Genomic DNA, 142,665 nt, shown 5'->3' with positions numbered 1-142,665 from the left:
TAGATTCATTTTTTTTGTATTTTTGTATTTTTTGAATATCCAGTGTTTCCAGCACCATTTGTTGAAAAGACTCTTTTTTCTATGTCTTTGCTCCTTTGTTTTACTCCAATTGACCATATTTGTGTGGATCTATTTCTGTTGCATTGGTCTATTTTTCTACTCTTTTGTCAATACTACACTGTCCTGATTACTGTAACCTTGTAGTAAGTCTTGAAATCTAAAACTCTCCATCTTTCAACTTCAATTTTGCCTTTCCATATAAATTTTAAAAAGAGATTGTCAATATTTACAAAGTAACTTGCTTGGATTTTGATTTGAATTGTGTTTAATCTATTAGATTAAGTTAGGAAGAACTGAAATTTTGACTTGAGTCGTCCTATGTATTTACATGGGATCTCTCTCCACTTTATATATTTTATATGTTTCTTGGATTTATTGCTTTGATTAGAGTTGTGTGGTTTCAGTGATTGAATATTTAACTTTGCATTCCTATGCTAAACTCTAATTGGTTTTTTCCTTTTTACATATTGTTGGATTCAATTTCCTAAAATTTTACTTAAAATCTTTTTATCTCTGTTTGTGAAGGATATTTTCCTGAAGTTTCCTTGTAATGTCTTTGTCTAATTTTGATACCAGGATAGTGCTAAACCTCATATAGAATGAGTTGGGAAATAATACCTCCTTTTCAATTTTCTAGTAGAGTTTGTATAGAATTTGTATTATCTTTCCTTAAATATTTGGTAGAATTCACCAATGGGTTCATCTGGACTTGGAATTTTCTCTGTTGTAAGATTTTTAAGCATAAATTCAATTTCTTTAATAGGTATAGAGCTATTCAGATTATCTATTCTTGAGTGAGTTTTGGGAGTTTGGTAATTTGTGTCTTTCAAAGAATTTGTCTATTTCCATCCAAGTTGTCAATTTTTTTGGCATGAAGTGTTTTCATCATGTTATCCTTTAAATATGTGTATAACCTCTAATTGTCCTTTTAACATATGTCTTTTTAATGTAAGATATTGGTAATTTGTACCAATCCCTTTCTCTTTTTTTTTAATCAGTATGCCTACAGGTATATCAATTTTTTGATTTCAGAGAATCAGCTTTTGGCTTACTGACTTTCTCTATTATTTTTCTATTTCATTAATTTTTGATCTTATATTTATTATTTCCTATTTTTTACTTATTTGGATTTTCACTAGCTCTTTTCTAATTTCATAAGTTGGAAGCAGAGTTCACAGGTTTGTGAAAGGTTTGAGGCTCTTTTTTTCTCTGACCCATGAGTTATGTAGAAGTGTGTTATATGTTTTCTAAGTTCTGAGGTATTTTCCATTATGATTGTGTTATTGATTTTAATTTAATTCCACTGTGGTCCTAGCACATGCATTGTATAACTTGAATCATTTAAAAATGATTGAGACTATTTTTATGACCCAGAATATAGTCTATCTTGATAAATGCTATGGGGTACTTGGGAGGGAAATATATATTATCTTGTCATTTGATGGAGTATTAGATCAAGTTGGTTAATCATATTGTTGGTGCCTTCTATATATGAGTTCGTCTGTCTGTCTACTTATTTTTACCAATTATTGAAAGAAGTGCAATTAAACTACTTAATCTATTATTTCTTGAAATCCTGTAAGTTTTTGTCTTAGGTCTCTAGGTACACAAGTTTTAGGATTGTCATTTCCTCTTGATTAATTGGCCACTTTGTAATTATGAAATATCTTCTATTCTTGCTATATTCTTTGCTCCTCTAAAATTTACTTTCTCTAACACTAATATAGGCACTCTACCTTTGTTTTGACTAGTCTTAGCATGATATAACTCTTCCTATTCTTTTACTTTTAATTAATTTGTGTCTTTATATTTGAAGTGACTTAATTATAAGCAGTATATAATTGGATATTGCTGCTTTGCACAATTTGGCAACTTCTGGATTTTAATCGGTATATTTAAACCATGTATATTTAATGTAACAAATGATATGATTGGATTTAAGACTAGCATCTTGCTATTTCTTTTATATTTGTTTTTCCTTTCTTTGTTCTTTTTAAAATGCATTCTTTTGAGTTAATTGAGTACTTTTTACGATCCCATTGTATCATCTTTCTTGGCTTACTAGTTAGAGCTCTTAAAAATTTTTTTTATTTTAGTGACTGATTTAAGGTTTATAGTAGGAGTTGGCAAACTATGGCCTGTGTGTGGGTCTGTTTCTGTAAATCAGATATTGGAAGACAGCCACATCCATTCATTTATATTGTCTATGGCTGCTTTCAAGCTATAGGAGGAAGTTGTAACAAATACTCTATTGCCCACAAATCTAAAATATTTACTATCTGTTCCTTTAAGAAAAAGTTTGCTACCTCAGCTTACTGTATATATCTTTAACTTATGGCAGATTACCATCATGTGATATACAAATAATGTTTAGTATAAAAGCCTTATAATAGTATTCTCCCCTCACCTTTAACCTTTATTCTATCATTGTCATATAATTTACTTATTTACATTATAAGCCAAAAAGAGAGAGAATGGTTTCTAATTTTCTTTAAACAGTTATCTTTAAAGAGACAAATAAAAAAACATGAGCTATCATTCAGCAATACTTACAGTAGCTGATATTTGAGAACTACTAGGTATTGCTTTAATGGAGGCAAAATATAGGGAGGAACATACAGTCTTCTTAGTTTCTTCTATACTTCCGTCTTCCTTTGTCTATGGCACTTGATGGGATGGGGTGGAGGTACTTTCTGGACAAGCTTTAGACTGTCCTCAGGAATTATCATGGGTAATTTTAAATCCTCTTTTGTAGCAATATGTAAGTAAACAGTTTTAATTCTTATGTAAGAATGGTTGTGTTATATGTATATTAATAACTCATTTCACAATGTGAAGTATCTGTGCAATAAGAAGGGCACAGACAGACCTTTCAGGATAAGAGGTATGTGAAAATGGGCATTATTCAGAGGATGACATTATAGAGGATATCCCAAAGGGAAACATTAGTGTTTCATAGAAACTGAAGCCAAGGAAAGGCTTGTTTTTACTTTATCATGTCATTAAATAGGGAGGCCCTTAAATTAAAGTAATGGAATTTTACTTAAACTGGATAACAAACATTTGTCCAAACATTTAAAATCCTGAAACTTTTCTTAAGGCAAACCTCTTTGACAGTAACTCTGTATATTCTTGATGTAGTTCACAAATCCCATTTTTCCCACTGCTGTCTCCACCTCACTTACCAGGCTTCACCACATTGAGCTTTCCATTCTTTAAATGGACCAAGTTCTTTTCTACTCCAGGGTTCCCACTTGCTGTCCTTTGCCTAGAACATTCTTTTTCACCAATCTTCCTTATGCTAACTTCCACTTATTAGCCATGTGTCATTTCAAACATCACTTCTTCAGAGGGGCTCTCCCTGACCATTCAGTTTCCCCCCTACTTTCAGTTCTTTTTATATATTCTCATGATTGCTGTGACAGACTAAATTATTGGCCCCATCCTTCATCCCTTTTTGTGTCAACACCCTTTTCACTTACCAGGGTAGCTGTACTCTGGGGGAAATGAAAATACCCAGATATTTTGAGAATAATTGGATAAGGAATCTGAGATAATACTGTTACCAGGGACCCAAAATATCATTAAAGCCCCCCTGTTATAGTCCTGGCTCAAATCTGAGTCAAAGTGGGTACAACAGATTTACGGACCCCATCCAATAGATTCATTGTCCTGGTTCCTGGGTGCACACAGGATGGTTATACTTAGTAGCCAGCAGAACCTTTCTATTCATTCTCTGACCTAAGAACCTTTATAGTAGAAAAATCCTGATAATGCCCCTATTGATCAAGATAGTTGCCATAGTTTGGGTTCCCTAGGAAGCAGACTCTGAAATTATGCAAGTTGTTTATTAGGGCATGCCTTCAGGATAAACACTGTAAAGGGAAGGAAGCAGGATCAGCTAAAGGAAAACTTGGGCTGTAATACAATTTCAGTGAAAGCCTCAGCAATCCTGTGAGGTCTTCTGAAGCTGGGATGGTCCTCGGTCCTCTACAATTGTCTTTCATTGAGATGAGGAAACTAGAATTTTATATTCCCTGCATTGGTCATTCAATATGGGGTTTCTCTAGAAAAGTTTAGTCATGACCTTAGATGAAGAGGCTTTCTTCAGTCAAGTCAAAAGAGAGTTGACTGTTGGGGAAATGAGAAATTCCTGAAGGGGGAATTTGATCACCACATCACAATTTCCATTATGGTAGTTAACCAGAAACAGTACTGCATCTTAGGTGGAATTACCAGTATTAGTACCACTCTTTAGACTTAAAGGAAGTTAGGTTGGTGATCCCCATCATATCCCCATTCAATTCACTGGTATGCACTAGTATGGTCCTTGCAGAAATCCAGATGAATTATGGCAGAGAAGGATCTACTTGCCATACATTTTATCAATTGGCAACCTCAATTGAGCTGTTATGCCTTCTGTGGCATCATTATTACAACCTATACTCTGGCACATAGTATGCAATTACTGATCTGGAAAATTTATTCTTTTCCTTTTTCTCTAAGAAAGGCAATTAAAATTGGTTTGCATTGACCTGGAAAGTATAGTAGCTCTCATCCACTGTCTTGCCCCAGGACCATGTTAACTGTCTTGCTCTCTGTCACAATATAAAGTATCACATTAGTCCACTATATTAATGCCATCTTGCCTATCAGTCTCAGGGAATGGGAAGTGGAAAGTACTTTGAGTGCCTTGATATATCACTCCAGAGGAGATATGAAAGATAAAGATTTAAAGGCCTAATACATTAGTAAGGTTTTTAGGGGTCCAATGATCTGGACATCCTTAGGGCAACCACTCTAAGAGGAAGGACAACTTATTGCATTGTATGCCTCCTAAGAAAGAGGCACAGCAGTTGGCGGGTCTTCCTTGAATCTTGTAGATAGCATATACTATCATTGAAAATGACACTCCAACCCATTTATCAGTGCCTCAGAAGGTTTCCAGTTGATTGTGGGGCTCAAAGCAAGAGAATATTTTATATTGAGTTCAAGATGCAGTACAAACTGACCTGCCACTTTGATCATATGACCAATAAACCCAATGACACTAAAGTAATCTGTGTGAGAACAAAAACTTTGAATGGCCCTGAGGGCTCATTTTATTCCTATTTTTGGTAGCTCCAGAGAGACCTGATTCAGTAGGTCTGAGTTAGCTCAATGAAGAAGAGGTTAGCACTCTTTATTGGGCTGATGAACTCCTAAAAATCTCCTCTTTTCAAACAAGATATCTTTATCAACCCATAAAGCTTCCAATGTTACATAGTCCCAGAAATGTTCCCTATGTTCCCCCATCCAATAAAAATGTAGAGCATTATGGCCATGGAGCTCCTCTCTCCTGGAACACTATGATATTTACAAACCATCTGTGTTCAGCCTAAAGTAATGAGGGTTCAGGGGACTGTGTGTATTCTAATATTTCTCCACCATAACTCCCCCACCCCAATTAATTCTAGTACCTGTGCATGCCCATGTTATATGGTATATATAGACATTGTATGGAGTCTCTGGAAATCCAGAATAAGAAAATTATAGACTCTTATGGATCTGAAGCAATCTGCCTTCTGCAGCAGAGAATTTGTAAAGCAATTTCTGATGTACTAGAGTCCTAGTAGAGTGAGCACCTAGCCAAGAGACACAAAGTAACTATGGAACAAGAACTACCTATCATAACCCACAAGTTCATGTGGTTTGTCAGGCCAGAAATGTTCTATCTTCTAATGAAAATTTAGGGTTGACTTACACAAGCAAGTGTAAGTCATTAACATGAACAGGTTGCTTAGGCCTTCTTGTCCCCTACCTCTGTTGCAACAAAGCTTCTCTCTCAGCTTATATATTCACTTAAAAAGAGTCCCTATGCCAGCTAATGATGGGGGATACCTCTCAGTCCTGGTTCCACAGAGGGCCATGAAGATGGACTACTGCTGAGATATAGACCTGCTCAGGCAATGTAGACCTGTTTTTTGTTGTTTTTTTTAATTTTTTTAAATTTTTTATTGGAGTTCAATTTGCCAACATATAGCATAACACCCAGTGCTCATCCCACCAAGTGCCCCCCTCAGTGCCCATCACCCAGTCACCCCAACCCCCCACCCACTTCCCCTTCCACTACCCCTTGTTCATTTCCCACAGTTAGGTTAGACCCAGCTTTGAATGATGTGACAAGATGGAGCAATACCCCTGTGAGCAGAGTTCTGAACAGTGCATTTGGTCATCTCCTTTGTTTGGAGAAATAGATAGCGTGATAGGTAAGGTAAATAGATAGGTAAGGCCTCATAGGCAGTGGTAAATAGCTTGGCTGGCTGGTCAAGGGCTTGGAAAAGGAGGATTGAAATATCCAAAGTAAAAAGGTCTAAGAAAGAGGCATGTGAATGGACCTGAAGAGAAACCTCTTTTTCACATTAATGTCCACTAGAGAGTATTTACTACAGAGAAGATTTTGATCAATGATGGGGATCAATGCTGATAATGGCAGCCTGTGTAACCCACAGTAAGGAGTAGATCCTACATCATGGCCTAGAACACACACACACCCTTGAAGTTAAATTTTCAGGAAAAAAATATCCTTCCTGTATTCTAGTTACCACCTACTAAATTGATATCATGACTCAATAATAGGATATGAAATATGAATCCCATTTGAAAAACACTGGTGGAAATCAATCCTAACTTTCATTTACATTTAAAGAAACTGAGCTCTAATGAAGGCAAGGTTTTGAACTAATATGAACTAAACTAAATATGAACTAATATTCATATTTCCTGACTCTCAGGTCAATTTATTTTTTGGCATCTTTCTCACATTTTTTTTTGAAGGAAATAAAAGAGAGTATTTCTGAGGTAACACGGGTTACAAGATTATTTGAAAAACCTTCTATTTAGTAAACATTTACAAATGAAGGCTAAAATTCAACAAACATCCTTCAAAATGCACAGCTGGTCCCATAAGAAGGGGATGTTTAGGGAGTCAAACATAAAATAGAAGTAGGAGTCTAGAGTTGTTATCCAGAATAAAAAGCTAACAAGAGGTCTAAGGCATTAAGTTAATGAACAGGTTGCATAAATCTAGACTCTTAGATATTAATGGTCATTTAGGGGACAAGGGCTTGAGCTTTTGGAAGGTAGGTTGTATGAACTGAGAACTATTCAGAAAATGGACACTTAAAGGATTATGAGCTCAGGGAAAGTGTAGCTAGGGGAGAAAGTAAACATCCTCTGGAAAAGGAGATTATTCCTTATTTTAGCTTCAGCAACAGATAGGGGAAGAATTCTCAGAGACATGGTAAACATGACCCTATCCTCATAAGTGAGTATAGCTCAAAGTAAACCTCATATATAACCCAGAAAACAGCAAGGTGAAAAAGTGGTCCCAGGTGGGTATATCCAAGGAAATCTCTCAAAAACAAGAACAAATCTTTTCTAAAGACATGTATCTTTGGCATAGGTAGAGCTGCCAGATAAAATACATGTCACAAAGCTAAATTTGAATTTCAGATAAACAATGGAAAGGAGTTTTGGTATAAATATGCAGCATATCTGAGAAATACACAAAAAAGTTTTGGTATAAATATGCAGCATATCTGAGAAATACAAAAAAGTATTAGCTGTTTATCTGAAATTCAAATTTAACTAGGTGTCTTGTTTTTTCCCCCTAAACTGGCAACTCTAATCATAGTTCCCTACAGATGCCCACAGATTAAATTCAGTGAATCATGATTCGAAATATAAAATTGCTAAACTTGTATAGGAAATAAGCCAACATGAGCGAGAACAGGAAGAAAAGAAGATTATGCACCCAAAGACTTCAGCTATTTAAGGTATTAGATAATGAACATAAACAATTACAAAAAGGAAGGAACTGAAAACTTGAGACTACAAACAAAATATTATTTAAAAATGGCCAGGCATTGACTCCTTAAATTGAGGAAGACACAAAGAGATGGAAAAATATTCCATGCTCATGGATTGGCAGAATTAATATTGTAAAAATGTCAATGTTACCCAGGGCAATTTACACATTTAATGCAATCCCTATCAAAATACCATGGACTTTCTTCAGAGAGTTAGAACAAATTATTTTAAGATTTGTGTGGAATCAGAAAAGACCCCAAATAGCCAGGGGAATTTTAAAAAAGAAAACCATATCTGGGGGCATCACAATGCCAGATTTCAGTTTGTACTACAAAGCTGTGGTCATCAAGACAGTGTGGTACTGGCAGAAAAACAGACACATAGATCAATGGAACAGAATAGAGAACCCAGAAGTGGACCCTGAACTTTATGGTCAACTAATATTCGATAAAGGAGGAAAGACTATCCATTGGAAGAAAGACAGTCTCTTCAATAAATGGTGCTGGGAAAATTGGACATCCACATGCAGAAGAATGAAACTGGACCACTCTCTTTCACCATACACAAAGATAAACTCAAAATGGATGAAAGATCTAAATGTGAGACAAGAGTCCATCAAAATCCTAGAGGAGAACACAGGCAACACCCTTTTTGAACTTGGCCACAGTAACTTCTTGCAGGATACATCCACGAAGGCAAAAGAAACCAAAGCAAAAATGAACTATTGGGACTTCATCAAGATAAGAAGCTTTTGCACAGCAAAGGATACAGTCAACAAAACTAAAAGACAACCTACAGAATGGGAGAAGATATTTGCAAATGACGTATCAGATAAAGGGCTAGTTTCCAAGATCTATAAAGAACTTCTTAAACTCAACACCAAAGAAACAAACAATCCAATCATGAAATGGGCAAAAGACATGAAGAGAAATCTCACAGAGGAAGACATGGACATGGCCAACATGCACATGAGAAAATGCTCTGCATCACTTGCCATCAGGGAAATACAAATCAAAACCACAATGAGATACCACCTCACACCAGTGAGAATGGGGAAAATTAACAAGGCAGGAAACAACAAATGTTGGAGAGGATGCGGAGAAAAGGGAACCCTCTTACACTGTTGGTGGGAATGTGAACTGGTGCAGCCACTCTGGAAAACTGTGTGGAGGTTCCTCAAAGAGTTAAAAATAGACCTGCCCTACGACCCAGCAATTGCACTGTTGGGGATTTACCCCAAAGATTCAGATGCAATGAAACGTCGGGACACCTGCACCCCGATGTTTCTAGCAGCAATGACCACAATAGCCAAACTGTGGAAGGAGCCTCGGTGTCCATTGAAAGATGAATGGATAAAGAAGATGTGGCCTATGTATACAATGGAATATTACTCAGCCATTAGAAACGACAAATACCCACCATTCGCTTCAACGTGGATGGAACTGGAGGGTATTATGCTGAGTGCAGTAAGTCAATCGGAGAAGGACAAACAGTGTATGTTCTCATTCATTTGGGGAATATAAATAATAGTGAAAGGGAATATAAGGGAAGGGAGAAGAAATGTGTGGGAAATATCAGGAAGGGAGACAGAACATAAAGACTCCTAACTCCGGGAAACGAACTAGGGGTGGTGGAAGGGGAGGAGGGAGGGAGGTGGGAGGGAATGGGTGACGGCACTGAGGGGGACACTTGACGGGATGAGCACTGGGTGTTATTCTGTATGTTGGTAAATTGAACACCAATAAAAATTAATTTATTAAAAAATAAATAAATAAAAAAATAAAAATGGCCAGGCAAAAATCAAAAAAGAATCAAATGGAATATGGCAATAAGAAACATAATCAGTAAACTGGAAGATAGATTTGAACAAATTATGCAGAAAACTAAAAAAAAAAAAAAAAGACAACATGAGAAATAGGGGAAATAAGTTACAAAATAAAGAGGATACAGTGAAAGGCTCTAATGTATAGCTACCAGAATTTCAGAAGAGACTAGAAATGATGGAAGAAAGGAAATGTTCAGTGAATCAATGATCAAGAATTTTCCATAATTGGTGAAAGAAATGAATATTGCAATTCAAGAAAGTACAAATCTGCAGTTTAGTTGAAAGACAAGCACAGTTTAGTGAAATGGCAAAACAACAGCGACTGAGAAACTGTCAAAATCAGCACAGGAAAGAGAAAATGTAGTTATAAAAGTACATTGAATTGATAGGCTTCTCAGCAGAAACAGTGAATGAAAGTCAAAGGGTATTGGAATTACCAGTGCTGAGAGAAAATAACCACCATATTTTTAAATTATTGACACAGAAACTATTGTTAATGTAAAATGGATTTTTAAATGATTTATCATTAATAGGTCTACACTGATATTTTTTAATATTTAAAAATATTTAAAACTTAGAAGGCGAAGTACATGGGAATATCTATAGTATCACAGTATATAATGAAAAATTAGAAAAAAACATTAATGCTCATCATCAGAGACATGAATAACTAAGTTTTAGGATAGCCATATATCAGAGTACCATTTAGAGTTGAATACATAAAGAAACCAGAGTTAAACTGATCAACATAGGTCACAATCACAGACAAGAGCAAGTTACAGAAAAATGTGCTATGATAACCCTTTCTAGCATTTTTAAAATATGCAAGGCATTACAATTGCTTAGTATATATTCAGATAAAGAAAAATTATAAATTCAAGTGAAAGATAAACACAAAGTTCTGGCTATTAGGACATGAGGAGGTGGAGAGATCCACATAGACCTTCAAGTGAGTTCATAGTATTTTATTTCTTGAGGTGTGGCATATAATGGTGTTTATTATATTATTATTTGTAGCATTTTTATCTTAAGTATCTTACCATAATTTATAAAAAGAAATGGAAAGGAGAAAAGAAGAACACTTGAAGTGTTTATAATTTCTTCTCATTTTGCAAAGCAAAATGCATAAAGAATGGTAAACCTAGAACTTACAAGCGATAAAGGGAAAACAAGGATAAGGGTAAAGCAGATCTGGGTAAAATTAGATAGAAACTCACTACAAGAGCAGGTTTGGTTACAGGGTTGTTTCTCCAGTTTGTCCACGATTTTATAAGCAGAAGTCATGGGTTTTTGCTAATTTTCAGGTGACATCTTTGTGGCCAGGAGGCTGGTGCTGTAGCCAGTAACTGGGAAGAAGCAGAAAATGTAGCTTCCTCTCTCCCCTGCCCAGCTGTCTCATGGCCCTGAGGCTGATGACAAGGAAGGAATGAAGAGTTAGGTCACAATAAAAACTCAACTCTACTGGAACCCAGTTTCAGCTGCCACTGCTTCTGCCTCCCCTCTGCATCTCAAATATTAGCAAATGCATCTCATTGGACCCTGATCAGTGCAAGGGAGCTGGGAACTATAATGCATAGGCTTTCAGATCTCATGACACAGAAAAATGAGGATTTAGGTTTTAGGGGACTGGATTTTGAGTGCTACTAGACTCTATCTAGCAAACCCATACCACTTTGGCTTCTCAGCATACATATACAAGCTTCTACTATGTTAAAAATTCTAAGAAACAGGAATGGCAGTAATAGCATGCTTCTGCCCAACCCAATAAAAATACTCTTTGTACAAACATAAGCGCTCTGATCTTATTCCCTAAGGTGGGAACCAAAAGTCTCATAAATCATAATATCCATCTCTGGGTGATAATCGTTCCTCTTTTAGGAATTCCCAGTTGTGCCTTTGTGTCACTTTGGGCCCGTCAAGAAGTAGATGCTAAGAATTATATGTGAAAGGGATTTATTGGGGGAAGCGCCTAGGAAGAATAAAATACAGGGAAGTGGCAGTAATCAGGGCTTCTTCAAACCACACAACAGGTCTGAGAAAGTCTTGATCAAATTAATGGGAGCTCCTGAGAAAAGACGGCCATGTTGGGTAGTAATGGACCTGCTCGAGTACCCCTGCCTACTACTGTCAATCATTGCTGGGGTGCAGCCCAAGAAAAGGCTGTTCTTGGCCTGATTGCCAACTGAAAGGTGTTATCAGCTATACTCCCGGCAGCAGTTTCCCTCAAAGCAGATCTGAATGGTGCACCTACTTGGCCATCCCAATCTTGTATTTAAAAACTAAATAATAAGTTTAATGACCACCAACACCTAAGAAAGGAAAGAAAAGGGGGAAATTGGCCCACACAAACATTAAAATCCAGGCAACTATTATAGTTCCTGAGTATACAACTGGAGCCATGGCTGGTATGTGTGACTTCCTTCACCAAGTTAAACAAACCTCAGCTGATCATGGTTTTTCACTTTGCAGTGTGACCCAAACTTTCATTTCTGAGCTCTTGAAGATTTTGCCTATATTGAGTTGTTATAGTTTTCTATTTCTTATTTTGGATAATGAAATACTGAGAGCATCTCTGGAGGATTTCATGGATTCCTCCTTGTCTAAACTCTACTTGCAGTAAAACTCTTCTCTTGATAAGCAGAGTCCATCATTTTGGTCAGCACATTAACTCCTTCTTTGTTTCTTGGTTCAATGGCATGGGAAGCCATGCCAGGGGACAGTCTGAGCTCACAGGTTAACAGATCCATTGTGTTTCCTGGAAGAAGCACTCCTCCTTTGGGAGCTAAGACTTCTAAACCTTCAAAGCTCAAAGTTGTGGTGAAACGAAGTAAAACATTTTTGGAAAGGATCATTAGGTGAATAGTAATTGGAACCAGTTCCATTTCTATCCTTTGATTTTTCTAGCCATAGGAGAATTGGCACCATCTACTGAATACTGGTTCTTAATATGCCTGTAAAAGAGCAGTCCAACCTCATATATTGTTAGATCTCAACAGGCTCAGTTACAGAACCTTCAGTAGGCCATTCGACTCTTCTGGCAGGAATGTGGTGGGATGCATGGTAAGATCAGTGAAGCCCAGGGGCATCAGCTTATTGCCTCACTTCTGTTGCATTATCACCAGTTGGTCAGAAGTTATGCCAAATGGAAAACCAAATGATGAATAACAGCATTTAGTAAGTTCTATGTGATGGGGTGGCATAAACATGTAGGCAAGGCAGGCACATCCGTTTACAAAATAAATGTCTATTACTATGATAAAAATTGCTGCCTATACTACAAAAGAAGGGGCCTAATGTGGTCAGTCTTCCACCAGATGGTTTGTGGGTCACATCACCCTCAGCCTGCAGATGCTGGTCATGACGGGGTATTACAAGGATGCTGATGCTCCTCTTGGAAATTATTTTTTAACATCTAATTTAATACAGCGTCCTTGGGATTCATATGAGGGATAGAGTTAGAGGATGGGTGAGCAGGTCACACTTAATAAATCCATTCTGATATTCCTATCCAAAGCTTTGGATTCCTTCTTTTATATTCTACAAAGGAATTCCACTTCATGTAGGCCATTATTTGTCAGAGCCATTTCTCACTGCTGCAGCTAATTCATTTGAATACAGAACTTCTCTTAAGTGTATCTGGATTGATAAATTTGGTCCAATCACATTTTACTTTATCCCTCACCTAACTCCTTTAGAATTCATTCTTACACATAATTCTTGGGTTTCTGCAAATACATATAAGTAGAATGTTGCAGTTGTTTCAATGCATATAATCTTCTAGGTCAGATTTGAACTGATCCCTGTGAAGTCTATTGGAATGACTCTACTTTTGGTTTTGACTCCTATGAGAGGTGGCAGGAGTTTGTTTTGTAGAGAATCAGCATTACCCGGAAAAGTAATTATTTCGGCTAAGTCATCCCAGTCTTCAAGCAAGGAAGATGGGCCTTCCCGGGAAGAGGTAGAGGCAGGGTTAGGAAGGCAAGCTCAGTGGCATTTGGGGTCTTAAAGCACACTAATTTATCTTAATCCATCCAAATATACCATTGCAAATTTCTTGGTGACTTTCTTTCCCAATTAATCTTTCTGTGAGCATCTGAAGTTGTGAATTCAAGTTACGTTGTAATTCTGCCGCCTACAGGAACTTACTCTGGTTTGAATTTTTGATACCACAGATAAGAGATTCTTTTAGCACAACTGTAGAAGCTTCTCTGTCCCTCGGATAATACCTTCAAGTTGAAAAGTCACAAAGATGGCTGAATGTGTTTTCTGTAAGCTGTCCATTGCAGTAGCCCTAGTACTTTTCTCTTCCACCAGAGTATTCTATTGCAAAAGCCACCTGGTCTCTCTTAATAGGTAACTCATCCCAGGAATGACAAGTAATAACTTGAGAAACTGTTTCCACATTGCATAACCATAGACTCCCAGAATCCCATTTTCTGCTAGTGACAAGGTCATTATTGCCTTCAAATCAAACTGGGCTTGACAACAAACAGATGCCCATCTTTGTGGTTGAACTTCCTGGAACCACTTTAAGTACCAAATACTGAATCCGTCAATATTCCATCAGGAAAACAGTAAAAACACTATGTATCTCAAACATAAAGGGGTTTAGGACATAGAAATAGATGCTTAGGGCAGCCCGAGTGGCTCAGTGGTTTAGCATTGCCTTCAGCCCAGGGCCTGATCCTGGGGACTCGGGATCAAGTCCCATGTCAGGCTCCCTACATGGAGCATGCTTCTCCCTCTGCCTGTGTCTCTGTCTCTTTCTCTCTGTGTGTCTCTCATGAATAAATATATAAAATCTTAAAAAAAAAGAGAGAGATGCTTACAGAACTATTAAAAGGGCTTGAGTGCGAAAGTCAGGAAAAACAGTTGCTTTCTGTTCAGAGCTTAGATAACTTTAAAAATAATGAGAACCCACTGCTAATGATCTTACTCTTCTCTTCAGCATTAGAAAGGCCATTTGCAGGAGGATATTCAAAAGTAATGGCAAGAAACTTACAACAATGGCTAAGAAACTTTAGCAGTCCTCTGCTAAAATGTGTGTGCCTGCACATAGCTACTATGGGAAAATAATAGTTTCTCCCTGTTCTCTGCCTTCTAGAACTTGGCTAAGGACACAAATTTGAAGGCTGCTAGGATTCTCAGAAATGTAGCCCCAAGCTTTCAGCCTCTATAATTTTTAGGAGAGTTTAGAAAGGCTGAGATGGTGCCAAATACCAACACACAATATCTGGCTTATTGGTCTACTGAATGTGGAAAACAAGAAGAGTCATTCTCTCAGACAATTGCTATGAGGGTTACATCAGATAACACTGGCAAGCCCTGAGCCCCGTATATTGTATCTGAGAAAGCTTAATGAGTAACTTGCTATCTTTATCAGCCCTAAAATAAGAATGTCTTGTAGATTTTAATTCTGTTTTGTGGGATAAAGAACTAGATGATTCTGTAGAGCTATTTTCCATTTGTTCCCCATTTCCCCACTGCAGATCTACTTAGGCTATCCTTCCCTGGGTTCTGGTAGGCTGGCTCCTAAGGGGCCAAGTCACCTGGGATACTAAATGTCACTTGGTTTGCCCTCAGCAATGCAGCAATACTTCTGACACTGACAGGAGGTATAGGCAGGAAGCCAGGGGCTTGGGGTATTTCCTCCCTGTTCCTTCCCATTGAGACATTGTGCTGCCAATGTCAGAGACCCTCCTTGATGCAGTGCCTGCTCGGTGCCCCTCCTCCACACCCACTATTCTCACTGGATTCCCGTAAGTGTACTTTCTCTTGTCCCTGTGACTCCCTGCCCTTACCTGTCTCTCGAATGCCTTCTACATGTGGGTCCTTTTATGATGTCCAGAACCCTTTCTTCATCCCTTCACTAAAGTACCTTCATTTGAACTTTCTGAGTGGAATTCTGTTTCCTTCTTGGATTCTCCCTAATTGATACACTCAAGGTTATCTCCCTTCACAGCTTGGCCAGTGGTTATAGAGCCATGAGAGGCTGGATGGAAATTCAGAGTTAGGACAGTGCTCAGCAGAATGCCCAGCAGTGGAATGATGGGGAACTCAAAGACTTCACCCCGCTTCTCGACAGAGGTGAAGAATTCATCTCCAGGAGACCAGTGAGCTACTGACAAACAGGCAGCTCCCTCATTGCAAAACAAGTCTGAGGACCTACCTTGCATCCTTGTTCCAAATGGAATTCACAAACCCAGGGTCGAGTCTCTGTAGCCTTGTGCCCAAATGCTCCGGGCAGCCTGGAAGGAGAAAGAATTAGGGCACAGCTGAAATCCAAAAGGGAAAGGAAACGGGCTAAGATCCATGGGGAACAATGTCTATTTCTTAATCTGTCTCCTGCCCCAAATAGCTCTGCTTCCTCCCCCACTTGTGTTTATGTGTCTGTTTCTTTCCCTGGCAGCAGATGCCACCAGGCCTTAAAGTAGGTCACAGAGGGCACTGAGGAGCCTGAGCAGGCCCTCAGGCCATGTCCTCCCCTGACCTCCCTCCCCGGGCTCCGGGGCTCCCGGGCGGCCCCGTGCTCGCCAAGGCACCCCTGCAGGGCCCGTGCTCCCTAGAACCATAACAAGTGGAGGTTCCTCCATCCAGCTTGTGAGCGGGCCGGGGGTTCTGTTCTGAGCTGGCCACTGAGGAGACAGCACTGGGCTGGGCCGCAGCCCTCCCTGTCAATCTGCCCCTGCCCCTCCATCCTCTCCTACCACAGCCCTGCCTGAGTGCCCTCAGGGAGGCCCGTTCTGCCCAGGGCAGCCAGGGAGCCACCATGGCCCTGCTGTTTTCTCCTGGGAAGCACTGGGGTCTTTTCACACAGACCCACAGCACCCAAACTAGGGCTCCCAGACCACACTGGGCTGGGGTGCACCAGTGGTGGTGCACATTACAGAGGCAGAAAACAGGATTTCTGACCCCAGTCACCTGAGGCCCAGGGAGGTAGGAGCATGCCCAGAATAACCCAGCTGGTTAGCGGTAGAGCGTAGGCCCATAAGGACCCACTGGGCACCTAAGCCACCGGTGTCTGCCTCCCTCACAGCCTGACCCCCATCTGTCCTTCAGGTCCTCTCTGCCCAGCATCCAATCCTCATGGTGCCTTTCTCTCCACAGGTTCTTTCAGAGCATGGCTATGGCCTGATCACGACCGAAATCCGGGAGGGACAAGTTTTCTACTATTAGAAGTACCTGGATACTCAGCAGTACCTGAGCAAGAACCCAGATAGTTTCTCAGGGGCATGGAAGTGTCTTGTCTGTTGTGTGTTACAGACCCAAAGTTTATATGTGGGAGTCCTGGTCTCCATTGTGGCTGTATTTGGCAATGAGGGCCAATAAGTAAGTTAGTAATTACAATAATAAAGAAGTAATTAAGTTTAAATGAGGTCATAAGGGTGTGGCTTTGATGCTGTAGGATTAGTGTTTTTCTAAGAAGAGAGGCCAGAGTGTGTGCTCCTTTGTGCACTCTCTCTCTCTTTCTCTGAATCTCTCCCTCCCTCCATGAACATTCACTGTGGAAGGCCATGTGAGGACACAGTGAGAAGTTGGCCATGTGCAAGCCAGGAAGAGGACCCTCACCAGGAACGGAATAATTTGGCACCTTGATCTCAGACTTTTAGCCTCGGAACTGTGAGAAATTAAGTTTCTGTTGTGTAAGCCACCCAGCCTGTGGCATGTTAAGGCAGTCTGAGCAGACTAAGACAGTATTAAAAATCATTTCCCCCCATATAGTTGGCCCTTGAAGTCACAACAAAAAGGCTGTCAACAAACTGGGCAATTCTTCTGTGGTTGACATCAGTGGCTCTTTGAAGAGCACAATGTGTTAAGGCATCTTTTAAACGTCTGATTTATAAGGTATAATTTATATTTATTTAGTAAATTCACCTTTTTAAGGTGTATGGTATTATGAATCCTAACAAATACAAATGGCTGTGTAACCATCACCACGATCCAAACATAGAAACTTACCACCCTTTCAAAAAAGCTCCCCTTGGCCCTGATAACCCAACCCTTCTCCAAACCCCAGTCCCCGGCAATAACTGATGTGTTCTCTGTGCCTGGTGTTTGTCTTTCCAGAATGCCAGCTAAATAGCATCATACAGAATGCAGTTGCTTGTGTCTGACTTCTTCAACTTAGCACAATGCATCTGAGATTCATGTTGCTGCATGTGTCTGTATTTTGTTCTTTTTTATTATTAAATAGTAGCACTGTTTTCTAGACCACAGTTTGTTTATCCATTTACCTGATAATGGACATGTAGGGTATAACCAGTTTTTAGCAATGATGAATAAAGCCACTATAAACATTGTGAGATTTCAGTGTGGATACATGTCTTCATACATGTTTTGATAAAAGTGCGAATTCATCTACTGATGTGCTGGGAGATTTGGGGGATTCTTTGGTGTCTGAGTGAAGATAATGCATATGCTGTGTTTTCTTTTCTGGACTCTGGCGCCAGCCATAGAAGTGATGTGGTTAAGCTAGGCAGGATTGTGGGTGACCACTGGGAATTCTTTATCTATGCTTTGTTGTACCTCATATGCACATGCTCTCCGGTGCCCTAAAGCATGTAAGCATTTATAGCCTCAATGAAACTCAACTTCATGCTGTTTCCCAAAGAACAGTGGTGAGGAAACTTTCTCTCCCATTTCAGGCCCTCTCCTGGCATAGAAAAATATGAGCTAAGTGTATGAATTCTGATACTTTGCTTATAGCTATGAGAAGTATGGTAAATGTTTGTTATGTGAAAACTCTATACCCAATAAAATGAACTCACTTCCTAATATTTCGTCTGTCTTTTGCTTATTCTGATGGGATATTTCCAAGAGTTTTAAAGATAAATTTTAAAGCCTCAAAACAGCTAGGGAAAGAAAGATACCCAGAGTCATTTCCCCTAAAATGGAAATCCATTGAATATAGAATTTTGGAAAATGTTTACTTCTATAGCTTTTGCAGATCTTTAGTAATAGTACTTGCTCCTCACAAGCTCTGTCACATCCATGGTGATTTCTCATGAGAATTATTCAGTGGCTGCATAGTAGGGAAGACTGTTTATTCAGATTTGAGCTTTATTCATTAAATTGACCTCAATCTCCTGATCAAGCTCATACATTATTCCAACTCATATTTTAGTTTGCACCATTTGAAGTTGCCAATATTAGACTGTTTTAGAGTTACTAAACCAGAAGTTATATATGATTTAACTTAAAAAGTTCCCGTAGGGAGGTGCCGAGGCAGTGCAATCTAGGCAGTGCAATCTGTTAAGCTTCTGACTCTTGTCTGGCTCAGGCCCTGATCTCACAGTGGTGTTCTCAGGGTCCTGAGATCAAGCCCTGAATTGAGTTCTGCACTCAGTGCAGTCTGCTTGGGATTCTTTCTCCCTCTTCTTCAGCCTCTCCTACTTCTGCCTTCTCTCTCTCTAAAGTAAATAGATAAATTTTGGGGGACCTGGATGGCTCAGCTGGTTAAGCATCTGCCTTTGGCTCAGGTCATGATCCCGGGGTACTGGGATTGAGCCCCACGTTGGGCTCCCTGCTCGGTGAGGAGCCCTTCTTCTTCTCCCTTTGCTCCCCTCCAACTCTCTCTCTTAAATAAATAAATAAAATGTTTTAAAAAAATAAATAGATATATCTTAAAAAAATAAAGCTCCTGTAGTTCCCATATACCTCGGTATTTTTGCACATTTTTCCTGCCCATATAGAATGCCATTATTAGTTTCCTAGTACTGCCCATAACAAAGTACCACAAATTGGGTGGTTTAGAATAACAGAAATTTATTGTTTGGAGTTCTGGAGACCAGAAGTCCAAAATCAAGGTGTCAGGAAGTCATGCTCCCTTGAAAGCACTAGGGTGGCATCTGTTCCAGGCTTCTCTCCTGGCTTTGGATAGTTCTTTGGCTTGTCACAGTCTAACTCTAGTCTTCACATGGCATTTTTCCTGTGTGTGTGTGTGTGTGTGTGTGTGTGTGTGTATCTAAATTTTCCTTTTATAAGGACACCAGTCATATTGAATTAGGGGCCAACCCTGCTCCAGGAAGACTTCATCTTAATTGTATCTGAAACAACCTTATTTCCAGATCAGGTCGCAGTCTGAGGTGCTAGGGTTTTGTACTTTAAAAGGTAAATTTTGGAAAGACATCATCAATCTATAACAAATGCCTGTCTGTCCTTCCCTAATACCATTTCTCTTTGTAGATTGACTCAGCTCAGACAGAGCTTATTTTCTTTAAAGAATCTTCCCTAATAGCCTCTTTCTGCCACCCACTGCATATACGTGCTCCTCCCAGACTGGGTTGAGTGCCTCTCTACAGTTCACAGCAATGTCCTTACTCCACTGTATTGTTGATGTCTTTGGTCATGTGTCTCTTTCAGATGGGCATGAGCATCTAGGAGACAGAGAACAAATATTGTTCATCTTTGCATTATCTTCCAAGCCTGCCACGTAGAGAGTGCTACATAAAGAGCTGTCTAACCTACTGAACAAATGAATGACCTGCATCAATGAAAGCCACCCTGCATGGATCTGCACTTTATGCATGTCTTGTTTATAGGCAGTATGGACAATGTACCTTTCTTTGCTGGAGCCCATAGAGATGCAATTAGCAGAGAGAAACATTAATACAGATATTAGTAGAGAATTAAAATCATGGGCTTGGTATTTGCCAGGTCCTGTGCTAGGATATACACATTATCTCATTAATCCTCCTAATGATATAATGATGTATTATTGTTATCTCCATTTTGCAGATGAGTAATCTGAGGATCAAAGTTCAGTAGCTCCCCTAAGGTTCCTCTGGTGATGTGAGTTCTCTTTTTTAGGAGTCTGAGGCTATCCTCACTCTGCTGTATCACCTGAGCTATTTGGACTAGAAGCCTCAGATCCTTTCTTCTGGGGAGTGGTTTCAGCTCTTTTGTCCTGATGCATTAGTGAATCTGAGATGCTTCGACTTACAGGATCCCAACTGGTTTGGAGGCCTCCTACCCTCCTGGCTCTGGCTCCCAGTTCCACACTGACCTCCACATCCCAGAGGATTGTCTCATGGAAATAATCAGGTCCTGAGTGCAGGATGCCACTTGGTTGCCTTGCCTGGATCATGATTACTCCACCCAGTGCCCTATTGTGACCTTGATGGTCAGGCTGGGATGTGAGATAGCAGACAGAGAGAGCAAAACCCAGACTTAGCCCCTCTGAATTGAATCTGCACAGTTTCCTCTGAAGGCTGTCCATTGGCTTGAGTAAAGACCAAAGCCAATGAAAGGATGGAGGGATGGAAGAGCGTTACTTCTGCTGCCAGTCACCCTGCTGCTGTTCTGGGCACACAGATCCCCAGCAAGTAGGTCTCTCATGGTATTCTTGTGTTTGTGCTTCACCAGAGCCCTTGCTCTTTGGGGTACAGGAGAATCACCTGGGGATCTTGTTCAAAATGTCAAGTTCTAGGATGTTGATTGTGCAGTTCTTGGTAGGATCCAGGAAACTGCACTTTTAAGAAGCCCCTTAGGTGAATCTAATGCGGAGGCCACCTGGACCAGATTATTGCTCCCACAACACCTTCAACTTTAAAGTTACGTGTGGAGAATCCTGGTGTCTGTGTGTGTATTTTATGTCTATGTTAGGTCCCAGAGTTTTTCATAGTGAATGACTGATGTAAGAAAACCGTTTGAAAAAGATAACCAGCCATCAAGCTGGAGATGCAACTAGCCATATCCTGTAGCTTCAAGGCCATGAGTAAGGCTGCTTTTTCTTTAAAAACATTCTGAAGGATCATGTGGAACCTAACTGGCCTAATATAAAACAGTAACATGATATAACTATAATAAAAGCAGTGTATTAATTGCTACTGTGGATTCTCCCTGGGAATAATTCTCCCCGAGAATTTCTGGAGACTTGTGTTATATTTAGTCAATTGTTGGTTGACAAATATTAAACCTCTACCATGTGCCGGGAATTGTTTTAGGAGTCGATTTGTAATAGAGAATGACATATTCATTTCCTACACTCATGTAGTTTTACTATCTAACCAGAGGAAGGATGTATTAAACATATAAAATGAGTAAATAAGTAAGTCAATTTCAGTTCCTATTAAATGGTATGAAGCACGAAAATAGGCTTTTATAATGGAAAGTCTGTAGGTGGTTGTTGAGACTATTCTACTAGGTGGTCTCGTGAAGGCTTTCAGGAAGCCTCAGAAAGGCTTTGAGATTAATCTGGTAAGAAGGAGACATATATCCAAGCAGATGCGACAGCAAGTGCAAAGGCCCTCAGCATAAATGAGCTCAGTATGTTTTGGAGGCACACAGACCAGTGTTGCTGGGGCAGAGTGAATGGGAAGGGGGAATTCAAGAGAGATGCAATTGGAGTGTCAGTGGGGCCCAGATCATGCTGAGCCTCATAAAGGCAAGGTAAGACTTTGGATTTTATTCTGGTCACAATAAGGAAGCCATCAGAGAGTCTAATCAGAAGAGTAGAAATGGGAGGTACTTGAGGAAAAGACATTGGCTGCTGCAGAGGATAGAGTGTGCAGGGGAAAGATTGAGTGAGCATGGCCTGGATGGGTTTATAGCAGCAGGCATGGAGGCAAGTGATTGGTTTCTGGATATCTCTTGGTAATATTGACTGGACTGGCTGCTGCATTGGATGCCATGAAACAGAAAAGAGGAGGAGTCAAGGATAACTCACAGATGATATTCTCACCTAAGCAAACAGATGCATATAGATACCATTTACTGAACTGTAGATGGTTAATAGGAAAGCAGATTTGGACTGGGGTCAGGTAAGTTGATAGTTCAGTTTGGGCCACATTAAGTTTGAGGTGCCTTTTAGACATTCTTATAAGATATTGAGCACTGGGTGTTATTCTGTATGTTGGTAAATTGAACACCAATAAAAATTAATTTATTAAAAAAAAGATATTGAGTAGAGCAGTTGGTTGAAAGAGTTAAGGGCTCAGAGGAGAGGTCTGACAGGTCAAATGTGAGATCTTCTGTATAAAGATGATATTTGAAGTTATGATTGGGAGGAGATACTGCAGCTGAAGTGCAAAGAGAGAAGCAGAAAAGTCTAAGTATGGCCATTGATATAGAAAGACAATCGGGCAGCCTAGGTGGCTCAGCAGTTTAGCGCCGCCTTCAGCCCCGGGTGTGATCCTGGGGACCCAGGATCCAGTTCCACATCGGGCTCTCTGCATGGAGCCTGCTTCTCCCTCTGCCTATGTCTCTGCCTCTCTCTCTCTGTGTCTCTCATGAATAAATAAATAATATATATAAAAAAAAGAAAGACAACCAACAAGTGCATTCTCCCATTAAAATTTTGCCCAGAGATGACCCCAGATTTCACCAAGGGTCTTGGGCAAAACTCAGACCTCTTTCCCTTGATCCAGACTAGAGTGAAGCCAAATACCATCACTCTAAATCAATGTTACATGAAATGTTACACTAACACAGCAACAGTCTGTGTTAACACTTATATTTGTATTAAAGATGAGGACATTGAGGCTTAGAGATGCTAAGTCTCTGGCTCCAAGACACACAGCCAGCAAACAATGCAGCCAACTCAGAACTCCTAAACTCCAAACTCCACCTCCTTCCCTCTTCACCAGATGTCCTGCCAGCTAGGACAGAGCCAGGAACTTTTCATGCTAAGACCACAGTGCCTTCTGCAGATTTGATTCTGTCTCTCCAGTCATGCTACTCTTTCTCTCATAGTCACCAATATACCAACAGAATCTTTAGGGAGAAAGACTATTTCTGAGACACCCTGATAGTACAGACCAAGAGAAACCACTGGACTAAAAAGCTGAAATGAAACCTTCCTAAATTAAACTGCCTGGTCACATTTCTGGGTCTGAATCAGTCACTTGAAAAAAATCTCGAGTCTGAAGTGATTTCATTCAGGTGGGACTTACAAGGGGACATCTCTGAACACTCCCACCAGGAATTTTGCTTTGTGGTACTGACAGACTCCAAAATTCATTTGGTTCTCTATCTACAGAAAATAGAAATCCCTTGAGCACCCAGGGACACAAGTCTCAGAGACTCTCCTAAAATTTACAACCTCAGGTCTCCTATTTTCTAAGTCAGTACCAATTCTATATAATTTTCAACAAAGTTGAGCCATTAGCATATGATAATATGGAAAAATTATTGTACATGCATGAGATTTTTCATGCAAGTACATTGACATTTCAGTACGCATGACCATTGGCAACCTGACATCAATATCAATAAAACATTTAAAATTTTATAATTGAAATCACCTACCTATTAAGGAAAAGTTAAGAATCAGGAAGCTAAAGTATATATTTTATATATAAGAACTTAAATAAAGATGACATTTTATATTAATATAATACAAGTAAAAATATTTCCCTCTTACATTTTGAACTATAAAAGCACAGTGTTTTAGGATAGGAAAGAACCTTATAGATAATTTTATTGAATCCCCTCATTTTTTAAAGTTTTAATTTAAATTCCAGTTAGTTAACATACAGTGTAATATTAGCTTCAAGTGTATGATATAGTGATCCAGTGTTTCCAATACAACACCAGGGCTCGTCACAAGTATATTCCTTGAGCAAACTAAAGACTCTATAGGTAGCCTGTTCCACTATAGAGAAATTCCATAAAGAATATACAAATATTTAATACAAAGAATATACAACTGGGCTCCCAGGGACTCTTTTGAATTTCATATCTGTAGGTGTTAGGTTGTCCAGGTCAGCCTCAATTCTGTGCAAAGGCCAATGAAGTAGAATATAACAATATGGCAGAATTTTTATACTTCTTTAAGATTTTTCATACTACTTTGTAGTTTTCACCCACTGATGGTGGATCTAAACAAGCCTGATGCCTCACCTTTAAGAAAGTCCTGCCAGAGTCTGAAAGCCTATCTGAGTCTTCTTTTCTTTCATGTTTCTTATAAGACCTTTTATGCTGGCCACTTACCTCTGAACACATTCCATTTGTTAATATCATTCTTACCTGTGTGGCCTCAGACTGACAACCATTCAAATGTTGCCATCTATGAGGTAGAGAGCTTAGCAGTGACATCATGTTGTCAGCATCTTATGGTTGATATTTTCACATGAAAACTTCCAAGCTCCCTTCACCATCTAGAGCTTTGGATCTATTATTTTTCTATCTGAAGTTGAAGACTTTGTGTCTATTCTTCATTGAGTTTCATATTAGTGGTTTATGCCCGGATTCAGATCTGGCCAGATAATTTTCCGTCTCAATTCTGTGATCTGTAATTTAGTTCTCGCTCAGTTTCCCTTCATGCATTATTGTGTACCCCTTTTTTTCAAGTTTAAGATGATTTTTTACCCCTTTAAATTTTAAAGTTATCTATTATCACTTGCCCGGTTTGGTATCCTACTGCCGATCCAACATCCCCAGATCTTCTGCAAAAACTACTGATAGATCATAGTACTTTTTCCTGTTGAGCTTAAATGCACCTTTGGATTTGTTTACATATAGAACTGCAGATAGCCACTGCCCCCCAATCAGATTTAGTTCACCAAGTGAAATCTTTTCTCCACCTCAATTCAGAGTTGCAGGTACACAGAGAGTTGAATATCAGTGCTTTGGATATAATATCTCAACCTGTTTGATGTTCACTTTAGAGACCAATCATCAGACCACATACCATCATTTTAGCCAAATGAGATTCTCAAAGAACTGAGCAGGGGTTTTGTTGAAATATAGACATACTATGAAATCTATAAGGAAGAAGAATAGATAATTAGGCTTCAGAACCAGATGTACCTGACTGAAAAATCCCTATCTGCCTCTTATAAGCTAAATGATCTTGGACAATCACATATTTCTTATTTTTTCATCTATAAAGTGGGATTAATGAAACATATCTTAGAGGTTTGCTGGGATTATTAAATGACATACACAATAGAGAAGCTGACTCATAGTAGGTGCTTAATAGGTAATAGTTATTATGTCACAAAAATATTCCTATATTGGGGATTTTTAATCATGAATCCAATCTGACTCCTAATCATCAATAGTTTCGTATAAATTTTCACAAATTATTATTTTATTTAAGTATTTAGAAAATTTCCCAGAGATCCAACTTTGCTTTATTATATATTAATTCCAAGATGTCCTTGTCTGGCCCTTGTTTTCCTTTGAAGGCAGTTTGCCTCATGGTAATAAAAACAGACTCTGGAACCACACTGCCTAAGTTCAAATCTTAGTTCAGTTATATATTAGCTGTTGGGTCTTGGTCAGATATCCCAACCCTTAAACTTGCCTTTATTGGTTCACCTTTAAAATGGGGGCAATAATAATTTCAGTTATCTCATGGAGTTTACATGAGAATCAAATTGTTTTATGCAAAACAGAATGGTGCCTGGCAAATGGTAAGCACTCAACATTTTAGGTTTTATGATATTATGACATTTGAAAGACACCAACAGATGTCAAAACAATCCTATCACATAGGAAATGCCAAAATTTGTATTCCTTTTAAGGTACAACTGGAATCCCTAGAATTAAAGTTAAGCAAAAAACGGTGCCACTAATCAGAATAAGAAATACAGGAGAGCAATCATTTAGGAAGGGAGGGGCTGATCAGTTTCCCTTTACCTGTAGAATTTCTGATGTCTGTGCCATCCAGGCATAGAAGCTGTGAAAATATAAGCCCAGAGCTAAGGAGAAGGATTTTATGATCTATGCCAAAACATCATACCAAGGCCCTATTTCAGGGGATACTGAGGCCTAATTTAAAATAAAAGAATATTTCTATTTGGGCTTTCTTACTGAGAGGCAATAGCAAGATCCAGCTCCAGGATTTGTGTTGTGTCTCCCTCCCCACAAGCTCTCAGAGGGAGACCCTTCCAAAAAGCAAAGCTATGTGAAGGAGGTGGCCATTGCTCCCCGTAAGCACATTATTACAATTGTGATGCCTTTCATAGGCAATAGGAAGCATCATTTTTGCTTGATGGATCTCTGACCCCGTGTTATCCTGACTGAGCTATTGATACCTGTGTGCTGGGGAGGCAAGAAGAAAGGGACATTGTACTTAAGTTTCTTCTAAGCCAACCAACCTTGACTGTTGGGTCCTGGTTCTCTTGTCTCTCGTCCTTCTTTTTACTTTTAGCGACATGCGGCCAAATAAAAAGTAGCAAGCCTGAGAAGTCAGAAACTTTGGAAATCACAGGTGGGGAACCTGCAGACTTGAATGATTTTCCATGGCAGGTGAGTATTCTTTACAACAGGAGACATCTCTGTGGAGGATCGATCCTCAGCCAGTGGTGGATTTTAACCGCAGCCCATTGCTTCATAAACAAAAGTGAGTAAGTATTGCAAACAGATTTGTTTTAACCTTTGTGGTAGAATATTTGTTTCTACATGCTTATTATTTTCCTGGAAGCTCCACCCAGGTTTGTCAGTCACAAAACAAAATACCAAGAGGCTAAATATATGCCTGAGTGGTTGAATATCACACTCTACAGGAGGCATAGACGTGGTTCTCCTCCTAGGATGTTTTATATCTTATTGTGTGGGACCCAAATGGCCGAACAAGTGTTCCTTGGACTTCTCAGTATCTTTCCAAGTGCATGTGGTCCTGGTCCAAACTTTTGGAAAGTACTTTCCTAAGCATTTCCTATTACTTGGGGGAGAAAGTAAGCCGACAGTGACTACAGAGTCAGAGAATCCTAGAAAGTATTGGAACCCAAGGGCAGGGTACCAGGCCTGGCTGCATGAGAGAAGCTCCTGACGTGGCTGTCTTTGCTCAAGTCCATACACCAGTATTTTTTAGAAACTTCCCAGATGTTTGTTAATAGCTACTCCACCTTTTTTTTGCAAATTGAGATTATGTCCCTAAATTACTTGTGTAGAGCATAACTTACAAACATTTGGTAACAAAATTTACAAGTGAGACCATAAGACAAGAAGACCAAGAGACCATAAGACAAAAGCTGGTTGGCAACAGGGTAAGACTAGAACTCAGATCTGTCTCCTTCTGCCCAGTCAGGGACCAAGTGCTTGGCCCCAGGTGCCTCCATCCCTCCAGCTCTCAGCATCACAGCCTCACACTGGTGGGATTATTGACTCTTAAGGCCCACTTTTTTTGCCCTTCCACTACTTACCTTTTTATCTCCTTCTTTTGTTTTTAAATAAGATCTGCCTTGGAGATTATGCATGGTGAAAGAATCATTGGCATCAAGAACTTGAAGAGGATGAAAGTGGACAAGCTAATTATTCACCCTTATTTTGACAGCTGGTTCTTGAATCATGACATTGCTTTGCTTTTGCTCAAATCTCCATTTAAGTTGGGTGCCAACAAAATACCTATCTGCCTTTCAGAGGTCACTGACATACAGAGATGGAGAAACTGCTGGGTGACTGGATGGGGCATTAATGGTGAGTAATATAGTCCAACCTGGTAGAGGGTGGCACCCTGTTTGATGTTTTCAATGAGAAAGCAAACTCTAGAGGCTCTGCTAGCTCTGGGAAGTCTACCTGGTGGATTTGGAAACTTCAGGTTATCATTTAAGGAGCCATGATGAACCTTAGCCTTAATCCACATGCAAATCATCCTTCCTTGGCCTTCCTGGGCTCTTGTGGCAAGTTTTATGTCATATTATAAAACAAAAACCCTAAACAGGGCCTCAGTGATAACCCAGAAAGAAGTGCTCAGAGTCCAAGAGTAACTTGGAGGAATTTTGAGGGACACATTGATGGGCATAAGGGTGGCAAAATGGACTGGGCTCTAAGAAACGCACACTAATGTCACCAGAGCATCTCTGTTTCAAATGATGGTGTCAGTTCTGCTTCCCTGTAGCAAAGGGCTTGGTTTCCCAAATATTTGAAAACCACAGAACCAGACCAAGAAGAAGGGGATAAACTGAATATAAATTTGTCGTTACAGAGTCAACCTGTAATGCACTCCCATCACTTTGCCTAATCAATTCATAAAATGTTGCCCTTTTTCCATTATTCTTAGTAAATGGGTGTTACTTCAATATCAAAAGAACAGAAAAAAAATTCCAGTCAGTGCCATTCTTCTAAGCAGGCATACAATTGACAGTACATTGATTCTCACATAATCACAAAGCTCAGAGCTATTTTAGAATTCCTCATTGGAAATTACCCTTGGAAGCTTTTCATGAACTTCAAAAAAGGTCACCTTCTTAATTTAGAGTTCCTGTTGCTTCATTCAGCATGTATTCTTTGAACCTCTTCCAGGGAGTGCTCTAGGCTCTGGGAATTCAGCACTATGCAAAAAGGAAAATATCCTCATCTTTGGGGAATAAACATTCTAGGTGTTACATTCACCTCTTACATAGACAATGAACTACTCAAAGGCCCTGACATGATTTAAATTAATCTTTGTAGGCCATAGGCCCCAAGACAGAACTTGTTATCATGGGTTTTCTTTACTTTCTTATGGATTTAAATGAAATACCTTTTTAGGACCATACCTGGAGTTGGCACCTTCTGAAGAGTGAGAAGAGTATACTCAGGCTGAGATCCAATAGAGACCCAGTTGTGGGGAGCTCTGGAATCAAAGAGGATGGTCTTGAGAGTCTCCTCATCATTCCACTAAGTCCAAATTTGAGTAGTTGCCTGGGCCATGCAGTGGTTCTTCTGTTATTGAGGTGGAAAGACCTGATACTGGGTGGGGGTTTAGCCTCAACCCAAAGGGACCACGTTGAGCTCAGGGCCTCTCCCTATCTGCTTCTTTTTTGGGTCAGTTCCTACGCAAAGTATGACTGAAGAGCTGCACAAAGTCAACATCGACCTGGTCAAGTGGGAAATATGTTCCCAACTTATGCCTATGCTCACCAGGAACATGATGTGTGCTGGGAGCATTCAAGAAGGGAAAGATGCCTGCCAGGTAACAGAACTTGTCCCTTGCTTGGAAAGGGGCTGCCAAGAGGGTTGATCAATATTTCCCAAATAATTGGCTCCCTCTTCCCCTTCTAGATAAGTTTCCTAAAGGTATTGTAACAAATTACCACAAACAGGGTGGAGTCCAACAATAGAAGTGTATTCTCTCATAGTTCTGGAGGCCAGAAGTCCAAAACCAAGGTATTGACAGAGCTGTGCTCTCTTTGGAGGCTCTAGGGAGGATAATTCCTTACATTTTCCTGCTTCTAGTAATTTCCAGCAATCAATGGCATTCCTTAGCTTGTAGGTGCGTCACTTCACTTTCTGCCTTTAACTTTGCATGGACTTCTCCCCTGTATGGATGTCTCCTATTTTCTCTTCTTATAAGGATTTCAGTTGTTGGATTAGGACCCACCCTAATCCTGTAGGACTTTATCTTAATTTAACTAATTATATTTGCAAAGGCCCTATTTCCAAATAAGCTCACATTCTGAGGTCCCAGGTAGATGTGAATTTGAGAGGGATGCTATTCAGCCACTACAGATGCTCTGTAACCAAAAGGAGACTGTGTGGGATAGTGGTTAGGGATGAAGTTTCCCCTAGCTTCCCTCTCAGCTCTTCTACCTCCTGCCTGTGACTTCCTTCTGTGCCCGTGCCTTTTCAGATTTCCTCATCTGTAAAATGGGAATATTAAGAGTTCCTACCTTCTAGGACTATTGTGAAAGTAAGTGAGTCAAGGCACAAAAGCACTTAAAACAGGGCAGAGCAGAAGATAGTCATAGTAAATGTTAGAAATATAATTTTCTCCATCACCATCTCTTATACCTGTTCAGTGCTTAATACTCTACAAACCATGTCCATAAGTACGTGAAAGGTTTGTAAACTAGGACTATTCCAGATGGGAAAAATGAGGATCAGGGAAGCTGACAGCCTGCAGAGGACACAAGTTAAATCACAGACCCAGAATTCTAATGAAGGCACTCTGTCTTCTGAGATTGGAGCCATCTTTTGGGATCCAGTAGAAACGGGGCTCCAAATCCAGTAGCTCAGCCTGGTCATGCCCAGACTTGACTAGTTCAATAGCCACAGAAATGCTGGGAGCTACTATTGAGTACAGATGTGCCAGATAGCAGGGCAGTACAGGGCTTCACAGCTCTTGTTTCCTCCATTCACACAGCCATATTGCAGGAGAGGTAGTTATTATCACCAGCATCAAAGCCAAGCCTTAAAATGCTGAAGAAAATTTTCACATTGTCTCAGCTAAATCTTTCCCCCTGGAGTGTGAATGAACCAAGATCTGTTCAGCTTCAGAAATTTAAGACCTTAACTGTACTGCTTTTTTTGCCTGACATCCTTCACGTAGATCCCCTCATTGCCACAGAAGAGCTTATAATTCTTCATTTTAAAGAAAGGTCATGGGACTTTCCAATGACCTCAAGGAATTAGGTGAAGAACAGTTTGGTTCGAAGTAAGTTGATGGGCACAGAAATTTGTTCGTGATAACAATCTGATTTAAAAAATCAAATAAACCCATATCCTGTTTGTTTTGTTTTAGATTTGGATTTTTGGATTTGGATTTAGATTTTTGGCATATTATTGAATGGTGCTTCTTTTCAACTTTTTTGTGCGTTACTTAATATTTTCAAGAATAAATCTTTGTAAACTGTGAAACATTATGTACCACCTGATCATACTTCTGTAAAATAGCAATGATGTATTGTTATTTGCATACTTAAGAATGTGGAAAATTATTGACTAAGGGGTTGCCTCTGAATGGCTAGAATTAGAAATGTTTATTTCATTTATTTTTTTTGACTACATGGTAGAGAAAATTCAAATGTTATAGATGGATGTACAGTGAATAAGTTTACCTCTTAGACTTGTTCTCCTGTTTATTCCCCAGAGAAACCACTTTTATAGTGTTACCTTATCTTTCCTGAAATATTCTTTTCATATACAATCATATATGTTTATAAATTTACATATATATAATTATAGGTATTCTTCATGTTCTTTTTCCATATCTGAGATTTCTAATTTCTGTATGAAGATACATAATTTTAATAGAATTTAATAAATCACAGAGATGAAAAGTACAGCATAGGGAATACAGCAAAAAGTGTTATACTAGTATTGTATGGTGACAGAGGGAAACTATGCTTATGGCATTGAATAATACATAGAATCATCAAATAATTATGTTGTGTACCTGAAACTGATATGACATTGTATGTCAACTATATTTAAATGATGAAAGTTTAAAATTAAAAAAATGGCCCCAAAGATTTGGGGCATTGAAAGGCTGTGTATTCCTCAATTTTCATGCCAATGATGTCCATTCCCTTTACTTATACTTATTTGGCAATCTTTTTCATGATGTTTTAAAATTTGTAAATTGTTTCAAATTTAATGTTTCAAGTGCAATGTTTTCAAATTTAATATAATATTTTGACTCACTTTTTGTATCTTTTGTGTTTTGTATATATCAGTTTGTGTGCTTGGTGTATTCAACCAATGACCTATTATGAGATATAATGGATTTTTGTTTCTGTTTTTTACTTTTTGCTATTATGAACAATATAGAAAGACCAAAATGGGTTGGCTGAAAATAGACTTAAAATAAAAAGGTGATGAGAAAATTGTAAGAATTCTCAAAAACAACAACAGTGCTTAGAAGCAAAGTGGATTAAAAAACCACTCCTTGGTACATCAAAATGAACACATGTGACTAGATGATAATGATGATGATGCATATTCACTTTTTTTTTTATCAAGCTGTCATTCATTACCATTGCTTTTGACCAAATTGTTTACCATTTTGTCTGACAGTCATGGGGCTGAGAGCATAATCATATAGTTGGAGAGCCTAATCAGACTGTCCTCTCATCAAAAGACACTATAAGTACTTTTGCCTTGTGCCAATTGCCCACACCTCAGTAGGTTATAACACTAATTTTCTACATCCCTTCCACTCCCAAAGAACTTTTTTTTCCTAGGGTGACAGTGGAGGGCCTCTGGTTTGCCAGAAAAAAGACAACCAAAGCATATGGTACCAGCTGGGCATTGTCAGCTGGGGAGTGGGCTGTGGCCAAAAGAGACTGCCTGGAGTGTATACGAAGGTGTCTAATTATCTGCTATGGATTAACGTAGAGACCACGCTGTCAGGAAAGCCTTATATGCATGATCCAGACTGTGGGTACAGTTTTCTTCTATCACCCTGGACCATCTTATTACTGCATTTTGTGATACTTCTATTACCCCTATGATTAAACACTGTAGTGCCTCAAAGCCAAGTGTCCTCAGTTTTTGGAGTAAGGGCAAGGGTGGGGTGCAAGGGATTCTCATAGTATTAGTTGTGCCTGAAATAGTCATATACCTTTGGGGGTGCTTACTATATACCTGGTAACTATTGCACAGGTTATTGTTGCCTTGGAACTTGGAGACATATTGCCAATTTCAGCTTGAATCCTCTCCAGAGGTTTGGATGGAGCAGCTTTGCATGTAGAGGGGCATGCCAGGAATCTCTGAAACAGAAATCTTGTTCTTTTCTCTCCTGTAAACAGATATCCTTCCACAGATTCTGTCCTTTTCCAAGACTAGACAGTTCCCTCTTTCCCCCCCCTCCTTGTTTTTGGTTTTGAAATAAGGAACATTCCAATTCTTCTCTCTCCCTTCATTTGTAGCTGATCTTTGAGATCTATACAGATTTGGTCTTCGGAAAGATCCTGTTCTTTACCTTTCTTCACTTCCATAGCTATCACCTGGTCCAGAGCCCTATTAAATACTTTGGGATCTCAGAGATCATGTGCAACAATCCTTTAATTCAAGATCAGGAAATCATTGAAGTAGAAATGTCCTAGAGATAATGTGGGAAAAAACCACATTGTTAAATGGGCTATAGTAGTAAAGGCACCTTTGCATGCAAACATCACAAACTCAACTTGAAGCCAAAAAAAGGAAATGGTAAATATATTAGGGTAGCGCAGAATCAAAGGAATTACTGTTTAGTAAACAGCCACCTAAAAGTTTGACTTATTCCAATTATATTTTGGACCATCTGAAAGAGTGTATAGACCTTCCATCCTTCATGCAATCATCCAAGAGTGTAATTTTTGCAACCAGACAAGAGGTAATAAATGACATTTTTTTTCAGAGGCAACTCAGCACATTTTTGAAGAGAGAGGGAAAAGCTGTATTCAAAAAGATCGGTGTTTTTATACAAGTTTGCCTAAAGCAGAATTCCTTGAGCTGTGAAAAACAACAAAATAAAACAGAAAGGAGAAATCTTTTCTGCATACATAGTGAAAGGGAAGAACAGAGAATGAAAAGAGGTTCTCTGCGCTGGCTTTCATTGGCTGCATCAGAACAGGACAGGTTGGCCACCATCTGAATCTAGAGAGTGAGTGAAGAAGCATTTCAATGCATGAGAGTAGGGAAAATCAGTATATAGCTGTTTTGCCAAAACTGCGGAGCTACCCCAGACTTTTGGCTGTTGGTATGCAGGGAAATACAGCTACAAGCAGACGGGTAACTATTCCTGAGAAAGGTAGGCTTAAAGAATTTCATCTTTTTCATGAAAGAAGCAGCATTGACAGCAACTTGATCTTCAAGTTCAGAGGTCAGAGGCTGAGAGAGACTGAGAGGCCACAATCCTGTGCCCTCAGTTCAGGGCAGAGGTTGACAGAGAAGGTGAAACAGTTGGCCACTCAGCCAGCATGCTATGAAAGGAAGTACGTGCAGGAAGGGGCCTGCTCTGACTCCATTACAAAGCATGTTGTCAGACTTTCCGATGTTTGCCAATCCTGCAAGGAAGAAATAAGAGTTCTAACTAGAAATTCTTTTCTTCAAACAGGTATAATTTATATAGAGTCCTGCTCTTAACTATATAATTTGATGAGTTTTTAACAATGCTTACTGCCATGTAATCCATATTCCTATCAAAATATAGAGTATTTCCACCACCATAGAAAGATCCCTTCAAGCCCTTATCCTACCAATCCCAACTTGCTCCCACCCCCTTCCCTTCCACCAGGATCAAACACCATTCTGGGTTTTGTGTGTGTGTGTGTGTGTGTGTGTGTGTGTGTGTGTATTAGTTTTACCTGTTATAGAACTTTCTATTAACAGAAAAACATATCCTTTTTTTGTGCCTGTTTTCCTTACTTTAACATATTAGTTTTGATGTTCATCTAAGTATTTGTGTGTATCTATAGCTCTTCCCTTATTACTGCAGAGTAATATTCTATACTACAGTTAATTTATCCATTGCCATTTTGATGGACATTTGAATTACTTCCAGTTTGGGGCTACTATTAAAAAAATAAAACCGGGCAGCCCGAGTAGCTCAGTGGTTTAGCACCTGCCTTCGGCCCAGGGCATGATCCTGTAGACCCAGGATCGAGTCCCACGTCAGGCTCCCTGCATGGAGCCTGCTTCTCCCTCTGCCTGTGTCTCTGCCTCTCTCTGTGTGTCTCTCATGAATAAATAAATAAAAATCTTTTAAAAAATAATAAAAAATAAAACTATAAAGGGTCTTGTAACAAATCTTCTTGTGTTATGTTTTCATTTCTGTTGGGTAAATAGATGTAAAATTTCTGGGTCATAGAATAGATATATGGTTAACTTTACAAGAAATTGCCAGGTAAATCTCATAGTTATTTTATACCATCTACCCTGCAACGCCAGTAATAGATGAAAATTCTAATTGTTCCATACCTTTGCCAACATTTAGCATTATCAGTCTTTCTGATTTCTCCATTCTGTGGGTGTGAAATGGTATCTCATGGTTTTAATTTGCACTTCCCTCCTAACAAGGTTGAACATGTTTTATTTTTTTAATAATAAATTTATTTTTTATTGGTGTTCAATTTGCCAACATACAGAATAACACCCAGGGCTCATCCCATCAAGTGCCCCCCTCAGTGCCCGTCACCCATTCACCCCCACCCCCTGCCCTCCTCCCCTTCCACCATCCCTAGTTCGTTTCCCAGAGTTAGGAGTCTTTATGTTCTGTCTCCCTTTCTGAACATGTTTTCATATGCTTACTGACCATTTATATAACTGTCTTTGTGAGGTACTTGTTAAAGTCTTTTGCCTATTTTTAATTTGGATTGTTTGTCTTTTTATTTTTGAGTTTTGGAGTTGCTTATATATATTGAGTGTGTGTCATTTATCAGATATATGTAATTTTATTTATTATTTATTTGGCTTATGTTTATTTATTTAGCTTTAATATTATCTTGAAATAATTTCCATGTATGATGTGATATGGATCAAGATTCATTTCTTCTATAAATACATATATGCCAATTATGTTGAAAAGACCTTCCTTTCACCCATTGAAGAGCTGACCATAAAATGTAAGGGTGGGTCCATTTATGGGGTTGTTTTATTTTGTGCTGTCCTGGATGGTCTAGAATTAGATGTCTGATTCTGTTTTTATTGATATCTGATCTTGATGGCTTTGTTACCACTTGAAAATGGAATACAGGTAGTCTGTGGCATGTACTAATTTAGCTATCACCTATAGTACCTTAGAACAAAGTAGCTATTGAAAACGAACTTTTGGCAGACCAAGTCATTGTTGCACTCCACCATTACAATTGAATGAGAAATACAAGGGCTATAAGGGTAGGCTAACTGCTGAGAATAAAGCTTAAAAAAACTGGTAATGAACCAGAGTCTGGCATAGTCAAAGAACCAGAGAGTGTCTATATCTGCTATACAAAAAGTATCTTCTCTCTTTGGCTGCTGAGCCAATGTAGCCAAAATTTAAGCCCCCAATCTAACTATTGGGGTACTAGTTGCATAAATACAGTATAAATTGGGACACCTGGATGGCTCAGCAGTTGAGCATCTGCCTTGGCCCAGGGCATGATCCTGGGATCTGGGATTGAGGCTCTTTGTGGGGCAGGGAGCCTTCTTCTCCCTCAGCCTGTGTTTCTGCCAAACTCTCTCTCTCTCTCTCTCTCTCTCTCTGTGTGTGTGTGTTTCATGAATAAATTTTTAAAATCTTTAAAAAATACAGTATAAATTGAATTCACAGCTTCTATAGGTCTCTCATATAAAAGATAGGATGGGGGAAGAGTGGACACCTGAAAATTGAAATGGGGATATTAGGGTGGCTTTATATGCATCTGTTTCTAAATGGAGGTTCTATCATCATTATTCACATATGGTGAAGTCAATAGGAGACAAATGTATTGAAAGGATAATTTGTTACAGTTTGGAAGAAGAGGAGGCACAACGTGCTATGTAAGCCCACATGGGGAAGCAACAAGACTGGTGAAGATGCAGAGGAGCAAAGGGAGAAGGTGGGTGAGAGCCGTTTTTTGTGTTTTTCGTAGGAAGGCATGAGAGAAATAGGCTAAGCAAGCTAAGCAGGTTTGGGATTGGCTAATTTAAACAATTTCAACAAGCTCTGTCATGTAGGGACTGCTTTTAATTAACTGATGTTTGGCTCTGAGGTGATTAGGACAGAAAGATTGTCATTTAGTGTGTAAGGATTCAACAAAGAGGCAAGATTAATACAGTATCTGAGTACTTTGACCTCACATATCCCACTGAGTCTCACTTACCAGAAGAAAAATCTTTCTGATAACTTCAGCCATCCCCTGATTGAAACTACTCTAAGGATCTCACAGGAGGCAGTTACCTTATAAGGAATGCTATTTCTCCTCAAGACTCTACCCACCAACTCTTACAACCTCCAGGTTTCTAAATACAGCTTATTTTCATGGTATCCCACAGGAAAAAGTAAAAAATTGGGTCTAGGGGGTCATTAAACAACATAGACCAGGTAAGGAAGGAATGTAGCACCAGATTGGGCCAAATTTTTCAATATTGTTAATTCATCACAAATTTTGGATTCAGTGAACTGGTTTTAACATTTGGGAGTGGCTCTAAATAGTCTGCTTAGTTGGTTAATTAAAACCTGCATTTAAAAGGGGCCCACATTTGGGATCCCTGGGTGGCGCAGCGGTTTGGCGCCTGCCTTTGGCCCAGGGCGCGATCCTGGAGACCCGGGATCGAATCCCACGTTGGGCTCCCGGTGAATGGAGCCTGCTTCTCTCTCTGCCTCTCTCTCTCTCTCTCTCTCTCTCTCTCTCTCTCTGTGACTATCATAAATAATAAATTAAAAAAAAAATAAAAGGGGCCCACATTAGATGTCCATGGACATATGAATGGATAAAGAAAATGTGGTATATGTATATATACAATGGAATACTACTCAGCCATCAGAAAAAAGGAAATCTTGCCATTTGCAGCAATGTGGATATAACTAGGTATTATGCTAAGCAAAATAAGCCAATCAGAGAAAGACAATTATCATATGACTTCACTCATATGTGGAATTTAAGAAACAAAACAGAGGAACATAGGGGAAGGGAGGGAAAAATAAAATAAGACAAAATCAGAGAGGGAGACAAACCTTAATCTTAGGAAACAAACTGAGGGTTGCTGGAGGAGAGGTGGGTAATGGGATGGGGTAACTGGGTGATGGGCATTAAGGAGGGCATGTGATGTAATGAGCACTGGGTGTTATATACAACTGATGAATCACTGAACTTTACCTCCGAAACTAATAATACATTATATGTTAATTATTTCAATTTTAATTAAAAATTAAAAAATAAAGGGGTCACGTCAGAAATTCTTTATTATATTGAAGAGAAAGTGATATGAATCCTTAGGGAGATAGGAAATTAGAATAGATTTATCATCAATCTCTTCACTCACTCTCCCTATTTCCCAAAAGAAGGCTCAAAAATAATTCTTTCACCAAAGCATTAGAAATGCATCAATGAAGGGGAAGGATTAACATTGCAGAAGTCGTTCTCTGCCTCCAAAATTATGTTTTCCCTTCCATATTGAGGAGTGACAGAAAGTGGCTCTTCCCATCTAGACCTTGCATTTCATATCCCCATTTTCATGTAGGCAAAACCATATGACTAATTTTCAACACTGGAATTTGAGCAGAACTGATCTGTGTCTCTTTCAGGGCCAAGGCACACCAAAGCTGGATATTCCTTATCCATTCTATTTTTCTCCATGTACTAGTTTAATAGAGGACTCTGGGACCCTGGGGACAAGAGAACCACAAGACAAATGCAGGCTGGGTCCCTGGATCAGCATATAGAAGAAAGCAACCATTAAATAAGGATGTCCACATCAGAATGTAAAATTGAACAAAAAGTAAAATGAATCCTATTAGGTCACTGAAATGTTGGATTTGTATTATAGCAGCTAGTATTATCCTATTTATCAAATCCAGCATATCTGATACACTGTCAAGTAGCTGTCTTCTGAAAACTGGGGATGCTGAGGTTAATTACAGAATGGGCTTCTCTAATAAATACAGGAATTAAATCATCTTGGAAAGTAGACCACCATATAGTCAGAAGTATGATGGACATGGCAACTATAGTAAGCAAAAGGACTGGTGAAATCATTGCAGTTATTTGAAAAGTAGGGATCTTTGGCACTGATCACTAATGATGAAATCTCTAGGACTGAAATAAAGTCTACTAAGGTCTTAATTGATCTGTGTAAGCAAAAAACGTGCTACATGTGATGAATAGAAACCACCTTGAATCACTATAGCAAACAGTTACCTCCCTCCCTCACTTCTCTGGGCTGAGCCAGTTCAGAGATGTACAGCCCTTTGAGGGAGCCAAAGGCTAGGGCCCTTTGAGGAAGGACTTTATACCTCTGCCATAATATGTAATCTTCTAGTCATTTCCAAAGCACCTTCAGCTATTTACCAAGATTATTGTGCAACAGCGGAGGAAACGACTCAGACTTTAGAGGAAATATTGAACAAATGACTCTGAGATGATTAATTTGAAATCTTGGTGCTCAACATGCCACTGTGGTCCACTAGAAAATGTGGGGCTCATGGGAGTCAGGTGATAAAAAAAAATGATGGCCTAAGTCCATCTGACAGTGATCCTCATGGCTCTACAAACTATTTCTTTAGTTCAGTATATTGAACAGTGGAAAACTAAAAAGAGTATAAATGGGGAGTAAGAATATCAAACATTGTGGTTATAGTTATGGTAACCTGGGCTCAATCCCCCGGAGACCCTTTGAAGAACTATTTAGAATATTTCTTAGAACTCTCCCTTTAATTACTAGAAGTTAGAGGTAGCTCTCACCCTTATTGGTCAAAAATTGCTCCAGGGAGTAAATTCTTCTGTAGTTCCAAACTCTGTATATCAGTGAGCTCAGTGCACACTGCCAACATGGCATTAGAGGAGCCTGTGCAGAAGATAAAGATGCAAGACACATGCTTGAGGTAAGACATTGTCAGCAGAAAGTGAGTAGAAGCCTGAATGGAAATGTGAACTCCAGATGTCACTAAAATAAATGGCAAAGCTGAGAGGATGTGACTCAGGGCATCTTGTATGTTTGCTGAAACATACCGATATGGTACCTACCAAAATCCTCACACTGACTTCTTGACCCACGGATTTGGAGCTACTAAAGGGAGGAAAGGCCAAAGTGGGGATTCCTGAAAAATCTCCTTACCAAAGTAATACACTCAAAGAAATAGAATATTTATAAAACAATTGCAGAAATCAGTGAAACAAAATGAAAAGTGTAGAAATGGTGATTCCTTTCATTTCTCCATTTAATTCATTTCAGATGGATATAGACTTTAGGTAAAGGAAATTGGTTATCATGAATTTAGTAAAGTGCTCACTTGACTGTCAGTTGCAGCTGATATTCCACAGAAGACATTTCTATTGGAGAAAACATAAATTTTTAAAATTTATAAATTTGGGAAATTATGTTCTCTGTATTGAATACAAAAGACAACTAGATGCAAGGGTTTTTTTCCCCACTTAATAGAAACATGACACCTTCCCCATCTTGTCTCTTAATCCTTCAGCTATATGTCATTAGTTTAGTCACCAGGGATATCCACCATTCACCAACCCACAAAATATCACTCTGCTTCACTACATTGGTGACATCATGCTGATTAGACCTGGTGGATATGAAGTTGCAAATATCCTGGATGTCTTGGTAAGACACATCTGTACTAATCATAGGAATGTTTCAATTGTAAGGATCATAGAGATCACTTTTCTGACTTGATCCTCTCATATTTCAAATAAGGCAAAAAGGAATTGAAAATAGCCTGATGCTGATATGTTTGCTTTATGCTAGGTTTGGTTTTTTTTTTTTTTTGCATAAACCATTAATCCTTACTTTAAACATATGATCTAGGGCAACTTAGCCCATTTCCTATTTTATAGAAAATAAACAGATTTATATAAGTTAAATGGCTCAGCCAAATTTGAAACCACTGGCAAAATTCAAATCCAGATTCATTTAGCTCCTAAGGCTGTGGTTCTTTAACAATGTGCTTTCATTCAGAATTTTTAATTCCTCAAACATTATTTTATTTGTCATAAAAATTTAGAACAGAGGCAAAACTATCAGATTTAAGTGATATTTTTCCAATATAGAATTTCAAGATGGCAATTATGCTTTCAGTATCTTTATGATGTTGTTCCACTTTCTTTTATCTTATACTGTTTCCAATGAGAAATCTGCTGTCATCCTTATCTTCCTTTATACATGATGTGCCTTATCCTTTAGCTACTGTTAAGATTTTCTGTTTATTATTAGTTTTAAGTAATTAGATAATGATGTGCTTTGATTTAGTTTTCTTTATATTTCTTGTTCTTTGTTTCTTGGATGTAGAGTAAGTAGTTTTCTTCAAACTTGGAAGGTTTTCTATCATTATTTCTTCAAATGTTATTTCTGCCTTCCCCCTCTTCCTCCTTCTGGTTATTCTAATTAATAATTTATTAGGGCACTTGCAGTTGTTACATATCTTAATAATGATCTGCTCATTTGATTCTCAATTTGACTTTTATTTTTGCTTCTATTGCTATGTCTTTGAGTTCACAAAGTTTTTTCTTCTACAATGCCTCATCTGCCATTATTCATACCAAGAGCATTTTTCTTCTCAAATTCTGTCGTTTTCATCTCCTAAAGTTTAATTTGGAAATTATATTTGGAAATTATATATATATATATATATATATATATATATATATATATATACACACATATATATATATACACACACACACACTTTGGAATTATATATACATAATGTTTAATCTTTCCTTTAGCTTTTTGAATTTATTGAGTAGAGTTAAAATGAGCTATTCCTATTTAAGTCTCTTTCTGTTAATCCTAACTATCAGTTCTCAATAATTTCTGTTTGATAATCATCTCTCCATTATGGGTCATGTTTTTCTATCTCTGCACACTTAGTAATCTTTAATTGGATGCCAAACAGTTAATTTCACTAGTCTGGTCTTGTGTTGAATATTTTTGTATTTCTATAAATTATCTAGAGCTTTGTTCTGGAATATAGTTATATTACTTGGGGAAACTTGGTCTTTTTATGTCTTGCTTTTAAATTTGTTAGGTAGGTCCAGAATAGTGCTAAGTCTACAGCTTATCATTTCTTCCTACTGAAGAAAGACCTCCTTGGGTACTCTATTCAGTACTCTTCAAATTATGAACTTTTCCTGTGAGGCTTGTAGAAACAGTTACTGTTGTTAGCTGTGTGTGAGCACAGGATAATGCTCTCTTTAATTATTTTAGATGGTTCTTCTAAAGTCTCAGGTAGTTTCTTCATGCACAGGTACTAAGAAGGACCCTCTGCAGATTTCCTCTGTACCCATGTCTCTCAGGTACATTATCTTATGAACTATGGCTTCCTTGGTCTCTCCAGACTCTCAGATCTATCTCCTCAACTATAGAGTCTGCCAACCCCCACCTCAGTTACTTCTCCCTCTGGCCTGAAAATCTCTCAAGGCAATGCAGCCTTGGAAATCAGACAATTCATCTCATTTGTTTCCCATCGCTAAATGATCATTGGTGCTCTTTATCACCTAAAGTCCAGATTCTGGAATATTACTTTTTCATGTATTTTGTTTGCTTTCTTTTTTTGTTTCAGGAAGGCAAATAATGTCCCTGTTAATTCATCTTGGCCACAGAAAAACTCCTTTGCCTTTGTTTTTGAAGAATATTTTTAATGCAATTCTGAGTTAACAATTATTTTCTTTCAAAAATTTAAAGTCACTCTTTCTGACTTTCATGATTTCTGTTGAGAAGTCAACTATCAGTATCATTGTTATTTCTCTTAAGGGTAATATGCATTGTTTCTCTGTTTTTGAGATTTCTTTCCCTCTTTAGGTAGTTTTCAGAAGTTTGACCATGAAATTCCTTGGTGTGGTTCTTTTGTATTCACCTTTCTTGTGGTACACAGAATTTCTTCAGTTGGTAAGTTGTTATCTCATCAATTCTTGAAAATTCATGTTTCTCCAAATATTGCTTCTGCCTCAATTTCTTCTTTCTTCTGCTTATGAAACTATAAGTCTATGTTAGATCTCCTCACTATATATTTTTCACAATTTTATTTTCAATTCTATTTACTCCTTCATAAGTTTATTCTTATCACTCTGCTCATCCACTGATCCTGTTCTCTGCTATGTCTATTCTGCTGTTAAACAGTTGTTAAATTATTAGTTTCAAATTTGTTGAGTTTTGTTCTAGAATTTCCATCTGTTTCTTTTAATATGTTCCATATCTTTGGTGATACTCTCTGTCTTTTCATCTATTTTCTCCACTTTTCCACCATACTCTTGAACATGTTAATAAGCTATTTTAGTTATTATATGCTAACTCCAACACTTATTTCACCTCAACATTTATTTCTGTATTCTATTTTGTCTCTTGGATTATGGACAGAGTCCCAATTCTTGGCATGCCCAGTAAACTTGGACTAATCTAATCTAATCTAATCCCACTTTAGTTTACCCTCTTCATATGGTGTAGCCCTACAATATTTACAACTGAGAAACTTCAGTGGTCATCAGGTCTCTTCTTGCTGAAGATTCTGAACTCTCATATATCAGTTTCTTCAGCATCACAAAACTATGAAAAACACCTTGCTCTTGACTTCACTTTTTTATTCTGATTCCATACAACTTTAGAATTCAGCATACATCTAGAGTAGGTAAATGTGTTTGAAGCTTCTCAAAAATATAATTTTGTCACTCCAGAATCATGAGATCACTGAAAATTCACTAGTTTCTTTTCTTACCAACAGCATCACTTCAGACCTAAGCAACCCACAGATTCTTAACCCATAGCTTGCATGCATAATTGTCAAATGCCTTCAGGAAAAGGTGGCTGCAGATCCTTCACTCACTTCTGCATGTTTCTCCCCTCTCCAGAATCTTAGTCTTGTTAGTCTTCATTGCTTTAGTTCTTTCTGCCTGAAAACATATGGACTGTTGCATTCTATCTAATTTTTCTAGCTGTTTGGTTTTTTTCCAAGTATTTTGGCTTCCTGCAAAATTTCCATTCCACCTAGAAGAGGAAATTCTTACATTAAGCATTTTTCATTTTGTAATTTATGTTTTAATTTCAAGGACATTGTTTTTATTTCTTCATAGATTTGAAAATTTTTTCAGTTCCATTTTTTCTTTTGCATAATTTCAGGTATGGCAATTATTTATATGCAGGATCTAAATTCTCCATTCCCCACATCTTTCTTCTTTCTCAATGCTTTCATCTGCATCTACATGCTTACCTTATATTGCCTCACTTTTATTTATAAGATCTTAGTTTTTTTGTTTTGCTGATTTTGTTGGATTTTAATTTCATTAATTCTATCCTATTATCTTATTTTGTGTATCTGTAATGGTTTCTTTTTCTCATGTATTATAGAGTCAGCTTTAATTTCCTTGAGGAAAGATGATAAAATAAAGCTAAAATTTCTATTTCCTAGTAAATGTCTATTTCCTTGTTTTATTGTTTTATGTTTTACATATATTTATATCTATACTCATCAATCAATCAATCAATCAATCTTTTACTATTTATAATGCTATATTTAACTCATGCTGTTTTGTTGTTGTTTATTTTTGCTTTAGTTGCCTATCTTTGAACTCAGATTAGTTCTAGCCAGGTCAGCCTTTTAGTCTTAAAATTAAAAAAAAGATGAGATACCTTTTTCTAATTATTTTCTTGATCTTTCCTTTTGACCTACAGGGGTGGGTATTAATAATTTATATTCTCTATTTAGTCATTCCTCTGTTTATGAAAGGTGGAGAAAAAGAGCTGCAATCTTGAACAGAATTTTGTTGCTTTGTTTTTTTTTATAGATTTTTAAAATTTTGTATTTATTCATTCATGAAAGACACACACACACACACAGAGAGGCAGAGACACAGGCAGAGGGAGAAACCAGCTCCATGCCGGGATCCTGATGTGGGACTCGATCTCGGGTCTCTAGGATCATGCCCTGGGCCCACGGCAGGTGCTAAACTGCTGAGCCACCCCGAGATCCCCATCGTTTCCTTTCTGAAAAGAGCCTGACTCTGGGATTGAACTCCATCAGGTTGGAATAGGTATCCATGGTGGCTCCCCCTTTTTGTGACAGTATCTCCAGAGCTCAAAAATCCTCTTTTCATTTCTGAGACACAACATATTTTTCTACATATATAGTTCTCATATCATCCACAAAATATATGTGTTCCCACATGTGTTCCTACCAATTAAATAGCTCTGTCAGAAGTGAACGAAAGGCACCATTCACGATACTCTTCCCCTCCAGTCTGCTTCCTGGGGGTAAAGAGGCTGCAAATAGGGTTCTCTGTCCTTCCAAGTTTCCCTGGCCACCAGCCCCTAACTTCCTGAGCTGTGAATACTGGTGGAGTGCTATAGGATTTCCTCACTTTGTTCTACCACACCACACTGTGAACATTCCAGAACTGGGGAGCTGTGTATGGATTTATAATACTAACTATAACATTAAAAATAACATCTATTAATCTGAAGGCACAGTTCCAATAGGGGAAGAAATGTTTGCAACACCTATAATTAAAAGTGAATCTGAGAATTGATTTAAAATTTCTGCAAACGATTAAGAAAAAAGGTAAGCAACAAATAAAGGAACACAATTCTTGAACACTTTGAAAAAATAATCTTGAAATAGTCAATAAAAGGTAATATAAATCATAATATTCATAATATTATAAACATAATATGTTTAACCCTCATTATTTATCAAGGAAATGCAAATTAAAATCACAATGTGTTAACTTTATAACTTCCCAGAAGGGAAATTAAAAATTTTGAAAACACTAAGTGTCAGCAGAATGTGAAGAAACAAGAATTCTCATACTCTGCAACTGAGAGGACAAACTGATACATACTCTTTGGAAATCACTTTGGCTATATCTACTCAAAATACATTACCCTATGACAGGCACTCCACTTGTAAGTATATACCTATATCAGTTTCTTATGATTACCATAACAAATTGTCACAAACTAGTGACATAAAACAAGAAAAATTTATTGTCCTACAGTTCTAGAGGTCAAAGCCCTAAATAGGTCTCACTCAGCTAAAATCAAGGTGTTGGAAGAGCTACATTCTTTCTGGAGGCTGTGGGGGGACTTCATTTGTTTTCCTTTTCAGCATCTAGAAGACTTCTGCACCCTTGGCTTATGGTCCCCCTTTCTCCATTTTCAAAGCCAGAAACATTGGACTGAGTTCTCAAGGTGTCATCTCTCTGGTTCTGTCTTCTGCATCCAACTTCTACTTATAAAGACTGTTGGAATGACATTGGTCCTACTTGGATAATCCAGATAATCTCATCTCAAGATCAGCTGAGTAGCAACCTTAATTCCATCCATAAATTTAATTCCCCTTTGCTATGTAACCTAACATATATACAGGTTCTGGGAATTAGAATGTAGCCATCTTGGGGGTGAGAATCATTACAGAAACTTATGCACATGTAAACATTTACATATTCACAACATATATAGAAAACTTTATAGCAGGACAAATCAGAATAGTACAGATTTTAACAAAAACAAAAGCTTAATAATTTAATACTAGTGAATAAATTAAGTATTAGTACTAGTACTGGCCCAATAATTGAGTTCTAGCAAATAAATTAACGTATATTCACACAATTATATGATAATAAACTATATGCAATAATATGGATGAATTTTAGTGATGTAAAAAGTTGATTGTAATAAATATATAACAAAAGAATATATAGAGCATAATACTCATTTTATAATAAACACATCTAAAAATAGGCATATATCCCTTTTCTCTCTCTTTCTCTCTTTCCACATATATATATATATATATATATATATATAGTATATTTATTGTAGTTATATCTATATCTGCAGGTATATAGGTATATAAACAGATATAATTACTACACACACACACAATACACACATTAAATACATCTTTTTTCCACCAGCATATAGATAGATGGATATATATATAGATATATATAGATAATTGCTGTAATTGTATGTATCTACATATAAATAAAATTACATACAAACATTGTATGTGTATAGTAACCAAATCATATAAAAAGGATACCAAGGATAAAGGAATCATGAATATAAGAACCAGGATGATGTTTATTGTGTGATGGGGGTTGAAGATGGTGATAGTAGTGATGATACAGTTAGATATTACATTCTAGTTTTTGTTTAGATAATAGATTTGTCATAATCAGTTCAGGCTGCTATAATAGAAATATCATGGACTGAGTGGCTTTAAAAACAAACATTTGTTGTTCACACTTCTGGAGATTGGGAATTCCAAGATAAAGGGACAGTCAGATTTGGTGTCTAATGAGACTCTGCTTCCTGTTTCATAGATAGTCATCTTCTTGCTGTGCCATCCCAAGGCGGAATGGGTGGAAAAGTTCTCTGTAGTCTCTTATGAAGGCACTGATCCCATTCATGAGGGCTCCGTCTTCATGACCTAGTCACTTCCCAAAGACCTCCCTTCCAAAACTATCATATTGGGGATTAGGATTCAACATATGAATTTTTGAAGGATGTAAACATTACAGTATATAGCAAGGTTCATGATTGCTTATTGAATTATTTAGAATAAAGAAGCACTTTAAAATTTTTTCCTTCATATTTATTTTTTGAGTGTGCTTTATTATTTTTTAATTATTTTTTTAGAACAAATTTAGGTTCACAGCATAATGGAATGGAAGGTACAGATATTTCTCATATAATTTCTGCCCCTACTCATGTATAGCCTCTCCCATTATCAACATCCCCCCATAGAGTGGTACCCTTGTTACAACTGATGAATCTACATTGACACCCAAAGTCCATAGGAAATGTTAACTTTTGTACCTAGTTTATTATAATTATAATTTTATATCCTTTTTCCTAATTAGGGTCCCCCAATCTAATATGCCTTAGGACCCGCAAATATTTGCTTCAAAATGCCTATTTTTTAAAAAGCCATATGTGAACCAGCAAAATGTGTTTATGAACAAAGGATTATGTTTATTAAAATTCTGTGGATTTGAATTTCAATTAAAGACAGTCTTTTCAAGAAGTGTATAGTTTAATCAGGGAAATACTCATGTAAATAAATATTTTCTACTCACTTCAATGAGTGTTCTAAAAGTATATTGTTTAAGTGCTTTGAGAGCACAGAGGACATACTAATTTTCTAGTATGGTCCAGGAGAGATTCACAGTTGCAAAAGCTATATGGTTTCCCAGATGGATATGGGATGTAGCTAAGGCAGAGAGAACAGGAATGAAAAGGCATGAATACAAAGGAGAAGGGTTATATCTTCCTAGATCTGAAAATTATTATGGATTATACTAGTTATCTAGGGCTGCCATAACAAAACACTGGGTGGCTTAAACAACAGAAATGTATTTTCTCACAGTTCTGGAGGCTGGAAGCCCATGACCAAGGTGTCAGCAGGTTTAGTTTCTCTTAAGTCCTCCCTCCTTGGCTTGTATATGACCATATTCTAGCTGTGTCCTTCCTTGCCTTTCCTCTGTTCACAAGCACCTCTGGTGTCCCTCTTTGTGTCCAACACATACTTGTTTTACATGAGTTTTGTGATAACCTTGGGGCAAGCTTGCATGCCTAAAGGGAGAAACCTCATGTGTGACTTGATGAGGACAGAGTCTGGGCCCTCACTTCTACATGAAACTCTTTCAACTTTCATTCCTAAGAAAATTAGTTTCTCCTCTAGTTTGCATCAATCTCTTTGTCTTGAGCTCCATGGAGTACTCACCTATGCTGCTTCTTATCCTTGCTTTTTTTTTTTTAACCTCAAGCATGAAGCTGCCTTGCCTGCCACAGAAAAGGACTCTTCTATCTCTGCCTTTCTTTAGGATGCTTATACATCTGCCTCCAGTGAAGTTAAAAACATCAGAATATTCTTATGAGGGGTCCTCTGAACCACGTCAAAGCTAACTTAGAAAGCATGACATATTTCAACTGGTATACCATTTCCACCTGAATGCTGGTCTTGACTTCTGCCTTTTCCATTGGGAGCAAAACCATCTGCTAAGGGAAATTCCAGTATGCAGGCTAAGATTCCTTTGGGCTATATTTTTTAAATGTCAATTGCTATTGTTGCCTGACTGGATGATCACCAAGAGAACTTAAAACTAGAACCTCCTGTACAATCTAAGGTCATGAGCCTGGTTAATGACAGAGATGAAGAAAGTAGAACCCTGGCCTCTGTACTTGCTGTCCAGTCTGTGTGTTTAACCAGGCTGTGGGCATAGCTAAAACCAAGTTGGTGCCAGTTCAGGGACTGCTAACCCTGTGTGAATCATAACCCTTGTTCAATTCTGACACAGAAATGGAGAAGGATGATTGGTCTTGAGACTAGAGACAATGCAGTCATTGGTGTAATAGAAGCAACACAATATGATGATGATGAACAGAACAGTGCTGGTGTATAATTGCAATTTAGATAGCAGGGATTACTGCTTCAGTGTAATCCCTATCCAAATCCCAATAGGTCCTTTTGGTCTACCAAAATTTCGATAAGCTGATCCTAAAACGTATATGGAAATGCAAAGGACCTAGAATAGCCAAAACAATTTTGAAATAGAAAAATAAGGTTGGAGGATTTATAGTACCCAATTTCAAAACTTATTATAAGTCTACAGTAACCAATATAGTATAATATTGGTACAAGGAGAGAAATATGGATGAATGGAACAGAATTAAGAATTCTGAAATCTATGGTCAATTGATTTTGGGCAAAGATGCTTAAGATAATTCAATAAAACAAAAGACAGTTTTTTCAGTAAATGGCTCTGAGACAATAGAATAGCCATATGGAAAAAATAAAAATAAAAACAAAAAAAAATTTAACTTAGACCCTCAACACAAACCATACATAAAAATTAACTTAAAATGACTCATAGGCCTAAATGTGAAAACTAAACCTACATATAACTTCTCGAAGGAACAGGAAAAAAGTCTTCATAACCTTGGGTTAAGCAAAAAGTTAGTAGATACACTGCCAAAAGTATAATCCATTAAAAAATTGATAAATTGAATTTCATCAAAATCAAAAACACTTTAGTGTTTCAAACTCACCACTAAGAAAATAAAAATTTAAGCCACAGACTGAGATAAAATTTTGTGAATTATATATCTGATAAAAAGAAACTTGTATCCAGAACATATAACAACTCAATAAAAAAGTAAACAATAATTTGAGAGAAAAAACTGACAAACTATTATTTTTAATTATTTTACTTATTTATTCATGAGAGACAGAGAGAGTGAGGCAGAGGGAGAAGCAGGCTCACTGTGGGAAGCTTGATGGGGGACTCAATCCTGGGACTCCAGGATCACTACTTATATTAGAGGCTAGTTGATAGCAGCATTCAAATAACTCTTGTTTCTCAGAGTTAAGTTTATGGCACTTGCCTTAAGCTTTCACACATACTTTTGAGATACCTTCTCACTTCGCCAAATAAGATCCTCACTGAAAGCAGTATTCTAGTAACACTTGTTTCTAAGTGTTAAGTATAGGACACTTGCCTTATGCTTTCACACATACTTTTGAGATAGCTACTAATTTCACCAAACAATATGCTAGTTGAATGCTGCATTCAAGTAATGCTTGTTTCTCTGAGTTAAGTATATGCCACTTGCCTTATGCTTCCACACTTACTTTTGAGATAGCTTCTCAAGCAGTATCACCAGTGTGGTGCTTACTCTGTGCCAGTACTAAGTGCTTCATGCATGTTACCTAGGTGTTCCTCCTGACAGCACTGTGAGCTGCCTGTGAGTATTACTTCCCCTTTTGCAAATATAAAAAGGTGGAGTGTTTTCCCAATGGGTGCACGGAGGAGCTGGGATTTGAACTTCGGCCTTCTGGTTCTGCCTTGTTCTGTGGCGTATGTTCTCAGGACGGCCCCCACACAGTAACTGGAGAGAGGGGCCTTGCTGGAGCTGGGGTCCCCATGTGGCCAGTGAGACTCCTGAGCCAGGGGCTCAATGGGCCACACACATGTGTGAGCCTACAGATGCCCGCCACATTGTCACCTGTGTCCCTGTGTCCGTGATGGCAATGCTCTCCTGTTGCCCTTCCTCTGGATGGTGTTTCCAACACCTCCATTCTCACTGAGGACCTGATGCCTCATTCATTTAACATATGGTCTCTAATATCCCTGGATGAGAGAAGCTGCCTGTCCATTTGCTCCTCAGGATGGGCTCACAAGCTGCCATTCATCCTTCTCGGTCTTTGTTTCTATTTCTGAGAAGGAAATTTGCCTCTTTGTCAACTGTCCTTCTTCTTGTTTGATAATTCCACAATCTCCTACCCTTCCAAGCCTTCCTCCAGGGGCTTTCCTTTCTTCTCTCATATCTTTGATCTTCTGTATCAGTTATGAGCTATGTCCATCTCTGTTACAGAACATGAAACACACAGATGTAAGCATGTTCGTTGACTGAAGTGTATTCACTTTTTACATGTAATAAACGTCCAGAAGTATCTGATTGTTGACCCTGGTCCGGTGGCTAAGTCTTTATAATCTTCTTGGTCCCAGAATGGCTGCTGTTCTAGGCAGCCAACATCCTTGTTCTAGGCAACAAACAAGAGTGAGCAGGGAAAGGCAAGGGGAACACCAGCCACTATCCCTTCACACAGTACCTGTCTATAAGTCCCACCCAGCCACTTACATTTATGTTGGTTTTTTTTTTACATTTATGTTTTGTTAGACACCCTGGCTGCTAGGAAGCCCGAGAAGTGTAGAATTTAGCTGGGCATTTTGCCACTGAAGTTAAGTTAGGTTTCTGTTTAGGACCAAGACAAGGAAGTAGATGGTGGGTGGCTGTCTACAGTTTCTTGTTCTCCTGATTGAATTCTTTGCTCAGTTGAGGGTAAGTTATTAGGCTTACCAGTGGATGCTCTTGGGCCCCCATTTCCTGACTGTCATAGAATATGGGGTATCTACCCCATATCACAAGTTTAGTATGAGCCATCCATCATGCATGGATGGATATTTGTGTGTGCATGGACAAGGGAGAACTGGAGCAAAGGGGAGGCCACCTGATGGCCAGGACTGGCTAGTACCACTCTCCGTGGGCACTGACACTCCATCCCAGGGAATTGGGAGGCATTCCCAGATTCTCTCCATGGTGTAACTGTAGCACATCCTGAGAGCCAGCAGGCTATGGCACATTCACAACCCACCTGGAGGGAAGCGGCCACATCTGCGTGTTGCACCTGTTTTCTTTCCTGTACCCTGGACCCACTGAAACAGAAAACCTAAGTCTGAGTGTAAAAGTAGTCCTCCCAAGGGGGGGGGTGATAAATCATACTTGCGCAGCCTACAAGTTTGAAGTACACCTAGTCAATTTCTTGGCGGGGAGGGTGGATAGGGCTATTGATGTATTCAAAACAAAACAAAACAAAAAGAAGCTTTAAAAATAAAGAAAATCCATAAGATTATGAGAACTTTTCCTTTTTTAAAAAAGATTTTATTTGAGAGAGTGACTGAATGAGAGAGAGCATGAGCAGGGCAGAAGGCAGAGGGAGAGGGAGAAGCAGGCTCCCCACTGAGTAGGGAGCCTGAGGCAGGGCTCAACCCGAGACTCTGGAATCATGACCAGAGCCCAAGGCAGATGCTTCAACCCGAGACTCTGGAATCATGACCAGAGCCCAAGGCAGATGCTTCACCACTGATCCACCCAGAAGCAAATTGTCATGAGATTGTGCTAGTCACTCCATTCTCAACATTATCCCACTCTCCTCCTCCTCCTCCTCCTCCTCCTCCTCCTCCTCTTCTTCTTCTTCTTCTTCTTCTTCTTCTTCTTCTTCTTCTTCTTCTTCTTCTTCTTTCTCCTTCTCCTCCTCCTCCTTCTTCTTCTTCTATATTTTTTTTATTGTAGTTCACCTTTCCTGAAGATCTTTGGCATTTTGTATATCAATTTCTATCATTTGACTCTCTTTTTTTTTTTAAAAAAAAAGATTTATTTATTTATGAGAGACACACAGGGAGAGGCAGAGACACAGGCAGAGGGAGAAGCAGGTTCCTCAAAGGGAGCCTGATATGGGACCCAATCCCAGGACCCCAGAATCATGTCCTGAGCCAAAGGCAGATGCTCAACTGCTGAGCCACCCAGGCTGTTGTGTTTTAACTCACACAGCACCCAGGGTCTGGTGGTAAGTTCCCATTCTGGACCTGTGTTAAGAGAGAAAAATCTATCTTTAATATTTGAAGGAAAAGTTTGCCCTTCTGGCACTGAGCACTTGATTCTTGGCCAGCTGAGGAAGCACACAGATGAGTATCTAGCTTGTCTCACTCCCCTTTTTGATTTGGATGCCTTCATTCTGAAGAACAGATGTACTGTGCATGCCTACCTATGCTCTAGGACCTGTTCAGTGCAGAAATAGAATGCTCCAAGTACCAGTTCCAAATATTTGATCATCACTGGGGGTCCAGCCTCATACCTCAGAATCATTGCTGTCTCTATCCACTAATGGAAGTGCAGGAAAAACTCCGATGTAAGAATATTCCTTCTCTTTGTGAAGAAGGAATGAAGGTACCTTGGGGCACCTGTGTCGCTCAGTTGATGAAGCATCTGACTCTTGATTTTGGCTCAGGTCATGTTCTCAGTGTTCTGAGATCTGGCCACATATAGGACTCTGTGCTGGGCCTGGAGCCTGCTTAGGAGTCTATCCCTCTGCCCCTCCCTCATCGTGTGTATGCTTGCTCTAGTGCTGTCTCCAAAGATTAAAAAAAAAAAAAAAAGGAATGCAGGCCTCTTGTTTGCTCATTTTCCAGGTGTAGCCAATGGAAGTTTCCCTTTGCCCAAAGCCACTGGAATTTCTTATTCCTTAAACAGCCAGATTTTTAGGACATTGTCCAAGTCATTTCATTCTCAGTATTATTCCATTCTCATCTCCACAAAGCCCTTTGGCTCTCCATGTGTCCATTTCCTTTTTACTTATTGTTTTTTCAAACAAAATTCAAACTAGGGGTCATTCGGAAGAAGTGTCTCAGAACCATATTTTCTGCTTTACTCTGGGGAGTTTTGCAGACTCCTTGGGACTGTGGGATACCTTAGACCACAGGGCCGCTTCACTTTGAGTTTCAGAACTCTGTGGACATCATGGAAGCCAGGGCATTTAAGGGTGCCCATCAGAGAATGTGTCTAGGCTGGGCCAGAGGATGTGGAAGGCAGGTGGTGTCATTTCTGGGGCAAAGAGAAAGTACGTTAGACATATCCATCCCATATTTATTCCATTCCATTTGAAAGGTAGAACTTTTTCCTCCTTGTAGCCAATAAAGAACCTTGCCTCCATGCATACATATTCATCCCTGTTCTCCTTTTTCCAATGAGGTTCTTCCTGGAGGCCATTGAGTGTCAGTGTTCTGAGCACAATATTTTCTGATTTAAACCAGGGAAACTGACAGAGCCCCTGTGACTGTGGATAGGTTGTGCCACAGGGCCCTTTGTAATTTGGCTTCAGAACAATGTTGACATCAGGAGGGCTAGGTCATTTGAAGGAGCTCGAAGGTGGTTTGTGTGTAGGCTTGGCTAGAGGTTTTCTGAGGGAGCTTTCCTCATTTCTGGGGCAAGGGGAGATGAAGTTAGATATCTTACTCCCAGATAACTTTCATCTCCATTTGAAATGGAGAATTTTGGTTTCCCTTAAAGCCATTCCTATCATCTTGCTGTTTTTCTAGCTAGATTTATTCCCATTCAGGGATAATACAGTTGTCATCACACAACCAGCACCCAGTGTTGGTAGCAAGTTCCCACTCTGGTCCTGTGCTATGTGAGAGCAAAAAGAGTCTGATAGCCAAAAGGAAAGCTCCCTCCCCCTTCTGCCTGTGAGTATTTGGTTCTTGTCCTGCTGTTTTGCATGCTGGGGTTAGTAGCCAGGTTGTCTCTCTCCCCTGCCTGACAGAGATGCCTTCATTCTGAAGAGCAGACAGTTCACACATGTGCCATATGTTCCAGGACCTATTCAGTGTAAAAAAAAAAAAGCTTTTTCAAGGAATACTGATCCAAGGACCATTGCCAAACACATCATCAGCTGGGAAAACCAATCTGTTAACCTTAAATCACTTCTGGTTTTTTTTTCCACTGGGGAAAGGCAGGAGATACATCCAAAACCAGAAGTTTGCCCTCACTTTGTGAAGGAGGAATGAAGGCCTGTGGGCTTCCTTTGCCCCAGGTGTAGCCAATAGAGGTTTCCAATTGCCCAAGCCAACAGATGTTTCCTATTCCTGAGACTGCCAGCTTGCTAAGAGATTTTGCTAGATACTTTAATTCTCAATATTATTTCATTCTCATCTCTAAGAAAGTCCTTCATCACCTCTCTGTCCACTTCCATTCCTTTGCTCTTTTTTCAAACTAGGTTCTCCAGAAGAAAGACATCTCAATCACTCAGGGGGAGGGAGGTACCCCAACTACCCATCAATGCATTGACCCAAGGCAACCATGCAACAAGCTCAGAGACAAGAGGGCCAGCTGGCTTTTGGGAGAACAGACTCTAATTCTCTCACTTCCCACATGACAAGAGGGGAACTCACCACTAATCTCTAAGTGCTGGCCCTGAGTAAAAGTACCTTCAAGCCTCATTGTGAACCAAGACCTAGATAGGAGATCAGCAACAGTATAGAAATGTTTACAAGCAGGGCCAATACTCTACATTTAAAATAAGAATGGGATAACTCTGTAAAGAGATGTCTAACTTTTTTCCCTTACACAGGAAATGAGGCCAGCACTTTCTAAAGTTCTCTGGCCAAGCCTACACACAAACATTCACTGCTTAGAAACTTCAAATGCATTTGGTTTCCTAATTTCAACTTAGTTCTGAAACTAAATTTTTTAAAAAATTTAAATTCAATTAGCCAACATATAATGCATCATTAGTTTCAGATAGAGTGTTCAATAATTTATCAGTTGTGTATAACACCCAATGCTCATCATGTCATGTGCCCTCATTAATGCCCATCACCCATTACTACATACCTTCCCCCCACTTTCCTCCCCCTGTCATGGTTTGTCTCCCTCTCTGATGACTTCCCATTCAGTTTTCCCTCCCTTCCCCTATGATCCTCTGCACTGTTTCCTATATTCCACCTATGAGTGAAGCCATATGATAATTGTCTTCCTCTGATTGACTTATTTCAGTCTGCAAAACACAGTCCAGTTCTATCCGCATAGATGTAAATGTTAAGTATTCATTGTTTCTGATGGCTGAGTAATACACACACACACACACACACACACACACATATATGCACGCCCCACATCTTCTTTATCCATTCATCTCTCGATGGACATCTCAGTTCTTTCCAGTTTGGCTATTGTGGACATTGCTGCTATGAACACTGAGGTAGAAGTGCCCCTTCCAGATCACAACATTTGTATCTTTGGGGTAAATACCTAGTAGTGCGATTGCTGGCTCACAGGATAGCTCTACTTTTAACTTCTTAAGGAAACTCCATATCATTTTCCAGAGTGGCTAGACCAGCATGCATTCCCACCAACAGTGTTAGAGGGTTCCCCTTTCTCTACATCCTCACCAACATTGATTGTTTCCTGTCTTGTTCATTTTACCCTTCTGACTGCTGTGAGGTGGTATCTCATTGTAGTTTTGATCTGTATTTCCCTGATGGCAAGTGATGTGTAGCATTTTTTTCATGTGTCTGTTAACTATTTGTATGTCTTCTTTGGAGAATTGTCTGTTCATGTCTTCTGCCCATTTCTTGACTGGATTCTTTGTTTTTGGGTGGTAAGTTTGGTAAGTTCTTTATATCCCAGATACTAGCCCTTTGTTTGATATGTCATGTGCAAATATCTTCTCCCATCCCATAGGTTGCCCATTCATTGTTGACTGTTCCCTTTGCTGTGCAGAAGCTTTTGGTCTTGGTGAAGTCCCAAGTTCATTTTTACTTTTGTTTCCCTTGCCTCTGGAGACGTGTTTAGCTAGAAGCTGCTGTGGCTGAGGTCAAGGAGGTTGCTGCCTATGTTCTCTAGGATTTGGATGGATTCCTGTCTTACATTTAGGCCTTTCACTTATTTTGAGTTTATTGGTACAAACTTGTATGGTACAAGAAAATAGACCAGTGAAACTAAATTTCAAGGAGGCCTTGTTGTCTCCACTTCCCAGAGACACAAGGAATCTTCCAGACTTCCCAGGTTGAAGCAGAGGATATTGCTCTGTGACATTGGATCTGAATGGCTCACAGGGTGAACCCAGATAGAATAAAGAGGAAGAAGATGGAAACGGATAAATTATGGACCAAATCTATTTATTAAAACGAGAATAACTTGAAAGGGCACTTCCTGAGCTCATCAGGTCTATCGGCATGGAGTATATTGGTGATATTTCTGTTCCTCAGAAGGACGGTTTTGCAAGCTCAAAGAGAGGACTGCCATTTGTCCTTTGGGATATCAGACATGGGTGCTCTCACTTAGCACAAGACTGCTACAGGAAGTTGCAATCAATCCTCATGTGCTGGCTATGTGGATAAAATCCCCTGCCCCCCATACATAACCAACACTAAATAAGAAATCAGCAAAGGGATGGAAATGGCTACAAGGAAGGCCAAGATCTACAATTAAATCGGGTTGGAATAGGGATACATCTGTGAAAGAAATGTATGACTTCATTTTGTTTTACCCAAGAAATGAGGCCAGCTCCTTCTAAAAACCTCTGGCCAAGCCTATACACAAACATGATCTTCTGGGCTCCTTCAAATGCCTTAGGCCTCCTAAAGTTGACAGACTTTTGAAAGCATCTTCCAAGGGGCACTGTGCCCCAATCTGTCCCACAGACATAAGGACTCAGCTGGAATTACTTAGTATAAAGTAGAGGATATTACTCTGAGACACTGGATCTGAATGGCTCCCAGGGAGAGTCTAGTTTGAAAAAAGAGCAGAAGGCTGGAAATGGATACATGGAGGGGGGGCAAAGTTCTTCATTAGAGATGACTAGACATTCTAATGTCAAGAAAGAAGTAACTAGCACAAACTCCTAGCAAGCAGCCTCTCTCAGGAAAAATAAACCTGTGGGCTAGGGCAAAGGTAAACCTTGTTTCCTATACTTGGGAGCCCTGTCAACAAGCGGCCTGCATTCTTCCTAATGAAAGAGAAGGAAATCTCCTGGTGTTGGCTTGTTTGTTGCCCTTCCCATGAGTGGAGATACATAGAAGGGATTGAGGGTAACAGTTTGGTTCTTCTGGCTGATATTCAAGTGTTTGAAGTTTGGCATTTGGAGTAAGATTCCTTGAAAGGTCTCTCTGTGTGCTGAATTATCTGGTCTTCAGAACAGAGGCATCTAAATCAGCTAAGGGAGCAGCTAAGGGAAATATAGCTTTGCTACCTATCACCATGCTTATGCTACCTGACCTCACAACAAGCTCATTGCTAGCTACTAACTTCCTTTTATTAGATGCTAGTAGCAAGCTACATTCTAGTGACACTTATATCTTAGAGTTAAATATATGGCACATCCCTTATGCTTTCACATACTTTTGAAATCCCTTCTAACATCCTTATATTAGATGCTAGTTGAAAGCTGTATTCTAGTAACACTGGTTTCTCAGAGTTAAGAATGTGGCACTTCCCTTGTATGTTCACACATAATTTGGAGATAGCTTCTAACTTCGCCAAAGAAGATGCTAGTTGAAAGCCCCATTCTAGAAATGCTTGTTTCCTAGGTTAAGTACATGGTGCTTCCAGAACGCTTTCACACATACTTTGAGATAGCTTCTAACTTCCTTATTATTAGATACTTTATACTTAACTCTGAGAAACTAGCGTTACTTGCAGGGCCGGAGGGCCTGCGGGGGCAGGGGCTGGGACGGGCGAGGGCCTGGGTGAAGTGTGCTCCAGGACTCAGGGCAGGCGTGCTGTGGGGACGACACATGAGGGTGCAAGGGGCAGGCTCTTCCCGGCTCTGGGTGTCGCTCCCAGGCCCTGGACAAGCCTCACTGCCAGCTTGTCCTCCCCAGTATTTTACTGCTCCTCTGTACTCTCCGGGTCCCTCCTCCCCAATCGTCCCTTCTCCACCTTTCATGAGGAGAGCCCGGGCACAGGGGCCCGCAGCCGGTGCTCCAAAAAGGGGAGGACCGGGTGTTCCAGGAATTGTGTTCTGAGGACCCAGTGCTCCAGAAACAGAGATTTCTGACACAGATGGACTCTTCGCTCTCAGCTCAGAGTCACATAACTGGAAGGCGCTCAGTGGTTCCCCAGCCGGGGCTGCCACAGAAACGATGTGAGTCCACTGAGAATGCCTCTGGGGACAGGAGCGACGGTGACCCTCCGGGAGGACCAGGGCTCAGCCGAGGGACCCTCCCATAGCACCCGCACACACACTCCCATGCCCACACCCCCCCGCTGTACGCAAAGGGAAAGGCCTGGAGGAGCCAACCACGCGTGACGGGCAATTACTTCTTGGTAGAAGGTAAATGTCCTCTTTTCTTCCTGTTGGAATCCTTATTTTAGGAAGTAAATATAATGTCTCAAACCTTAAGGAACCATTTATTTTATTACCTGACACATTACACCGAGGGAACCTATCCTGGATAATGAAAATATTTGGGGGCTTCACATGATCTTTGTTCACTCAGCAATATGGCTTTGAAATAAAAATATGTTTAACTACTGGGAAAATGATGAGTCACTCTCGTGTCTGCGGCAGAGACAGGAGGCCACAGCAAGGATGCCAGGCACACACACGTCCCAGAGGAGGAAAGGCTGCAGAGACAGAGAGAAAGGCAGTGGCTGCAGGGACAGCAGAGAGGGCATGGGCACGATGGTCAGTAGTCAGCTGTCTCTGTGGTGGAAATGTGGCCCAGGTACCATCTGGTCTCGCCTGTGTGACACTGTGAATGGACCTAAAGTACCATGATGTATAATTTAAAAGCATCAGAGTAAATTTTATATGAAATTAACTTATCCTTTATTACAAATAAAATTCATGAAGCCATTATAGAGGTTTATGAAAAACACAAAATATAGAAACAGTGGAATGACAGGGGAGAGGGAGCCTTCTGTTGCGCTGCAGCCACTATGAGATGCTGCACGGGGAACAAGGCTGGTGGCTCCATTGAGGCAGGTGGCTGCTCCAGGCCTTCGATGCACTCAAGAGCGGGCGCTGAGGCCTGATCCTCCTTCTGGGGTGGCCAAGGTTGCAGGTGGCTCCTCCAGATCGGGAGAGTGAATCAGAGGTGTGACTACCACGTGGATTGGCTTTGACTCAGCAGCAGGCATCTCGAAACCGGCCAAGCCTAAGCACCAACACCCGTGCCTGGAATGAACAGAACAGGGCAAGGAGCTTGAGCAAGCCCCACGCGAGTAGCTAGGGAGGAGTCTTGAGGTGGTCCAGGGTGTTGATCAGGGACAAAAGCTAGGTGCTCCACTGACAGGTGGCTGTTCTGGCACTTCAGGGACCTTGATAGCAGACTACTGGGTGTGTTCTTACTGCCCGGGGGCCAAGGGTGCAGGTGGGGCCTCATGGTTGGGATAGTGAATCAGACATGTGACCACAATCTGCAGTGACTTTGACTCAGCAGTTAGCATCTAGACTCAGGCCAAAACCTCATCTCCAGAAACAGGGACTCCCTCGATCACCTCATGCCCTGAAGATGCAGCAGGCCCCTCAGTCGGGGCAGACAGGATCTTGAGGTGGTTCAGGGTGTAGAGAAGGGTATGAAGCCGCATGCTCCACTGATATAGGGAGCTGCTCAAGCACATCGAAGATCTCCATAGCCAGTGGAGGGGCTGGTTAGGCCTCCAGAACTCCCAACTGCTCAGGTGATCCTCCACGTCGGAACACTGAATAAGAGCCGTGACTTTCATCTGCAGTGGCTTCGACTCAGCAGTTGGCATCTCGGCTCAGGCCAAGCCCTCAGTTCCAGAAACTGGGACCGCCTAGATCATCTTAGGCCCTGAAGACGCAGCAGGCCCTATGGTCGGGGCTGGGGCAGGGTATTGAGTTGTTTCAGGGTGTTGCTTGGTGTCGAAAACGTTTGGTCTAAGTTAGATAGTGACTCTGGCACAGCCATCACCTCGAGAGCCGGGGGTGGAGCCTGATCAGACACCAGGGCTAAAAAGGCGCAGGTGTCCCTGCAGGTCAGAAATCTGAATCAGACCTGTGACTGCCATCGGCAGTGGCTTCGACTCAGCAGCTGGCATCTCGGCTCGGGCCAAGACCTCAGCTCCAATAGCTGGGACCACCTCGATCACATCAGGCCGTGAAGGTGCTGCGGGCCCCCAGTCAGGCCTGGGGCAAGTCCTGAGCTGGTTTAGGGCATTGATCAGGGTCCGCAGCCGGCTGCTCCACTGAGTGAGGTAGGAATCCTGGCACATCGTTGATTTCGATAGCAGGTGGTGGGCTCTCTTCGGCCTCCAGGGCTCCCGACGGCTCAGGTGTCCCTCCAGGACCGAACAGGGTATCAGAGCCGGGACTACCATCTGCAGTGGCTTCGACTCAGCAGTTGGCATCTCGGCTCGGGCCAAGCCCTCAGCTCAGGTAGCTGCGACCGCCTGGATCATCTCAGGCCCTGAAGATGCAGCAGGCCCCACAGTTGCGGCTGGGATGGGCTCTTGAGGTGCTTCAGAGTGTGCTCGGGGTCCACACCTGGTTGCTCCACTGAGTGAGGTAGCTACTCTGACAAACCGATGACCTCGATAGCCGGTGGTGGGGTCTGTTCGGCCTCCAGGACTCCCAAGGGCGCAGGTGACCCTCCAGGTCGGAACAGGGAATCAGAGCTGCGACCACCATGTGCAGTGGCTTCGTCTCAGCAGCTGGCATCTCGGCTCGGGCCAAGCCCTCAGCTCCCATAGATGGGACCGCCCCGATCACCTCAGGCTCTTAAGGTGCAGCAGGCCCCACATTCGGGCCTGGGGCGGGGTCTTGAGATGGTTCAGGGTGTTGCTCGGGGTCGAAGCCGGTTGCTCCACTGAGTTAGGTAGCTGCTCCCGCACTTCCACCACCTCTATACTGGGTGGTCGAGCCTGGTCGGCCACCAGGGCTCCAAGGGCGCTAGTGTCCTCCAGACTGGGAAAGTGAATCAGGTGTGTGACCACCATCTGCAGTGGCTTCGCCTCGGCAGCTGGCATCTCGGCTCGGGCCAAGCCCTCTACTCCAATTGCGGGGAGCGCCTCAATCACCTCAGGCCCTTAAGGTGCAGCAGGCCCCACAGTCGGGCCTGGGGCAGGTCTTGAGGTGGCTCAGGGTGTTGCTTGGGGGCGAAGCCGGTTGCTCCACCGAGTTAGGTTGCTGCTCCCGCACATCCATGACCTCGACAGCTGGTGCTTGGGCCTGCTCGGCCTCCAAGGCTACCAAATCGAAGCGTCGTCCCTCCAGTTCGGAATATTGAGTCAGAGCTCTGACCGCCATCTGCAGTGGCTTCGACTCAGCAGCTGGCATCTCGGCTCGGGCCAAGCCCTCAGCTCCAATAGCTGGGACCGCCTTGATCACATCAGGCCGTGAAGGTGCTGCGGGCCCCCAGTCAGGCCTGGGGCAGGTCCTGAGCTGGTTTAGGGCGTTGCTCGGGGTCCGCAGCCGGCTGCTCCACTGAGTGAGGTAGGAATCCTGGCACATCGTTGATTTCGATAGCAGGTGGTGGGCTCTCTTCGGCCTCCAGGGCTCCCGACGGCTCAGGTGTCCCTCCAGGACCGAACAGGGTATCAGAGCCGGGACTACCATCTGCAGTGGCTTCGACTCAGCAGTTGGCCTCTCGGCTCGGGCCAAGCCCTCAGCTCCAGAGGCTGGGACCGCCTAGATCATCTCCGGCCCTGAAGACGCAGCAGGCCCTATGGTCGGGGCTGGGGCAGCGTATTGAGTTGGTTCAGGGTGTTGCTCGGGGTCGGAGCCGGTTGGTCTACAGAGTTAGATAGCGGCTCTGGCACAGCCATGACCTAGATAGCCGGTGGTGGAGCCTGTTCGGCCTCCAGGGCTCCAAGGGCGCAGCTGTCCCTGCAGGTCGGCACATTCAATCAGAGCTGTGACCACCAAATGCAGTGGCTTCCACTCAGCCCAGCTGGCATCTCGGCTGGGGCCAAGCCCTCTGCTCCAGAGGCTGGCACCGCTTCAATCACATCAGGCCCTTAAGGTGCAGCAGGCCCCACGGTCAGAGCTGGGGCGAGCCTTTGAGGTGCTTCAGGGTGTTGCTCGGGGTCGAAGGCAGTTGGTCCACTGAGTTAGGTAGCTGGCCCGGCACACCGTCGACCTCGATAGCCGGTGGTGGGGCATGTTCGGCCTACAAGGCTCCCAAGGGCGCAGTTGTCCCTCCAGATGGGAAATCTGAATCAGACCTGTGACTGCCATCAGCAGTGGCTTTGACTCAGCAGCTGGCATCTCGGCGCGGGCCAATCCGTCAGCTCCAATAGCTGGCACGTCTCTATCACCTCAGGCCTTGAAGGTGCAGCGGGCCCCCAGTCGGGCCTGGGGGCAGGACTTGAGGTGGTTCAGGTTGTTGCTCGGGTCCAAAGCAGGTGGCCCCGCTGAGTCAGGTAGCTAGCTACTCAAGCAAATCGATGACCTCGATAGCCGATGGTGGGGCCTGTACGGCCTTGAGGGCTCCCAAGGGTGTAGGTGTCCCTCCAGGTCAGAATATGGAATCAGACCTGTGACCACCCTCTGCACTGGCTTCGACTCAGCAGCTGGCATCTCGGCTCGGGCCACGCCCTCAGCTCCAGAAGCGGGGACCGCCGAGATCTATTCAGGCCCTTAAGGTGCAGCAGGCCCCACAGTCGGTGCCTGGGCGGGCTCTTGAAGTGCTTCAGGATGCTGCTCGGGGTAGGAGGCCGGTTGCTCCACTGACAGGTAGTTGCTCTGGCACGTGGATGACTGGCACATAGCCAGCGGTGGGGCCCTTTTGGCCTCCAGGGGTCCTAAGGGCGCAGGTGTCCCCAGGTCGGAACAGTGAATCAGAGCTGTCACCGCCACCTGCAGTGGCATCGACTCAGCAGCTGGCATCTCAACTTGGGCCAAGCCCTCAGCTACGCTACCTGGGACCGCCTCAATCCCCTCCGGCCCTGAAGGTGTAGCAGGCCTCACAGTTGGTCCCGGGCTTGGCTCTTTGGTGGTTCAGGCTGTTGCTCAGCTTAGGACGCTGGTTGCTCCCCTGAGTTAGGTAGCTGCTCCGGCACTTAGAAGACCTGTGTAGAGGATGGTGAGGCCTGATCGGCCTCCAGGGCTCCCAGGGTGCAGGTGTCTCTCCAGGTCAGCACATGGAATCAGAGCCGTGACCATCGTCTGCAGTGGTTTCGACTCAGCAGCTGGCATCTCGGCTCGGGCCAAGAACTCAGCTCAGGTAGCTGCGACCGCCTGGATCATCTCAGGCCCTGAAGATGCAGCAGGCCCCACAGTTGCGGCTGGGATGGGCTCTTGAGGTGCTTCAGAGTGTGCTCGGGGTCCACACCTGGTTGCTCCACTGAGTGAGGTAGCTACTCTGACAAACCGATGACCTCGATGGCCGGTGGTGGGGTCTGTTCGGCCTCCAGGACTCCCAAGGGCGCAGGTGACCCTCCAGGTCGGAACAGGGAATCAGAGCTGCGACCACCATGTGCAGTGGCTTCGTCTCAGCAGCTGGCATCTCGGCTCGGGCCAAGCCCTCAGCTCCCATAGATGGGACCGCCCCGATCACCTCAGGCTCTTAAGGTGCAGCAGGCCCCACATTCGGGCCTGGGGCCGGGTCTTGAGATGGTTCAGGGTGTTGCTCGGGGTCGAAGCCGGTTGCTCCACTGAGTTAGGTAGCTGCTCCCGCACTTCCACCACCTCTATACTGGGTGGTCGAGCCTGTTCGGCCACCAGGGCTCCAAGGGCGCTAGTGTCCTCCAGACTGGGAAAGTGAATCAGGTGTGTGACCACCATCTGCAGTGGCTTCGCCTCGGCAGCTGGCATCTCGGCTCGGGCCAAGCCCTCTACTCCAATTGCTGGGAGCGCCTCGATCACCTCAGGCCCTTAAGGTGCAGCAGGCCCCACAGTCGGGCCTGGGGCAGGTCTTGAGGTGGTTCAGGGTGTTGCGCGGGGTCGAAGCCGGTTGCTCCACCGAGTTAGGTTGCTGCTCCCGCACATCCATGACCTCGACAGCTGGTGCTTGGGCCTGTTCGGCCTCCAAGGCTACCAAATCGAAGCGTCGTCCCTCCAGTTCGGAATATTGAGTCAGAGCTCTGACCGCCATCTGCAGTGGCTTCGACTCAGCAGCTGGCATCTCGGCTCGGGCCAAGCCCTCAACTCCAGTAGCTGGGACCGCCTCGATCACGTCAGGCCGTGAAGGTGCTGCGGGCCCCCAGTCAGGCCTGGGGCAGGTCCTGAGCTGGTTTAGGGCGTTGCTCGGGGTCCGCAGCCGGCTGCTCCACTGAGTGAGGTAGGAATCCTGGCACATCGTTGATTTCGATAGCAGGTGGTGGGCTCTCTTCGGCCTCCAGGGCTCCCGACGGCTCAGGCGTCCCTCCAGGACCGAACAGGGTATCAGAGCCGGGACTACCATCTGCAGTGGCTTCGACTCAGCAGTTGGCATCTCGGCTCGGGCCAAGCCCTCAGCTCCAGAGGCTGGGACCGCCTACATCATCTCCGGCCCTGAAGACGCAGCAGGCCCTATGGTCGGGGCTGGGGCAGCGTATTGAGTTGGTTCAGGGTGTTGCTCGGGGTCGGAGCCGGTTGGTCTACAGAGTTAGATAGCGGCTCTGGCACAGCCATGACCTAGATAGCCGGTGGTGGAGCCTGTTCGGCCTCCAGGGCTCCAAGGGCGCAGCTGTCCCTGCAGGTCGGCACATTCAATCAGAGCTGTGACCACCAAATGCAGTGGCTTCCACTCAGCCCAGCTGGCATCTCGGCTGGGGCCAAGCCCTCTGCTCCAGAGGCTGGCACCGCTTCAATCACATCAGGCCCTTAAGGTGCAGCAGGCCCCACGGTCAGAGCTGGGGCGAGCCTTTGAGGTGCTTCAGGGTGTTGCTCGGGGTCGAAGGCAGTTGGTCCACTGAGTTAGGTAGCTGGCCCGGCACACCGTCGACCTCGATAGCCGGTGGTGGGGCATGTTCGGCCTACAAGGCTCCCAAGGGCGCAGTTGTCCCTCCAGATGGGAAATCTGAATCAGACCTGTGACTGCCATCAGCAGTGGCTTTGACTCAGCAGCTGGCATCTCGGCGCGGGCCAATCCGTCAGCTCCAATAGCTGGCACGTCTCTATCACCTCAGGCCTTGAAGGTGCAGCGGGCCCCCAGTCGGGCCTGGGGGCAGGACTTGAGGTGGTTCAGGTTGTTGCTCGGGTCCAAAGCAGGTGGCCCCGCTGAGTCAGGTAGCTAGCTACTCAAGCAAATCGATGACCTCGATAGCCGATGGTGGGGCCTGTACGGCCTTGAGGGCTCCCAAGGGTGTAGGTGTCCCTCCAGGTCAGAATATGGAATCAGACCTGTGACCACCCTCTGCACTGGCTTCGACTCAGCAGCTGGCATCTCGGCTCGGGCCACGCCCTCAGCTCCAGAAGCGGGGACCGCCGAGATCTATTCAGGCCCTTAAGGTGCAGCAGGCCCCACAGTCGGTGCCTGGGCGGGCTCTTGAAGTGCTTCAGGATGCTGCTCGGGGTAGGAGGCCGGTTGCTCCACTGACAGGTAGTTGCTCTGGCACGTGGATGACTGGCACATAGCCAGCGGTGGGGCCCTTTTGGCCTCCAGGGGTCCTAAGGGCGCAGGTGTCCCCAGGTCGGAACAGTGAATCAGAGCTGTCACCGCCACCTGCAGTGGCATCGACTCAGCAGCTGGCATCTCAACTTGGGCCAAGCCCTCAGCTACGCTACGTGGGACCGCCTCAATGCCCTCCGGCCCTGAAGGTGTAGCAGGCCTCACAGTTGGTCCCGGGCTTGGCTCTTTGGTGGTTCAGGCTGTTGCTCAGCTTAGGACGCTGGTTGCTCCCCTGAGTTAGGTAGCTGCTCCGGCACTTAGAAGACCTGTGTAGAGGATGGTGAGGCCTGATCGGCCTCCAGGGCTCCCAGGGTGCAGGTGTCTCTCCAGGTCAGCACATGGAATCAGAGCCGTGACCATCGTCTGCAGTGGTTTCGACTCAGCAGCTGGCATCTCGGCTCGGGCCAAGAACTCAGCTCAGGTAGCTGCGACCGCCTGGATCATCTCAGGCCCTGAAGATGCAGCAGGCCCCACAGTTGCGGCTGGGATGGGCTCTTGAGGTGCTTCAGAGTGTGCTCGGGGTCCACACCTGGTTGCTCCACTGAGTGAGGTAGCTACTCTGACAAACCGATGACCTCGATGGCCGGTGGTGGGGTCTGTTCGGCCTCCAGGACTCCCAAGGGCGCAGGTGACCCTCCAGGTCGGAACAGGGAATCAGAGCTGCGACCACCATGTGCAGTGGCTTCGTCTCAGCAGCTGGCATCTCGGCTCGGGCCAAGCCCTCAGCTCCCATAGATGGGACCGCCCCGATCACCTCAGGCTCTTAAGGTGCAGCAGGCCCCACATTCGGGCCTGGGGCGGGGTCTTGAGATGGTTCAGGGTGTTGCTCGGGGTCGAAGCCGGTTGCTCCACTGAGTTAGGTAGCTGCTCCCGCACTTCCACCACCTCTATACTGGGTGGTCGAGCCTGGTCGGCCACCAGGGCTCCAAGGGCGCTAGTGTCCTCCAGACTGGGAAAGTGAATCAGGTGTGTGACCACCATCTGCAGTGGCTTCGCCTCGGCAGCTGGCATCTCGGCTCGGGCCAAGCCCTCTACTCCAATTGCTGGGAGCGCCTCGATCACCTCAGGCCCTTAAGGTGCAGCAGGCCCCACAGTCGGGCCTGGGGCAGGTCTTGAGGTGGTTCAGGGTGTTGCGCGGGGTCGAAGCCGGTTGCTCCACCGAGTTAGGTTGCTGCTCCCGCACATCCATGACCTCGACAGCTGGTGCTTGGGCCTGTTCGGCCTCCAAGGCTACCAAATCGAAGCGTCGTCCCTCCAGTTCGGAATATTGAGTCAGAGCTCTGACCGCCATCTGCAGTGGCTTCGACTCAGCAGCTGGCATCTCGGCTCGGGCCAAGCCCTCAGCTCCAATAGCTGGGACCGCCTCGATCACGTCAGGCCGTGAAGGTGCTGCGGGCCCCCAGTCAGGCCTGGGGCAGGTCCTGAGCTGGTTTAGGGCGTTGCTCGGGGTCCGCAGCCGGCTGCTCCACTGAGTGAGGTAGGAATCCCGGCACATCGTTGATTTCGATAGCAGGTGGTGGGCTCTCTTCGGCCTCCAGGGCTCCCGACGGCTCAGGCGTCCCTCCAGGACCGAACAGGGTATCAGAGCCGGGACTACCATCTGCAGTGGCTTCGACTCAGCAGTTGGCATCTCGGCTCGGGCCAAGCCCTCAGCTCCAGAGGCTGGGACCGCCTACATCATCTCCGGCCCTGAGGACGCAGCAGGCCCTATGGTCGGGGCTGGGGCAGCGTATTGAGTTGGTTCAGGGTGTTGCTCGGGGTCGGAGCCGGTTGGTCTACAGAGTTAGATAGCGGCTCTGGCACAGCCATGACCTAGATAGCCGGTGGTGGAGCCTGTTCGGCCTCCAGGGCTCCAAGGGCGCAGCTGTCCCTGCAGGTCGGCACATCCAATCAGAGCTGTGACCACCAAATGCAGTGGCTTCCACTCAGCCCAGCTGGCATCTCGGCTGGGGCCAAGCCCTCTGCTCCAGAGGCTGGCACCGCTTCAATCACATCAGGCCCTTTAGGTGCAGCAGGCCCCACGGTCAGAGCTGGCTCAAGCCTTTGAGGTGCTTCAGGGTGTTGCTCGGGGTCGAAGTCAGTTGGTCCACTGAGTTAGGTAGCTGGCCCGGCACACCGTCGACCTCGATAGCCGGTGGTGGGGCATGTTCGGCCTACAAGGCTCCCAAGGGCGCAGTTGTCCCTCCAGATGGGAAATCTGAATCAGACCTGTGACTGCCATCAGCAGTGGCTTTGACTCAGCAGCTGGCATCTCGGCGCGGGCCAATCCGTCAGCTCCAATAGCTGGCACGTCTCTATCACCTCAGGCCTTGAAGGTGCAGCGGGCCCCCAGTCGGGCCTGGGGGCAGGACTTGAGGTGGTTCAGGTTGTTGCTCGGGTCCAAAGCAGGTGGCCCCGCTGAGTCAGGTAGCTAGCTACTCAAGCAAATCGATGACCTCGATAGCCGATGGTGGGGCCTGTACGGCCTTGAGGGCTCCCAAGGGTGTAGGTGTCCCTCCAGGTCAGAATATGGAATCAGACCTGTGACCACCCTCTGCACTGGCTTCGACTCAGCAGCTGGCATCTCGGCTCGGGCCACGCCCTCAGCTCCAGAAGCGGGGACCGCCGAGATCTATTCAGGCCCTTAAGGTGCAGCAGGCCCCACAGTCGGTGCCTGGGCGGGCTCTTGAAGTGCTTCAGGATGCTGCTCGGGGTAGGAGGCCGGTTGCTCCACTGACAGGTAGTTGCTCTGGCACGTGGATGACTGGCACATAGCCAGCGGTGGGGCCCTTTTGGCCTCCAGGGGTCCTAAGGGCGCAGGTGTCCCCAGGTCGGAACAGTGAATCAGAGCTGTCACCGCCACCTGCAGTGGCATCGACTCAGCAGCTGGCATCTCAACTTGGGCCAAGCCCTCAGCTACGCTACCTGGGACCGCCTCAATCCCCTCCGGCCCTGAAGGTGTAGCAGGCCTCACAGTTGGTCCCGGGCTTGGCTCTTTGGTGGTTCAGGCTGTTGCTCAGCTTAGGACGCTGGTTGCTCCCCTGAGTTAGGTAGCTGCTCCGGCACTTAGAAGACCTGTGTAGAGGATGGTGAGGCCTGATCGGCCTCCAGGGCTCCCAGGGTGCAGGTGTCTCTCCAGGTCAGCACATGGAATCAGAGCCGTGACCATCGTCTGCAGTGGTTTCGACTCAGCAGCTGGCATCTCGGCTCGGGCCAAGAACTCAGCTCAGGTAGCTGCGACCGCCTGGATCATCTCAGGCCCTGAAGATGCAGCAGGCCCCACAGTTGCGGCTGGGATGGGCTCTTGAGGTGCTTCAGAGTGTGCTCGGGGTCCACACCTGGTTGCTCCACTGAGTGAGGTAGCTACTCTGACAAACCGATGACCTCGATGGCCGGTGGTGGGGTCTGTTCGGCCTCCAGGACTCCCAAGGGCGCAGGTGACCCTCCAGGTCGGAACAGGGAATCAGAGCTGCGACCACCATGTGCAGTGGCTTCGTCTCAGCAGCTGGCATCTCGGCTCGGGCCAAGCCCTCAGCTCCCATAGATGGGACCGCCCCGATCACCTCAGGCTCTTAAGGTGCAGCAGGCCCCACATTCGGGCCTGGGGCGGGGTCTTGAGATGGTTCAGGGTGTTGCTCGGGGTCGAAGCCGGTTGCTCCACTGAGTTAGGTAGCTGCTCCCGCACTTCCACCACCTCTATACTGGGTGGTCGAGCCTGGTCGGCCACCAGGGCTCCAAGGGCGCTAGTGTCCTCCAGACTGGGAAAGTGAATCAGGTGTGTGACCACCATCTGCAGTGGCTTCGCCTCGGCAGCTGGCATCTCGGCTCGGGCCAAGCCCTCTACTCCAATTGCTGGGAGCGCCTCGATCACCTCAGGCCCTTAAGGTGCAGCAGGCCCCACAGTCGGGCCTGGGGCAGGTCTTGAGGTGGTTCAGGGTGTTGCGCGGGGTCGAAGCCGGTTGCTCCACCGAGTTAGGTTGCTGCTCCCGCACATCCATGACCTCGACAGCTGGTGCTTGGGCCTGTTCGGCCTCCAAGGCTACCAAATCGAAGCGTCGTCCCTCCAGTTCGGAATATTGAGTCAGAGCTCTGACCGCCATCTGCAGTGGCTTCGACTCAGCAGCTGGCATCTCGGCTCGGGCCAAGCCCTCAGCTCCAATAGCTGGGACCGCCTCGATCACGTCAGGCCGTGAAGGTGCTGCGGGCCCCCAGTCAGGCCTGGGGCAGGTCCTGAGCTGGTTTAGGGCGTTGCTCGGGGTCCGCAGCCGGCTGCTCCACTGAGTGAGGTAGGAATCCCGGCACATCGTTGATTTCGATAGCAGGTGGTGGGCTCTCTTCGGCCTCCAGGGCTCCCGACGGCTCAGGCGTCCCTCCAGGACCGAACAGGGTATCAGAGCCGGGACTACCATCTGCAGTGGCTTCGACTCAGCAGTTGGCATCTCGGCTCGGGCCAAGCCCTCAGCTCCAGAGGCTGGGACCGCCTACATCATCTCCGGCCCTGAGGACGCAGCAGGCCCTATGGTCGGGGCTGGGGCAGCGTATTGAGTTGGTTCAGGGTGTTGCTCGGGGTCGGAGCCGGTTGGTCTACAGAGTTAGATAGCGGCTCTGGCACAGCCATGACCTAGATAGCCGGTGGTGGAGCCTGTTCGGCCTCCAGGGCTCCAAGGGCGCAGCTGTCCCTGCAGGTCGGCACATCCAATCAGAGCTGTGACCACCAAATGCAGTGGCTTCCACTCAGCCCAGCTGGCATCTCGGCTGGGGCCAAGCCCTCTGCTCCAGAGGCTGGCACCGCTTCAATCACATCAGGCCCTTTAGGTGCAGCAGGCCCCACGGTCAGAGCTGGCTCAAGCCTTTGAGGTGCTTCAGGGTGTTGCTCGGGGTCGAAGTCAGTTGGTCCACTGAGTTAGGTAGCTGGCCCGGCACACCGTCGACCTCGATAGCCGGTGGTGGGGCATGTTCGGCCTACAAGGCTCCCAAGGGCGCAGTTGTCCCTCCAGATGGGAAATCTGAATCAGACCTGTGACTGCCATCAGCAGTGGCTTTGACTCAGCAGCTGGCATCTCGGCGCGGGCCAATCCGTCAGCTCCAATAGCTGGCACGTCTCTATCACCTCAGGCCTTGAAGGTGCAGCGGGCCCCCAGTCGGGCCTGGGGGCAGGACTTGAGGTGGTTCAGGTTGTTGCTCGGGTCCAAAGCAGGTGGCCCCGCTGAGTCAGGTAGCTAGCTACTCAAGCAAATCGATGACCTCGATAGCCGATGGTGGGGCCTGTACGGCCTTGAGGGCTCCCAAGGGTGTAGGTGTCCCTCCAGGTCAGAATATGGAATCAGACCTGTGACCACCCTCTGCACTGGCTTCGACTCAGCAGCTGGCATCTCGGCTCGGGCCACGCCCTCAGCTCCAGAAGCGGGGACCGCCGAGATCTATTCAGGCCCTTAAGGTGCAGCAGGCCCCACAGTCGGTGCCTGGGCGGGCTCTTGAAGTGCTTCAGGATGCTGCTCGGGGTAGGAGGCCGGTTGCTCCACTGACAGGTAGTTGCTCTGGCACGTGGATGACTGGCACATAGCCAGCGGTGGGGCCCTTTTGGCCTCCAGGGGTCCTAAGGGCGCAGGTGTCCCCAGGTCGGAACAGTGAATCAGAGCTGTCACCGCCACCTGCAGTGGCATCGACTCAGCAGCTGGCATCTCAACTTGGGCCAAGCCCTCAGCTACGCTACGTGGGACCGCCTCAATCCCCTCCGGCCCTGAAGGTGTAGCAGGCCTCACAGTTGGTCCCGGGCTTGGCTCTTTGGTGGTTCAGGCTGTTGCTCAGCTTAGGACGCTGGTTGCTCCCCTGAGTTAGGTAGCTGCTCCGGCACTTAGAAGACCTGTGTAGAGGATGGTGAGGCCTGATCGGCCTCCAGGGCTCCCAGGGTGCAGGTGTCTCTCCAGGTCAGCACATGGAATCAGAGCCGTGACCATCGTCTGCAGTGGTTTCGACTCAGCAGCTGGCATCTCGGCTCGGGCCAAGAACTCAGCTCAGGTAGCTGCGACCGCCTGGATCATCTCAGGCCCTGAAGATGCAGCAGGCCCCACAGTTGCGGCTGGGATGGGCTCTTGAGGTGCTTCAGAGTGTGCTCGGGGTCCACACCTGGTTGCTCCACTGAGTGAGGTAGCTACTCTGACAAACCGATGACCTCGATGGCCGGTGGTGGGGTCTGTTCGGCCTCCAGGACTCCCAAGGGCGCAGGTGACCCTCCAGGTCGGAACAGGGAATCAGAGCTGCGACCACCATGTGCAGTGGCTTCGTCTCAGCAGCTGGCATCTCGGCTCGGGCCAAGCCCTCAGCTCCCATAGATGGGACCGCCCCGATCACCTCAGGCTCTTAAGGTGCAGCAGGCCCCACATTCGGGCCTGGGGCGGGGTCTTGAGATGGTTCAGGGTGTTGCTCGGGGTCGAAGCCGGTTGCTCCACTGAGTTAGGTAGGTGCTCCCGCACTTCCACCACCTCTATACTGGGTGGTCGAGCCTGGTCGGCCACCAGGGCTCCAAGGACGCTAGTGTCCTCCAGACTGGGAAAGTGAATCAGGTGTGTGACCACCATCTGCAGTGGCTTCGCCTCGGCAGCTGGCATCTCGGCTCGGGCCAAGCCCTCTACTCCAATTGCTGGGAGCGCCTCGATCACCTCAGGCCCTTAAGGTGCAGCAGGCCCCACAGTCGGGCCTGGGGCAGGTCTTGAGGTGGTTCAGGGTGTTGCGCGGGGTCGAAGCCGGTTGCTCCACCGAGTTAGGTTGCTACTCCCGCACATCCATGACCTCGACAGCTGGTGCTTGGGCCTGTTCGGCCTCCAAGGCTACCAAATCGAAGCGTCGTCCCTCCAGTTCGGAATATTGAGTCAGAGCTCTGACCGCCATCTGCAGTGGCTTCGACTCAGCAGCTGGCATCTCGGCTCGGGCCAAGCCCTCAGCTCCAGTAGCTGGGACCGCCTCGATCACGTCAGGCCGTGAAGGTGCTGCGGGCCCCCAGTCAGGCCTGGGGCAGGTCCTGAGCTGGTTTAGGGCGTTGCTCGGGGTCCGCAGCCGGCTGCTCCACTGAGTGAGGTAGGAATCCTGGCACATCGTTGATTTCGATAGCAGGTGGTGGGCTCTCTTCGGCCTCCAGGGCTCCCGACGGCTCAGGCGTCCCTCCAGGACCGAACAGGGTATCAGAGCCGGGACTACCATCTGCAGTGGCTTCGACTCAGCAGTTGGCATCTCGGCTCGGGCCAAGCCCTCAGCTCCAGAGGCTGGGACCGCCTACATCATCTCCGGCCCTGAGGACGCAGCAGGCCCTATGGTCGGGGCTGGGGCAGCGTATTGAGTTGGTTCAGGGTGTTGCTCGGGGTCGGAGCCGGTTGGTCTACAGAGTTAGATAGCGGCTCTGGCACAGCCATGACCTAGATAGCCGGTGGTGGAGCCTGTTCGGCCTCCAGGGCTCCAAGGGCGCAGCTGTCCCTGCAGGTCGGCACATTCAATCAGAGCTGTGACCACCAAATGCAGTGGCTTCCACTCAGCCCAGCTGGCATCTCGGCTGGGGCCAAGCCCTCTGCTCCAGAGGCTGGCACCGCTTCAATCACATCAGGCCCTTAAGGTGCAGCAGGCCCCACGGTCAGAGCTGGGGCGAGCCTTTGAGGTGCTTCAGGGTGTTGCTCGGGGTCGAAGGCAGTTGGTCCACTGAGTTAGGTAGCTGGCCCGGCACACCGTCGACCTCGATAGCCGGTGGTGGGGCATGTTCGGCCTACAAGGCTCCCAAGGGCGCAGTTGTCCCTCCAGATGGGAAATCTGAATCAGACCTGTGACTGCCATCAGCAGTGGCTTTGACTCAGCAGCTGGCATCTCGGCGCGGGCCAATCCGTCAGCTCCAATAGCTGGCACGTCTCTATCACCTCAGGCCTTGAAGGTGCAGCGGGCCCCCAGTCGGGCCTGGGGGCAGGACTTGAGGTGGTTCAGGTTGTTGCTCGGGTCCAAAGCAGGTGGCCCCGCTGAGTCAGGTAGCTAGCTACTCAAGCAAATCGATGACCTCGATAGCCAATGGTGGGGCCTGTACGGCCTTGAGGGCTCCCAAGGGTGTAGGTGTCCCTCCAGGTCAGAATATGGAATCAGACCTGTGACCACCCTCTGCACTGGCTTCGACTCAGCAGCTGGCATCTCGGCTCGGGGCACGCCCTCAGCTCCAGAAGCGGGGACCGCCGAGATCTATTCAGGCCCTTAAGGTGCAGCAGGCCCCACAGTCGGTGCCTGGGCGGGCTCTTGAAGTGCTTCAGGATGCTGCTCGGGGTAGGAGGCCGGTTGCTCCACTGACAGGTAGTTGCTCTGGCACGTGGATGACTGGCACATAGCCAGCGGTGGGGCCCTTTTGGCCTCCAGGGGTCCTAAGGGCGCAGGTGTCCCCAGGTCGGAACAGTGAATCAGAGCTGTCACCGCCACCTGCAGTGGCATCGACTCAGCAGCTGGCATCTCAACTTGGGCCAAGCCCTCAGCTACGCTACGTGGGACCGCCTCAATGCCCTCCGGCCCTGAAGGTGTAGCAGGCCTCACAGTTGGTCCCGGGCTTGGCTCTTTGGTGGTTCAGGCTGTTGCTCAGCTTAGGACGCTGGTTGCTCCCCTGAGTTAGGTAGCTGCTCCGGCACTTAGAAGACCTGTGTAGAGGATGGTGAGGCCTGATCGGCCTCCAGGGCTCCCAGGGTGCCGGTGTCTCTCCAGGTCAGCACATGGAATCAGAGCCGTGACCATCGTCTGCAGTGGTTTCGACTCAGCAGCTGGCATCTCGGCTCGGGCCAAGAACTCAGCTCAGGTAGCTGCGACCGCCTGGATCATCTCAGGCCCTGAAGATGCAGCAGGCCCCACAGTTGCGGCTGGGATGGGCTCTTGAGGTGCTTCAGAGTGTGCTCGGGGTCCACACCTGGTTGCTCCACTGAGTGAGGTAGCTACTCTGACAAACCGATGACCTCGATGGCCGGTGGTGGGGTCTGTTCGGCCTCCAGGACTCCCAAGGGCGCAGGTGACCCTCCAGGTCGGAACAGGGAATCAGAGCTGCGACCACCATGTGCAGTGGCTTCGTCTCAGCAGCTGGCATCTCGGCTCGGGCCAAGCCCTCAGCTCCCATAGATGGGACCGCCCCGATCACCTCAGGCTCTTAAGGTGCAGCAGGCCCCACATTCGGGCCTGGGGCGGGGTCTTGAGATGGTTCAGGGTGTTGCTCGGGGTCGAAGCCGGTTGCTCCACTGAGTTAGGTAGCTGCTCCCGCACTTCCACCACCTCTATACTGGGTGGTCGAGCCTGGTCGGCCACCAGGGCTCCAAGGGCGCTAGTGTCCTCCAGACTGGGAAAGTGAATCAGGTGTGTGACCACCATCTGCAGTGGCTTCGCCTCGGCAGCTGGCATCTCGGCTCGGGCCAAGCCCTCTACTCCAATTGCTGGGAGCGCCTCGATCACCTCAGGCCCTTAAGGTGCAGCAGGCCCCACAGTCGGGCCTGGGGCAGGTCTTGAGGTGGTTCAGGGTGTTGCGCGGGGTCGAAGCCGGTTGCTCCACCGAGTTAGGTTGCTGCTCCCGCACATCCATGACCTCGACAGCTGGTGCTTGGGCCTGTTCGGCCTCCAAGGCTACCAAATCGAAGCGTCGTCCCTCCAGTTCGGAATATTGAGTCAGAGCTCTGACCGCCATCTGCAGTGGCTTCGACTCAGCAGCTGGCATCTCGGCTCGGGCCAAGCCCTCAGCTCCAGTAGCTGGGACCGCCTCGATCACGTCAGGCCGTGAAGGTGCTGCGGGCCCCCAGTCAGGCCTGGGGCAGGTCCTGAGCTGGTTTAGGGCGTTGCTCGGGGTCCGCAGCCGGCTGCTCCACTGAGTGAGGTAGGAATCCTGGCACATCGTTGGTTTCGATAGCAGGTGGTGGGCTCTCTTCGGCCTCCAGGGCTCCCGACGGCTCAGGCGTCCCTCCAGGACCGAACAGGGTATCAGAGCCGGGACTACCATCTGCAGTGGCTTCGACTCAGCAGTTGGCATCTCGGCTCGGGCCAAGCCCTCAGCTCCAGAGGCTGGGACCGCCTAGATCATCTCCGGCCCTGAAGACGCAGCAGGCCCTATGGTCGGGGCTGGGGCAGCGTATTGAGTTGGTTCAGGGTGTTGCTCGGCGTCGGAGCCGGTTGGTCTACAGAGTTAGATAGCGGCTCTGGCACAGCCATGACCTAGATAGCCGGTGGTGGAGCCTGTTCGGCCTCCAGGGCTCCAAGGGCGCAGGTGTCCCTGCAGGTCGGCACATTCAATCAGAGCTGTGACCACCAAATGCAGTGGCTTCCACTCAGCCCAGCTGGCATCTCGGCTGGGGCCAAGCCCTCTGCTCCAGAGGCTGGCACCGCTTCAATCACATCAGGCCCTTAAGGTGCAGCAGGCCCCACGGTCAGAGCTGGGGCGCGCCTTTGAGGTGCTTCAGGGTGTTGCTCGGGGTCGAAGGCAGTTGGTCCACTGAGTTAGGTAGCTGGCCCGGCACACCGTCGACCTCGATAGCCGGTGGTGGGGCATGTTCGGCCTACAAGGCTCCCAAGGGCGCAGTTGTCCCTCCAGATGGGAAATCTGAATCAGACCTGTGACTGCCATCAGCAGTGGCTTTGACTCAGCAGCTGGCATCTCGGCGCGGGCCAATCCGTCAGCTCCAATAGCTGGCACGTCTCTATCACCTCAGGCCTTGAAGGTGCAGCGGGCCCCCAGTCGGGCCTGGGGGCAGGACTTGAGGTGGTTCAGGTTGTTGCTCGGGTCCAAAGCAGGTGGCCCCGCTGAGTCAGGTAGCTAGCTACTCAAGCAAATCGATGACCTCGATAGCCGATGGTGGGGCCTGTACGGCCTTGAGGGCTCCCAAGGGTGTAGGTGTCCCTCCAGGTCAGAATATGGAATCAGACCTGTGACCACCCTCTGCACTGGCTTCGACTCAGCAGCTGGCATCTCGGCTCGGGCCACGCCCTCAGCTCCAGAAGCGGGGACCGCCGAGATCTATTCAGGCCCTTAAGGTGCAGCAGGCCCCACAGTCGGTGCCTGGGCGGGCTCTTGAAGTGCTTCAGGATGCTGCTCGGGGTAGGAGGCCGGTTGCTCCACTGACAGGTAGTTGCTCTGGCACGTGGATGACTGGCACATAGCCAGCGGTGGGGCCCTTTTGGCCTCCAGGGGTCCTAAGGGCGCAGGTGTCCCCAGGTCGGAACAGTGAATCAGAGCTGTCACCGCCACCTGCAGTGGCATCGACTCAGCAGCTGGCATCTCAACTTGGGCCAAGCCCTCAGCTACGCTACGTGGGACCGCCTCAATGCCCTCCGGCCCTGAAGGTGTAGCAGGCCTCACAGTTGGTCCCGGGCTTGGCTCTTTGGTGGTTCAGGCTGTTGCTCAGCTTAGGACGCTGGTTGCTCCCCTGAGTTAGGTAGCTGCTCCGGCACTTAGAAGACCTGTGTAGAGGATGGTGAGGCCTGATCGGCCTCCAGGGCTCCCAGGGTGCAGGTGTCTCTCCAGGTCAGCACATGGAATCAGAGCCGTGACCATCGTCTGCAGTGGTTTCGACTCAGCAGCTGGCATCTCGGCTCGGGCCAAGAACTCAGCTCAGGTAGCTGCGACCGCCTGGATCATCTCAGGCCCTGAAGATGCAGCAGGCCCCACAGTTGCGGCTGGGATGGGCTCTTGAGGTGCTTCAGAGTGTGCTCGGGGTCCACACCTGGTTGCTCCACTGAGTGAGGTAGCTACTCTGACAAACCGATGACCTCGATGGCCGGTGGTGGGGTCTGTTCGGCCTCCAGGACTCCCAAGGGCGCAGGTGACCCTCCAGGTCGGAACAGGGAATCAGAGCTGCGACCACCATGTGCAGTGGCTTCGTCTCAGCAGCTGGCATCTCGGCTCGGGCCAAGCCCTCAGCTCCCATAGATGGGACCGCCCCGATCACCTCAGGCTCTTAAGGTGCAGCAGGCCCCACATTCGGGCCTGGGGCGGGGTCTTGAGATGGTTCAGGGTGTTGCTCGGGGTCGAAGCCGGTTGCTCCACTGAGTTAGGTAGCTGCTCCCGCACTTCCACCACCTCTATACTGGGTGGTCGAGCCTGGTCGGCCACCAGGGCTCCAAGGGCGCTAGTGTCCTCCAGACTGGGAAAGTGAATCAGGTGTGTGACCACCATCTGCAGTGGCTTCGCCTCGGCAGCTGGCATCTCGGCTCGGGCCAAGCCCTCTACTCCAATTGCTGGGAGCGCCTCGATCACCTCAGGCCCTTAAGGTGCAGCAGGCCCCACAGTCGGGCCTGGGGCAGGTCTTGAGGTGGTTCAGGGTGTTGCGCGGGGTCGAAGCCGGTTGCTCCACCGAGTTAGGTTGCTGCTCCCGCACATCCATGACCTCGACAGCTGGTGCTTGGGCCTGTTCGGCCTCCAAGGCTACCAAATCGAAGCGTCGTCCCTCCAGTTCGGAATATTGAGTCAGAGCTCTGACCGCCATCTGCAGTGGCTTCGACTCAGCAGCTGGCATCTCGGCTCGGGCCAAGCCCTCAGCTCCAATAGCTGGGACCGCCTCGATCACGTCAGGCCGTGAAGGTGCTGCGGGCCCCCAGTCAGGCCTGGGGCAGGTCCTGAGCTGGTTTAGGGCGTTGCTCGGGGTCCGCAGCCGGCTGCTCCACTGAGTGAGGTAGGAATCCCGGCACATCGTTGATTTCGATAGCAGGTGGTGGGCTCTCTTCGGCCTCCAGGGCTCCCGACGGCTCAGGCGTCCCTCCAGGACCGAACAGGGTATCAGAGCCGGGACTACCATCTGCAGTGGCTTCGACTCAGCAGTTGGCATCTCGGCTCGGGCCAAGCCCTCAGCTCCAGAGGCTGGGACCGCCTAGATCATCTCCGGCCCTGAAGACGCAGCAGGCCCTATGGTCGGGGCTGGGGCAGCGTATTGAGTTGGTTCAGGGTGTTGCTCGGGGTCGGAGCCGGTTGGTCTACAGAGTTAGATAGCGGCTCTGGCACAGCCATGACCTAGATAGCCGGTGGTGGAGCCTGTTCGGCCTCCAGGGCTCCAAGGGCGCAGCTGTCCCTGCAGGTCGGCACATTCAATCAGAGCTGTGACCACCAAATGCAGTGGCTTCCACTCAGCCCAGCTGGCATCTCGGCTGGGGCCAAGCCCTCTGCTCCAGAGGCTGGCACCGCTTCAATCACATCAGGCCCTTTAGGTGCAGCAGGCCCCACGGTCAGAGCTGGCTCAAGCCTTTGAGGTGCTTCAGGGTGTTGCTCGGGGTCGAAGGCAGTTGGTCCACTGAGTTAGGTAGCTGGCCCGGCACACCGTCGACCTCGATAGCCGGTGGTGGGGCATGTTCGGCCTACAAGGCTCCCAAGGGCGCAGTTGTCCCTCCAGATGGGAAATCTGAATCAGACCTGTGACTGCCATCAGCAGTGGCTTTGACTCAGCAGCTGGCATCTCGGCGCGGGCCAATCCGTCAGCTCCAATAGCTGGCACGTCTCTATCACCTCAGGCCTTGAAGGTGCAGCGGGCCCCCAGTCGGGCCTGGGGGCAGGACTTGAGGTGGTTCAGGTTGTTGCTCGGGTCCAAAGCAGGTGGCCCCGCTGAGTCAGGTAGCTAGCTACTCAAGCAAATCGATGACCTCGATAGCCGATGGTGGGGCCTGTACGGCCTTGAGGGCTCCCAAGGGTGTAGGTGTCCCTCCAGGTCAGAATATGGAATCAGACCTGTGACCACCCTCTGCACTGGCTTCGACTCAGCAGCTGGCATCTCGGCTCGGGCCACGCCCTCAGCTCCAGAAGCGGGGACCGCCGAGATCTATTCAGGCCCTTAAGGTGCAGCAGGCCCCACAGTCGGTGCCTGGGCGGGCTCTTGAAGTGCTTCAGGATGCTGCTCGGGGTAGGAGGCCGGTTGCTCCACTGACAGGTAGTTGCTCTGGCACGTGGATGACTGGCACATAGCCAGCGGTGGGGCCCTTTTGGCCTCCAGGGGTCCTAAGGGCGCAGGTGTCCCCAGGTCGGAACAGTGAATCAGAGCTGTCACCGCCACCTGCAGTGGCATCGACTCAGCAGCTGGCATCTCAACTTGGGCCAAGCCCTCAGCTACGCTACGTGGGACCGCCTCAATCCCCTCCGGCCCTGAAGGTGTAGCAGGCCTCACAGTTGGTCCCGGGCTTGGCTCTTTGGTGGTTCAGGCTGTTGCTCAGCTTAGGACGCTGGTTGCTCCCCTGAGTTAGGTAGCTGCTCCGGCACTTAGAAGACCTGTGTAGAGGATGGTGAGGCCTGATCGGCCTCCAGGGCTCCCAGGGTGCAGGTGTCTCTCCAGGTCAGCACATGGAATCAGAGCCGTGACCATCGTCTGCAGTGGTTTCGACTCAGCAGCTGGCATCTCGGCTCGGGCCAAGAACTCAGCTCAGGTAGCTGCGACCGCCTGGATCATCTCAGGCCCTGAAGATGCAGCAGGCCCCACAGTTGCGGCTGGGATGGGCTCTTGAGGTGCTTCAGAGTGTGCTCGGGGTCCACACCTGGTTGCTCCACTGAGTGAGGTAGCTACTCTGACAAACCGATGACCTCGATGGCCGGTGGTGGGGTCTGTTCGGCCTCCAGGACTCCCAAGGGCGCAGGTGACCCTCCAGGTCGGAACAGGGAATCAGAGCTGCGACCACCATGTGCAGTGGCTTCGTCTCAGCAGCTGGCATCTCGGCTCGGGCCAAGCCCTCAGCTCCCATAGATGGGACCGCCCCGATCACCTCAGGCTCTTAAGGTGCAGCAGGCCCCACATTCGGGCCTGGGGCGGGGTCTTGAGATGGTTCAGGGTGTTGCTCGGGGTCGAAGCCGGTTGCTCCACTGAGTTAGGTAGCTGCTCCCGCACTTCCACCACCTCTATACTGGGTGGTCGAGCCTGGTCGGCCACCAGGGCTCCAAGGGCGCTAGTGTCCTCCAGACTGGGAAAGTGAATCAGGTGTGTGACCACCATCTGCAGTGGCTTCGCCTCGGCAGCTGGCATCTCGGCTCGGGCCAAGCCCTCTACTCCAATTGCTGGGAGCGCCTCGATCACCTCAGGCCCTTAAGGTGCAGCAGGCCCCACAGTCGGGCCTGGGGCAGGTCTTGAGGTGGTTCAGGGTGTTGCGCGGGGTCGAAGCCGGTTGCTCCACCGAGTTAGGTTGCTGCTCCCGCACATCCATGACCTCGACAGCTGGTGCTTGGGCCTGTTCGGCCTCCAAGGCTACCAAATCGAAGCGTCGTCCCTCCAGTTCGGAATATTGAGTCAGAGCTCTGACCGCCATCTGCAGTGGCTTCGACTCAGCAGCTGGCATCTCGGCTCGGGCCAAGCCCTCAGCTCCAATAGCTGGGACCGCCTCGATCACGTCAGGCCGTGAAGGTGCTGCGGGCCCCCAGTCAGGCCTGGGGCAGGTCCTGAGCTGGTTTAGGGCGTTGCTCGGGGTCCGCAGCCGGCTGCTCCACTGAGTGAGGTAGGAATCCCGGCACATCGTTGATTTCGATAGCAGGTGGTGGGCTCTCTTCGGCCTCCAGGGCTCCCGACGGCTCAGGCGTCCCTCCAGGACCGAACAGGGTATCAGAGCCGGGACTACCATCTGCAGTGGCTTCGACTCAGCAGTTGGCATCTCGGCTCGGGCCAAGCCCTCAGCTCCAGAGGCTGGGACCGCCTACATCATCTCCGGCCCTGAAGACGCAGCAGGCCCTATGGTCGGGGCTGGGGCAGCGTATTGAGTTGGTTCAGGGTGTTGCTCGGGGTCGGAGCCGGTTGGTCTACAGAGTTAGATAGCGGCTCTGGCACAGCCATGACCTAGATAGCCGGTGGTGGAGCCTGTTCGGCCTCCAGGGCTCCAAGGGCGCAGCTGTCCCTGCAGGTCGGCACATTCAATCAGAGCTGTGACCACCAAATGCAGTGGCTTCCACTCAGCCCAGCTGGCATCTCGGCTGGGGCCAAGCCCTCTGCTCCAGAGGCTGGCACCGCTTCAATCACATCAGGCCCTTTAGGTGCAGCAGGCCCCACGGTCAGAGCTGGCTCAAGCCTTTGAGGTGCTTCAGGGTGTTGCTCGGGGTCGAAGGCAGTTGGTCCACTGAGTTAGGTAGCTGGCCCGGCACACCGTCGACCTCGATAGCCGGTGGTGGGGCATGTTCGGCCTACAAGGCTCCCAAGGGCGCAGTTGTCCCTCCAGATGGGAAATCTGAATCAGACCTGTGACTGCCATCAGCAGTGGCTTTGACTCAGCAGCTGGCATCTCGGCGCGGGCCAATCCGTCAGCTCCAATAGCTGGCACGTCTCTATCACCTCAGGCCTTGAAGGTGCAGCGGGCCCCCAGTCGGGCCTGGGGGCAGGACTTGAGGTGGTTCAGGTTGTTGCTCGGGTCCAAAGCAGGTGGCCCCGCTGAGTCAGGTAGCTAGCTACTCAAGCAAATCGATGACCTCGATAGCCGATGGTGGGGCCTGTACGGCCTTGAGGGCTCCCAAGGGTGTAGGTGTCCCTCCAGGTCAGAATATGGAATCAGACCTGTGACCACCCTCTGCACTGGCTTCGACTCAGCAGCTGGCATCTCGGCTCGGGCCACGCCCTCAGCTCCAGAAGCGGGGACCGCCGAGATCTATTCAGGCCCTTAAGGTGCAGCAGGCCCCACAGTCGGTGCCTGGGCGGGCTCTTGAAGTGCTTCAGGATGCTGCTCGGGGTAGGAGGCCGGTTGCTCCACTGACAGGTAGTTGCTCTGGCACGTGGATGACTGGCACATAGCCAGCGGTGGGGCCCTTTTGGCCTCCAGGGGTCCTAAGGGCGCAGGTGTCCCCAGGTCGGAACAGTGAATCAGAGCTGTCACCGCCACCTGCAGTGGCATCGACTCAGCAGCTGGCATCTCAACTTGGGCCAAGCCCTCAGCTACGCTACGTGGGACCGCCTCAATCCCCTCCGGCCCTGAAGGTGTAGCAGGCCTCACAGTTGGTCCCGGGCTTGGCTCTTTGGTGGTTCAGGCTGTTGCTCAGCTTAGGACGCTGGTTGCTCCCCTGAGTTAGGTAGCTGCTCCGGCACTTAGAAGACCTGTGTAGAGGATGGTGAGGCCTGATCGGCCTCCAGGGCTCCCAGGGTGCAGGTGTCTCTCCAGGTCAGCACATGGAATCAGAGCCGTGACCATCGTCTGCAGTGGTTTCGACTCAGCAGCTGGCATCTCGGCTCGGGCCAAGAACTCAGCTCAGGTAGCTGCGACCGCCTGGATCATCTCAGGCCCTGAAGATGCAGCAGGCCCCACAGTTGCGGCTGGGATGGGCTCTTGAGGTGCTTCAGAGTGTGCTCGGGGTCCACACCTGGTTGCTCCACTGAGTGAGGTAGCTACTCTGACAAACCGATGACCTCGATGGCCGGTGGTGGGGTCTGTTCGGCCTCCAGGACTCCCAAGGGCGCAGGTGACCCTCCGGGTCGGAACAGGGAATCAGAGCTGCGACCACCATGTGCAGTGGCTTCGTCTCAGCAGCTGGCATCTCGGCTCGGGCCAAGCCCTCAGCTCCCATAGATGGGACCGCCCCGATCACCTCAGGCTCTTAAGGTGCAGCAGGCCCCACATTCGGGCCTGGGGCCGGGTCTTGAGATGGTTCAGGGTGTTGCTCGGGGTCGAAGCCGGTTGCTCCACTGAGTTAGGTAGCTGCTCCCGCACTTCCACCACCTCTATACTGGGTGGTCGAGCCTGTTCGGCCACCAGGGCTCCAAGGGCGCTAGTGTCCTCCAGACTGGGAAAGTGAATCAGGTGTGTGACCACCATCTGCAGTGGCTTCGCCTCGGCAGCTGGCATCTCGGCTCGGGCCAAGCCCTCTACTCCAATTGCTGGGAGCGCCTCGATCACCTCAGGCCCTTAAGGTGCAGCAGGCCCCACAGTCGGGCCTGGGGCAGGTCTTGAGGTGGTTCAGGGTGTTGCGCGGGGTCGAAGCCGGTTGCTCCACCGAGTTAGGTTGCTGCTCCCGCACATCCATGACCTCGACAGCTGGTGCTTGGGCCTGTTCGGCCTCCAAGGCTACCAAATCGAAGCGTCGTCCCTCCAGTTCGGAATATTGAGTCAGAGCTCTGACCGCCATCTGCAGTGGCTTCGACTCAGCAGCTGGCATCTCGGCTCGGGCCAAGCCCTCAGCTCCAGTAGCTGGGACCGCCTCGATCACGTCAGGCCGTGAAGGTGCTGCGGGCCCCCAGTCAGGCCTGGGGCAGGTCCTGAGCTGGTTTAGGGCGTTGCTCGGGGTCCGCAGCCGGCTGCTCCACTGAGTGAGGTAGGAATCCTGGCACATCGTTGATTTCGATAGCAGGTGGTGGGCTCTCTTCGGCCTCCAGGGCTCCCGACGGCTCAGGCGTCCCTCCAGGACCGAACAGGGTATCAGAGCCGGGACTACCATCTGCAGTGGCTTCGACTCAGCAGTTGGCATCTCGGCTCGGGCCAAGCCCTCAGCTCCAGAGGCTGGGACCGCCTAGATCATCTCCGGCCCTGAAGACGCAGCAGGCCCTATGGTCGGGGCTGGGGCAGCGTATTGAGTTGGTTCAGGGTGTTGCTCGGGGTCGGAGCCGGTTGGTCTACAGAGTTAGATAGCGGCTCTGGCACAGCCATGACCTAGATAGCCGGTGGTGGAGCCTGTTCGGCCTCCAGGGCTCCAAGGGCGCAGCTGTCCCTGCAGGTCGGCACATTCAATCAGAGCTGTGACCACCAAATGCAGTGGCTTCCACTCAGCCCAGCTGGCATCTCGGCTGGGGCCAAGCCCTCTGCTCCAGAGGCTGGCACCGCTTCAATCACATCAGGCCCTTAAGGTGCAGCAGGCCCCACGGTCAGAGCTGGGGCGAGCCTTTGAGGTGCTTCAGGGTGTTGCTCGGGGTCGAAGGCAGTTGGTCCACTGAGTTAGGTAGCTGGCCCGGCACACCGTCGACCTCGATAGCCGGTGGTGGGGCATGTTCGGCCTACAAGGCTCCCAAGGGCGCAGTTGTCCCTCCAGATGGGAAATCTGAATCAGACCTGTGACTGCCATCAGCAGTGGCTTTGACTCAGCAGCTGGCATCTCGGCGCGGGCCAATCCGTCAGCTCCAATAGCTGGCACGTCTCTATCACCTCAGGCCTTGAAGGTGCAGCGGGCCCCCAGTCGGGCCTGGGGGCAGGACTTGAGGTGGTTCAGGTTGTTGCTCGGGTCCAAAGCAGGTGGCCCCGCTGAGTCAGGTAGCTAGCTACTCAAGCAAATCGATGACCTCGATAGCCGATGGTGGGGCCTGTACGGCCTTGAGGGCTCCCAAGGGTGTAGGTGTCCCTCCAGGTCAGAATATGGAATCAGACCTGTGACCACCCTCTGCACTGGCTTCGACTCAGCAGCTGGCATCTCGGCTCAGGCCACGCCCTCAGCTCCAGAAGCGGGGACCGCCGAGATCTATTCAGGCCCTTAAGGTGCAGCAGGCCCCACAGTCGGTGCCTGGGCGGGCTCTTGAAGTGCTTCAGGATGCTGCTCGGGGTAGGAGGCCGGTTGCTCCACTGACAGGTAGTTGCTCTGGCACGTGGATGACTGGCACATAGCCAGCGGTGGGGCCCTTTTGGCCTCCAGGGGTCCTAAGGGCGCAGGTGTCCCCAGGTCGGAACAGTGAATCAGAGCTGTCACCGCCACCTGCAGTGGCATCGACTCAGCAGCTGGCATCTCAACTTGGGCCAAGCCCTCAGCTACGCTACGTGGGACCGCCTCAATCCCCTCCGGCCCTGAAGGTGTAGCAGGCCTCACAGTTGGTCCCGGGCTTGGCTCTTTGGTGGTTCAGGCTGTTGCTCAGCTTAGGACGCTGGTTGCTCCCCTGAGTTAGGTAGCTGCTCCGGCACTTAGAAGACCTGTGTAGAGGATGGTGAGGCCTGATCGGCCTCCAGGGCTCCCAGGGTGCAGGTGTCTCTCCAGGTCAGCACATGGAATCAGAGCCGTGACCATCGTCTGCAGTGGTTTCGACTCAGCAGCTGGCATCTCGGCTCGGGCCAAGAACTCAGCTCAGGTAGCTGCGACCGCCTGGATCATCTCAGGCCCTGAAGATGCAGCAGGCCCCACAGTTGCGGCTGGGATGGGCTCTTGAGGTGCTTCAGAGTGTGCTCGGGGTCCACACCTGGTTGCTCCACTGAGTGAGGTAGCTACTCTGACAAACCGATGACCTCGATGGCCGGTGGTGGGGTCTGTTCGGCCTCCAGGACTCCCAAGGGCGCAGGTGACCCTCCAGGTCGGAACAGGGAATCAGAGCTGCGACCACCATGTGCAGTGGCTTCGTCTCAGCAGCTGGCATCTCGGCTCGGGCCAAGCCCTCAGCTCCCATAGATGGGACCGCCCCGATCACCTCAGGCTCTTAAGGTGCAGCAGGCCCCACATTCGGGCCTGGGGCCGGGTCTTGAGATGGTTCAGGGTGTTGCTCGGGGTCGAAGCCGGTTGCTCCACTGAGTTAGGTAGCTGCTCCCGCACTTCCACCACCTCTATACTGGGTGGTCGAGCCTGTTCGGCCACCAGGGCTCCAAGGGCGCTAGTGTCCTCCAGACTGGGAAAGTGAATCAGGTGTGTGACCACCATCTGCAGTGGCTTCGCCTCGGCAGCTGGCATCTCGGCTCGGGCCAAGCCCTCTACTCCAATTGCTGGGAGCGCCTCGATCACCTCAGGCCCTTAAGGTGCAGCAGGCCCCACAGTCGGGCCTGGGGCAGGTCTTGAGGTGGTTCAGGGTGTTGCGCGGGGTCGAAGCCGGTTGCTCCACCGAGTTAGGTTGCTGCTCCCGCACATCCATGACCTCGACAGCTGGTGCTTGGGCCTGTTCGGCCTCCAAGGCTACCAAATCGAAGCGTCGTCCCTCCAGTTCGGAATATTGAGTCAGAGCTCTGACCGCCATCTGCAGTGGCTTCGACTCAGCAGCTGGCATCTCGGCTCGGGCCAAGCCCTCAGCTCCAGTAGCTGGGACCGCCTCGATCACGTCAGGCCGTGAAGGTGCTGCGGGCCCCCAGTCAGGCCTGGGGCAGGTCCTGAGCTGGTTTAGGGCGTTGCTCGGGGTCCGCAGCCGGCTGCTCCACTGAGTGAGGTAGGAATCCTGGCACATCGTTGATTTCGATAGCAGGTGGTGGGCTCTCTTCGGCCTCCAGGGCTCCCGACGGCTCAGGCGTCCCTCCAGGACCGAACAGGGTATCAGAGCCGGGACTACCATCTGCAGTGGCTTCGACTCAGCAGTTGGCATCTCGGCTCGGGCCAAGCCCTCAGCTCCAGAGGCTGGGACCGCCTAGATCATCTCCGGCCCTGAAGACGCAGCAGGCCCTATGGTCGGGGCTGGGGCAGCGTATTGAGTTGGTTCAGGGTGTTGCTCGGGGTCGGAGCCGGTTGGTCTACAGAGTTAGATAGCGGCTCTGGCACAGCCATGACCTAGATAGCCGGTGGTGGAGCCTGTTCGGCCTCCAGGGCTCCAAGGGCGCAGCTGTCCCTGCAGGTCGGCACATTCAATCAGAGCTGTGACCACCAAATGCAGTGGCTTCCACTCAGCCCAGCTGGCATCTCGGCTGGGGCCAAGCCCTCTGCTCCAGAGGCTGGCACCGCTTCAATCACATCAGGCCCTTAAGGTGCAGCAGGCCCCACGGTCAGAGCTGGGGCGAGCCTTTGAGGTGCTTCAGGGTGTTGCTCGGGGTCGAAGGCAGTTGGTCCACTGAGTTAGGTAGCTGGCCCGGCACACCGTCGACCTCGATAGCCGGTGGTGGGGCATGTTCGGCCTACAAGGCTCCCAAGGGCGCAGTTGTCCCTCCAGATGGGAAATCTGAATCAGACCTGTGACTGCCATCAGCAGTGGCTTTGACTCAGCAGCTGGCATCTCGGCGCGGGCCAATCCGTCAGCTCCAATAGCTGGCACGTCTCTATCACCTCAGGCCTTGAAGGTGCAGCGGGCCCCCAGTCGGGCCTGGGGGCAGGACTTGAGGTGGTTCAGGTTGTTGCTCGGGTCCAAAGCAGGTGGCCCCGCTGAGTCAGGTAGCTAGCTACTCAAGCAAATCGATGACCTCGATAGCCGATGGTGGGGCCTGTACGGCCTTGAGGGCTCCCAAGGGTGTAGGTGTCCCTCCAGGTCAGAATATGGAATCAGACCTGTGACCACCCTCTGCACTGGCTTCGACTCAGCAGCTGGCATCTCGGCTCGGGCCACGCCCTCAGCTCCAGAAGCGGGGACCGCCGAGATCTATTCAGGCCCTTAAGGTGCAGCAGGCCCCACAGTCGGTGCCTGGGCGGGCTCTTGAAGTGCTTCAGGATGCTGCTCGGGGTAGGAGGCCGGTTGCTCCACTGACAGGTAGTTGCTCTGGCACGTGGATGACTGGCACATAGCCAGCGGTGGGGCCCTTTTGACCTCCAGGGGTCCTAAGGGCGCAGGTGTCCCCAGGTCGGAACAGTGAATCAGAGCTGTCACCGCCACCTGCAGTGGCATCGACTCAGCAGCTGGCATCTCGGCTCCGGCCAAGAACTCAGCTCAGGTAGCTGCGACCGCCTGGATCATCTCAGGCCCTGAAGATGCAGCAGGCCCCACAGTTGCGGCTGGGATGGGCTCTTGAGGTGCTTCAGAGTGTGCTCGGGGTCCACACCTGGTTGCTCCACTGAGTGAGGTAGCTACTCTGACAAACCGATGACCTCGATGGCCGGTGGTGGGGTCTGTTCGGCCTCCAGGACTCCCAAGGGCGCAGGTGACCCTCCAGGTCGGAACAGGGAATCAGAGCTGCGACCACCATGTGCAGTGGCTTCGTCTCAGCAGCTGGCATCTCGGCTCGGGCCAAGCCCTCAGCTCCCATAGATGGGACCGCCCCGATCACCTCAGGCTCTTAAGGTGCAGCAGGCCCCACATTCGGGCCTGGGGCCGGGTCTTGAGATGGTTCAGGGTGTTGCTCGGGGTCGAAGCCGGTTGCTCCACTGAGTTAGGTAGCTGCTCCCGCACTTCCACCACCTCTATACTGGGTGGTCGAGCCTGGTCGGCCACCAGGGCTCCAAGGGCGCTAGTGTCCTCCAGACTGGGAAAGTGAATCAGGTGTGTGACCACCATCTGCAGTGGCTTCGCCTCGGCAGCTGGCATCTCGGCTCGGGCCAAGCCCTCTACTCCAATTGCTGGGAGCGCCTCGATCACCTCAGGCCCTTAAGGTGCAGCAGGCCCCACAGTCGGGCCTGGGGCAGGTCTTGAGGTGGTTCAGGGTGTTGCGCGGGGTCGAAGCCGGTTGCTCCACCGAGTTAGGTTGCTGCTCCCGCACATCCATGACCTCGACAGCTGGTGCTTGGGCCTGTTCGGCCTCCAAGGCTACCAAATCGAAGCGTCGTCCCTCCAGTTCGGAATATTGAGTCAGAGCTCTGACCGCCATCTGCAGTGGCTTCGACTCAGCAGCTGGCATCTCGGCTCGGGCCAAGCCCTCAGCTCCAATAGCTGGGACCGCCTCGATCACGTCAGGCCGTGAAGGTGCTGCGGGCCCCCAGTCAGGCCTGGGGCAGGTCCTGAGCTGGTTTAGGGCGTTGCTCGGGGTCCGCAGCCGGCTGCTCCACTGAGTGAGGTAGGAATCCCGGCACATCGTTGATTTCGATAGCAGGTGGTGGGCTCTCTTCGGCCTCCAGGGCTCCCGACGGCTCAGGCGTCCCTCCAGGACCGAACAGGGTATCAGAGCCGGGACTACCATCTGCAGTGGCTTCGACTCAGCAGTTGGCATCTCGGCTCGGGCCAAGCCCTCAGCTCCAGAGGCTGGGACCGCCTACATCATCTCCGGCCCTGAAGACGCAGCAGGCCCTATGGTCGGGGCTGGGGCAGCGTATTGAGTTGGTTCAGGGTGTTGCTCGGGGTCGGAGCCGGTTGGTCTACAGAGTTAGATAGCGGCTCTGGCACAGCCATGACCTAGATAGCCGGTGGTGGAGCCTGTTCGGCCTCCAGGGCTCCAAGGGCGCAGCTGTCCCTGCAGGTCGGCACATTCAATCAGAGCTGTGACCACCAAATGCAGTGGCTTCCACTCAGCCCAGCTGGCATCTCGGCTGGGGCCAAGCCCTCTGCTCCAGAGGCTGGCACCGCTTCAATCACATCAGGCCCTTTAGGTGCAGCAGGCCCCACGGTCAGAGCTGGCTCAAGCCTTTGAGGTGCTTCAGGGTGTTGCTCGGGGTCGAAGTCAGTTGGTCCACTGAGTTAGGTAGCTGGCCCGGCACACCGTCGACCTCGATAGCCGGTGGTGGGGCATGTTCGGCCTACAAGGCTCCCAAGGGCGCAGTTGTCCCTCCAGATGGGAAATCTGAATCAGACCTGTGACTGCCATCAGCAGTGGCTTTGACTCAGCAGCTGGCATCTCGGCGCGGGCCAATCCGTCAGCTCCAATAGCTGGCACGTCTCTATCACCTCAGGCCTTGAAGGTGCAGCGGGCCCCCAGTCGGGCCTGGGGGCAGGACTTGAGGTGGTTCAGGTTGTTGCTCGGGTCCAAAGCAGGTGGCCCCGCTGAGTCAGGTAGCTAGCTACTCAAGCAAATCGATGACCTCGATAGCCGATGGTGGGGCCTGTACGGCCTTGAGGGCTCCCAAGGGTGTAGGTGTCCCTCCAGGTCAGAATATGGAATCAGACCTGTGACCACCCTCTGCACTGGCTTCGACTCAGCAGCTGGCATCTCGGCTCGGGCCACGCCCTCAGCTCCAGAAGCGGGGACCGCCGAGATCTATTCAGGCCCTTAAGGTGCAGCAGGCCCCACAGTCGGTGCCTGGGCGGGCTCTTGAAGTGCTTCAGGATGCTGCTCGGGGTAGGAGGCCGGTTGCTCCACTGACAGGTAGTTGCTCTGGCACGTGGATGACTGGCACATAGCCAGCGGTGGGGCCCTTTTGGCCTCCAGGGGTCCTAAGGGCGCAGGTGTCCCCAGGTCGGAACAGTGAATCAGAGCTGTCACCGCCACCTGCAGTGGCATCGACTCAGCAGCTGGCATCTCAACTTGGGCCAAGCCCTCAGCTACGCTACGTGGGACCGCCTCAATCCCCTCCGGCCCTGAAGGTGTAGCAGGCCTCACAGTTGGTCCCGGGCTTGGCTCTTTGGTGGTTCAGGCTGTTGCTCAGCTTAGGACGCTGGTTGCTCCCCTGAGTTAGGTAGCTGCTCCGGCACTTAGAAGACCTGTGTAGAGGATGGTGAGGCCTGATCGGCCTCCAGGGCTCCCAGGGTGCAGGTGTCTCTCCAGGTCAGCACATGGAATCAGAGCCGTGACCATCGTCTGCAGTGGTTTCGACTCAGCAGCTGGCATCTCGGCTCGGGCCAAGAACTCAGCTCAGGTAGCTGCGACCGCCTGGATCATCTCAGGCCCTGAAGATGCAGCAGGCCCCACAGTTGCGGCTGGGATGGGCTCTTGAGGTGCTTCAGAGTGTGCTCGGGGTCCACACCTGGTTGCTCCACTGAGTGAGGTAGCTACTCTGACAAACCGATGACCTCGATGGCCGGTGGTGGGGTCTGTTCGGCCTCCAGGACTCCCAAGGGCGCAGGTGACCCTCCAGGTCGGAACAGGGAATCAGAGCTGCGACCACCATGTGCAGTGGCTTCGTCTCAGCAGCTGGCATCTCGGCTCGGGCCAAGCCCTCAGCTCCCATAGATGGGACCGCCCCGATCACCTCAGGCTCTTAAGGTGCAGCAGGCCCCACATTCGGGCCTGGGGCGGGGTCTTGAGATGGTTCAGGGTGTTGCTCGGGGTCGAAGCCGGTTGCTCCACTGAGTTAGGTAGGTGCTCCCGCACTTCCACCACCTCTATACTGGGTGGTCGAGCCTGGTCGGCCACCAGGGCTCCAAGGACGCTAGTGTCCTCCAGACTGGGAAAGTGAATCAGGTGTGTGACCACCATCTGCAGTGGCTTCGCCTCGGCAGCTGGCATCTCGGCTCGGGCCAAGCCCTCTACTCCAATTGCTGGGAGCGCCTCGATCACCTCAGGCCCTTAAGGTGCAGCAGGCCCCACAGTCGGGCCTGGGGCAGGTCTTGAGGTGGTTCAGGGTGTTGCGCGGGGTCGAAGCCGGTTGCTCCACCGAGTTAGGTTGCTACTCCCGCACATCCATGACCTCGACAGCTGGTGCTTGGGCCTGTTCGGCCTCCAAGGCTACCAAATCGAAGCGTCGTCCCTCCAGTTCGGAATATTGAGTCAGAGCTCTGACCGCCATCTGCAGTGGCTTCGACTCAGCAGCTGGCATCTCGGCTCGGGCCAAGCCCTCAGCTCCAGTAGCTGGGACCGCCTCGATCACGTCAGGCCGTGAAGGTGCTGCGGGCCCCCAGTCAGGCCTGGGGCAGGTCCTGAGCTGGTTTAGGGCGTTGCTCGGGGTCCGCAGCCGGCTGCTCCACTGAGTGAGGTAGGAATCCCGGCACATCGTTGATTTCGATAGCAGGTGGTGGGCTCTCTTCGGCCTCCAGGGCTCCCGACGGCTCAGGCGTCCCTCCAGGACCGAACAGGGTATCAGAGCCGGGACTACCATCTGCAGTGGCTTCGACTCAGCAGTTGGCATCTCGGCTCGGGCCAAGCCCTCAGCTCCAGAGGCTGGGACCGCCTAGATCATCTCCGGCCCTGAGGACGCAGCAGGCCCTATGGTCGGGGCTGGGGCAGCGTATTGAGTTGGTTCAGGGTGTTGCTCGGGGTCGGAGCCGGTTGGTCTACAGAGTTAGATAGCGGCTCTGGCACAGCCATGACCTAGATAGCCGGTGGTGGAGCCTGTTCGGCCTCCAGGGCTCCAAGGGCGCAGCTGTCCCTGCAGGTCGGCACATTCAATCAGAGCTGTGACCACCAAATGCAGTGGCTTCCACTCAGCCCAGCTGGCATCTCGGCTGGGGCCAAGCCCTCTGCTCCAGAGGCTGGCACCGCTTCAATCACATCAGGCCCTTAAGGTGCAGCAGGCCCCACGGTCAGAGCTGGGGCGAGCCTTTGAGGTGCTTCAGGGTGTTGCTCGGGGTCGAAGGCAGTTGGTCCACTGAGTTAGGTAGCTGGCCCGGCACACCGTCGACCTCGATAGCCGGTGGTGGGGCATGTTCGGCCTACAAGGCTCCCAAGGGCGCAGTTGTCCCTCCAGATGGGAAATCTGAATCAGACCTGTGACTGCCATCAGCAGTGGCTTTGACTCAGCAGCTGGCATCTCGGCGCGGGCCAATCCGTCAGCTCCAATAGCTGGCACGTCTCTATCACCTCAGGCCTTGAAGGTGCAGCGGGCCCCCAGTCGGGCCTGGGGGCAGGACTTGAGGTGGTTCAGGTTGTTGCTCGGGTCCAAAGCAGGTGGCCCCGCTGAGTCAGGTAGCTAGCTACTCAAGCAAATCGATGACCTCGATAGCCGATGGTGGGGCCTGTACGGCCTTGAGGGCTCCCAAGGGTGTAGGTGTCCCTCCAGGTCAGAATATGGAATCAGACCTGTGACCACCCTCTGCACTGGCTTCGACTCAGCAGCTGGCATCTCGGCTCGGGCCACGCCCTCAGCTCCAGAAGCGGGGACCGCCGAGATCTATTCAGGCCCTTAAGGTGCAGCAGGCCCCACAGTCGGTGCCTGGGCGGGCTCTTGAAGTGCTTCAGGATGCTGCTCGGGGTAGGAGGCCGGTTGCTCCACTGACAGGTAGTTGCTCTGGCACGTGGATGACTGGCACATAGCCAGCGGTGGGGCCCTTTTGGCCTCCAGGGGTCCTAAGGGCGCAGGTGTCCCCAGGTCGGAACAGTGAATCAGAGCTGTCACCGCCACCTGCAGTGGCATCGACTCAGCAGCTGGCATCTCAACTTGGGCCAAGCCCTCAGCTACGCTACGTGGGACCGCCTCAATCCCCTCCGGCCCTGAAGGTGTAGCAGGCCTCACAGTTGGTCCCGGGCTTGGCTCTTTGGTGGTTCAGGCTGTTGCTCAGCTTAGGACGCTGGTTGCTCCCCTGAGTTAGGTAGCTGCTCCGGCACTTAGAAGACCTGTGTAGAGGATGGTGAGGCCTGATCGGCCTCCAGGGCTCCCAGGGTGCAGGTGTCTCTCCAGGTCAGCACATGGAATCAGAGCCGTGACCATCGTCTGCAGTGGTTTCGACTCAGCAGCTGGCATCTCGGCTCGGGCCAAGAACTCAGCTCAGGTAGCTGCGACCGCCTGGATCATCTCAGGCCCTGAAGATGCAGCAGGCCCCACAGTTGCGGCTGGGATGGGCTCTTGAGGTGCTTCAGAGTGTGCTCGGGGTCCACACCTGGTTGCTCCACTGAGTGAGGTAGCTACTCTGACAAACCGATGACCTCGATGGCCGGTGGTGGGGTCTGTTCGGCCTCCAGGACTCCCAAGGGCGCAGGTGACCCTCCAGGTCGGAACAGGGAATCAGAGCTGCGACCACCATGTGCAGTGGCTTCGTCTCAGCAGCTGGCATCTCGGCTCGGGCCAAGCCCTCAGCTCCCATAGATGGGACCGCCCCGATCACCTCAGGCTCTTAAGGTGCAGCAGGCCCCACATTCGGGCCTGGGGCGGGGTCTTGAGATGGTTCAGGGTGTTGCTCGGGGTCGAAGCCGGTTGCTCCACTGAGTTAGGTAGGTGCTCCCGCACTTCCACCACCTCTATACTGGGTGGTCGAGCCTGGTCGGCCACCAGGGCTCCAAGGACGCTAGTGTCCTCCAGACTGGGAAAGTGAATCAGGTGTGTGACCACCATCTGCAGTGGCTTCGCCTCGGCAGCTGGCATCTCGGCTCGGGCCAAGCCCTCTACTCCAATTGCTGGGAGCGCCTCGATCACCTCAGGCCCTTAAGGTGCAGCAGGCCCCACAGTCGGGCCTGGGGCAGGTCTTGAGGTGGTTCAGGGTGTTGCGCGGGGTCGAAGCCGGTTGCTCCACCGAGTTAGGTTGCTGCTCCCGCACATCCATGACCTCGACAGCTGGTGCTTGGGCCTGTTCGGCCTCCAAGGCTACCAAATCGAAGCGTCGTCCCTCCAGTTCGGAATATTGAGTCAGAGCTCTGACCGCCATCTGCAGTGGCTTCGACTCAGCAGCTGGCATCTCGGCTCGGGCCAAGCCCTCAGCTCCAGTAGCTGGGACCGCCTCGATCACGTCAGGCCGTGAAGGTGCTGCGGGCCCCCAGTCAGGCCTGGGGCAGGTCCTGAGCTGGTTTAGGGCGTTGCTCGGGGTCCGCAGCCGGCTGCTCCACTGAGTGAGGTAGGAATCCCGGCACATCGTTGATTTCGATAGCAGGTGGTGGGCTCTCTTCGGCCTCCAGGGCTCCCGACGGCTCAGGCGTCCCTCCAGGACCGAACAGGGTATCAGAGCCGGGACTACCATCTGCAGTGGCTTCGACTCAGCAGTTGGCATCTCGGCTCGGGCCAAGCCCTCAGCTCCAGAGGCTGGGACCGCCTAGATCATCTCCGGCCCTGAGGACGCAGCAGGCCCTATGGTCGGGGCTGGGGCAGCGTATTGAGTTGGTTCAGGGTGTTGCTCGGGGTCGGAGCCGGTTGGTCTACAGAGTTAGATAGCGGCTCTGGCACAGCCATGACCTAGATAGCCGGTGGTGGAGCCTGTTCGGCCTCCAGGGCTCCAAGGGCGCAGCTGTCCCTGCAGGTCGGCACATTCAATCAGAGCTGTGACCACCAAATGCAGTGGCTTCCACTCAGCCCAGCTGGCATCTCGGCTGGGGCCAAGCCCTCTGCTCCAGAGGCTGGCACCGCTTCAATCACATCAGGCCCTTAAGGTGCAGCAGGCCCCACGGTCAGAGCTGGGGCGAGCCTTTGAGGTGCTTCAGGGTGTTGCTCGGGGTCGAAGGCAGTTGGTCCACTGAGTTAGGTAGCTGGCCCGGCACACCGTCGACCTCGATAGCCGGTGGTGGGGCATGTTCGGCCTACAAGGCTCCCAAGGGCGCAGTTGTCCCTCCAGATGGGAAATCTGAATCAGACCTGTGACTGCCATCAGCAGTGGCTTTGACTCAGCAGCTGGCATCTCGGCGCGGGCCAATCCGTCAGCTCCAATAGCTGGCACGTCTCTATCACCTCAGGCCTTGAAGGTGCAGCGGGCCCCCAGTCGGGCCTGGGGGCAGGACTTGAGGTGGTTCAGGTTGTTGCTCGGGTCCAAAGCAGGTGGCCCCGCTGAGTCAGGTAGCTAGCTACTCAAGCAAATCGATGACCTCGATAGCCGATGGTGGGGCCTGTACGGCCTTGAGGGCTCCCAAGGGTGTAGGTGTCCCTCCAGGTCAGAATATGGAATCAGACCTGTGACCACCCTCTGCACTGGCTTCGACTCAGCAGCTGGCATCTCGGCTCGGGCCACGCCCTCAGCTCCAGAAGCGGGGACCGCCGAGATCTATTCAGGCCCTTAAGGTGCAGCAGGCCCCACAGTCGGTGCCTGGGCGGGCTCTTGAAGTGCTTCAGGATGCTGCTCGGGGTAGGAGGCCGGTTGCTCCACTGACAGGTAGTTGCTCTGGCACGTGGATGACTGGCACATAGCCAGCGGTGGGGCCCTTTTGGCCTCCAGGGGTCCTAAGGGCGCAGGTGTCCCCAGGTCGGAACAGTGAATCAGAGCTGTCACCGCCACCTGCAGTGGCATCGACTCAGCAGCTGGCATCTCAACTTGGGCCAAGCCCTCAGCTACGCTACGTGGGACCGCCTCAATCCCCTCCGGCCCTGAAGGTGTAGCAGGCCTCACAGTTGGTCCCGGGCTTGGCTCTTTGGTGGTTCAGGCTGTTGCTCAGCTTAGGACGCTGGTTGCTCCCCTGAGTTAGGTAGCTGCTCCGGCACTTAGAAGACCTGTGTAGAGGATGGTGAGGCCTGATCGGCCTCCAGGGCTCCCAGGGTGCAGGTGTCTCTCCAGGTCAGCACATGGAATCAGAGCCGTGACCATCGTCTGCAGTGGTTTCGACTCAGCAGCTGGCATCTCGGCTCGGGCCAAGAACTCAGCTCAGGTAGCTGCGACCGCCTGGATCATCTCAGGCCCTGAAGATGCAGCAGGCCCCACAGTTGCGGCTGGGATGGGCTCTTGAGGTGCTTCAGAGTGTGCTCGGGGTCCACACCTGGTTGCTCCACTGAGTGAGGTAGCTACTCTGACAAACCGATGACCTCGATGGCCGGTGGTGGGGTCTGTTCGGCCTCCAGGACTCCCAAGGGCGCAGGTGACCCTCCAGGTCGGAACAGGGAATCAGAGCTGCGACCACCATGTGCAGTGGCTTCGTCTCAGCAGCTGGCATCTCGGCTCGGGCCAAGCCCTCAGCTCCCATAGATGGGACCGCCCCGATCACCTCAGGCTCTTAAGGTGCAGCAGGCCCCACATTCGGGCCTGGGGCGGGGTCTTGAGATGGTTCAGGGTGTTGCTCGGGGTCGAAGCCGGTTGCTCCACTGAGTTAGGTAGCTGCTCCCGCACTTCCACCACCTCTATACTGGGTGGTCGAGCCTGGTCGGCCACCAGGGCTCCAAGGGCGCTAGTGTCCTCCAGACTGGGAAAGTGAATCAGGTGTGTGACCACCATCTGCAGTGGCTTCGCCTCGGCAGCTGGCATCTCGGCTCGGGCCAAGCCCTCTACTCCAATTGCTGGGAGCGCCTCGATCACCTCAGGCCCTTAAGGTGCAGCAGGCCCCACAGTCCGCCCTGGGGCAGGTCTTGAGGTGGTTCAGGGTGTTGCGCGGGGTCGAAGCCGGTTGCTCCACCGAGTTAGGTTGCTGCTCCCGCACATCCATGACCTCGACAGCTGGTGCTTGGGCCTGTTCGGCCTCCAAGGCTACCAAATCGAAGCGTCGTCCCTCCAGTTCGGAATATTGAGTCAGAGCTCTGACCGCCATCTGCAGTGGCTTCGACTCAGCAGCTGGCATCTCGGCTCGGGCCAAGCCCTCAGCTCCAGTAGCTGGGACCGCCTCGATCACGTCAGGCCGTGAAGGTGCTGCGGGCCCCCAGTCAGGCCTGGGGCAGGTCCTGAGCTGGTTTAGGGCGTTGCTCGGGGTCCGCAGCCGGCTGCTCCACTGAGTGAGGTAGGAATCCCGGCACATCGTTGATTTCGATAGCAGGTGGTGGGCTCTCTTCGGCCTCCAGGGCTCCCGACGGCTCAGGCGTCCCTCCAGGACCGAACAGGGTATCAGAGCCGGGACTACCATCTGCAGTGGCTTCGACTCAGCAGTTGGCATCTCGGCTCGGGCCAAGCCCTCAGCTCCAGAGGCTGGGACCGCCTACATCATCTCCGGCCCTGAAGACGCAGCAGGCCCTATGGTCGGGGCTGGGGCAGCGTATTGAGTTGGTTCAGGGTGTTGCTCGGCGTCGGAGCCGGTTGGTCTACAGAGTTAGATAGCGGCTCTGGCACAGCCATGACCTAGATAGCCGGTGGTGGAGCCTGTTCGGCCTCCAGGGCTCCAAGGGCGCAGCTGTCCCTGCAGGTCGGCACATTCAATCAGAGCTGTGACCACCAAATGCAGTGGCTTCCACTCAGCCCAGCTGGCATCTCGGCTGGGGCCAAGCCCTCTGCTCCAGAGGCTGGCACCGCTTCAATCACATCAGGCCCTTAAGGTGCAGCAGGCCCCACGGTCAGAGCTGGGGCGAGCCTTTGAGGTGCTTCAGGGTGTTCCTCGGGGTCGAAGTCAGTTGGCCCACTGAGTTAGGTAGCTGGCCCGGCACACCGTCGACCTCGATAGCCGGTGGTGGGGCATGTTCGGCCTACAAGGCTCCCAAGGGCGCAGTTGTCCCTCCAGATGGGAAATCTGAATCAGACCTGTGACTGCCATCAGCAGTGGCTTTGACTCAGCAGCTGGCATCTCGGCGCGGGCCAATCCGTCAGCTCCAATAGCTGGCACGTCTCTATCACCTCAGGCCTTGAAGGTGCAGCGGGCCCCCAGTCGGGCCTGGGGGCAGGACTTGAGGTGGTTCAGGTTGTTGCTCGGGTCCAAAGCAGGTGGCCCCGCTGAGTCAGGTAGCTAGCTACTCAAGCAAATCGATGACCTCGATAGCCGATGGTGGGGCCTGTACGGCCTTGAGGGCTCCCAAGGGTGTAGGTGTCCCTCCAGGTCAGAATATGGAATCAGACCTGTGACCACCCTCTGCACTGGCTTCGACTCAGCAGCTGGCATCTCGGCTCGGGCCACGCCCTCAGCTCCAGAAGCGGGGACCGCCGAGATCTATTCAGGCCCTTAAGGTGCAGCAGGCCCCACAGTCGGTGCCTGGGCGGGCTCTTGAAGTGCTTCAGGATGCTGCTCGGGGTAGGAGGCCGGTTGCTCCACTGACAGGTAGTTGCTCTGGCACGTGGATGACTGGCACATAGCCAGCGGTGGGGCCCTTTTGGCCTCCAGGGGTCCTAAGGGCGCAGGTGTCCCCAGGTCGGAACAGTGAATCAGAGCTGTCACCGCCACCTGCAGTGGCATCGACTCAGCAGCTGGCATCTCAACTTGGGCCAAGCCCTCAGCTACGCTACGTGGGACCGCCTCAATCCCCTCCGGCCCTGAAGGTGTAGCAGGCCTCACAGTTGGTCCCGGGCTTGGCTCTTTGGTGGTTCAGGCTGTTGCTCAGCTTAGGACGCTGGTTGCTCCCCTGAGTTAGGTAGCTGCTCCGGCACTTAGAAGACCTGTGTAGAGGATGGTGAGGCCTGATCGGCCTCCAGGGCTCCCAGGGTGCAGGTGTCTCTCCAGGTCAGCACATGGAATCAGAGCCGTGACCATCGTCTGCAGTGGTTTCGACTCAGCAGCTGGCATCTCGGCTCGGGCCAAGAACTCAGCTCAGGTAGCTGCGACCGCCTGGATCATCTCAGGCCCTGAAGATGCAGCAGGCCCCACAGTTGCGGCTGGGATGGGCTCTTGAGGTGCTTCAGAGTGTGCTCGGGGTCCACACCTGGTTGCTCCACTGAGTGAGGTAGCTACTCTGACAAACCGATGACCTCGATGGCCGGTGGTGGGGTCTGTTCGGCCTCCAGGACTCCCAAGGGCGCAGGTGACCCTCCAGGTCGGAACAGGGAATCAGAGCTGCGACCACCATGTGCAGTGGCTTCGTCTCAGCAGCTGGCATCTCGGCTCGGGCCAAGCCCTCAGCTCCCATAGATGGGACCGCCCCGATCACCTCAGGCTCTTAAGGTGCAGCAGGCCCCACATTCGGGCCTGGGGCCGGGTCTTGAGATGGTTCAGGGTGTTGCTCGGGGTCGAAGCCGGTTGCTCCACTGAGTTAGGTAGCTGCTCCCGCACTTCCACCACCTCTATACTGGGTGGTCGAGCCTGTTCGGCCACCAGGGCTCCAAGGGCGCTAGTGTCCTCCAGACTGGGAAAGTGAATCAGGTGTGTGACCACCATCTGCAGTGGCTTCGCCTCGGCAGCTGGCATCTCGGCTCGGGCCAAGCCCTCTACTCCAATTGCTGGGAGCGCCTCGATCACCTCAGGCCCTTAAGGTGCAGCAGGCCCCACAGTCGGGCCTGGGGCAGGTCTTGAGGTGGTTCAGGGTGTTGCGCGGGGTCGAAGCCGGTTGCTCCACCGAGTTAGGTTGCTGCTCCCGCACATCCATGACCTCGACAGCTGGTGCTTGGGCCTGTTCGGCCTCCAAGGCTACCAAATCGAAGCGTCGTCCCTCCAGTTCGGAATATTGAGTCAGAGCTCTGACCGCCATCTGCAGTGGCTTCGACTCAGCAGCTGGCATCTCGGCTCGGGCCAAGCCCTCAGCTCCAGTAGCTGGGACCGCCTCGATCACGTCAGGCCGTGAAGGTGCTGCGGGCCCCCAGTCAGGCCTGGGGCAGGTCCTGAGCTGGTTTAGGGCGTTGCTCGGGGTCCGCAGCCGGCTGCTCCACTGAGTGAGGTAGGAATCCCGGCACATCGTTGATTTCGATAGCAGGTGGTGGGCTCTCTTCGGCCTCCAGGGCTCCCGACGGCTCAGGCGTCCCTCCAGGACCGAACAGGGTATCAGAGCCGGGACTACCATCTGCAGTGGCTTCGACTCAGCAGTTGGCATCTCGGCTCGGGCCAAGCCCTCAGCTCCAGAGGCTGGGACCGCCTAGATCATCTCCGGCCCTGAAGACGCAGCAGGCCCTATGGTCGGGGCTGGGGCAGCGTATTGAGTTGGTTCAGGGTGTTGCTCGGCGTCGGAGCCGGTTGGTCTACAGAGTTAGATAGCGGCTCTGGCACAGCCATGACCTAGATAGCCGGTGGTGGAGCCTGTTCGGCCTCCAGGGCTCCAAGGGCGCAGCTGTCCCTGCAGGTCGGCACATTCAATCAGAGCTGTGACCACCAAATGCAGTGGCTTCCACTCAGCCCAGCTGGCATCTCGGCTGGGGCCAAGCCCTCTGCTCCAGAGGCTGGCACCGCTTCAATCACATCAGGCCCTTAAGGTGCAGCAGGCCCCACGGTCAGAGCTGGGGCGAGCCTTTGAGGTGCTTCAGGGTGTTGCTCGGGGTCGAAGTCAGTTGGTCCACTGAGTTAGGTAGCTGGCCCGGCACACCGTCGACCTCGATAGCCGGTGGTGGGGCATGTTCGGCCTACAAGGCTCCCAAGGGCGCAGTTGTCCCTCCAGATGGGAAATCTGAATCAGACCTGTGACTGCCATCAGCAGTGGCTTTGACTCAGCAGCTGGCATCTCGGCGCGGGCCAATCCGTCAGCTCCAATAGCTGGCACGTCTCTATCACCTCAGGCCTTGAAGGTGCAGCGGGCCCCCAGTCGGGCCTGGGGGCAGGACTTGAGGTGGTTCAGGTTGTTGCTCGGGTCCAAAGCAGGTGGCCCCGCTGAGTCAGGTAGCTAGCTACTCAAGCAAATCGATGACCTCGATAGCCGATGGTGGGGCCTGTACGGCCTTGAGGGCTCCCAAGGGTGTAGGTGTCCCTCCAGGTCAGAATATGGAATCAGACCTGTGACCACCCTCTGCACTGGCTTCGACTCAGCAGCTGGCATCTCGGCTCGGGCCACGCCCTCAGCTCCAGAAGCGGGGACCGCCGAGATCTATTCAGGCCCTTAAGGTGCAGCAGGCCCCACAGTCGGTGCCTGGGCGGGCTCTTGAAGTGCTTCAGGATGCTGCTCGGGGTAGGAGGCCGGTTGCTCCACTGACAGGTAGTTGCTCTGGCACGTGGATGACTGGCACATAGCCAGCGGTGGGGCCCTTTTGGCCTCCAGGGGTCCTAAGGGCGCAGGTGTCCCCAGGTCGGAACAGTGAATCAGAGCTGTCACCGCCACCTGCAGTGGCATCGACTCAGCAGCTGGCATCTCAACTTGGGCCAAGCCCTCAGCTACGCTACGTGGGACCGCCTCAATCCCCTCCGGCCCTGAAGGTGTAGCAGGCCTCACAGTTGGTCCCGGGCTTGGCTCTTTGGTGGTTCAGGCTGTTGCTCAGCTTAGGACGCTGGTTGCTCCCCTGAGTTAGGTAGCTGCTCCGGCACTTAGAAGACCTGTGTAGAGGATGGTGAGGCCTGATCGGCCTCCAGGGCTCCCAGGGTGCAGGTGTCTCTCCAGGTCAGCACATGGAATCAGAGCCGTGACCATCGTCTGCAGTGGTTTCGACTCAGCAGCTGGCATCTCGGCTCGGGCCAAGAACTCAGCTCAGGTAGCTGCGACCGCCTGGATCATCTCAGGCCCTGAAGATGCAGCAGGCCCCACAGTTGCGGCTGGGATGGGCTCTTGAGGTGCTTCAGAGTGTGCTCGGGGTCCACACCTGGTTGCTCCACTGAGTGAGGTAGCTACTCTGACAAACCGATGACCTCGATGGCCGGTGGTGGGGTCTGTTCGGCCTCCAGGACTCCCAAGGGCGCAGGTGACCCTCCAGGTCGGAACAGGGAATCAGAGCTGCGACCACCATGTGCAGTGGCTTCGTCTCAGCAGCTGGCATCTCGGCTCGGGCCAAGCCCTCAGCTCCCATAGATGGGACCGCCCCGATCACCTCAGGCTCTTAAGGTGCAGCAGGCCCCACATTCGGGCCTGGGGCGGGGTCTTGAGATGGTTCAGGGTGTTGCTCGGGGTCGAAGCCGGTTGCTCCACTGAGTTAGGTAGCTGCTCCCGCACTTCCACCACCTCTATACTGGGTGGTCGAGCCTGGTCGGCCACCAGGGCTCCAAGGGCGCTAGTGTCCTCCAGACTGGGAAAGTGAATCAGGTGTGTGACCACCATCTGCAGTGGCTTCGCCTCGGCAGCTGGCATCTCGGCTCGGGCCAAGCCCTCTACTCCAATTGCTGGGAGCGCCTCGATCACCTCAGGCCCTTAAGGTGCAGCAGGCCCCACAGTCGGGCCTGGGGCAGGTCTTGAGGTGGTTCAGGGTGTTGCGCGGGGTCGAAGCCGGTTGCTCCACCGAGTTAGGTTGCTGCTCCCGCACATCCATGACCTCGACAGCTGGTGCTTGGGCCTGTTCGGCCTCCAAGGCTACCAAATCGAAGCGTCGTCCCTCCAGTTCGGAATATTGAGTCAGAGCTCTGACCGCCATCTGCAGTGGCTTCGACTCAGCAGCTGGCATCTCGGCTCGGGCCAAGCCCTCAGCTCCAGTAGCTGGGACCGCCTCGATCACGTCAGGCCGTGAAGGTGCTGCGGGCCCCCAGTCAGGCCTGGGGCAGGTCCTGAGCTGGTTTAGGGCGTTGCTCGGGGTCCGCAGCCGGCTGCTCCACTGAGTGAGGTAGGAATCCTGGCACATCGTTGATTTCGATAGCAGGTGGTGGGCTCTCTTCGGCCTCCAGGGCTCCCGACTGCTCAGGCGTCCCTCCAGGACCGAACAGGGTATCAGAGCCGGGACTACCATCTGCAGTGGCTTCGACTCAGCAGTTGGCATCTCGGCTCGGGCCAAGCCCTCAGCTCCAGAGGCTGGGACCGCCTACATCATCTCCGGCCCTGAGGACGCAGCAGGCCCTATGGTCGGGGCTGGGGCAGCGTATTGAGTTGGTTCAGGGTGTTGCTCGGGGTCGGAGCCGGTTGGTCTACAGAGTTAGATAGCGGCTCTGGCACAGCCATGACCTAGATAGCCGGTGGTGGAGCCTGTTCGGCCTCCAGGGCTCCAAGGGCGCAGCTGTCCCTGCAGGTCGGCACATTCAATCAGAGCTGTGACCACCAAATGCAGTGGCTTCCACTCAGCCCAGCTGGCATCTCGGCTGGGGCCAAGCCCTCTGCTCCAGAGGCTGGCACCGCTTCAATCACATCAGGCCCTTAAGGTGCAGCAGGCCCCACGGTCAGAGCTGGGGCGAGCCTTTGAGGTGCTTCAGGGTGTTGCTCGGGGTCGAAGTCAGTTGGTCCACTGAGTTAGGTAGCTGGCCCGGCACACCGTCGACCTCGATAGCCGGTGGTGGGGCATGTTCGGCCTACAAGGCTCCCAAGGGCGCAGTTGTCCCTCCAGATGGGAAATCTGAATCAGACCTGTGACTGCCATCAGCAGTGGCTTTGACTCAGCAGCTGGCATCTCGGCGCGGGCCAATCCGTCAGCTCCAATAGCTGGCACGTCTCTATCACCTCAGGCCTTGAAGGTGCAGCGGGCCCCCAGTCGGGCCTGGGGGCAGGACTTGAGGTGGTTCAGGTTGTTGCTCGGGTCCAAAGCAGGTGGCCCCGCTGAGTCAGGTAGCTAGCTACTCAAGCAAATCGATGACCTCGATAGCCGATGGTGGGGCCTGTACGGCCTTGAGGGCTCCCAAGGGTGTAGGTGTCCCTCCAGGTCAGAATATGGAATCAGACCTGTGACCACCCTCTGCACTGGCTTCGACTCAGCAGCTGGCATCTCGGCTCGGGCCACGCCCTCAGCTCCAGAAGCGGGGACAGCCGAGATCTATTCAGGCCCTTAAGGTGCAGCAGGCCCCACAGTCGGTGCCTGGGCGGGCTCTTGAAGTGCTTCAGGATGCTGCTCGGGGTAGGAGGCCGGTTGCTCCACTGACAGGTAGTTGCTCTGGCACGTGGATGACTGGCACATAGCCAGCGGTGGGGCCCTTTTGGCCTCCAGGGGTCCTAAGGGCGCAGGTGTCCCCAGGTCGGAACAGTGAATCAGAGCTGTCACCGCCACCTGCAGTGGCATCGACTCAGCAGCTGGCATCTCAACTTGGGCCAAGCCCTCAGCTACGCTACGTGGGACCGCCTCAATCCCCTCCGGCCCTGAAGGTGTAGCAGGCCTCACAGTTGGTCCCGGGCTTGGCTCTTTGGTGGTTCAGGCTGTTGCTCAGCTTAGGACGCTGGTTGCTCCCCTGAGTTAGGTAGCTGCTCCGGCACTTAGAAGACCTGTGTAGAGGATGGTGAGGCCTGATCGGCCTCCAGGGCTCCCAGGGTGCAGGTGTCTCTCCAGGTCAGCACATGGAATCAGAGCCGTGACCATCGTCTGCAGTGGTTTCGACTCAGCAGCTGGCATCTCGGCTCGGGCCAAGAACTCAGCTCAGGTAGCTGCGACCGCCTGGATCATCTCAGGCCCTGAAGATGCAGCAGGCCCCACAGTTGCGGCTGGGATGGGCTCTTGAGGTGCTTCAGAGTGTGCTCGGGGTCCACACCTGGTTGCTCCACTGAGTGAGGTAGCTACTCTGACAAACCGATGACCTCGATGGCCGGTGGTGGGGTCTGTTCGGCCTCCAGGACTCCCAAGGGCGCAGGTGACCCTCCAGGTCGGAACAGGGAATCAGAGCTGCGACCACCATGTGCAGTGGCTTCGTCTCAGCAGCTGGCATCTCGGCTCGGGCCAAGCCCTCAGCTCCCATAGATGGGACCGCCCCGATCACCTCAGGCTCTTAAGGTGCAGCAGGCCCCACATTCGGGCCTGGGGCCGGGTCTTGAGATGGTTCAGGGTGTTGCTCGGGGTCGAAGCCGGTTGCTCCACTGAGTTAGGTAGCTGCTCCCGCACTTCCACCACCTCTATACTGGGTGGTCGAGCCTGTTCGGCCACCAGGGCTCCAAGGGCGCTAGTGTCCTCCAGACTGGGAAAGTGAATCAGGTGTGTGACCACCATCTGCAGTGGCTTCGCCTCGGCAGCTGGCATCTCGGCTCGGGCCAAGCCCTCTACTCCAATTGCTGGGAGCGCCTCGATCACCTCAGGCCCTTAAGGTGCAGCAGGCCCCACAGTCGGGCCTGGGGCAGGTCTTGAGGTGGTTCAGGGTGTTGCGCGGGGTCGAAGCCGGTTGCTCCACCGAGTTAGGTTGCTGCTCCCGCACATCCATGACCTCGACAGCTGGTGCTTGGGCCTGTTCGGCCTCCAAGGCTACCAAATCGAAGCGTCGTCCCTCCAGTTCGGAATATTGAGTCAGAGCTCTGACCGCCATCTGCAGTGGCTTCGACTCAGCAGCTGGCATCTCGGCTCGGGCCAAGCCCTCAGCTCCAGTAGCTGGGACCGCCTCGATCACGTCAGGCCGTGAAGGTGCTGCGGGCCCCCAGTCAGGCCTGGGGCAGGTCCTGAGCTGGTTTAGGGCGTTGCTCGGGGTCCGCAGCCGGCTGCTCCACTGAGTGAGGTAGGAATCCTGGCACATCGTTGATTTCGATAGCAGGTGGTGGGCTCTCTTCGGCCTCCAGGGCTCCCGACGGCTCAGGCGTCCCTCCAGGACCGAACAGGGTATCAGAGCCGGGACTACCATCTGCAGTGGCTTCGACTCAGCAGTTGGCATCTCGGCTCGGGCCAAGCCCTCAGCTCCAGAGGCTGGGACCGCCTAGATCATCTCCGGCCCTGAAGACGCAGCAGGCCCTATGGTCGGGGCTGGGGCAGCGTATTGAGTTGGTTCAGGGTGTTGCTCGGGGTCGGAGCCGGTTGGTCTACAGAGTTAGATAGCGGCTCTGGCACAGCCATGACCTAGATAGCCGGTGGTGGAGCCTGTTCGGCCTCCAGGGCTCCAAGGGCGCAGGTGTCCCTGCAGGTCGGCACATTCAATCAGAGCTGTGACCACCAAATGCAGTGGCTTCCACTCAGCCCAGCTGGCATCTCGGCTGGGGCCAAGCCCTCTGCTCCAGAGGCTGGCACCGCTTCAATCACATCAGGCCCTTAAGGTGCAGCAGGCCCCACGGTCAGAGCTGGGGCGAGCCTTTGAGGTGCTTCAGGGTGTTGCTCGGGGTCGAAGGCAGTTGGTCCACTGAGTTAGGTAGCTGGCCCGGCACACCGTCGACCTCGATAGCCGGTGGTGGGGCATGTTCGGCCTACAAGGCTCCCAAGGGCGCAGTTGTCCCTCCAGATGGGAAATCTGAATCAGACCTGTGACTGCCATCAGCAGTGGCTTTGACTCAGCAGCTGGCATCTCGGCGCGGGCCAATCCGTCAGCTCCAATAGCTGGCACGTCTCTATCACCTCAGGCCTTGAAGGTGCAGCGGGCCCCCAGTCGGGCCTGGGGGCAGGACTTGAGGTGGTTCAGGTTGTTGCTCGGGTCCAAAGCAGGTGGCCCCGCTGAGTCAGGTAGCTAGCTACTCAAGCAAATCGATGACCTCGATAGCCGATGGTGGGGCCTGTACGGCCTTGAGGGCTCCCAAGGGTGTAGGTGTCCCTCCAGGTCAGAATATGGAATCAGACCTGTGACCACCCTCTGCACTGGCTTCGACTCAGCAGCTGGCATCTCGGCTCGGGCCACGCCCTCAGCTCCAGAAGCGGGGACCGCCGAGATCTATTCAGGCCCTTAAGGTGCAGCAGGCCCCACAGTCGGTGCCTGGGCGGGCTCTTGAAGTGCTCCAGGATGCTGCTCGGGGTAGGAGGCCGGTTGCTCCACTGACAGGTAGTTGCTCTGGCACGTGGATGACTGGCACATAGCCAGCGGTGGGGCCCTTTTGACCTCCAGGGGTCCTAAGGGCGCAGGTGTCCCCAGGTCGGAACAGTGAATCAGAGCTGTCACCGCCACCTGCAGTGGCATCGACTCAGCAGCTGGCATCTCGGCTCGGGCCAAGAACTCAGCTCAGGTAGCTGCGACCGCCTGGATCATCTCAGGCCCTGAAGATGCAGCAGGCCCCACAGTTGCGGCTGGGATGGGCTCTTGAGGTGCTTCAGAGTGTGCTCGGGGTCCACACCTGGTTGCTCCACTGAGTGAGGTAGCTACTCTGACAAACCGATGACCTCGATGGCCGGTGGTGGGGTCTGTTCGGCCTCCAGGACTCCCAAGGGCGCAGGTGACCCTCCAGGTCGGAACAGGGAATCAGAGCTGCGACCACCATGTGCAGTGGCTTCGTCTCAGCAGCTGGCATCTCGGCTCGGGCCAAGCCCTCAGCTCCCATAGATGGGACCGCCCCGATCACCTCAGGCTCTTAAGGTGCAGCAGGCCCCACATTCGGGCCTGGGGCGGGGTCTTGAGATGGTTCAGGGTGTTGCTCGGGGTCGAAGCCGGTTGCTCCACTGAGTTAGGTAGCTGCTCCCGCACTTCCACCACCTCTATACTGGGTGGTCGAGCCTGGTCGGCCACCAGGGCTCCAAGGGCGCTAGTGTCCTCCAGACTGGGAAAGTGAATCAGGTGTGTGACCACCATCTGCAGTGGCTTCGCCTCGGCAGCTGGCATCTCGGCTCGGGCCAAGCCCTCTACTCCAATTGCTGGGAGCGCCTCGATCACCTCAGGCCCTTAAGGTGCAGCAGGCCCCACAGTCGGGCCTGGGGCAGGTCTTGAGGTGGTTCAGGGTGTTGCGCGGGGTCGAAGCCGGTTGCTCCACCGAGTTAGGTTGCTGCTCCCGCACATCCATGACCTCGACAGCTGGTGCTTGGGCCTGTTCGGCCTCCAAGGCTACCAAATCGAAGCGTCGTCCCTCCAGTTCGGAATATTGAGTCAGAGCTCTGACCGCCATCTGCAGTGGCTTCGACTCAGCAGCTGGCATCTCGGCTCGGGCCAAGCCCTCAGCTCCAGTAGCTGGGACCGCCTCGATCACGTCAGGCCGTGAAGGTGCTGCGGGCCCCCAGTCAGGCCTGGGGCAGGTCCTGAGCTGGTTTAGGGCGTTGCTCGGGGTCCGCAGCCGGCTGCTCCACTGAGTGAGGTAGGAATCCTGGCACATCGTTGATTTCGATAGCAGGTGGTGGGCTCTCTTCGGCCTCCAGGGCTCCCGACGGCTCAGGCGTCCCTCCAGGACCGAACAGGGTATCAGAGCCGGGACTACCATCTGCAGTGGCTTCGACTCAGCAGTTGGCATCTCGGCTCGGGCCAAGCCCTCAGCTCCAGAGGCTGGGACCGCCTAGATCATCTCCGGCCCTGAAGACGCAGCAGGCCCTATGGTCGGGGCTGGGGCAGCGTATTGAGTTGGTTCAGGGTGTTGCTCGGGGTCGGAGCCGGTTGGTCTACAGAGTTAGATAGCGGCTCTGGCACAGCCATGACCTAGATAGCCGGTGGTGGAGCCTGTTCGGCCTCCAGGGCTCCAAGGGCGCAGCTGTCCCTGCAGGTCGGCACATTCAATCAGAGCTGTGACCACCAAATGCAGTGGCTTCCACTCAGCCCAGCTGGCATCTCGGCTGGGGCCAAGCCCTCTGCTCCAGAGGCTGGCACCGCTTCAATCACATCAGGCCCTTAAGGTGCAGCAGGCCCCACGGTCAGAGCTGGGGCGAGCCTTTGAGGTGCTTCAGGGTGTTGCTCGGGGTCGAAGTCAGTTGGTCCACTGAGTTAGGTAGCTGGCCCGGCACACCGTCGACCTCGATAGCCGGTGGTGGGGCATGTTCGGCCTACAAGGCTCCCAAGGGCGCAGTTGTCCCTCCAGATGGGAAATCTGAATCAGACCTGTGACTGCCATCAGCAGTGGCTTTGACTCAGCAGCTGGCATCTCGGCGCGGGCCAATCCGTCAGCTCCAATAGCTGGCACGTCTCTATCACCTCAGGCCTTGAAGGTGCAGCGGGCCCCCAGTCGGGCCTGGGGGCAGGACTTGAGGTGGTTCAGGTTGTTGCTCGGGTCCAAAGCAGGTGGCCCCGCTGAGTCAGGTAGCTAGCTACTCAAGCAAATCGATGACCTCGATAGCCGATGGTGGGGCCTGTACGGCCTTGAGGGCTCCCAAGGGTGTAGGTGTCCCTCCAGGTCAGAATATGGAATCAGACCTGTGACCACCCTCTGCACTGGCTTCGACTCAGCAGCTGGCATCTCGGCTCGGGCCACGCCCTCAGCTCCAGAAGCGGGGACCGCCGAGATCTATTCAGGCCCTTAAGGTGCAGCAGGCCCCACAGTCGGTGCCTGGGCGGGCTCTTGAAGTGCTTCAGGATGCTGCTCGGGGTAGGAGGCCGGTTGCTCCACTGACAGGTAGTTGCTCTGGCACGTGGATGACTGGCACATAGCCAGCGGTGGGGCCCTTTTGGCCTCCAGGGGTCCTAAGGGCGCAGGTGTCCCCAGGTCGGAACAGTGAATCAGAGCTGTCACCGCCACCTGCAGTGGCATCGACTCAGCAGCTGGCATCTCAACTTGGGCCAAGCCCTCAGCTACGCTACGTGGGACCGCCTCAATCCCCTCCGGCCCTGAAGGTGTAGCAGGCCTCACAGTTGGTCCCGGGCTTGGCTCTTTGGTGGTTCAGGCTGTTGCTCAGCTTAGGACGCTGGTTGCTCCCCTGAGTTAGGTAGCTGCTCCGGCACTTAGAAGACCTGTGTAGAGGATGGTGAGGCCTGATCGGCCTCCAGGGCTCCCAGGGTGCAGGTGTCTCTCCAGGTCAGCACATGGAATCAGAGCCGTGACCATCGTCTGCAGTGGTTTCGACTCAGCAGCTGGCATCTCGGCTCGGGCCAAGAACTCAGCTCAGGTAGCTGCGACCGCCTGGATCATCTCAGGCCCTGAAGATGCAGCAGGCCCCACAGTTGCGGCTGGGATGGGCTCTTGAGGTGCTTCAGAGTGTGCTCGGGGTCCACACCTGGTTGCTCCACTGAGTGAGGTAGCTACTCTGACAAACCGATGACCTCGATGGCCGGTGGTGGGGTCTGTTCGGCCTCCAGGACTCCCAAGGGCGCAGGTGACCCTCCAGGTCGGAACAGGGAATCAGAGCTGCGACCACCATGTGCAGTGGCTTCGTCTCAGCAGCTGGCATCTCGGCTCGGGCCAAGCCCTCAGCTCCCATAGATGGGACCGCCCCGATCACCTCAGGCTCTTAAGGTGCAGCAGGCCCCACATTCGGGCCTGGGGCGGGGTCTTGAGATGGTTCAGGGTGTTGCTCGGGGTCGAAGCCGGTTGCTCCACTGAGTTAGGTAGCTGCTCCCGCACTTCCACCACCTCTATACTGGGTGGTCGAGCCTGGTCGGCCACCAGGGCTCCAAGGGCGCTAGTGTCCTCCAGACTGGGAAAGTGAATCAGGTGTGTGACCACCATCTGCAGTGGCTTCGCCTCGGCAGCTGGCATCTCGGCTCGGGCCAAGCCCTCTACTCCAATTGCTGGGAGCGCCTCGATCACCTCAGGCCCTTAAGGTGCAGCAGGCCCCACAGTCGGGCCTGGGGCAGGTCTTGAGGTGGTTCAGGGTGTTGCGCGGGTTCGAAGCCGGTTGCTCCACCGAGTTAGGTTGCTGCTCCCGCACATCCATGACCTCGACAGCTGGTGCTTGGGCCTGTTCGGCCTCCAAGGCTACCAAATCGAAGCGTCGTCCCTCCAGTTCGGAATATTGAGTCAGAGCTCTGACCGCCATCTGCAGTGGCTTCGACTCAGCAGCTGGCATCTCGGCTCGGGCCAAGCCCTCAGCTCCAGTAGCTGGGACCGCCTCGATCACGTCAGGCCGTGAAGGTGCTGCGGGCCCCCAGTCAGGCCTGGGGCAGGTCCTGAGCTGGTTTAGGGCGTTGCTCGGGGTCCGCAGCCGGCTGCTCCACTGAGTGAGGTAGGAATCCTGGCACATCGTTGATTTCGATAGCAGGTGGTGGGCTCTCTTCGGCCTCCAGGGCTCCCGACGGCTCAGGCGTCCCTCCAGGACCGAACAGGGTATCAGAGCCGGGACTACCATCTGCAGTGGCTTCGACTCAGCAGTTGGCATCTCGGCTCGGGCCAAGCCCTCAGCTCCAGAGGCTGGGACCGCCTACATCATCTCCGGCCCTGAAGACGCAGCAGGCCCTATGGTCGGGGCTGGGGCAGCGTATTGAGTTGGTTCAGGGTGTTGCTCGGGGTCGGAGCCGGTTGGTCTACAGAGTTAGATAGCGGCTCTGGCACAGCCATGACCTAGATAGCCGGTGGTGGAGCCTGTTCGGCCTCCAGGGCTCCAAGGGCGCAGCTGTCCCTGCAGGTCGGCACATTCAATCAGAGCTGTGACCACCAAATGCAGTGGCTTCCACTCAGCCCAGCTGGCATCTCGGCTGGGGCCAAGCCCTCTGCTCCAGAGGCTGGCACCGCTTCAATCACATCAGGCCCTTAAGGTGCAGCAGGCCCCACGGTCAGAGCTGGGGCGAGCCTTTGAGGTGCTTCAGGGTGTTGCTCGGGGTCGAAGTCAGTTGGTCCACTGAGTTAGGTAGCTGGCCCGGCACACCGTCGACCTCGATAGCCGGTGGTGGGGCATGTTCGGCCTACAAGGCTCCCAAGGGCGCAGTTGTCCCTCCAGATGGGAAATCTGAATCAGACCTGTGACTGCCATCAGCAGTGGCTTTGACTCAGCAGCTGGCATCTCGGCGCGGGCCAATCCGTCAGCTCCAATAGCTGGCACGTCTCTATCACCTCAGGCCTTGAAGGTGCAGCGGGCCCCCAGTCGGGCCTGGGGGCAGGACTTGAGGTGGTTCAGGTTGTTGCTCGGGTCCAAAGCAGGTGGCCCCGCTGAGTCAGGTAGCTAGCTACTCAAGCAAATCGATGACCTCGATAGCCGATGGTGGGGCCTGTACGGCCTTGAGGGCTCCCAAGGGTGTAGGTGTCCCTCCAGGTCAGAATATGGAATCAGACCTGTGACCACCCTCTGCACTGGCTTCGACTCAGCAGCTGGCATCTCGGCTCGGGCCACGCCCTCAGCTCCAGAAGCGGGGACCGCCGAGATCTATTCAGGCCCTTAAGGTGCAGCAGGCCCCACAGTCGGTGCCTGGGCGGGCTCTTGAAGTGCTTCAGGATGCTGCTCGGGGTAGGAGGCCGGTTGCTCCACTGACAGGTAGTTGCTCTGGCACGTGGATGACTGGCACATAGCCAGCGGTGGGGCCCTTTTGGCCTCCAGGGGTCCTAAGGGCGCAGGTGTCCCCAGGTCGGAACAGTGAATCAGAGCTGTCACCGCCACCTGCAGTGGCATCGACTCAGCAGCTGGCATCTCAACTTGGGCCAAGCCCTCAGCTACGCTACGTGGGACCGCCTCAATCCCCTCCGGCCCTGAAGGTGTAGCAGGCCTCACAGTTGGTCCCGGGCTTGGCTCTTTGGTGGTTCAGGCTGTTGCTCAGCTTAGGACGCTGGTTGCTCCCCTGAGTTAGGTAGCTGCTCCGGCACTTAGAAGACCTGTGTAGAGGATGGTGAGGCCTGATCGGCCTCCAGGGCTCCCAGGGTGCAGGTGTCTCTCCAGGTCAGCACATGGAATCAGAGCCGTGACCATCGTCTGCAGTGGTTTCGACTCAGCAGCTGGCATCTCGGCTCGGGCCAAGAACTCAGCTCAGGTAGCTGCGACCGCCTGGATCATCTCAGGCCCTGAAGATGCAGCAGGCCCCACAGTTGCGGCTGGGATGGGCTCTTGAGGTGCTTCAGAGTGTGCTCGGGGTCCACACCTGGTTGCTCCACTGAGTGAGGTAGCTACTCTGACAAACCGATGACCTCGATGGCCGGTGGTGGGGTCTGTTCGGCCTCCAGGACTCCCAAGGGCGCAGGTGACCCTCCAGGTCGGAACAGGGAATCAGAGCTGCGACCACCATGTGCAGTGGCTTCGTCTCAGCAGCTGGCATCTCGGCTCGGGCCAAGCCCTCAGCTCCCATAGATGGGACCGCCCCGATCACCTCAGGCTCTTAAGGTGCAGCAGGCCCCACATTCGGGCCTGGGGCGGGGTCTTGAGATGGTTCAGGGTGTTGCTCGGGGTCGAAGCCGGTTGCTCCACTGAGTTAGGTAGCTGCTCCCGCACTTCCACCACCTCTATACTGGGTGGTCGAGCCTGGTCGGCCACCAGGGCTCCAAGGGCGCTAGTGTCCTCCAGACTGGGAAAGTGAATCAGGTGTGTGACCACCATCTGCAGTGGCTTCGCCTCGGCAGCTGGCATCTCGGCTCGGGCCAAGCCCTCTACTCCAATTGCTGGGAGCGCCTCGATCACCTCAGGCCCTTAAGGTGCAGCAGGCCCCACAGTCGGGCCTGGGGCAGGTCTTGAGGTGGTTCAGGGTGTTGCGCGGGGTCGAAGCCGGTTGCTCCACCGAGTTAGGTTGCTGCTCCCGCACATCCAGGACCTCGACAGCTGGTGCTTGGGCCTGTTCGGCCTCCAAGGCTACCAAATCGAAGCGTCGTCCCTCCAGTTCGGAATATTGAGTCAGAGCTCTGACCGCCATCTGCAGTGGCTTCGACTCAGCAGCTGGCATCTCGGCTCGGGCCAAGCCCTCAGCTCCAGTAGCTGGGACCGCCTCGATCACGTCAGGCCGTGAAGGTGCTGCGGGCCCCCAGTCAGGCCTGGGGCAGGTCCTGAGCTGGTTTAGGGCGTTGCTCGGGGTCCGCAGCCGGCTGCTCCACTGAGTGAGGTAGGAATCCTGGCACATCGTTGATTTCGATAGCAGGTGGTGGGCTCTCTTCGGCCTCCAGGGCTCCCGACGGCTCAGGCGTCCCTCCAGGACCGAACAGGGTATCAGAGCCGGGACTACCATCTGCAGTGGCTTCGACTCAGCAGTTGGCATCTCGGCTCGGGCCAAGCCCTCAGCTCCAGAGGCTGGGACCGCCTACATCATCTCCGGCCCTGAAGACGCAGCAGGCCCTATGGTCGGGGCTGGGGCAGCGTATTGAGTTGGTTCAGGGTGTTGCTCGGGGTCGGAGCCGGTTGGTCTACAGAGTTAGATAGCGGCTCTGGCACAGCCATGACCTAGATAGCCGGTGGTGGAGCCTGTTCGGCCTCCAGGGCTCCAAGGGCGCAGCTGTCCCTGCAGGTCGGCACATTCAATCAGAGCTGTGACCACCAAATGCAGTGGCTTCCACTCAGCCCAGCTGGCATCTCGGCTGGGGCCAAGCCCTCTGCTCCAGAGGCTGGCACCGCTTCAATCACATCAGGCCCTTAAGGTGCAGCAGGCCCCACGGTCAGAGCTGGGGCGAGCCTTTGAGGTGCTTCAGGGTGTTGCTCGGGGTCGAAGTCAGTTGGTCCACTGAGTTAGGTAGCTGGCCCGGCACACCGTCGACCTCGATAGCCGGTGGTGGGGCATGTTCGGCCTACAAGGCTCCCAAGGGCGCAGTTGTCCCTCCAGATGGGAAATCTGAATCAGACCTGTGACTGCCATCAGCAGTGGCTTTGACTCAGCAGCTGGCATCTCGGCGCGGGCCAATCCGTCAGCTCCAATAGCTGGCACGTCTCTATCACCTCAGGCCTTGAAGGTGCAGCGGGCCCCCAGTCGGGCCTGGGGGCAGGACTTGAGGTGGTTCAGGTTGTTGCTCGGGTCCAAAGCAGGTGGCCCCGCTGAGTCAGGTAGCTAGCTACTCAAGCAAATCGATGACCTCGATAGCCGATGGTGGGGCCTGTACGGCCTTGAGGGCTCCCAAGGGTGTAGGTGTCCCTCCAGGTCAGAATATGGAATCAGACCTGTGACCACCCTCTGCACTGGCTTCGACTCAGCAGCTGGCATCTCGGCTCGGGCCACGCCCTCAGCTCCAGAAGCGGGGACCGCCGAGATCTATTCAGGCCCTTAAGGTGCAGCAGGCCCCACAGTCGGTGCCTGGGCGGGCTCTTGAAGTGCTTCAGGATGCTGCTCGGGGTAGGAGGCCGGTTGCTCCACTGACAGGTAGTTGCTCTGGCACGTGGATGACTGGCACATAGCCAGCGGTGGGGCCCTTTTGGCCTCCAGGGGTCCTAAGGGCGCAGGTGTCCCCAGGTCGGAACAGTGAATCAGAGCTGTCACCGCCACCTGCAGTGGCATCGACTCAGCAGCTGGCATCTCAACTTGGGCCAAGCCCTCAGCTACGCTACGTGGGACCGCCTCAATCCCCTCCGGCCCTGAAGGTGTAGCAGGCCTCACAGTTGGTCCCGGGCTTGGCTCTTTGGTGGTTCAGGCTGTTGCTCAGCTTAGGACGCTGGTTGCTCCCCTGAGTTAGGTAGCTGCTCCGGCACTTAGAAGACCTGTGTAGAGGATGGTGAGGCCTGATCGGCCTCCAGGGCTCCCAGGGTGCAGGTGTCTCTCCAGGTCAGCACATGGAATCAGAGCCGTGACCATCGTCTGCAGTGGTTTCGACTCAGCAGCTGGCATCTCGGCTCGGGCCAAGAACTCAGCTCAGGTAGCTGCGACCGCCTGGATCATCTCAGGCCCTGAAGATGCAGCAGGCCCCACAGTTGCGGCTGGGATGGGCTCTTGAGGTGCTTCAGAGTGTGCTCGGGGTCCACACCTGGTTGCTCCACTGAGTGAGGTAGCTACTCTGACAAACCGATGACCTCGATGGCCGGTGGTGGGGTCTGTTCGGCCTCCAGGACTCCCAAGGGCGCAGGTGACCCTCCAGGTCGGAACAGGGAATCAGAGCTGCGACCACCATGTGCAGTGGCTTCGTCTCAGCAGCTGGCATCTCGGCTCGGGCCAAGCCCTCAGCTCCCATAGATGGGACCGCCCCGATCACCTCAGGCTCTTAAGGTGCAGCAGGCCCCACATTCGGGCCTGGGGCGGGGTCTTGAGATGGTTCAGGGTGTTGCTCGGGGTCGAAGCCGGTTGCTCCACTGAGTTAGGTAGCTGCTCCCGCACTTCCACCACCTCTATACTGGGTGGTCGAGCCTGGTCGGCCACCAGGGCTCCAAGGGCGCTAGTGTCCTCCAGACTGGGAAAGTGAATCAGGTGTGTGACCACCATCTGCAGTGGCTTCGCCTCGGCAGCTGGCATCTCGGCTCGGGCCAAGCCCTCTACTCCAATTGCTGGGAGCGCCTCGATCACCTCAGGCCCTTAAGGTGCAGCAGGCCCCACAGTCGGGCCTGGGGCAGGTCTTGAGGTGGTTCAGGGTGTTGCGCGGGGTCGAAGCCGGTTGCTCCACCGAGTTAGGTTGCTGCTCCCGCACATCCATGACCTCGACAGCTGGTGCTTGGGCCTGTTCGGCCTCCAAGGCTACCAAATCGAAGCGTCGTCCCTCCAGTTCGGAATATTGAGTCAGAGCTCTGACCGCCATCTGCAGTGGCTTCGACTCAGCAGCTGGCATCTCGGCTCGGGCCAAGCCCTCAGCTCCAGTAGCTGGGACCGCCTCGATCACGTCAGGCCGTGAAGGTGCTGCGGGCCCCCAGTCAGGCCTGGGGCAGGTCCTGAGCTGGTTTAGGGCGTTGCTCGGGGTCCGCAGCCGGCTGCTCCACTGAGTGAGGTAGGAATCCTGGCACATCGTTGATTTCGATAGCAGGTGGTGGGCTCTCTTCGGCCTCCAGGGCTCCCGACGGCTCAGGCGTCCCTCCAGGACCGAACAGGGTATCAGAGCCGGGACTACCATCTGCAGTGGCTTCGACTCAGCAGTTGGCATCTCGGCTCGGGCCAAGCCCTCAGCTCCAGAGGCTGGGACCGCCTACATCATCTCCGGCCCTGAAGACGCAGCAGGCCCTATGGTCGGGGCTGGGGCAGCGTATTGAGTTGGTTCAGGGTGTTGCTCGGGGTCGGAGCCGGTTGGTCTACAGAGTTAGATAGCGGCTCTGGCACAGCCATGACCTAGATAGCCGGTGGTGGAGCCTGTTCGGCCTCCAGGGCTCCAAGGGCGCAGCTGTCCCTGCAGGTCGGCACATTCAATCAGAGCTGTGACCACCAAATGCAGTGGCTTCCACTCAGCCCAGCTGGCATCTCGGCTGGGGCCAAGCCCTCTGCTCCAGAGGCTGGCACCGCTTCAATCACATCAGGCCCTTAAGGTGCAGCAGGCCCCACGGTCAGAGCTGGGGCGAGCCTTTGAGGTGCTTCAGGGTGTTGCTCGGGGTCGAAGTCAGTTGGCCCACTGAGTTAGGTAGCTGGCCCGGCACACCGTCGACCTCGATAGCCGGTGGTGGGGCATGTTCGGCCTACAAGGCTCCCAAGGGCGCAGTTGTCCCTCCAGATGGGAAATCTGAATCAGACCTGTGACTGCCATCAGCAGTGGCTTTGACTCAGCAGCTGGCATCTCGGCGCGGGCCAATCCGTCAGCTCCAATAGCTGGCACGTCTCTATCACCTCAGGCCTTGAAGGTGCAGCGGGCCCCCAGTCGGGCCTGGGGGCAGGACTTGAGGTGGTTCAGGTTGTTGCTCGGGTCCAAAGCAGGTGGCCCCGCTGAGTCAGGTAGCTAGCTACTCAAGCAAATCGATGACCTCGATAGCCGATGGTGGGGCCTGTACGGCCTTGAGGGCTCCCAAGGGTGTAGGTGTCCCTCCAGGTCAGAATATGGAATCAGACCTGTGACCACCCTCTGCACTGGCTTCGACTCAGCAGCTGGCATCTCGGCTCGGGCCACGCCCTCAGCTCCAGAAGCGGGGACCGCCGAGATCTATTCAGGCCCTTAAGGTGCAGCAGGCCCCACAGTCGGTGCCTGGGCGGGCTCTTGAAGTGCTTCAGGATGCTGCTCGGGGTAGGAGGCCGGTTGCTCCACTGACAGGTAGTTGCTCTGGCACGTGGATGACTGGCACATAGCCAGCGGTGGGGCCCTTTTGGCCTCCAGGGGTCCTAAGGGCGCAGGTGTCCCCAGGTCGGAACAGTGAATCAGAGCTGTCACCGCCACCTGCAGTGGCATCGACTCAGCAGCTGGCATCTCAACTTGGGCCAAGCCCTCAGCTACGCTACCTGGGACCGCCTCAATCCCCTCCGGCCCTGAAGGTGTAGCAGGCCTCACAGTTGGTCCCGGGCTTGGCTCTTTGGTGGTTCAGGCTGTTGCTCAGCTTAGGACGCTGGTTGCTCCCCTGAGTTAGGTAGCTGCTCCGGCACTTAGAAGACCTGTGTAGAGGATGGTGAGGCCTGATCGGCCTCCAGGGCTCCCAGGGTGCAGGTGTCTCTCCAGGTCAGCACATGGAATCAGAGCCGTGACCATCGTCTGCAGTGGTTTCGACTCAGCAGCTGGCATCTCGGCTCGGGCCAAGAACTCAGCTCAGGTAGCTGCGACCGCCTGGATCATCTCAGGCCCTGAAGATGCAGCAGGCCCCACAGTTGCGGCTGGGATGGGCTCTTGAGGTGCTTCAGAGTGTGCTCGGGGTCCACACCTGGTTGCTCCACTGAGTGAGGTAGCTACTCTGACAAACCGATGACCTCGATGGCCGGTGGTGGGGTCTGTTCGGCCTCCAGGACTCCCAAGGGCGCAGGTGACCCTCCAGGTCGGAACAGGGAATCAGAGCTGCGACCACCATGTGCAGTGGCTTCGTCTCAGCAGCTGGCATCTCGGCTCGGGCCAAGCCCTCAGCTCCCATAGATGGGACCGCCCCGATCACCTCAGGCTCTTAAGGTGCAGCAGGCCCCACATTCGGGCCTGGGGCGGGGTCTTGAGATGGTTCAGGGTGTTGCTCGGGGTCGAAGCCGGTTGCTCCACTGAGTTAGGTAGCTGCTCCCGCACTTCCACCACCTCTATACTGGGTGGTCGAGCCTGGTCGGCCACCAGGGCTCCAAGGGCGCTAGTGTCCTCCAGACTGGGAAAGTGAATCAGGTGTGTGACCACCATCTGCAGTGGCTTCGCCTCGGCAGCTGGCATCTCGGCTCGGGCCAAGCCCTCTACTCCAATTGCTGGGAGCGCCTCGATCACCTCAGGCCCTTAAGGTGCAGCAGGCCCCACAGTCGGGCCTGGGGCAGGTCTTGAGGTGGTTCAGGGTGTTGCGCGGGGTCGAAGCCGGTTGCTCCACCGAGTTAGGTTGCTGCTCCCGCACATCCATGACCTCGACAGCTGGTGCTTGGGCCTGTTCGGCCTCCAAGGCTACCAAATCGAAGCGTCGTCCCTCCAGTTCGGAATATTGAGTCAGAGCTCTGACCGCCATCTGCAGTGGCTTCGACTCAGCAGCTGGCATCTCGGCTCGGGCCAAGCCCTCAGCTCCAATAGCTGGGACCGCCTCGATCACGTCAGGCCGTGAAGGTGCTGCGGGCCCCCAGTCAGGCCTGGGGCAGGTCCTGAGCTGGTTTAGGGCGTTGCTCGGGGTCCGCAGCCGGCTGCTCCACTGAGTGAGGTAGGAATCCCGGCACATCGTTGATTTCGATAGCAGGTGGTGGGCTCTCTTCGGCCTCCAGGGCTCCCGACGGCTCAGGCGTCCCTCCAGGACCGAACAGGGTATCAGAGCCGGGACTACCATCTGCAGTGGCTTCGACTCAGCAGTTGGCATCTCGGCTCGGGCCAAGCCCTCAGCTCCAGAGGCTGGGACCGCCTACATCATCTCCGGCCCTGAAGACGCAGCAGGCCCTATGGTCGGGGCTGGGGCAGCGTATTGAGTTGGTTCAGGGTGTTGCTCGGGGTCGGAGCCGGTTGGTCTACAGAGTTAGATAGCGGCTCTGGCACAGCCATGACCTAGATAGCCGGTGGTGGAGCCTGTTCGGCCTCCAGGGCTCCAAGGGCGCAGCTGTCCCTGCAGGTCGGCACATTCAATCAGAGCTGTGACCACCAAATGCAGTGGCTTCCACTCAGCCCAGCTGGCATCTCGGCTGGGGCCAAGCCCTCTGCTCCAGAGGCTGGCACCGCTTCAATCACATCAGGCCCTTAAGGTGCAGCAGGCCCCACGGTCAGAGCTGGGGCGAGCCTTTGAGGTGCTTCAGGGTGTTGCTCGGGGTCGAAGTCAGTTGGCCCACTGAGTTAGGTAGCTGGCCCGGCACACCGTCGACCTCGATAGCCGGTGGTGGGGCATGTTCGGCCTACAAGGCTCCCAAGGGCGCAGTTGTCCCTCCAGATGGGAAATCTGAATCAGACCTGTGACTGCCATCAGCAGTGGCTTTGACTCAGCAGCTGGCATCTCGGCGCGGGCCAATCCGTCAGCTCCAATAGCTGGCACGTCTCTATCACCTCAGGCCTTGAAGGTGCAGCGGGCCCCCAGTCGGGCCTGGGGGCAGGACTTGAGGTGGTTCAGGTTGTTGCTCGGGTCCAAAGCAGGTGGCCCCGCTGAGTCAGGTAGCTAGCTACTCAAGCAAATCGATGACCTCGATAGCCGATGGTGGGGCCTGTACGGCCTTGAGGGCTCCCAAGGGTGTAGGTGTCCCTCCAGGTCAGAATATGGAATCAGACCTGTGACCACCCTCTGCACTGGCTTCGACTCAGCAGCTGGCATCTCGGCTCGGGCCACGCCCTCAGCTCCAGAAGCGGGGACCGCCGAGATCTATTCAGGCCCTTAAGGTGCAGCAGGCCCCACAGTCGGTGCCTGGGCGGGCTCTTGAAGTGCTTCAGGATGCTGCTCGGGGTAGGAGGCCGGTTGCTCCACTGACAGGTAGTTGCTCTGGCACGTGGATGACTGGCACATAGCCAGCGGTGGGGCCCTTTTGGCCTCCAGGGGTCCTAAGGGCGCAGGTGTCCCCAGGTCGGAACAGTGAATCAGAGCTGTCACCGCCACCTGCAGTGGCATCGACTCAGCAGCTGGCATCTCAACTTGGGCCAAGCCCTCAGCTACGCTACGTGGGACCGCCTCAATCCCCTCCGGCCCTGAAGGTGTAGCAGGCCTCACAGTTGGTCCCGGGCTTGGCTCTTTGGTGGTTCAGGCTGTTGCTCAGCTTAGGACGCTGGTTGCTCCCCTGAGTTAGGTAGCTGCTCCGGCACTTAGAAGACCTGTGTAGAGGATGGTGAGGCCTGATCGGCCTCCAGGGCTCCCAGGGTGCAGGTGTCTCTCCAGGTCAGCACATGGAATCAGAGCCGTGACCATCGTCTGCAGTGGTTTCGACTCAGCAGCTGGCATCTCGGCTCGGGCCAAGAACTCAGCTCAGGTAGCTGCGACCGCCTGGATCATCTCAGGCCCTGAAGATGCAGCAGGCCCCACAGTTGCGGCTGGGATGGGCTCTTGAGGTGCTTCAGAGTGTGCTCGGGGTCCACACCTGGTTGCTCCACTGAGTGAGGTAGCTACTCTGACAAACCGATGACCTCGATGGCCGGTGGTGGGGTCTGTTCGGCCTCCAGGACTCCCAAGGGCGCAGGTGACCCTCCAGGTCGGAACAGGGAATCAGAGCTGCGACCACCATGTGCAGTGGCTTCGTCTCAGCAGCTGGCATCTCGGCTCGGGCCAAGCCCTCAGCTCCCATAGATGGGACCGCCCCGATCACCTCAGGCTCTTAAGGTGCAGCAGGCCCCACATTCGGGCCTGGGGCGGGGTCTTGAGATGGTTCAGGGTGTTGCTCGGGGTCGAAGCCGGTTGCTCCACTGAGTTAGGTAGCTGCTCCCGCACTTCCACCACCTCTATACTGGGTGGTCGAGCCTGGTCGGCCACCAGGGCTCCAAGGGCGCTAGTGTCCTCCAGACTGGGAAAGTGAATCAGGTGTGTGACCACCATCTGCAGTGGCTTCGCCTCGGCAGCTGGCATCTCGGCTCGGGCCAAGCCCTCTACTCCAATTGCTGGGAGCGCCTCGATCACCTCAGGCCCTTAAGGTGCAGCAGGCCCCACAGTCGGGCCTGGGGCAGGTCTTGAGGTGGTTCAGGGTGTTGCGCGGGGTCGAAGCCGGTTGCTCCACCGAGTTAGGTTGCTGCTCCCGCACATCCATGACCTCGACAGCTGGTGCTTGGGCCTGTTCGGCCTCCAAGGCTACCAAATCGAAGCGTCGTCCCTCCAGTTCGGAATATTGAGTCAGAGCTCTGACCGCCATCTGCAGTGGCTTCGACTCAGCAGCTGGCATCTCGGCTCGGGCCAAGCCCTCAGCTCCAGTAGCTGGGACCGCCTCGATCACGTCAGGCCGTGAAGGTGCTGCGGGCCCCCAGTCAGGCCTGGGGCAGGTCCTGAGCTGGTTTAGGGCGTTGCTCGGGGTCCGCAGCCGGCTGCTCCACTGAGTGAGGTAGGAATCCCGGCACATCGTTGATTTCGATAGCAGGTGGTGGGCTCTCTTCGGCCTCCAGGGCTCCCGACGGCTCAGGCGTCCCTCCAGGACCGAACAGGGTATCAGAGCCGGGACTACCATCTGCAGTGGCTTCGACTCAGCAGTTGGCATCTCGGCTCGGGCCAAGCCCTCAGCTCCAGAGGCTGGGACCGCCTAGATCATCTCCGGCCCTGAAGACGCAGCAGGCCCTATGGTCGGGGCTGGGGCAGCGTATTGAGTTGGTTCAGGGTGTTGCTCGGGGTCGGAGCCGGTTGGTCTACAGAGTTAGATAGCGGCTCTGGCACAGCCATGACCTAGATAGCCGGTGGTGGAGCCTGTTCGGCCTCCAGGGCTCCAAGGGCGCAGCTGTCCCTGCAGGTCGGCACATTCAATCAGAGCTGTGACCACCAAATGCAGTGGCTTCCACTCAGCCCAGCTGGCATCTCGGCTGGGGCCAAGCCCTCTGCTCCAGAGGCTGGCACCGCTTCAATCACATCAGGCCCTTAAGGTGCAGCAGGCCCCACGGTCAGAGCTGGGGCGAGCCTTTGAGGTGCTTCAGGGTGTTCCTCGGGGTCGAAGTCAGTTGGCCCACTGAGTTAGGTAGCTGGCCCGGCACACCGTCGACCTCGATAGCCGGTGGTGGGGCATGTTCGGCCTACAAGGCTCCCAAGGGCGCAGTTGTCCCTCCAGATGGGAAATCTGAATCAGACCTGTGACTGCCATCAGCAGTGGCTTTGACTCAGCAGCTGGCATCTCGGCGCGGGCCAATCCGTCAGCTCCAATAGCTGGCACGTCTCTATCACCTCAGGCCTTGAAGGTGCAGCGGGCCCCCAGTCGGGCCTGGGGGCAGGACTTGAGGTGGTTCAGGTTGTTGCTCGGGTCCAAAGCAGGTGGCCCCGCTGAGTCAGGTAGCTAGCTACTCAAGCAAATCGATGACCTCGATAGCCGATGGTGGGGCCTGTACGGCCTTGAGGGCTCCCAAGGGTGTAGGTGTCCCTCCAGGTCAGAATATGGAATCAGACCTGTGACCACCCTCTGCACTGGCTTCGACTCAGCAGCTGGCATCTCGGCTCGGGCCACGCCCTCAGCTCCAGAAGCGGGGACCGCCGAGATCTATTCAGGCCCTTAAGGTGCAGCAGGCCCCACAGTCGGTGCCTGGGCGGGCTCTTGAAGTGCTTCAGGATGCTGCTCGGGGTAGGAGGCCGGTTGCTCCACTGACAGGTAGTTGCTCTGGCACGTGGATGACTGGCACATAGCCAGCGGTGGGGCCCTTTTGGCCTCCAGGGGTCCTAAGGGCGCAGGTGTCCCCAGGTCGGAACAGTGAATCAGAGCTGTCACCGCCACCTGCAGTGGCATCGACTCAGCAGCTGGCATCTCAACTTGGGCCAAGCCCTCAGCTACGCTACGTGGGACCGCCTCAATCCCCTCCGGCCCTGAAGGTGTAGCAGGCCTCACAGTTGGTCCCGGGCTTGGCTCTTTGGTGGTTCAGGCTGTTGCTCAGCTTAGGACGCTGGTTGCTCCCCTGAGTTAGGTAGCTGCTCCGGCACTTAGAAGACCTGTGTAGAGGATGGTGAGGCCTGATCGGCCTCCAGGGCTCCCAGGGTGCAGGTGTCTCTCCAGGTCAGCACATGGAATCAGAGCCGTGACCATCGTCTGCAGTGGTTTCGACTCAGCAGCTGGCATCTCGGCTCGGGCCAAGAACTCAGCTCAGGTAGCTGCGACCGCCTGGATCATCTCAGGCCCTGAAGATGCAGCAGGCCCCACAGTTGCGGCTGGGATGGGCTCTTGAGGTGCTTCAGAGTGTGCTCGGGGTCCACACCTGGTTGCTCCACTGAGTGAGGTAGCTACTCTGACAAACCGATGACCTCGATGGCCGGTGGTGGGGTCTGTTCGGCCTCCAGGACTCCCAAGGGCGCAGGTGACCCTCCAGGTCGGAACAGGGAATCAGAGCTGCGACCACCATGTGCAGTGGCTTCGTCTCAGCAGCTGGCATCTCGGCTCGGGCCAAGCCCTCAGCTCCCATAGATGGGACCGCCCCGATCACCTCAGGCTCTTAAGGTGCAGCAGGCCCCACATTCGGGCCTGGGGCGGGGTCTTGAGATGGTTCAGGGTGTTGCTCGGGGTCGAAGCCGGTTGCTCCACTGAGTTAGGTAGCTGCTCCCGCACTTCCACCACCTCTATACTGGGTGGTCGAGCCTGGTCGGCCACCAGGGCTCCAAGGGCGCTAGTGTCCTCCAGACTGGGAAAGTGAATCAGGTGTGTGACCACCATCTGCAGTGGCTTCGCCTCGGCAGCTGGCATCTCGGCTCGGGCCAAGCCCTCTACTCCAATTGCTGGGAGCGCCTCGATCACCTCAGGCCCTTAAGGTGCAGCAGGCCCCACAGTCGGGCCTGGGGCAGGTCTTGAGGTGGTTCAGGGTGTTGCGCGGGGTCGAAGCCGGTTGCTCCACCGAGTTAGGTTGCTGCTCCCGCACATCCATGACCTCGACAGCTGGTGCTTGGGCCTGTTCGGCCTCCAAGGCTACCAAATCGAAGCGTCGTCCCTCCAGTTCGGAATATTGAGTCAGAGCTCTGACCGCCATCTGCAGTGGCTTCGACTCAGCAGCTGGCATCTCGGCTCGGGCCAAGCCCTCAGCTCCAGTAGCTGGGACCGCCTCGATCACGTCAGGCCGTGAAGGTGCTGCGGGCCCCCAGTCAGGCCTGGGGCAGGTCCTGAGCTGGTTTAGGGCGTTGCTCGGGGTCCGCAGCCGGCTGCTCCACTGAGTGAGGTAGGAATCCCGGCACATCGTTGATTTCGATAGCAGGTGGTGGGCTCTCTTCGGCCTCCAGGGCTCCCGACGGCTCAGGCGTCCCTCCAGGACCGAACAGGGTATCAGAGCCGGGACTACCATCTGCAGTGGCTTCGACTCAGCAGTTGGCATCTCGGCTCGGGCCAAGCCCTCAGCTCCAGAGGCTGGGACCGCCTAGATCATCTCCGGCCCTGAAGACGCAGCAGGCCCTATGGTCGGGGCTGGGGCAGCGTATTGAGTTGGTTCAGGGTGTTGCTCGGGGTCGGAGCCGGTTGGTCTACAGAGTTAGATAGCGGCTCTGGCACAGCCATGACCTAGATAGCCGGTGGTGGAGCCTGTTCGGCCTCCAGGGCTCCAAGGGCGCAGCTGTCCCTGCAGGTCGGCACATTCAATCAGAGCTGTGACCACCAAATGCAGTGGCTTCCACTCAGCCCAGCTGGCATCTCGGCTGGGGCCAAGCCCTCTGCTCCAGAGGCTGGCACCGCTTCAATCACATCAGGCCCTTAAGGTGCAGCAGGCCCCACGGTCAGAGCTGGGGCGAGCCTTTGAGGTGCTTCAGGGTGTTGCTCGGGGTCGAAGTCAGTTGGTCCACTGAGTTAGGTAGCTGGCCCGGCACACCGTCGACCTCGATAGCCGGTGGTGGGGCATGTTCGGCCTACAAGGCTCCCAAGGGCGCAGTTGTCCCTCCAGATGGGAAATCTGAATCAGACCTGTGACTGCCATCAGCAGTGGCTTTGACTCAGCAGCTGGCATCTCGGCGCGGGCCAATCCGTCAGCTCCAATAGCTGGCACGTCTCTATCACCTCAGGCCTTGAAGGTGCAGCGGGCCCCCAGTCGGGCCTGGGGGCAGGACTTGAGGTGGTTCAGGTTGTTGCTCGGGTCCAAAGCAGGTGGCCCCGCTGAGTCAGGTAGCTAGCTACTCAAGCAAATCGATGACCTCGATAGCCGATGGTGGGGCCTGTACGGCCTTGAGGGCTCCCAAGGGTGTAGGTGTCCCTCCAGGTCAGAATATGGAATCAGACCTGTGACCACCCTCTGCACTGGCTTCGACTCAGCAGCTGGCATCTCGGCTCGGGCCACGCCCTCAGCTCCAGAAGCGGGGACCGCCGAGATCTATTCAGGCCCTTAAGGTGCAGCAGGCCCCACAGTCGGTGCCCGGGCGGGCTCTTGAAGTGCTTCAGGATGCTGCTCGGGGTAGGAGGCCGGTTGCTCCACTGACAGGTAGTTGCTCTGGCACGTGGATGACTGGCACATAGCCAGCGGTGGGGCCCTTTTGGCCTCCAGGGGTCCTAAGGGCGCAGGTGTCCCCAGGTCGGAACAGTGAATCAGAGCTGTCACCGCCACCTGCAGTGGCATCGACTCAGCAGCTGGCATCTCAACTTGGGCCAAGCCCTCAGCTACGCTACGTGGGACCGCCTCAATCCCCTCCGGCCCTGAAGGTGTAGCAGGCCTCACAGTTGGTCCCGGGCTTGGCTCTTTGGTGGTTCAGGCTGTTGCTCAGCTTAGGACGCTGGTTGCTCCCCTGAGTTAGGTAGCTGCTCCGGCACTTAGAAGACCTGTGTAGAGGATGGTGAGGCCTGATCGGCCTCCAGGGCTCCCAGGGTGCAGGTGTCTCTCCAGGTCAGCACATGGAATCAGAGCCGTGACCATCGTCTGCAGTGGTTTCGACTCAGCAGCTGGCATCTCGGCTCGGGCCAAGAACTCAGCTCAGGTAGCTGCGACCGCCTGGATCATCTCAGGCCCTGAAGATGCAGCAGGCCCCACAGTTGCGGCTGGGATGGGCTCTTGAGGTGCTTCAGAGTGTGCTCGGGGTCCACACCTGGTTGCTCCACTGAGTGAGGTAGCTACTCTGACAAACCGATGACCTCGATGGCCGGTGGTGGGGTCTGTTCGGCCTCCAGGACTCCCAAGGGCGCAGGTGACCCTCCAGGTCGGAACAGGGAATCAGAGCTGCGACCACCATGTGCAGTGGCTTCGTCTCAGCAGCTGGCATCTCGGCTCGGGCCAAGCCCTCAGCTCCCATAGATGGGACCGCCCCGATCACCTCAGGCTCTTAAGGTGCAGCAGGCCCCACATTCGGGCCTGGGGCGGGGTCTTGAGATGGTTCAGGGTGTTGCTCGGGGTCGAAGCCGGTTGCTCCACTGAGTTAGGTAGCTGCTCCCGCACTTCCACCACCTCTATACTGGGTGGTCGAGCCTGGTCGGCCACCAGGGCTCCAAGGGCGCTAGTGTCCTCCAGACTGGGAAAGTGAATCAGGTGTGTGACCACCATCTGCAGTGGCTTCGCCTCGGCAGCTGGCATCTCGGCTCGGGCCAAGCCCTCTACTCCAATTGCTGGGAGCGCCTCGATCACCTCAGGCCCTTAAGGTGCAGCAGGCCCCACAGTCGGGCCTGGGGCAGGTCTTGAGGTGGTTCAGGGTGTTGCGCGGGGTCGAAGCCGGTTGCTCCACCGAGTTAGGTTGCTGCTCCCGCACATCCAGGACCTCGACAGCTGGTGCTTGGGCCTGTTCGGCCTCCAAGGCTACCAAATCGAAGCGTCGTCCCTCCAGTTCGGAATATTGAGTCAGAGCTCTGACCGCCATCTGCAGTGGCTTCGACTCAGCAGCTGGCATCTCGGCTCGGGCCAAGCCCTCAGCTCCAGTAGCTGGGACCGCCTCGATCACGTCAGGCCGTGAAGGTGCTGCGGGCCCCCAGTCAGGCCTGGGGCAGGTCCTGAGCTGGTTTAGGGCGTTGCTCGGGGTCCGCAGCCGGCTGCTCCACTGAGTGAGGTAGGAATCCTGGCACATCGTTGATTTCGATAGCAGGTGGTGGGCTCTCTTCGGCCTCCAGGGCTCCCGACGGCTCAGGCGTCCCTCCAGGACCGAACAGGGTATCAGAGCCGGGACTACCATCTGCAGTGGCTTCGACTCAGCAGTTGGCATCTCGGCTCGGGCCAACCCCTCAGCTCCAGAGGCTGGGACCGCCTACATCATCTCCGGCCCTGAAGACGCAGCAGGCCCTATGGTCGGGGCTGGGGCAGCGTATTGAGTTGGTTCAGGGTGTTGCTCGGGGTCGGAGCCGGTTGGTCTACAGAGTTAGATAGCGGCTCTGGCACAGCCATGACCTAGATAGCCGGTGGTGGAGCCTGTTCGGCCTCCAGGGCTCCAAGGGCGCAGCTGTCCCTGCAGGTCGGCACATTCAATCAGAGCTGTGACCACCAAATGCAGTGGCTTCCACTCAGCCCAGCTGGCATCTCGGCTGGGGCCAAGCCCTCTGCTCCAGAGGCTGGCACCGCTTCAATCACATCAGGCCCTTAAGGTGCAGCAGGCCCCACGGTCAGAGCTGGGGCGAGCCTTTGAGGTGCTTCAGGGTGTTGCTCGGGGTCGAAGTCAGTTGGTCCACTGAGTTAGGTAGCTGGCCCGGCACACCGTCGACCTCGATAGCCGGTGGTGGGGCATGTTCGGCCTACAAGGCTCCCAAGGGCGCAGTTGTCCCTCCAGATGGGAAATCTGAATCAGACCTGTGACTGCCATCAGCAGTGGCTTTGACTCAGCAGCTGGCATCTCGGCGCGGGCCAATCCGTCAGCTCCAATAGCTGGCACGTCTCTATCACCTCAGGCCTTGAAGGTGCAGCGGGCCCCCAGTCGGGCCTGGGGGCAGGACTTGAGGTGGTTCAGGTTGTTGCTCGGGTCCAAAGCAGGTGGCCCCGCTGAGTCAGGTAGCTAGCTACTCAAGCAAATCGATGACCTCGATAGCCGATGGTGGGGCCTGTACGGCCTTGAGGGCTCCCAAGGGTGTAGGTGTCCCTCCAGGTCAGAATATGGAATCAGACCTGTGACCACCCTCTGCACTGGCTTCGACTCAGCAGCTGGCATCTCGGCTCGGGCCACGCCCTCAGCTCCAGAAGCGGGGACCGCCGAGATCTATTCAGGCCCTTAAGGTGCAGCAGGCCCCACAGTCGGTGCCTGGGCGGGCTCTTGAAGTGCTTCAGGATGCTGCTCGGGGTAGGAGGCCGGTTGCTCCACTGACAGGTAGTTGCTCTGGCACGTGGATGACTGGCACATAGCCAGCGGTGGGGCCCTTTTGGCCTCCAGGGGTCCTAAGGGCGCAGGTGTCCCCAGGTCGGAACAGTGAATCAGAGCTGTCACCGCCACCTGCAGTGGCATCGACTCAGCAGCTGGCATCTCAACTTGGGCCAAGCCCTCAGCTACGCTACGTGGGACCGCCTCAATCCCCTCCGGCCCTGAAGGTGTAGCAGGCCTCACAGTTGGTCCCGGGCTTGGCTCTTTGGTGGTTCAGGCTGTTGCTCAGCTTAGGACGCTGGTTGCTCCCCTGAGTTAGGTAGCTGCTCCGGCACTTAGAAGACCTGTGTAGAGGATGGTGAGGCCTGATCGGCCTCCAGGGCTCCCAGGGTGCAGGTGTCTCTCCAGGTCAGCACATGGAATCAGAGCCGTGACCATCGTCTGCAGTGGTTTCGACTCAGCAGCTGGCATCTCGGCTCGGGCCAAGAACTCAGCTCAGGTAGCTGCGACCGCCTGGATCATCTCAGGCCCTGAAGATGCAGCAGGCCCCACAGTTGCGGCTGGGATGGGCTCTTGAGGTGCTTCAGAGTGTGCTCGGGGTCCACACCTGGTTGCTCCACTGAGTGAGGTAGCTACTCTGACAAACCGATGACCTCGATGGCCGGTGGTGGGGTCTGTTCGGCCTCCAGGACTCCCAAGGGCGCAGGTGACCCTCCAGGTCGGAACAGGGAATCAGAGCTGCGACCACCATGTGCAGTGGCTTCGTCTCAGCAGCTGGCATCTCGGCTCGGGCCAAGCCCTCAGCTCCCATAGATGGGACCGCCCCGATCACCTCAGGCTCTTAAGGTGCAGCAGGCCCCACATTCGGGCCTGGGGCGGGGTCTTGAGATGGTTCAGGGTGTTGCTCGGGGTCGAAGCCGGTTGCTCCACTGAGTTAGGTAGCTGCTCCCGCACTTCCACCACCTCTATACTGGGTGGTCGAGCCTGTTCGGCCACCAGGGCTCCAAGGGCGCTAGTGTCCTCCAGACTGGGAAAGTGAATCAGGTGTGTGACCACCATCTGCAGTGGCTTCGCCTCGGCAGCTGGCATCTCGGCTCGGGCCAAGCCCTCTACTCCAATTGCTGGGAGCGCCTCGATCACCTCAGGCCCTTAAGGTGCAGCAGGCCCCACAGTCGGGCCTGGGGCAGGTCTTGAGGTGGTTCAGGGTGTTGCGCGGGGTCGAAGCCGGTTGCTCCACCGAGTTAGGTTGCTGCTCCCGCACATCCATGACCTCGACAGCTGGTGCTTGGGCCTGTTCGGCCTCCAAGGCTACCAAATCGAAGCGTCGTCCCTCCAGTTCGGAATATTGAGTCAGAGCTCTGACCGCCATCTGCAGTGGCTTCGACTCAGCAGCTGGCATCTCGGCTCGGGCCAAGCCCTCAGCTCCAGTAGCTGGGACCGCCTCGATCACGTCAGGCCGTGAAGGTGCTGCGGGCCCCCAGTCAGGCCTGGGGCAGGTCCTGAGCTGGTTTAGGGCGTTGCTCGGGGTCCGCAGCCGGCTGCTCCACTGAGTGAGGTAGGAATCCTGGCACATCGTTGATTTCGATAGCAGGTGGTGGGCTCTCTTCGGCCTCCAGGGCTCCCGACGGCTCAGGCGTCCCTCCAGGACCGAACAGGGTATCAGAGCCGGGACTACCATCTGCAGTGGCTTCGACTCAGCAGTTGGCATCTCGGCTCGGGCCAAGCCCTCAGCTCCAGAGGCTGGGACCGCCTACATCATCTCCGGCCCTGAAGACGCAGCAGGCCCTATGGTCGGGGCTGGGGCAGCGTATTGAGTTGGTTCAGGGTGTTGCTCGGGGTCGGAGCCGGTTGGTCTACAGAGTTAGATAGCGGCTCTGGCACAGCCATGACCTAGATAGCCGGTGGTGGAGCCTGTTCGGCCTCCAGGGCTCCAAGGGCGCAGCTGTCCCTGCAGGTCGGCACATTCAATCAGAGCTGTGACCACCAAATGCAGTGGCTTCCACTCAGCCCAGCTGGCATCTCGGCTGGGGCCAAGCCCTCTGCTCCAGAGGCTGGCACCGCTTCAATCACATCAGGCCCTTAAGGTGCAGCAGGCCCCACGGTCAGAGCTGGGGCGAGCCTTTGAGGTGCTTCAGGGTGTTGCTCGGGGTCGAAGTCAGTTGGTCCACTGAGTTAGGTAGCTGGCCCGGCACACCGTCGACCTCGATAGCCGGTGGTGGGGCATGTTCGGCCTACAAGGCTCCCAAGGGCGCAGTTGTCCCTCCAGATGGGAAATCTGAATCAGACCTGTGACTGCCATCAGCAGTGGCTTTGACTCAGCAGCTGGCATCTCGGCGCGGGCCAATCCGTCAGCTCCAATAGCTGGCACGTCTCTATCACCTCAGGCCTTGAAGGTGCAGCGGGCCCCCAGTCGGGCCTGGGGGCAGGACTTGAGGTGGTTCAGGTTGTTGCTCGGGTCCAAAGCAGGTGGCCCCGCTGAGTCAGGTAGCTAGCTACTCAAGCAAATCGATGACCTCGATAGCCGATGGTGGGGCCTGTACGGCCTTGAGGGCTCCCAAGGGTGTAGGTGTCCCTCCAGGTCAGAATATGGAATCAGACCTGTGACCACCCTCTGCACTGGCTTCGACTCAGCAGCTGGCATCTCGGCTCGGGCCACGCCCTCAGCTCCAGAAGCGGGGACCGCCGAGATCTATTCAGGCCCTTAAGGTGCAGCAGGCCCCACAGTCGGTGCCTGGGCGGGCTCTTGAAGTGCTTCAGGATGCTGCTCGGGGTAGGAGGCCGGTTGCTCCACTGACAGGTAGTTGCTCTGGCACGTGGATGACTGGCACATAGCCAGCGGTGGGGCCCTTTTGGCCTCCAGGGGTCCTAAGGGCGCAGGTGTCCCCAGGTCGGAACAGTGAATCAGAGCTGTCACCGCCACCTGCAGTGGCATCGACTCAGCAGCTGGCATCTCAACTTGGGCCAAGCCCTCAGCTACGCTACGTGGGACCGCCTCAATCCCCTCCGGCCCTGAAGGTGTAGCAGGCCTCACAGTTGGTCCCGGGCTTGGCTCTTTGGTGGTTCAGGCTGTTGCTCAGCTTAGGACGCTGGTTGCTCCCCTGAGTTAGGTAGCTGCTCCGGCACTTAGAAGACCTGTGTAGAGGATGGTGAGGCCTGATCGGCCTCCAGGGCTCCCAGGGTGCAGGTGTCTCTCCAGGTCAGCACATGGAATCAGAGCCGTGACCATCGTCTGCAGTGGTTTCGACTCAGCAGCTGGCATCTCGGCTCGGGCCAAGAACTCAGCTCAGGTAGCTGCGACCGCCTGGATCATCTCAGGCCCTGAAGATGCAGCAGGCCCCACAGTTGCGGCTGGGATGGGCTCTTGAGGTGCTTCAGAGTGTGCTCGGGGTCCACACCTGGTTGCTCCACTGAGTGAGGTAGCTACTCTGACAAACCGATGACCTCGATGGCCGGTGGTGGGGTCTGTTCGGCCTCCAGGACTCCCAAGGGCGCAGGTGACCCTCCAGGTCGGAACAGGGAATCAGAGCTGCGACCACCATGTGCAGTGGCTTCGTCTCAGCAGCTGGCATCTCGGCTCGGGCCAAGCCCTCAGCTCCCATAGATGGGACCGCCCCGATCACCTCAGGCTCTTAAGGTGCAGCAGGCCCCACATTCGGGCCTGGGGCGGGGTCTTGAGATGGTTCAGGGTGTTGCTCGGGGTCGAAGCCGGTTGCTCCACTGAGTTAGGTAGCTGCTCCCGCACTTCCACCACCTCTATACTGGGTGGTCGAGCCTGGTCGGCCACCAGGGCTCCAAGGGCGCTAGTGTCCTCCAGACTGGGAAAGTGAATCAGGTGTGTGACCACCATCTGCAGTGGCTTCGCCTCGGCAGCTGGCATCTCGGCTCGGGCCAAGCCCTCTACTCCAATTGCTGGGAGCGCCTCGATCACCTCAGGCCCTTAAGGTGCAGCAGGCCCCACAGTCGGGCCTGGGGCAGGTCTTGAGGTGGTTCAGGGTGTTGCGCGGGTTCGAAGCCGGTTGCTCCACCGAGTTAGGTTGCTGCTCCCGCACATCCATGACCTCGACAGCTGGTGCTTGGGCCTGTTCGGCCTCCAAGGCTACCAAATCGAAGCGTCGTCCCTCCAGTTCGGAATATTGAGTCAGAGCTCTGACCGCCATCTGCAGTGGCTTCGACTCAGCAGCTGGCATCTCGGCTCGGGCCAAGCCCTCAGCTCCAGTAGCTGGGACCGCCTCGATCACGTCAGGCCGTGAAGGTGCTGCGGGCCCCCAGTCAGGCCTGGGGCAGGTCCTGAGCTGGTTTAGGGCGTTGCTCGGGGTCCGCAGCCGGCTGCTCCACTGAGTGAGGTAGGAATCCTGGCACATCGTTGATTTCGATAGCAGGTGGTGGGCTCTCTTCGGCCTCCAGGGCTCCCGACGGCTCAGGCGTCCCTCCAGGACCGAACAGGGTATCAGAGCCGGGACTACCATCTGCAGTGGCTTCGACTCAGCAGTTGGCATCTCGGCTCGGGCCAAGCCCTCAGCTCCAGAGGCTGGGACCGCCTACATCATCTCCGGCCCTGAAGACGCAGCAGGCCCTATGGTCGGGGCTGGGGCAGCGTATTGAGTTGGTTCAGGGTGTTGCTCGGGGTCGGAGCCGGTTGGTCTACAGAGTTAGATAGCGGCTCTGGCACAGCCATGACCTAGATAGCCGGTGGTGGAGCCTGTTCGGCCTCCAGGGCTCCAAGGGCGCAGCTGTCCCTGCAGGTCGGCACATCCAATCAGAGCTGTGACCACCAAATGCAGTGGCTTCCACTCAGCCCAGCTGGCATCTCGGCTGGGGCCAAGCCCTCTGCTCCAGAGGCTGGCACCGCTTCAATCACATCAGGCCCTTAAGGTGCAGCAGGCCCCACGGTCAGAGCTGGGGCGAGCCTTTGAGGTGCTTCAGGGTGTTGCTCGGGGTCGAAGTCAGTTGGTCCACTGAGTTAGGTAGCTGGCCCGGGACACCGTCGACCTCGATAGCCGGTGGTGGGGCATGTTCGGCCTACAAGGCTCCCAAGGGCGCAGTTGTCCCTCCAGATGGGAAATCTGAATCAGACCTGTGACTGCCATCAGCAGTGGCTTTGACTCAGCAGCTGGCATCTCGGCGCGGGCCAATCCGTCAGCTCCAATAGCTGGCACGTCTCTATCACCTCAGGCCTTGAAGGTGCAGCGGGCCCCCAGTCGGGCCTGGGGGCAGGACTTGAGGTGGTTCAGGTTGTTGCTCGGGTCCAAAGCAGGTGGCCCCGCTGAGTCAGGTAGCTAGCTACTCAAGCAAATCGATGACCTCGATAGCCGATGGTGGGGCCTGTACGGCCTTGAGGGCTCCCAAGGGTGTAGGTGTCCCTCCAGGTCAGAATATGGAATCAGACCTGTGACCACCCTCTGCACTGGCTTCGACTCAGCAGCTGGCATCTCGGCTCGGGCCACGCCCTCAGCTCCAGAAGCGGGGACCGCCGAGATCTATTCAGGCCCTTAAGGTGCAGCAGGCCCCACAGTCGGTGCCTGGGCGGGCTCTTGAAGTGCTTCAGGATGCTGCTCGGGGTAGGAGGCCGGTTGCTCCACTGACAGGTAGTTGCTCTGGCACGTGGATGACTGGCACATAGCCAGCGGTGGGGCCCTTTTGGCCTCCAGGGGTCCTAAGGGCGCAGGTGTCCCCAGGTCGGAACAGTGAATCAGAGCTGTCACCGCCACCTGCAGTGGCATCGACTCAGCAGCTGGCATCTCAACTTGGGCCAAGCCCTCAGCTACGCTACGTGGGACCGCCTCAATCCCCTCCGGCCCTGAAGGTGGAGCAGGCCTCACAGTTGGTCCCGGGCTTGGCTCTTTGGTGGTTCAGGCTGTTGCTCAGCTTAGGACGCTGGTTGCTCCCCTGAGTTAGGTAGCTGCTCCGGCACTTAGAAGACCTGTGTAGAGGATGGTGAGGCCTGATCGGCCTCCAGGGCTCCCAGGGTGCAGGTGTCTCTCCAGGTCAGCACATGGAATCAGAGCCGTGACCATCGTCTGCAGTGGTTTCGACTCAGCAGCTGGCATCTCGGCTCGGGCCAAGAACTCAGCTCAGGTAGCTGCGACCGCCTGGATCATCTCAGGCCCTGAAGATGCAGCAGGCCCCACAGTTGCGGCTGGGATGGGCTCTTGAGGTGCTTCAGAGTGTGCTCGGGGTCCACACCTGGTTGCTCCACTGAGTGAGGTAGCTACTCTGACAAACCGATGACCTCGATGGCCGGTGGTGGGGTCTGTTCGGCCTCCAGGACTCCCAAGGGCGCAGGTGACCCTCCAGGTCGGAACAGGGAATCAGAGCTGCGACCACCATGTGCAGTGGCTTCGTCTCAGCAGCTGGCATCTCGGCTCGGGCCAAGCCCTCAGCTCCCATAGATGGGACCGCCCCGATCACCTCAGGCTCTTAAGGTGCAGCAGGCCCCACATTCGGGCCTGGGGCGGGGTCTTGAGATGGTTCAGGGTGTTGCTCGGGGTCGAAGCCGGTTGCTCCACTGAGTTAGGTAGCTGCTCCCGCACTTCCACCACCTCTATACTGGGTGGTCGAGCCTGTTCGGCCACCAGGGCTCCAAGGGCGCTAGTGTCCTCCAGACTGGGAAAGTGAATCAGGTGTGTGACCACCATCTGCAGTGGCTTCGCCTCGGCAGCTGGCATCTCGGCTCGGGCCAAGCCCTCTACTCCAATTGCTGGGAGCGCCTCGATCACCTCAGGCCCTTAAGGTGCAGCAGGCCCCACAGTCGGGCCTGGGGCAGGTCTTGAGGTGGTTCAGGGTGTTGCGCGGGGTCGAAGCCGGTTGCTCCACCGAGTTAGGTTGCTGCTCCCGCACATCCAGGACCTCGACAGCTGGTGCTTGGGCCTGTTCGGCCTCCAAGGCTACCAAATCGAAGCGTCGTCCCTCCAGTTCGGAATATTGAGTCAGAGCTCTGACCGCCATCTGCAGTGGCTTCGACTCAGCAGCTGGCATCTCGGCTCGGGCCAAGCCCTCAGCTCCAGTAGCTGGGACCGCCTCGATCACGTCAGGCCGTGAAGGTGCTGCGGGCCCCCAGTCAGGCCTGGGGCAGGTCCTGAGCTGGTTTAGGGCGTTGCTCGGGGTCCGCAGCCGGCTGCTCCACTGAGTGAGGTAGGAATCCTGGCACATCGTTGATTTCGATAGCAGGTGGTGGGCTCTCTTCGGCCTCCAGGGCTCCCGACGGCTCAGGCGTCCCTCCAGGACCGAACAGGGTATCAGAGCCGGGACTACCATCTGCAGTGGCTTCGACTCAGCAGTTGGCATCTCGGCTCGGGCCAAGCCCTCAGCTCCAGAGGCTGGGACCGCCTACATCATCTCCGGCCCTGAAGACGCAGCAGGCCCTATGGTCGGGGCTGGGGCAGCGTATTGAGTTGGTTCAGGGTGTTGCTCGGGGTCGGAGCCGGTTGGTCTACAGAGTTAGATAGCGGCTCTGGCACAGCCATGACCTAGATAGCCGGTGGTGGAGCCTGTTCGGCCTCCAGGGCTCCAAGGGCGCAGCTGTCCCTGCAGGTCGGCACATTCAATCAGAGCTGTGACCACCAAATGCAGTGGCTTCCACTCAGCCCAGCTGGCATCTCGGCTGGGGCCAAGCCCTCTGCTCCAGAGGCTGGCACCGCTTCAATCACATCAGGCCCTTAAGGTGCAGCAGGCCCCACGGTCAGAGCTGGGGCGAGCCTTTGAGGTGCTTCAGGGTGTTGCTCGGGGTCGAAGGCAGTTGGTCCACTGAGTTAGGTAGCTGGCCCGGCACACCGTCGACCTCGATAGCCGGTGGTGGGGCATGTTCGGCCTACAAGGCTCCCAAGGGCGCAGTTGTCCCTCCAGATGGGAAATCTGAATCAGACCTGTGACTGCCATCAGCAGTGGCTTTGACTCAGCAGCTGGCATCTCGGCGCGGGCCAATCCGTCAGCTCCAATAGCTGGCACGTCTCTATCACCTCAGGCCTTGAAGGTGCAGCGGGCCCCCAGTCGGGCCTGGGGGCAGGACTTGAGGTGGTTCAGGTTGTTGCTCGGGTCCAAAGCAGGTGGCCCCGCTGAGTCAGGTAGCTAGCTACTCAAGCAAATCGATGACCTCGATAGCCGATGGTGGGGCCTGTACGGCCTTGAGGGCTCCCAAGGGTGTAGGTGTCCCTCCAGGTCAGAATATGGAATCAGACCTGTGACCACCCTCTGCACTGGCTTCGACTCAGCAGCTGGCATCTCGGCTCGGGCCACGCCCTCAGCTCCAGAAGCGGGGACCGCCGAGATCTATTCAGGCCCTTAAGGTGCAGCAGGCCCCACAGTCGGTGCCTGGGCGGGCTCTTGAAGTGCTTCAGGATGCTGCTCGGGGTAGGAGGCCGGTTGCTCCACTGACAGGTAGTTGCTCTGGCACGTGGATGACTGGCACATAGCCAGCGGTGGGGCCCTTTTGGCCTCCAGGGGTCCTAAGGGCGCAGGTGTCCCCAGGTCGGAACAGTGAATCAGAGCTGTCACCGCCACCTGCAGTGGCATCGACTCAGCAGCTGGCATCTCAACTTGGGCCAAGCCCTCAGCTACGCTACGTGGGACCGCCTCAATCCCCTCCGGCCCTGAAGGTGTAGCAGGCCTCACAGTTGGTCCCGGGCTTGGCTCTTTGGTGGTTCAGGCTGTTGCTCAGCTTAGGACGCTGGTTGCTCCCCTGAGTTAGGTAGCTGCTCCGGCACTTAGAAGACCTGTGTAGAGGATGGTGAGGCCTGATCGGCCTCCAGGGCTCCCAGGGTGCAGGTGTCTCTCCAGGTCAGCACATGGAATCAGAGCCGTGACCATCGTCTGCAGTGGTTTCGACTCAGCAGCTGGCATCTCGGCTCGGGCCAAGAACTCAGCTCAGGTAGCTGCGACCGCCTGGATCATCTCAGGCCCTGAAGATGCAGCAGGCCCCACAGTTGCGGCTGGGATGGGCTCTTGAGGTGCTTCAGAGTGTGCTCGGGGTCCACACCTGGTTGCTCCACTGAGTGAGGTAGCTACTCTGACAAACCGATGACCTCGATGGCCGGTGGTGGGGTCTGTTCGGCCTCCAGGACTCCCAAGGGCGCAGGTGACCCTCCAGGTCGGAACAGGGAATCAGAGCTGCGACCACCATGTGCAGTGGCTTCGTCTCAGCAGCTGGCATCTCGGCTCGGGCCAAGCCCTCAGCTCCCATAGATGGGACCGCCCCGATCACCTCAGGCTCTTAAGGTGCAGCAGGCCCCACATTCGGGCCTGGGGCGGGGTCTTGAGATGGTTCAGGGTGTTGCTCGGGGTCGAAGCCGGTTGCTCCACTGAGTTAGGTAGCTGCTCCCGCACTTCCACCACCTCTATACTGGGTGGTCGAGCCTGTTCGGCCACCAGGGCTCCAAGGGCGCTAGTGTCCTCCAGACTGGGAAAGTGAATCAGGTGTGTGACCACCATCTGCAGTGGCTTCGCCTCGGCAGCTGGCATCTCGGCTCGGGCCAAGCCCTCTACTCCAATTGCTGGGAGCGCCTCGATCACCTCAGGCCCTTAAGGTGCAGCAGGCCCCACAGTCGGGCCTGGGGCAGGTCTTGAGGTGGTTCAGGGTGTTGCGCGGGTTCGAAGCCGGTTGCTCCACCGAGTTAGGTTGCTGCTCCCGCACATCCATGACCTCGACAGCTGGTGCTTGGGCCTGTTCGGCCTCCAAGGCTACCAAATCGAAGCGTCGTCCCTCCAGTTCGGAATATTGAGTCAGAGCTCTGACCGCCATCTGCAGTGGCTTCGACTCAGCAGCTGGCATCTCGGCTCGGGCCAAGCCCTCAGCTCCAGTAGCTGGGACCGCCTCGATCACGTCAGGCCGTGAAGGTGCTGCGGGCCCCCAGTCAGGCCTGGGGCAGGTCCTGAGCTGGTTTAGGGCGTTGCTCGGGGTCCGCAGCCGGCTGCTCCACTGAGTGAGGTAGGAATCCTGGCACATCGTTGATTTCGATAGCAGGTGGTGGGCTCTCTTCGGCCTCCAGGGCTCCCGACGGCTCAGGCGTCCCTCCAGGACCGAACAGGGTATCAGAGCCGGGACTACCATCTGCAGTGGCTTCGACTCAGCAGTTGGCATCTCGGCTCGGGCCAAGCCCTCAGCTCCAGAGGCTGGGACCGCCTACATCATCTCCGGCCCTGAAGACGCAGCAGGCCCTATGGTCGGGGCTGGGGCAGCGTATTGAGTTGGTTCAGGGTGTTGCTCGGGGTCGGAGCCGGTTGGTCTACAGAGTTAGATAGCGGCTCTGGCACAGCCATGACCTAGATAGCCGGTGGTGGAGCCTGTTCGGCCTCCAGGGCTCCAAGGGCGCAGCTGTCCCTGCAGGTCGGCACATCCAATCAGAGCTGTGACCACCAAATGCAGTGGCTTCCACTCAGCCCAGCTGGCATCTCGGCTGGGGCCAAGCCCTCTGCTCCAGAGGCTGGCACCGCTTCAATCACATCAGGCCCTTAAGGTGCAGCAGGCCCCACGGTCAGAGCTGGGGCGAGCCTTTGAGGTGCTTCAGGGTGTTGCTCGGGGTCGAAGTCAGTTGGTCCACTGAGTTAGGTAGCTGCCCCGGCACACCGTCGACCTCGATAGCCGGTGGTGGGGCATGTTCGGCCTACAAGGCTCCCAAGGGCGCAGTTGTCCCTCCAGATGGGAAATCTGAATCAGACCTGTGACTGCCATCAGCAGTGGCTTTGACTCAGCAGCTGGCATCTCGGCGCGGGCCAATCCGTCAGCTCCAATAGCTGGCACGTCTCTATCACCTCAGGCCTTGAAGGTGCAGCGGGCCCCCAGTCGGGCCTGGGGGCAGGACTTGAGGTGGTTCAGGTTGTTGCTCGGGTCCAAAGCAGGTGGCCCCGCTGAGTCAGGTAGCTAGCTACTCAAGCAAATCGATGACCTCGATAGCCGATGGTGGGGCCTGTACGGCCTTGAGGGCTCCCAAGGGTGTAGGTGTCCCTCCAGGTCAGAATATGGAATCAGACCTGTGACCACCCTCTGCACTGGCTTCGACTCAGCAGCTGGCATCTCGGCTCGGGCCACGCCCTCAGCTCCAGAAGCGGGGACCGCCGAGATCTATTCAGGCCCTTAAGGTGCAGCAGGCCCCACAGTCGGTGCCTGGGCGGGCTCTTGAAGTGCTTCAGGATGCTGCTCGGGGTAGGAGGCCGGTTGCTCCACTGACAGGTAGTTGCTCTGGCACGTGGATGACTGGCACATAGCCAGCGGTGGGGCCCTTTTGGCCTCCAGGGGTCCTAAGGGCGCAGGTGTCCCCAGGTCGGAACAGTGAATCAGAGCTGTCACCGCCACCTGCAGTGGCATCGACTCAGCAGCTGGCATCTCAACTTGGGCCAAGCCCTCAGCTACGCTACGTGGGACCGCCTCAATCCCCTCCGGCCCTGAAGGTGTAGCAGGCCTCACAGTTGGTCCCGGGCTTGGCTCTTTGGTGGTTCAGGCTGTTGCTCAGCTTAGGACGCTGGTTGCTCCCCTGAGTTAGGTAGCTGCTCCGGCACTTAGAAGACCTGTGTAGAGGATGGTGAGGCCTGATCGGCCTCCAGGGCTCCCAGGGTGCAGGTGTCTCTCCAGGTCAGCACATGGAATCAGAGCCGTGACCATCGTCTGCAGTGGTTTCGACTCAGCAGCTGGCATCTCGGCTCGGGCCAAGAACTCAGCTCAGGTAGCTGCGACCGCCTGGATCATCTCAGGCCCTGAAGATGCAGCAGGCCCCACAGTTGCGGCTAGGATGGGCTCTTGAGGTGCTTCAGAGTGTGCTCGGGGTCCACACCTGGTTGCTCCACTGAGTGAGGTAGCTACTCTGACAAACCGATGACCTCGATGGCCGGTGGTGGGGTCTGTTCGGCCTCCAGGACTCCCAAGGGCGCAGGTGACCCTCCAGGTCGGAACAGGGAATCAGAGCTGCGACCACCATGTGCAGTGGCTTCGTCTCAGCAGCTGGCATCTCGGCTCGGGCCAAGCCCTCAGCTCCCATAGATGGGACCGCCCCGATCACCTCAGGCTCTTAAGGTGCAGCAGGCCCCACATTCGGGCCTGGGGCGGGGTCTTGAGATGGTTCAGGGTGTTGCTCGGGGTCGAAGCCGGTTGCTCCACTGAGTTAGGTAGCTGCTCCCGCACTTCCACCACCTCTATACTGGGTGGTCGAGCCTGGTCGGCCACCAGGGCTCCAAGGGCGCTAGTGTCCTCCAGACTGGGAAAGTGAATCAGGTGTGTGACCACCATCTGCAGTGGCTTCGCCTCGGCAGCTGGCATCTCGGCTCGGGCCAAGCCCTCTACTCCAATTGCTGGGAGCGCCTCGATCACCTCAGGCCCTTAAGGTGCAGCAGGCCCCACAGTCGGGCCTGGGGCAGGTCTTGAGGTGGTTCAGGGTGTTGCGCGGGGTCGAAGCCGGTTGCTCCACCGAGTTAGGTTGCTGCTCCCGCACATCCATGACCTCGACAGCTGGTGCTTGGGCCTGTTCGGCCTCCAAGGCTACCAAATCGAAGCGTCGTCCCTCCAGTTCGGAATATTGAGTCAGAGCTCTGACCGCCATCTGCAGTGGCTTCGACTCAGCAGCTGGCATCTCGGCTCGGGCCAAGCCCTCAGCTCCAATAGCTGGGACCGCCTCGATCACGTCAGGCCGTGAAGGTGCTGCGG

The sequence above is a fragment of the Vulpes vulpes genome, chromosome 9 (assembly GCF_048418805.1).
Source record: "Vulpes vulpes isolate BD-2025 chromosome 9, VulVul3, whole genome shotgun sequence".
In the NCBI taxonomy this organism is placed as follows: domain Eukaryota; kingdom Metazoa; phylum Chordata; class Mammalia; order Carnivora; family Canidae; genus Vulpes; species Vulpes vulpes.
This window is presented reverse-complemented; position numbering follows the sequence as displayed.